Source organism: Xenopus laevis, chromosome 1S (assembly GCF_017654675.1).
Source record: "Xenopus laevis strain J_2021 chromosome 1S, Xenopus_laevis_v10.1, whole genome shotgun sequence".
In the NCBI taxonomy this organism is placed as follows: Eukaryota; Metazoa; Chordata; class Amphibia; order Anura; family Pipidae; genus Xenopus; species Xenopus laevis.
The window spans coordinates 157,521,376-157,633,652 of NC_054372.1; the positions used below are offsets into that span (position 1 = coordinate 157,521,376).

At 39.0% G+C, this 112,277-nt stretch overlaps 2 protein-coding genes and 1 non-coding gene across 6 annotated transcripts; 1 reads left to right on the top strand and 2 right to left on the bottom strand.

The window, feature by feature from the left end:
• The first annotated feature begins 15,104 nt into the window (after window positions 1-15,104).
• On the top strand, window positions 15,105-31,117 carry ppic.S (peptidylprolyl isomerase C (cyclophilin C) S homeolog). Its single transcript, XM_041580420.1, has 5 exons — window positions 15,105-15,317; window positions 18,925-19,038; window positions 26,009-26,102; window positions 28,588-28,772; window positions 30,616-31,117. Exons 1-5 carry the CDS (start codon window positions 15,219-15,221, stop codon window positions 30,748-30,750), a joined length of 627 nt encoding a protein of 208 aa, XP_041436354.1. The 5' UTR covers window positions 15,105-15,218; the 3' UTR covers window positions 30,751-31,117.
• Window positions 31,118-33,672: 2,555 nt separating this feature from the next.
• On the bottom strand, window positions 33,673-110,894 carry snx24.S (sorting nexin 24 S homeolog). Of its 4 annotated transcripts, none has more exons than XM_018244286.2 (7): window positions 110,460-110,886; window positions 78,577-78,660; window positions 75,610-75,714; window positions 42,092-42,186; window positions 40,404-40,436; window positions 39,860-39,924; window positions 33,673-37,333 (listed from the first exon to the last, which is right to left on the bottom strand). In XM_018244286.2, the coding sequence occupies exons 1-7, from the start codon at window positions 110,517-110,519 to the stop codon at window positions 37,206-37,208; spliced, it is 570 nt and encodes a 189-aa protein (XP_018099775.1). In that variant the 5' UTR covers window positions 110,520-110,886; the 3' UTR covers window positions 33,673-37,205. The 4 variants fall into 4 exon arrangements, with proteins under 4 accessions (XP_018099775.1, XP_018099776.1, XP_041436356.1 ...); XM_018244287.2 differs by having other exon boundaries at window positions 33,673-37,276; window positions 110,460-110,726; XM_041580422.1 differs by lacking the exon at window positions 40,404-40,436 and having other exon boundaries at window positions 110,460-110,894.
• LOC121399600 lies at window positions 46,845-47,034 on the bottom strand. Its single transcript, XR_005965202.1, has one exon. It is a non-coding gene; the product is annotated as a U2 spliceosomal RNA (small nuclear RNA).
• Window positions 110,895-112,277: the final 1,383 nt, after the last annotated feature.

The window sequence follows — 112,277 nt, forward strand, 5'->3', positions numbered from 1 at the left end:
CTATTCTCCGTTTAACCCTTTGGATACCGCGACCTTGTTCCCTCAAGAGGGCTTCCTCCTTGATCCAGACAACCTCCCTGGAGGGAGCTCCCGGCTCCCTGACAATCTCCTATCCTAGGCCGGGACCCTACATTCCAGAGTAACTTTTCTACAGATTGGGCTGCCCTGACATTCTGTGTGCCAATTCAGTTTTGTATAGTGCATGCACCCACCGAGCAGATCAGGAGTTACCTGAAAGTACCCTGGGCCAATGCTTACTTTAAAAAAGAGGAGCACCGGCATAGGGTAAGAGGTTATTAGTTAGAGGTGTATCTAACAAATTAGTTTTACATTTCTTTCTCCGTTAAGCTGTCTGTGCTTCATCTCCTCAAATGTGTCCACAATTCTGCTGACAGGTGGGGAATATCCGAGATTATTGAAATGCACTACATAACTGCAAGCACAAAAGCCTGTCTGTACATGTAGTTTCATAGATGATGACACATCACATATTATCACTACTACCTTTGTAAATGAAAGACTCAACTTTAAATAAATGGTTACAGTCACATCCAGAATTTATGGATGTTTGGGTTTTTTTTTTTTGCATTCTCCTGAGAAGTATATTAGAAACAGTTGTTTGTGCCTCAGAAATTACTTTAACCATGACATGTAGTTAGAGAGAGGAAGAAGATCTGAATGACTAAATACTGTAGGTCAAATAAAAAATTCACCATGATACAACTCCATTAGAGCTACATTATTTGGTAATGTGAAAAGACCTGAGTAGGCTTTAACTCATCAGACTTGCACTGCAACAAGGGCTGTCTGGTAGTACACATGGATGAGAAGTGTGTGTGCTTTTACATGTTAATGTCTAGTATAACTAGTTGGGTTTCTTTGTCGTAACTGTACAGCTGGGTTTCCATACCCATACTGTACTGTAATGAGGGATAGTCACACAGGCAGATACTGTAGATAAGGAACCATGGGAGGAGACAAATCTTTAAAGGCCAAAAAAAACAATTTTGCATAACTTAAGAATCTTTCAATATACATTCATTAAAAATGTTCAATAGTTTCAAAGTTATGCAGTATTTGTCTGTTCATTCTGCACTGCTATTGGTTCTGAGTCTTACGGTCAATCGAATATAGTCTGCATTCCCTTGAATGTTACCCTACAAATTAGGAAGAATACTTGATGCAACCCTCTGACCTGGCCACAGTGGTTGTGTGAGACCTGTAGGCAAAATATCATAGGTTTATAGTAACCAAAGATTACCATAGGATATCAGTCTTGAATTTTCATACCTTAGACATAGTTCATATTGAAAAAGCTTTATGGCCAAATAAATACCTCTATAGTCTCCCATAGCTTCCTACATTTGTAATCTTTATATGGCCTATCCTATAACAAACAAGGGAAAGTTGTGCTCACCACTAGTTTTTAAAACCATTAGGCGGGGGTGCAATGAGGCTGTGACCACAAAATACATATAGTCAAATACAAGAGTCCTCTGCACTCAACCCATTATAAATATATTTAAGACAGAGACATTTTGTGCATACTGCTACTGAAAAATGCCTTACCCTTTAAACAAAACAGGGATTGTTTGTCCATATATTGCAATATATTTAAGCTGGCCAACTACGTCAAAGTCATCCCATATCTGGCCAGTCTTATGCTCAATTTTATCTGATTCATTAAGAATTCTATTGCTTCATTATACATTTTACAAAGAGACTATGTTTTACCTGCAACTTACTAGCTGCTTTCAAAGTAAAACTCCCAAACTTGGCTGCCCTTTTATTAGACACCAGTGGGATCACCTGACTATAGCTGGGAAGGGTGGGAGCTACAACATGGAGCTGGTCACTGCTCCTGTATAAACTATAACAAACAAGGGAAAGTTGTGCTCACCACTAATTTTTAAAACCATTAGGCGGGGGTGCAATGAGGCTGTGACCACAAAATACATATAGTCAAATAAAAGAGTCCTCTGCACTCCACCCATTATCAATATATTTAAGACAGCGACATTTTGTGCATACTGCTACTAAAAAATGCCTTACCCTTTAAACAAAACCAGTAGCTGCTCAGTGGCTCTGAGTTTCTGTAGCTGTTGGGTATTATCTTGAATTATCAGTGACCTGAAATGGAAATGTTTACTTTCAATGTATTCTGGAAGCTGGTAGTGCTTACACTGAATTTGCTATCAATGCACTGCAGGGCAAATTTACTAAAGGGCAAAGTGACTGACGAAAATTCATCAGCGTGACGTCATTTCGGTACTTCGCCGTTTTACGAACGGTCGCTGACGTAACTTCGCTAGCGAAGGAGAAAGACTCTAGCGGTACTTCACTCCCTAACGCCTGCCGAATTTGCACTCTGGCGAATGGATATAACTACGCAAATTCACTAAGATGCGGATTTTACTGAAAGTTACCTCTTGTGCTAGACTTGCCTTCACCACCTCAGACCAGGCGAAGTGCAATAGAGTAGATAGGACTTCCTAAAAAAATAGTTGAAAATTTTTCTAAGTCCCAAAAAATGCTAGCGTCTTTTCCTTTTTCAGGGTGATAGGCTGAAAAAGAGCATACATTTTTTTGGTGTAACAGGCTTCCCCCCTACATTTCCTAACATATGGCACATAAACTATACACTGGGCTCATGTGTAGGGCAATATAACAACTTTATTTTATTAAGGTTTCCCGGGCTTGTGTAGTGTAATGTATTTGCTGCAATATATACGTCCATTCAACTTTAACTTCCGCCGTATGCAAATTAGGCAACGCTAGCTCAACTTCGCTTCACTTGGCGCAGTAACGCTAGCGCAACTTCGCCAGTGTTCGGCGCCCTGGACGCAACTTTGAATTTTAGTGAATTAGCGTTGTCCTGGCGAATCTATGCCTGGCAAAGTGTTTCGCTGTGAGCGAAACTGTCGCTGGCGAATTTTCAGAGGTTACTGAATTTGCCCCTGCGTGTAGCAATATCCTAACTGGTGTCAGGAGGAGGATATTCTTTAATGGTGATCGAATTGATTCTTTGGTAGCTTAGCACCATGTTTTTTGTAAATTATTTAACATGAATTTTGTATGAAACAATTTTGTAATCTATAAATAAATATATAACTAGTACACCTAGCGATTTTTTTTCTTGTGTGGATAAAATAAAGCATCATTTTTATTTTTAACTCACATTACAAATCCCTGAGGACAAACTTCAACCTTTTCTACCAATGTAAATGTGAAAATGTATCGTTGTCTCCAATGATCTATCAAAACCCAAAGACAAATATTTCTAATAATTTGTTAATTACCCTTATTCTATTTATTCTCCAGTGTACTAATTATCCTGCATATCCTGTACATCACCACTGTGTATGACATATAGCAAAACCGAAATCTCAATACTTCATTGATTTTAATTCATTGTAAAGGTTTTATTTGCCACTAAAGCAATAAAAGAAGCAATGAAAAAAAAGTAATGTATTACTGTGTATAAAAAACTGGTTCTGTTTTTGTGCAGGCTGTTCTTAGTCCAGTATATCGTCACAATAAAAACAGTTACATTGATCAATTTTAGGGAATACTGTAATACTGTAATTTCGTAATTTTCATTTTCCTATAATCTCTCTCTCTTGTTTTATTATTACAGAGAAAAAGCAAAAAAACTGTTTTTTAATTATTTGGAAAAAATTGAGTCTATGGAAGATGGCCTTTCTGTAATTCAGAGCTTTCTGGATAACGGGTTTCCAGATCCCATTCCTGTAGTAATGTTTCAGGTCTTCAGAGTTCACCTCCTGATCCATGTTTGGATGGAGAGACCTGAATAGATTTAAGCAGAACAAAACCTTAACACATAAAGGTAATTGATATTTTCCAGGATCATTAGAATTTTATAAAAAAAAAAGTGAGCATGAAAAATGTCAGACTACTAACCAAAATTAATCTGAACCACCAGACCAAGTGAACCTTATCTGAAATGTATATGTAGTGAAACTCATCCTGATCAGTGCTAATGCTGATATGTGAATGTTGTATTTCACACAAGTCCCTGTTAAGACCTGCCTCCTCTGAGAAAACTATTATCAATTTCCACTGTGGTCAACTGGAAGCAATAGGCAGTGATTCGCCGTATAGGTGATTTGTTCCACAGGACACTTGACGAGTAACTAATAATATGCACCATTTTAGCATTTGACCCGCACCTTGAATGGAGTCATTTTTACAGTTTATTATAGCTTAAGCTATAGAGTGTGCTGCTGAAGTTACAGCTACGCCTGTCTTTTTACCCAGTTAATTAGTGAGATGAATGTGCTAGCAAGTATTATCCCACATATCTTTGTCTTTTCCTTTCTTTTCACTGTCTGCAAATGCACGGTATGATCAACAAGTCATCTCGCCATACATTTTCTCTGCTTTGACAATAGGTTTGTATCTGATTTTTTCCATAATTATTTCCCTAAAGCCCACTTACACAGGAATAAAAATATTGATTTATTTGCAGAATGTAGTTCAAAGAGACTTGTTCTATTGGGGCATGACCTTCGCTCAATTCTGAAATGTTCCTTAACACTGTTATCAACAAGGTAATTTTATAAATGCGCCATCTACGATAATTGCCTGGGAAATGAAGGAAACTATTTATTAATTTGCCAATTTTTCTAACTAACTAGCCTTCCATTGTGTGATGTTTTGACAAGCAAAACAAGTCCATAAAGAACAATGAGAAGATGAGCACACGCTGTTCTTAATCTTGTAGCATTGTGATCATGTATGTCTATTCCGTTTTACTGGGAGCAGTTTAACAAAAGCAAGTTGTACGTGTTCATGTTCCTTCTTATTGGTTTTGCTGTGAAGGTGCAGCGCAACACCAATATGCAAGCTTTGTTTAAACTGATGTATGATTCATATGCCTTATAGATGTTTTTATCTTTTTATTTTTTTTTTGTCCCTAGCATTTGTCTGTTCCATTCTGCACTACTGTTTATGACAGGACATTATTCTATTAGAAAGGGTACAGAGAAGGGCAACTAAAGGTGGCCATACATGGAGAGATCCGCTCGTTTGGCGATGCCGCCAAACGAGCGGATCTCCCTCCGATATGCCCACCTTGAGGTGGGCAATATCGGGCTGATCCGATCGTGGGCCCTAGGGCCCAACGATCGGATCCTAACGATGCCTAATGGGCGTTCGGATCGCGGGACAGCATCAATGAATAGATGCGGCCGCGATCCGATGGGATTTTTTGGCCCATCCGATCGAGATCTGGCTGACTTTCGGCCAAATATCGATCGGTGAAGCCCGTCGGGGGGCCCCATACACGGGCCAATAAGCTGCCAACACGGTCTGTCGGCAGCTTTTATCGGCCAGTGTATGGCCACCTTAAACTGGTAAAAGGTATGGAAAATCTTAGCTATGAGGAAAGACTGACCAAATTGGGGATGTTCACGCTGGAGAAGAGGCGCTTAAGGGATTATATGATAACTATGTATAAATATATAAGGGGATCATATAATAATCTCTCTAATGCTTTATTTACCAGTAGCTCCTTCTACCTGACGCAATGTCGCCCATTCTGATTAAAAGAAAGGAGGTTCCACCTAAATAAAGGAGTGGGAGCCGTGAAGATATGGAATTCTATCCCTGAATCAGTTGTACGGGCTGATACATTAGATAGCTTTAAGAAGGGGTTGGATGGCTTTTTAGCAAGGGAGGGAATACAGGTTTATGGAAGATAGCTCATAGTTCAAGCTGATCCAGGGACTAGTCCTACTGCCATTTTGGAGTCAGCAAGGAATTTTTTCCCCGAATTGGAGAGGCTTCAAATGGGGTTTTGCCTTCCTCTGCATCAACTAGCAGTTAGGCAGGTTATATATATATATATATATATATATATATATATATATATATATATATATATATATATATATATATATATATATATATAGAGTTTAAAGGTTGAGCTTGATGTACGTGTGTCTTTTTTCACCCTAACTTACTATGTTACTCTTGAAGTAGCAGAGGCCAGTACATCTCCAGCCAAATATCCATTTCCTTCAATGGCTTAAACTACAGGTTTCTCTGTGTATTTTCTGTAGATTTTACACCCCCTTTACCCAAACCAATTAAATATGTTATTCCCTGTGTAATAGTGATTTTCTATCCAATGCTAATACAGGTATGTGGCCTGTTATCCAGAATGTTCTGGACTTGGGGTTTTCCGGGTAACAGATCTTCATACCGTAAGTTTACTAGAAACTCATGTAAATATTAAATAAACCAATCAGGCTGGTTTTGCTTCCACCAAGGATTAACTATATTTTAGTCTGTATTAAGTACAATCTACTGTTTTTCTAATCACACGCGTCGGTTCGTTTTCCGAAGTCGCCTGAAGTTGCCTGGAAACTTCGGGCAACTTCGGAAAACGAATCGCCGCATGTGATTAGTGTTGCCATTTTTATTTTAGCCAGCGCAGAGTCAGGGAAGGCGTTTGGGGAGATCGCTCGCCACAAAAAAGAGGCGATTAGTCGCCAGGCAAACAAATCTCCCCATGGGGAGCTGCAGAACAAATACAGGAAGTGGCCTTGGGCCATTACAGCAAGTGTCCAGCGGAGGGAGTTTGTCAAAGGAGCAATGAAATACAACAGCATGATGACAGCTTATGCTGGAGACATGACAGTATCCCTTTAATATGTTTTCTGAATGATTAGCTTTCCTATTCTCCATGTATCCAGATCCAGAGGAAGGCAAAAAAAAAAACATTTGAAGCCTCTCCAAAATTCCTTTCTGGCTCCAAGATGGCAATTGGACTAGTCTCTGGATCAACTTGTACAAAAATATATGTTAAAATATGCAATGAAAATAACAATAAAACTGAATCCTCACATTCATTCTTGCCTCCACTGCTTGGTTGCCAGCAGGCTTATAGAGAAGAGTAAATTTTAAAGGCAAATATATGCCGTTTGTAAGCAGGGTTAAAAAAGACAGGCCAACGGGCATAATGTAACTTTCGAGGAACCCATGAGTTGCTATGAGTGCAGATACTAAGGTTATTATTAATTTATCAGCCTTGGCATTCCTGACTTTTGTATTGCTTTCTGTAGGGAAGAATATAAGCCTCACAATACAAATGCCAATAAAATGCAGGAATGCACGTGTTTAACATCTCTACAAATTCTTGGCCTGAAAAGGTACATGGATTTTGTCAATATGATGTTTTAATGAGTGGTACAAGCTACCAGCTTTCTTTTTGCCATACTTAAACCTAAAAAGCTAAAATTGTGACACATTTGTAAGGCAGATGATATTATAGTAAAACTAAGGATTTATATACACATAAAACAATGTATAAGGCTAAAAAAAATCTGGAACTATATTTTCTTCAGTTTATAAAGTTATAAAGTTCACTTGAAAAAAAATCTATAAGAAAGTTATATGACATAGTGGACCATAATTTGATGGTAAACCTAATAGGGGGAAACAATCTTCTATTATTTAAAGCTTTTTCGTACAAATATGGAAAGAAATTCAAGGGCCCAGAGACATTGTTTCCCCAGCTGGGGCAGCTGAAAGGGAAATAGGGCTGAGATGTGTGAACAGTCTTAATTTTCTGCAATAGATATGACTAGACCCTAAGGGGCAAATTTATCAAGGGTCGAATTGAAAATTAGAATTCTTGTTTTTTTTATGATCAAAACTGTCTAATTCGACTAGGGAGTTATTCAAATTTCATTTGAGTATATTTAAAAAATGAAAATTAGATTTTGGAGATTTATCATACTCTGGAGATTTATCATACTTTGACTATTCGCCACCTAAAACCTGCAGAATTGCTGTTTAAGTCAATGGAAGAGGTCCAGGGATCAGTTTGGAGATGTTTACAGCCTTCCTGACACTCAAGTTTTTTTTGGAGAAAAAGCTTGATTTGAGTTTGAATGAATTTGATTTGAATTGGATTAAACTGTTTGGGTCATTTCAATTAGTCCGAGTTGAAATCATTTTGATTTTAATAATAAATTCCGATTGGTCGAATTGTTTCGAATTTATAGGACTTTAGGGGAGTTTTAAAAAAACTGACTTAAATTCGAAATTCGACCTTTGATAAATGTGCCTCGGCCTGTGTGATAGTTGCATGAACAACGTATCCAAGGTATTGGATATGGTACAGGTAAGGGATCTGTTATCTGGAAAGCTCAGATTTACAGGAAGGCCATCTCCCATAAGGTCCAATTTAAACAAATTATACAGATTTTTAAAAATTACAATCTTAAAAATTAAAAATAAAACAATACATTGTACTGGATCCCTACTAAGTTGTACAAGTCCATATTGGTGACAAAACTATGCTATTGGGTTTATTTAATATTTTATTGATTTTTAGCAGACAATGTACGGTGATCCTAATTACAGAAAACCCCCTTTTCCCAAACATTCTGGATAATAGAACCTAACCCTGTACCTGAAAACCTTTTTATAATGTTAAAACGGTCACTGGGTAAATGTTGGACCATAAAGATAGCTTTAGAAAAAGAACTAGATTTTTACCCATTACCCCACTGTCAAATAGAAGGTCAAGGATCATAGGATATGTACCAAATGTGGGGTAATTATCCCCTAGGGGTCTAAGCTGTACTTTGCAGGGGTGGTTTGCCTTAAAATTAATTTAAATATGATGAAGGCTAGTAGCTTGCAAAGTCCTGTAAAGTCTTTTCAGTGATATTCTCCTGGCCTACTAGTGCACCTGCAGGTCCAAACCATTGCATAGAAATGAGTGAGTGCAACATTTTGTTGCATGTCTACTGAGATGCACCGAATCCAGGATTCAGATTCGGCCGAATCCTTCTGCCCGGCCGAACCAAATCCGAATCCTAATTTGCATATTCAAATTAGGTGTGGGGAGGGAAATCAAGTGACTTTTTGTCCCAAAACAAGGAAGTAAAAAAAAATCCCCTTCCCATCCCTAATTTGCATATGCAAATTAGGGGTTGGATTCGGTTCGGTATTCGACCGAATCTTTCACAAAGGATTCGGGGGTTCGGCAGAATCCAAAATAGTGGATTCGGTGCATCCCTAATGGAAATCTCTCTGGCAACAAATGCCTGGATTGCTCAGTTTACAATTATCCTATTGAGTGACATGTGAAGGGTAAAGAGGGGCAAAAAGGCAATAACAGCAGGTTACTAGTCACATAATAGATCCTTAATTTAAATTGATTTGTTGTTCTTTAATGTTGTTTTTTTTAAATACTTATATTAGATATACCATGACCTAGATGAATGAAAATCTGCAATACTATAATTTATTTTTTTCAGATTATTAACTGAAAAGAAATATACCCATAGCAATAAAACTACATCAAAATCTGCTTTCCATTTCTATATTTTCGTGACCAAAGCTCAACTGTATTCCAAATTTACAACTGTTTAATTCTGAGTATACTATGAATATGATTTATGCATGCTTATTATTTGTTTAAAAAACTGCCCTTTGGAGCTCATCAGTACAATAAAATCTAAAAAGTATATGTGTATATGTGTACAAGTATAGCCATCTGCCAGCATTTACTTAAGGAACACTTTTTCATTTAAGGTCATGCATATTTTAACGATAATAATAGCAATCGTGAAACATAGATTACCAGGTTGCTACACAGACCCAACAGTTTTCCACTAGCTCATTTTAAAGATTTATGGGCGTTTGAACTCTAAGTACTTTTTGGAGAAACAGAGTCTTGGAACCTTTATAGAAATTGTTCCACCTGTAAAAGAAAAAAAAAACGAACCATGAGTTATGAATGTATACTTAAACTTCATTTAACATGAGCACATCCAAGAACCAAATGTATTTTATACTGGATGAAAGGTAAAACAAAAAGTATTTTGTGATGGATTGGTTTGGTTTAATTCAACAATAAATAAGATGGAAACACAGCACAAGGTTGCAACCTTCTGACTCCCATCATAAAACCATAATCTGAAGGAAGAACTTTATTGGCAATAAAAAGTGCACATTTACCAGATGAAAAAAAGTACTTTGAGAAATATTCCTCTGAGATACATATCATTTCTCTCGCCATGCTCTTTATTGGGAAGAAACTGCACTTCAATTGGACTTGAGGTTTGGCCCTCACATATATTTGTAGGAGAGAATGGAAAGAAGGTTGGGTACAACTAGAGGGCTCATTTTCTGATGGTTGAGCAGGGTGCAAAGTGCACATAATCTTCACCCCATCCTACTGCCTGTGCCTGGAGGAAATTGTGTTCCAGAATAAAGTGTAATAACCTGTGTTTCCTCCATGAATACAGTGCTGCCTGCATTTGGGTGAAGGAAGGGTGGCGTTGGTGTCCCCCTTCCCCCAACTTGCATATCATTTAGACTTGTGGTGCAGAAAACAGCAAGACCCATGACACAAGTGCTGTAGCACCTGCCTTCTTAAATGCCATCTAAAATGTTGTCTATAGCAACACTGAGGTCAAGATGGGGACTAAGATGTTTTAGATGCAAAATTTATAGGGTTGCAGATATGTGTATGTAAGTCAATATACTGTATATATAATATCGTAAAAGGGAAATTTGTACTGAAAATATGAAATTAAATGGTTCATATGAACAAGATTAAAACAAATTAATAGACCACTGTATACCTCTGTATAAACAAACCTTCCCCCAGCTGCAGCCTGTTAGGCATTTAGATGCCTCAAGAGAGACATCTTGATGCAGATCAATCCTGGAGCAGCAAAGAATGAGAAGGTTCAGCCAGAGCTACAGTATATCTCAACAAGGGGACGTATCCAGCAGATGATATCAAAGCCAGAGAAGGTGTCCTTTTCTTTGCTGAGTGGGAAAAGTACCCGTGCCTCTGCTGAGAGTAGAGAAGGAACCTGTGCCTCTGCCGAGAGAATAGAAGGTGCCAGTTCAGGAACAAAATGTAAACATTTACTGAAACTGACATATTGCAAAAAACTCTTTTAGACTCATTTTTTCTTTCAAATTGAAATTAGATGTTGAAGCTGTACTGGAATGCATTTTAGGACATCCTCCAGCGAAATACCCATCCTCCATGCAATGTCCTACAGGTATTTTGTCCTAAAATGTGTTCTGTACAGCTTCAACATCAAATTGCTGAGAGGAGAGAAGATTCCTGTGCCTCTGGTAAGGGAAGGTGCTTGTGCCTCTGCTAAGGGAAACAAAAGCGCCTGTGCCTTTGCTGAGCAAAGAGAAGGTGTCCTTACCATTGCTGAGAGAATAGAAGGTGCCCCTGTCTTTGTTGGGAGAAAAGAAGGTGCCTCTTCCTCTGCTAAAGGAAGAGAAGGTGCCCAGACCTTTGCTAAGGGTAGAGAAGGTGCCCACTGACAAAAAAGAGAGCACATGTGCCTCTTCTGAGGGAAGAGAAGGTGGCTGTGGTTCTGCTGAGAGAGGAAAAAAGGTGCCTGTGCCTTTGCTGAGAGAAATGAAAATGCCAGTGACTTTGCTGAGGGAAGAGAAAGTGCCTGTGCCTTTGCTCAGAATAGAGAAGGTGCCCACGCCTCTGTGAAGAGAATACAAGATGCCCATGCCTTTGTTGGGAGAAAAGAAGGTGCCCATTCCTCTCCTAAGGGAAGAGAAGTGACAATACCTTTGCTGAGAAAAGAGAAAATGTGTGCCCCTCTGCCTAGGGAAGAGAGCATGCCCGTGCACCTTCTCAGCAGAGAGGCCCCTGCCGAGAAAGAAGAAAGGTGCTCAAATCTTTGCTGAGAGAAGAGAAGGTGCCTGTGCCTCTGCCGAGAGAAGAAACGGTGCCTAAGTCTTGGGGCTAAAATCAGCCTGCTGAAATCCGTAGGCCAATTTCAGCCCCTGACCACTAGCAGAATCCTCTTTTCTGGTCTTGTCCGGAAGACTTGTTTCGGCTCCAGGGTGAACACTATGCAGATTTTGCCTCGAAATGCAAAGTATTGCGTTTCTTCTCTGAGTATGTTCACACCGGAGCCGACACAAGGCTTCCAGACAAGAAAAGAGGATTCTGATAGTGGTCAGGGCCTGCGGATCTTAGCAGGCTGATTTCGGCACCATCTGGCCCTAGCCTAAGCCTCTCAAAAACTGCCTGGCACCTTAAAAAGAAAGGTACTTGTTACTGTCCTGTGCTGGCCTTTACATACAGTAGAAATCTTCTTGCATGCCTCCATGCTCCAGTTCTGTGGCAATCAGCTGCTCTCTGATTGGATCTTTCTCCTTGTGGCTTCTCCAATCAGTGCAGCTGTCTTGACAGACAGTTAAGTGAACCAATCAAGCCATAGATGTAGGTGGGGCTGGAGGGATTTACTGATGGCACTCTAGAAATTAAGACTGTAAGGATTTTTGCCAAAACTCTTCACTTACTCATTTGCTGCAGACATCATCCCACTCAAACATATACTCTACATGGGTTCAATACTGTATATGTTCTAAATGCTTAGTTGCTGGAATTAAACAGTTTTTAGCAGCTTGCATCAATAATATCCCTGTCACACTTGCACCAGTCCAGAATTAGCTCCTTTCGCTAAAAAAAGCCAATTACTACTGCTTTTCTCTGTATATAATGTTCCCGTGATTTCAGTACCCACTGCCTTCCTCTCTATAAAACTAACTTCAGTGTTTAATAAGCTTATACTTGTAAGCTCTCAGAGTTGAAAATATATGTAGGGACCTATGGCTTTAAATCCCTACACTTCCTTATCTCCCTAGTTGCTTGGGCTAATACCCATGTATCTAATTACTTAATTTACATACTTCTGTTATTGTCCTTTAGGATTATGACCACACTGTAACATAGTGTTTGGATAGGGGTGGATCTTACTCTTAGGACTTCGGTTGCTGACCCACCTGGATATGCTCCAGGGAGACTGGGTTGAACATGGCCCCAGTAAAGCTTTGCTGCCCTAGAGGGACCTTTACCTCTAGTGAAAGTCAAAGAGCAGGAACCCTGTGAACGAGTCTTAGCTAATGACAGGTTCATTCATTTATTAGCACTTTCTAGGAAAGTGAGATATTTAGATCTAGATAGAATGGGCAGTCTGGCCCACGAGAAAAACTCCCAGTGGGCCCTCATGCTATTTCATGGCCATTCTTTATTTCTATGAGAACAAAGAGGCTAAATAGTTGGAATAATAGATTTAGATTACAGTATGTAAAAAAAGATTAGGGGTTGAATGAAGAGAGGAAGAATAATTGTACTGACTGAGAGTGGGCCCCTGGTGTCCCAGTCCGACACTGAACAAGGATTCATATTAGGGAGTTGCTCTCCCCTAGGCTCTGATTTGCCTAAAGTGAAGGGACTGCAATTTAAAGAGGGATTCGGGCATAGTCTTCTACCTGATCCATTTCACTGTATGGGATCTGGACAAGGAGCATTTACAACTTTGAGGTGTACCTTTTCAATTTAGAAATTGTGGGAAAAAAAACTCCCACTTAACTAAAATATTAGAATTGAGCAGAACAACTGTGGAGAACCCTATTATGTGACCTCATGGAATTGCATGTGTGAGTACTTTTAGATCCTTAGCATTTTAGGGTGATAGCGTCCATGGAAGTCAGTAGGAAACGCAAGAGGTAGTTGGGGGGGGATTATTTGTAGTCTGTGCATAGCCTATCTTAGTCTCCCCAAATAAAAAAATCACCCTTCACTTATGTGCAGGGTGAATGAAGATGTCCATGTCTCTGCTGAGAAGTGAAGGTGCCCGTGCCTCTGATGAGGGAAGAGAAGGTGCCTGTGCCTCTGCTGAAATAAGAGAAAGTGCCTTTGCAGAGGGAAGAGTAGGTGTCTGTGCCTCTCCTGAGGGAGTCATAATAGAACCGAAGAGGCAGAATTACACAGAAAGTAGACCAATAAGGAGGTATTTCTTATGGAACGCATTTTAGGACATCCTGCGGCAAAATACCCTTCCTTCCTGCGATGTTCTATGCCTTCTGAATGGAGCATCGGGTGCTTTTTCCGTCACTCATCGTCCAAATCTGCAGTCAAACCTCCGTCCTCTACCCTCCCTTCTCAGCCTTCAGTCATGCTAACTCCTCCCTCAGCCTTCCCCTCTCATATCTCTTTTTTCAGTCGACAGTCATATCCATAACTTTCTAAGGTGGTGAGCGATGGCGAAAGGAAGAGGACTGAAGGAAGAGGAATGAGGGCGGAAGGCAGATGACTGAAGGAAGAGGAATGAGGGCGGAAGGCAGATGACTGAAGGAAGAGGAATGAGGGCGGAAGGCAGATGACTGAAGGAGGAGGATGGAGGGCGGAAGGCTGCGGGCGGAGTTCGTATGACTGACAGCTGAGAAGGGAGGTTTGACTGCTGATTTGGACGATGAGTGACGGTAAAAGCACCCAATGCGCCATTCAGAAGGCATAGGACATCGCAGGAAGGAAGGGTATTTTACCGCAGGATGTCCTAAAATGCCTCCCGTAATTTCTTCTAAGTGCCACATAAAGGCAATGTTTCCAGCCCTGCTACAAGCCTACAACCCTTTCCAAGCCTGTGAGTGAGCACGTCATACATTCCCACATAAGGGACTACAGATACTTACCCATAATGCTTACTGAAACCAGCATGCGATCAACCATCACACATAAAGCAGTCCAGGAACAAAATGGAAACATTTACTGAAATGGACATATTGCAAAAAACTCTTTTGGACTCATTTTTTCTTTCAAACTAAAATTTGATGTTGAAGCTGTACTGGAACGCGTTTTAGGACAAAATACCTGTCCTCCATGCAGTGTCCTACAGGTATTTTGTCCTAAAATGTGTTCTGTACAGCTTCAATGTCAAATTTCAATTTGAAAGAAAAAATGAGTCCAAAAGAGTTTTTTGCAATATGTCCGTTTCAGTAAATGTTTCCATTTTGTTCCTGAACTGCTTTATGTGCGATGGTTGATCGCATGCTGGTTTCAGTAAGCATTATGGGTAAGTATTTATAGTCCCTTCTGTGGGAATGTATGACGTGCTCACTCACAGCCTTGGAAAGGATTGTAGGCTTGTAGCAGGGCTATAAACATTGCCTTTATGTGGCACTTAGAAGAAATATCTCAGCCTTGAGCTCACAAACGCTCCGTTATAAACCCAGCCTATTACTGACAACTTCCCGCGTTCCCCCCTCAGCGATAGACAATTACACAGCACTTTGGGGCGGGGCCATCGGGTGAAGGTCTGGGCGTGTGGGTGGAGCTAAGCTTTGCTGAGGTTGCAGGCGTGTCACATACCGCATGTAGTGCTGCTGCTGTACTGGAGATGTGTGGGTATCGTAACCTACTGCTCCTGGGGCTCGGCTTGTTCTTACTCTCGACAGCTCATGGCTACAGGAAGAGGGGACCTGCTGTGACTGCCAAGGTAACACGTTACTTCTACCACTCCGAGGCTTGGCCACAGCCTGGAACTGGCTACTCACACCGCTCCATCAGCCCCAGTGGGTTCAAAGTGATTTCAGTTCACGTTTGTTACGTCACGTGGTGCCACTGCCAGTATCATCTTGTCACCAATGGGGGGGGGGGATTAGAGTATTCCTGTCATACTAGTTAGTAATCTCACACTGACTCCCTGGGGTGAATACTGCCCTCAGACTGGCACCCTGGCTCAATACTAGACTATTCTCAAACACACCAGCACGGTTGCCAAGTGTAATTTACAAAACCAGCCCAAAACTAGCCAAGAGGCAATTGAAAAGTAGCCCCAAAATAGCACAGCATGTGCACTGAAAAGTCTTAAAATTAAATATATATGAAAAAAAAATGCCTTTTTCAAATTTTCTAATTCTTTTTCCATGAAGCAAAATGGGACAGATTCAACCGCCACTAGGATTCAGCGGCCCAGGATGTATTTGGCCCCCAAAAGGCCTGATCCATATACTATGTCAATAAATATTGGTAAAACAGCTCAACCTCTAGAAATTTTGGTGGCCGGAAAATTTTTGCCCCAAAATTGTCTGAAATTGAGGAAAGTCACCGGAAAATGCGAGAATACTTAAAAGAAATGGGAGACTGGGGTACAGAGCCCAAAATCTGGTAACTCCTGACTTCTTCACAAGTCGGTCCCATTGTATTGTAGTCTTACATTAAACTTGGTAGTTGGCAAATCATTAAACAAAAACTACATTACCCAACATGCATTGGGAGACACAGACTTGACACATTAGGGAAAGATAAAAAAAACTTTGGCTGGTTTCCAAAGTACAAACCAGCCAAAGTCCCAAAAAAGTAGCCCAAATCTGTACCTTGGCTAGTTTGCACTTTCAAAATCCACCTTGGCTTTAAATTAATAGCCCAATTTGGCTGGAAAATTGGCAACCCTGCGCACCAGCTTAATAGTGCGAATACTCTAATGGAAGGCATAAAGTTTACCCTAGATCTAGTAACTCGTAGCAACCCATCACATGTTGTATTGAAACAGCTGACCTGTATATGCTACGTGTTCATTGGCTGCAAAGCGTTACTAGACCAGTTCACCAGTAGCACATTTTAAAATGGAAATGCGCTGGACTATCCTTGTAAATTCTCTTCTCCCACTGGCACCACAGGTTCTCCGTGAGTCTTCTACTGTCAGAATGATAATTTGCAGTCAACCAAATGTCCATTATATCCATTAACTGGAAATTAGTAAGGTAAACTTAAAGGGATACTGTCATGGGAAAAAATGTTTTTATTACAAATGCATCAGTTAATAGTCCTGCTCCAGCAGAATTCTGCACTGAAATCTGTTTCTCAAAAGAGGAGACAGATTTTTTTATATTTAATTTTGAAATCTGACATGGGGTTAGACATATTGTCAGTTTTCCAGCTGCTCCAAGTCATGTGACTTGTGCTCTGATAAACTTCAGTCACTCTTTACTGCTGTACTGCAAGTTGGAGTGATACCAACCTCCCCCCCCAGCGGCCTAACAACATAACAATGGGAAGGTAGCCAAATAGCAGCTCCCGAACACAGCTGCCTTGTAGATTTAAAAACATCACTCAATAGTAAAATCCAGGTCCCACTGGGACACATTCAGTTAGTAGGAGAAACAACAGCCTGCCAGAAAGCAGTTCCGTCCTAAAGTGCTGGCTCTTTCTGAAAGCACATGACCAGGTAAAATGGCCTAAGATGGCTGCCTACACACCAATATTACAACTAAAAAATACAATTGCTGGTTCAGGAATGACTTTATATTGTAGAGTGAATTATTTGCAGTGTAACAGTGTCATTTAGAAATAAAAACTACATCATAAAAATCATGACAGAATCCATTTAATTATACTCTAAATCAGGGGCCAATTTATTATCACTTGATAAATGTGCAAGGTCTTTGAAGATTGATAGAAAAGATTTGATAAATAGCAATCTGGATTGAACCGCTGGCAATCTTTTTGGGTTCCCTACAGCGTCGGACTGGGGTGTCTGAGGCCCATTGGGGCTGTGAACCCAACCCCCCCCATGCCACCTCAAGGGTCCCCTCCCAATGTGTGCCCCCACCGCTAGTACCATGTACTGAACCCTTTATCTCTTTAACTTGAGCCTGTGATCGGGTGGCCCGCTGCCCTGGACTGGAGAGCGTCTGCAGCATCCTAGGTGAGTGGGCCTGGGTCGGCAGGGACTAGCAGGGTTATTTCTTGTATCCCACAAGCCCAGTCCGACACTGGTTGCCCAGTTTGATGTATAATAAAACTTGCCCTCAGTGTTGTAAATAAGGATCCATTACATGAATGCTCTGTTGGATCAGAGCCACAAAGTATGACTTCTATTTTATAAAGGAAAAGAATTGCCATGTTTAAACAATAGTGTACTGAATAGTGCTAGCCCCTTTCCCGAGTCTGTTGGAGACAGGGGCCCTCTTGTTAAAACAGTCTTTACTTGTCCTTTTAAACCAAGAAAGGCAGAGAAACATCTGCATAACTACAGTAGAACCCCAATTTTACATTGTCCCGGATTAATTACATATTTGCGTTCTTACGTTCTGTTAATTTCTTCCCATAATTTACGTTTTCCTGGAATTTATATTCCTTTCACACAGTCTCTTGAAAAACATGAAAGCAGGGTTCTACTGTAATAAGAGATAAACACCCACATTTAAGCACACAATTGGCTAACAATGTCTAATAGAAGAAGATAATATGCCAGCTTGTCTATTAAATTTTCCAAATCAGACATATTTCAACACAGATGCAAATATTATATCTTTAGTGGAGTGTGAAGCAAAGCTCACCTTCTGTTTACTGCATTTATATTTTTTGAGTGCACATCTTCAAAAGGTTTAACCTAAGGAGGTGTGAAATTGACCGAAGAAATACACTGTTTGAATTTTATAAAAAGTCTGCAACTAAATAGAAGGTTCTTACACTCCCCCCATTCTACACTTTTCCTACCAACTTCTTTTTTACCCTTTTCCACATTATGAAGTTGTCATTATTTATATGTTATTATATACTTTCCTTTAGAGTCCTGCAGCGGGTCGAGTACCTACCGGTTGCGGATAGAAGTTCCGGGTGCGGGTATAGATGCAGTTCTGCGGGTCGCGGGTTGGGCCGCGGGTCTTCACAATATCGATTTTTATTCTTTTTTTTTTTTCTGATCACGTCTACTTCTGATGATTGCACTTCTGGTTTACAATGACAGCACTTCCTGTTTTACTCCTTTTTTTTCTGATCACGCCTACTTCCGGTTTACAATGACAGCACTTCCTGATTCTTGATGGTCGGCGGGTCGCGGATAAGGTACTTGCCGGTCGGGTAGCGGGTCCAAGCGGGTAAGAATGTGTGTTGTGGGTCCAGGTTGCGGGTACGGTTCGGTTACGGGTTCCAAAAAATGGACATGCGCAGCACTCTACTTTCCTTTAGGAATCGCTTATATGAGCTACACTTTCCGTTTATTGATTAAATAATATTTTTATATTATTTCGTAATACAATGACCTTTGATGTTTGATGTTCTTTTCACTTTTACATACAAGTCTTTCTTGTCCTTTTTAGGTGTTTTTTAATATAGGGGTTGGAGGCACTGATGCCGGCAGAATAGTTATTGGCTTGTTTGGAAAAGTTGTACCGAAGACTGTAAAAAACTTTGTTGCTCTAGCAACTGGAGAAGTAAGTATTTGTCTGTTCTTGTTATATAATACATAGGGGACAGTATACATATATATATATATATATATATATATATATATATATATATATATATATATATATATATATATATATATATATATATATAATTTCTTTCTGGTCCCCTGAAAAACTTAAAATGGGGGTTCTATTGTATATATTTCTGTATCTATATGCATACATACATACACCTATAGACTCCTTTGTTCAACTTGTGTAAAAAAAGTATTTTGCCTCTTCTTTAAAGCAAAAAAATCATATTTTTCTATTTTATTTCTATAATAAAACACAAATGGATCATTGCATTATTTTACTTTTTAGCGTATCACTCTCCCCCTGTCATTAGGAGAGTGTACTTAAATAGAGATAATCTCAGAATAAGCAAACCTGTTCCCCCTGCTACAGGTGTTTCAGGCTTTCAGACAAGGAGGAGCTTATTATACAGAGGTTTCTTCTTCTCCCACAGTTGTGTGAAAGAAGGTGAAATGCTGTTTAGTTTTAGTCCTGCAGAAAATAACATAAGCCCTACTGTGTATACGTCTTAATTAAAACAACAGGCAACATGTATTGTCACTAGAAACCCTATTCATTCAACTTATGACACATGAACCCTCTGAGTCCTGGATTTATAATAAATTGTAGGCAGTAGCTACTTTTTAGCATAGTCACGTTCATTTTATGTATTGACATTTATTATCTAGGCTATCTCTATGATAAACAGCACTTGAGGACAAAACTATATCCACTGTCCTATATTAAGCATCTTTACACTTTTTTTCCCCTCCTGCTTTAAAGGACCCGTAACAGCAAAAAAATTCGTAAAAAGATAACAACACACTCTCTCTAGACCAATATCAATCGGATAATTGTTCTCTCAACCATTTACTACACACACCCTTACATAACGTTCCACCACGAATAAGAGATAACCCATTATTCCTGGATACATACAAAGCCTGGCTCTCGGTCAGAAAAAGACATAATGTCTCACCATATGTTTCCCCTTATCTATCGTGGATAGACAACAAAAATTTCCTTCCGGGTATACGGAATCCTGTTCTCTACCAATGGAGTGTAAACGGCTTAAATAACATACATGACCTACTAGATAATACCTATTCAATAGTCTCTTTAAATAAACTAACAGAAAAATTTCCATTTATACACACTCATATGTACTTAAGTCTGCAAATCATCCACTTTGCAAATGCATCGATACGGCTTTTAACACACAACGACAAAAACAACATATTCAACCAACTCTGGAAAGACAAAAATAAGAAACTCACCACCTCACATATTTACCACACTATTAAACCATTAATAGACGTAGATAATGAAGATAAACCCAACTTTAACTGGATTGCGGACATACCTAATATTACAGAATCAGACATTCTGAAACAACACAGCAAAATTATGACACTACTTCCAGCGAGCAGGTATCAAGAAATGTCACTGCAAATTCTACATAATTCATATCTCACCCCAGTTAGACGATTTAAAATGGGTAATCTCTCCTCCGATAAATGTTTGAAATGCCACACTCCTAAAGCGAACTTATTACATACTATATGGTCATGTTCTTTGATACAACCTTTTTGGAAGGAAGTCATTTCATACGGTGCACAGATGATAGGGAAACCTCTCCAAGCACACATGGAATGGGCCTTGTTCAGCAACACTACATCATTTACTCAAACCGCAAAACCCAACAAACACTTATTGGGTAGACTGGCTGCGGCAGCCAGGAAATCCATTCTACAACAATGGTTACACACTGACCCCCCACCACTGGCGTTGGTGAAACAAAAATTGCACCATATCTTCCACATGGACTGGTTGGAAACCATAACCAGGAAGGAACATAATACCTCAAAATTTTTCACAATTTGGTCGACCTACATAACTCATCTCCCGCAACATATCAAATACCTTACAATTTATATCTTCAGACATACTTCATGGTATGATATGGAATCTTTGACAAATCACCCTTTGATTGTGGAATCATCCCAATATCTAGCGACAATGCAACAAGATCAGTTGCACCCTGATACTGCACCTCCCAGAAACCATCAGATTAATAGACTGTTGACCTCCTACTTAAACTCCCCCCCATAGGATCCATTCCCCATACCATTTATTGTAATTGAGCTGACTGTTTTGAAGATTGTTTGAATGTTTTATATTTGATGTCGTAATCACTGTATTTTCTACTTTATGGAAACGTATACAAATTTTTCTTGTGATTTTATTTTTATCGCTTACAATAAAAACAAGTCAAAAAAAAAAAAAAAAAAGACAACAACACATATTAAACTTTAAAAAAAGTCTTTATTATGATATAACTTACCGAAACTCCACTTGCGCTCCTTCAGAAACAGCGCCAGGGCAACGATCCATTGCGTGCCGCTCAATTTCTCCTCCCTGGCTATCTCCTATAATGGATCGCCTGATGGATCGCTGATTGCCTTTTCTGAAGAGGAGCGCAAGTGGAGTTTCGCTAACTTATTTTCTTAATAAAGACTTAGCAACTTAAAAGTTTAATATGTGTTGGCGTCTTTTTTTTTTTTAAAAAAAAATTTTTGCTGTTACTTGTCCTTTAAAGAGGACAATTATACATTGACACAAATTAAAGGGGTTGTTCACCTTCCAGCACTTTTTTTTTTCACTATTTCTAGAAGAGATGACATTTATATAAGTTTTACTTTCTTTTAGTTTCTGATGGACATGAGCTTAAATTCCATTCATGTGACAGGAACCATCTTTAGAACTTCATTAAGAAAGTGTGCATACTGTGTGTACCACCTGATACTATACAGGAAGTGTATCCCCCAATCCTGTAATTACCCGGAGGCATATTCTTAATCATGAGGCACCATATTCAGAACCTACTCAATTCTTTTAGGATACGAGCTTTGAATATAAAGAATAAAAGCTAAAAATTCCATCATTTGAATAATCTTATTATATTGTTATTGTTCCATTCATTTGCACACTTAGTAAACTAGCTGAATGATTTTGCAAGTACAAGAAACTCCATTTGCACTCTTGGAATGTGACCGTATGGAAAGAATTGCGGCAAATCTCTTCGGTGGAAAAGTTTTTGTATGCTCATTAAATCTGACACATGCCTTCCTGCTTTGTCAGAATATAAATCGGGCTGCTGAAAAAGTATAATACTAGTACCAGCTGTTACATTACGCTAGCGCTATGCAGTTTCTTCTCTTTCCAAATATGTGAATCTAGTAGCCAGTGGAATTTTATCCAGATAACTGGGAAAGAAAAAACAGAAACCCAGTGCAAAATACATTGAAGTCAAGGACCTATGGCATTTGCTTTGAAGTTATTGCAGTGAGATGAGATTTTGTGTATACATGACACACATATAATACACACACACACACACACACACCTGAAGACCTGTTATCCAGTAAGCTCTGAACTATGGAAAGGACTTACCACACACACACACACACACACACACACCTACCTGAAGACCTGTTATCCAGTAAGCTCTGAATTATGGAAAGGACTTACCCCATAGAGTCCATTTTAGGAAAATAGCTAAAAAAATTTTAAACAATTTCATTTTCTTTTTAATAATAAAACCGTATCTTGTACTTGATGGTAACCAACCACATGGTTCCCTATGGGTGGACACAATCCTATTAGGTTTATTTACATTTTCTAATGCTTTTTTTCAGACACTTTAGGTATGATGATCGAAATTATGTAAAAACCCCAGGTCCCAAATATTCCAGATAATAAATGCCATAAGTTGGTAAAAGTACTTGTTAGTCTAGTGTGGTATGTCCTGATATTTACCTTTTCTGTATCTGCCAAGTAGGGATGCACCGAATCCAGTATTTTGGATTCGGCCGAACCCCGAATCCTTTGTGAAAGATTGGACCAATCCGCATCCTAATTTGCATATTCACTGTGTGTATGTATGTATGTATATATATAATTTTTTACTTCCTTGTTTTGTTACAAAAAGTCATGTGATTTCAATCCCGCCCCTAATTTGCATATACAAATTAGGATTTGGTTCGGCCAGGCAGAAGGATTCGGCCAAATCCTGAACTGAATCCTAAAACAAAAACTGTGGTACTGTGTTAGCCAGTAGCAAAAATAACAAATAAAAAAACAAACAAATACAAAAAGTATTGTAGAAGTGACACCTACAGTGGTGTGAAAAACTATTTGCCCCCTTCCTGATTTCTTATTCTTTTGCATGTTTGTCACACTTAAATGTTTCTGCTCATCAAAAACCGTTAACTATTAGTCAAATATAACATAATTGAACAAAAAATGCAGTTTTTAAATGAAGGTTATGTTATTAAGGGAGAAAAAAAACTCCAAATCTACATGGGCCTGTGTGGAAAAAGTGATTGCCCCCCTTGTTAAAAAATAACTTAACTGTGGTTTATCACACCTGAGTTCAATTTCAAAGGTTATAAAGCCATTTCTAAAGCTTTGGGACTCCAGCGAACCACAGTGAGAGCCATTATCCACAAATGGCAAAAACATGGAACAGTGGTGAACCTTCCCAGGAGTGGCCGGCCGACCAAAATTACCCCAAGAGCGCAGAGACAACTCATCCGAGAGGCCACAAAAGACCCCAGGACAACATCCAAAGAACTGCAGGCCTCACTTGCCTCAATTAAGGTCAGTGTTCACGACTCCACCATAAGAAAGAGACTGGGCAAAAACGGCCTGCATGGCAGATTTCCAAGGCGCAAACCACTTTTAAGCAAAAAGAACATTAAGGCTCGTCTCAATTTTGCTAAAAAACATCTCAATGATTGCCAAGACTTTTGGGAAAATACCTTGTGGACTGACGAGACAAAGGTTGAACTTTTTGGAAGGTGCGCGTCCCGTTACATCTGGCGTAAAAGTAACACAGCATTTCAGAAAAAGAACATCATACCAACAGTAAAATATGGTGGTGGTAGTGTGATGGTCTGGGGTTGTTTTGCTGCTTCAGGACCTGGAAGACTTGCTGTGATAGATGGAACCATGAATTCTACTGTCTACCAAAAAATCCTGAAGGAGAATGTCCGGCCATCTGTTCGTCAACTCAAGCTGAAGCGATCTTGGGTGCTGCAGCAGGACAATGACCCAAAACACACCAGCAAATCCACCTCTGAATGGCTGAAGAAAAACAAAATGAAGACTTTGGAGTGGCCTAGTCAAAGTCCTGACCTGAATCCTATTGAGATGTTGTGGCATGACCTTAAAAAGGCGGTTCATGCTAGAAAACCCTCAAATAAAGCTGAATTACAACAATTCTGCAAAGATGAGTGGGCCAAAATCCTCCAGAGCGCTGTAAAAGACTCGTTGCAAGTTATCGCAAACGCTTGATTGCAGTTATTGCTGCTAAGGGTGGCCCAACCAGTTATTAGGTTCAGGGGGCAATTACTTTTTCACACAGGTTTGGATTTCTTTTCTCCCTAAATAATAAAAACCCTCATTTAAAAACTGCATTTTGTGTTTACTTGTGTTATCTTTGACTAATAGTTAAATGTGTTTGATGATCAGAAACATTTTGTGTGACAAACATGCAAAAGAATAAGAAATCAGGAAGGGGGCAAATAGTTTTTCACACCACTGTATATTGGCTAACAATAAAAATACATTGCAAGCTTTCAGAGCACCAAGGCTCCTTCGTCAGGCAAAATACAAATGAAAGGTAGAAAGGCACAACATATATTCTGTTAGATCAGTGAAAGGTATCCATGGGCAATAAATTAGAAAGTTCCAGACAGATAGAGATCAATTGTAGAGATAATAAAATGAATTAGGGTGGGTTGTAAATAGTCCAGGAGTCTGGATTCAGTCAGGTCACATAGTGTGACATGAAACCTGACCCTAAATTAAGGCCCCGTCTTAATGTGTTAAATAACTCCATACATTTGAATTCATAAATCTTCCTTTCCCATTCAGTTTTAAAGTTCCCTTTTAGAATTAAGACCTGCATGTCCTGAAGACTGTGATTTTGACTGCAGAAATGTTGCCCCACTGGTGTATCACATGATTTGGTGTTGATTTTATGTCTGTGATGGTTCATCCTGGTGCGCAATTGTTGTCCTGTTTCACCAATGTATATGCCTCCTGTAGAGCACCTAGTACATGTAATCATGTATACCACATTGGATGAAGCACACCAATAATGGTCCAGAATGGTGTAGACTTTTTGTGTATTCGGAATTGCAACTTGATCTTTGCACAGGATGTATTTGTAGGTTTCACATCTGTTGCAGCAGTTGTTTTAGGAAGAGCACTTCTGACAATCATTTCCCTCAGATTAGGTGGTTGTCTATAAAACAAGAGAGGTAGTTCCGGGAATATTTGTTTTAGTCGGGTATCTGTATGGAGCATGGGTTGCAGGTCTCTGGCTATTTTTCTAATAATGTTCAGTTGTGGGTTGTAGGTAAGTACAATAGGTACCCTGTTTTCTGTCTTTTCTTCATAATCCATGAGTGTGTATCTGGGTATGTGAGTTGCTTTGTGGATTTGATCATCAATAACCTGCGGATGGTATCCCTGATTAACAAAAGTTTTCCGTAAGGAATGGAGATGTTTATTTCGGTCTTCAAGGTTTGAGCAAATCCGGTTGTATCTGGCTAAACACAATTGATTTTTTTATGTGATGAGGATGAAAACTGTCCCACATAAGATATGCAGGACGGCCTGTTGGTTTTTGGTATAGGGATGTTTGTATGGTTCCATTTTTGATGTAGATCAAAACTGAATCCTGGATTTGGTGCATCCCTACTGCCAAGTAAGAGACAAATATTGTTAACAAGGGAACACAGCCCAGGCAACAATTACCTTTCTTTAACGTTACCTTTTTCTAAATGATATATATATATATATATATATATATATATATATATATATATATATATATATATACACACTGTATTTTTATCTTTCCTTGTAGAAAGGATATGGTTACAAAGGCAGCAAATTCCACAGAGTAATCAAGGATTTCATGATCCAAGGTGGAGACTTTACTAATGACGATGGAACAGGAGGTAATCTATAAATACATAATATTTGTCTAAACTTTGCATCTTAATAGTGGATTCGTGAAATATATCTATGAATGGTTTGATTTCATTTTATGCACCTGAAAAACGGAAGACCTCTGAAAAACTATGCCATGGGGTCAAAAATACCGTATATACTCGTGTATAAGCCGACCCGTGTATAAGCCGAGGTACCTAATTTACCTAAGAAAACTGGAAAAATGTATTGACTCGTGTATAAGCCTAGGGGCCCCAGTGCAGCACTATTAACTGATTCATTTTGAAAAAAAAAAAAAATTCCCATGACAGTATCCCTTTAAAGTCAGGGAATGTAAAATGTGAGTTCTAGTGTATAATAGAGAGGGCAGTGTGTTCCTTATTTGCAGAGATGAAAGGCAGGTATTTGCTGCACTAATGAGCTCTGATGTTGTCCTCTCAGATAAACAATCTGTACCTGCACCCACTGAATAACAATGAAAGGTAGGCCTGCTCTTAGTGTGCCTGCTCTTAGTGTACTTCTTTTATTGATCTAGGCCAGAGTATGATGAGATCAAGGGAAGCCAGTGATTGCAGGAAGACTAGGGCTCTCATTTGAGGGAAATAAGTATTAGCTCAATGTTGACGCCATTAGGGTAATGTCTGCAGAACAACAGTAGACTATAACCCATGGCAATCGTATGGACATTATTTAGAACACAGCAGCCCTTCCCTCGTCGGGAAAAGTCACACTGAACCCCAACGACGATAAAAGGCAACGCCGGTTTTGAGAATATACCGTACAAACTGATCTCTTAATTTCCTTCCCGGTGCCTTAATATTACGGTACCTTTTTTCTGCTTTTGCTAGGTGCTCCAGCGCTCCTGCTCTTCTGAGCAGCCATGACACCTCTAGCGACAACCTCCTACGTCACCAGACGCGCTACGTCTTCTCCTGATGCGCTATGGGAGAGGGAGGAGTGTTGGGGCCGCGGAAGGAGCCTCGTATCTGCGGCCGGTGAGGGACTGGCTATGTGCAGGGATTTAGGGCACATATGAGAACTGGGGTTTCACTGGGGAAGGGGTGTCTCTCTTACCCGCGTATTGACCCGCGTATAAGCCGAGGTAGAGTTTTTCAGCACATTTTGGGTGCTGAAAAACTCGGCTTATACGCGAGTATATACGGTAAATGTTTAAATTTAAACTGGAGCATTATTGTTTGTGTATGTTATAAATATGATTTAACTGGTATTACAGCTGAGGCCATACATGCTGCTGTAGTCCAAGTCAGAGCATGGAAGTGTTGTGAATACAAGGCTCTAATATTGGAGTTCAGACTAAGCCCTATGAGCATTATGTGAAGGGATTCTGAAATATCTTTTATAAGCAGCAGCATATTCCATAACACAGTACACATAGTTAATAATACTAATAGAGCTTTGGCCTCCTTTGGCCTCTTGCTATAATCACAGATTGTGTTTTTTTTGTAGCACTAGCGAATAAGGCACTTAGAGGTTTCTGAAGAGGATACAGGATGATGTTCTCTGGGTCTTTTTATATTAATATAATATGGACCAGCAGTACCTCATCATCATTTTTTTTTTTATCATCATCATTTATTTATATAGCGCTTTCAAGATACGAAGGTCCCCATAGGCTTTCTAACAAATTTCTGATCGAAGGAAAAATGTTCGATCGATGGATTAAAATCCTTCAAATCGTTCGATTCGAAGGATTTAATCGTTCGATCGAACAATTTTTCGCAGGAAATGCGGTAAATCCTTTGACTTCGATATTAAAAGTCGAAGGATTATACTTTGACGGTCGAATATCATTTACTAATAATATTCGACCATTAGTAAATGTGCCCCTAAATCTCATTTCTTTGGCAAAGCAGCCTTTGATGGGTTCCATGCCTTTGTTGCACCACAGTTTCTCCACAGGCAGTGAGTGAATTACCCCAGAGAGCTCTTTACCATGGGCAGCAAACTGTCACCCCCCTGGGTAAGAGCCCAATCTCCACCTTTTGGTCCTTGGGTGTAGAGAGCCCAGTAGAACACTACCTAGTGAGGGTGGAGGTGGTATACTTATATGCAACTACATTTTCTTACAATGTTTCCATTGTTAGTGCTTTCATGTCATTTATTACTCAGCAAGTCGGCATCTTTCATAATCGTCATTCATTACGCTAATGGCTAGTCATTCTTTCTGTAAGCGAAGCCAAATTGCTGCAGCCATTATGTGATAATTAACATCTGTCCAACTGTTAAAAACAAAATAAAGGAGCAGAGACCTTTCTGTTTACCCTACTAGTTTTTGGGTTATAATACTGACCAGATTTCCTTCATGGGCTTTTCCTGTCTATGAATGTGTCTTAGGCTCCATGACAGCAAAAGCATCTTTGAGAAATAAGATGCCCACTCCTGCATTTTGTTGTCCCTGAAGACTTTCCTTCTGTAGAATCTTGGCTTAGAAATTTGTTATCCAGGTGAATATCATTGTTTTTATTTTTACAGGAAAAAGTATATATGGAGAGACTTTCCCTGATGAAAACTTCAAGATAAAACACTACGGTATTGGATGGGTCAGCATGGCGAACGCTGGGCCTGATACCAATGGCTCCCAGTTCTTTATCTCTACAACCAGACCTTTATGGCTGAATGGAAAGCATGTTGTGTTTGGCAAAGTCCTGGAAGGCATGGTAAGCTGTGTGATGGGTATATTAACATTTATTTAAATTAAACTAGTGGTGATCCTATGCTTTTAAAATTGGGCTTTGTTTTGGGAATATCTCTCCTTTAAAAGCCTGATTGCTGGCTGGGGAGGATTTAGCCCTCAGTGAAAAAACAGCGTTCAATGGACATTGATTACAGGTAATGCTAAAATGCACATAAAATATAAAACAAGTTAGGGACCGCCATTTGGGGTTTACCTTGACGTGGTATGGTGGCTTATCAATTTTATGATCATAACTTTGTAACAAAATAACCCCTGTTTTGGGTACATATGCAATAGCATTTATTATACATATATATATATATATATATATATATATATATATATATATATATATATATATATATATATATATATACTTTAAAGCCTTTAGAGTGCTCCCACAACCCCCCTGTTTTGATATTGAACATTTATTTAAATGTATTAAATATCACATTGGGCAATAATAATACTTAAAGGGGTGGTTCACCTTTAAGTTAACTTTTAGTATGTTATAGAACAGCAAATTCTAAGCCACTTTTCAATTTTTCTTCATTATTAATTTTGTATAACCTTTGAATGATTTGCCTTTTCCTCCTGACCCCTTCCAGCTGACCCCATATAAAAACAAATGCTCTGTAAGGTAACACTTTTATTGTCAATGCTACTTTTTATTACTCATCTTTCTATTCAGGCCCTCTCCTACTCATATTCCAGTCTCTTACTCAAATCAGTGCATGGTTGCTTGGGTAACTTAGACCCCAGCAACCAGATTGCTGAAATAGCAGATTGGCGAACTGCGAAATCAAAAGCTAAATATCTCAAAAACCACAAACAATAAAAAATGAAAACCCATTGCAAATTGTCTCAGAATATCACTTTCTACATCATACGTAAAGTTAACTCAAAGGTAAACAACCCCTTTAACCAAGTAATAATTCAGCCCTAGTTTTTAGTGCAATATGTTTGGAACTTTCACCTTCCTGTCCCATGTGCTAAATGGAACCTTAGATTCGGGGTTGATGTAAAGAATTGTCAAGCCCCATACTCCTGTGTGGCCACATCCATAATTTACCTGTTTTCAACCTCAGTCTGAGCAAATCCTGCCCCATTTTTGTAAAGCTCCGCTCCATTTGCTGCAGTAGGGGCCCCTTACTGTCTCATTCAAGGACAATTGGGCTAGTCCCCTAATCACATATTAATAGTTAATTATGGTTACCCCCTTTATTTCATCAGTTACTACTACTACTACTTGCATACTATGAAAAAACTGCCCTTCCTTTAATCTCAAGCTCCCTGCAAAGATCTTCTGTTAAATATGTCGTTATAGAGTTTTTTTATTTATGACTATTAATATGAAGAACACCAGCCCACTGTAGGAAGTAAGCAACTAAAATACCTGGAGGGTGCCTAACAACATGGCCAGTGAAGGCCACAACCAGTGTTTGGAAAATGCGAGACCAATGAATAGGGCTTGGGATGAATATAGATTTTTTTCATTATTAAAATAAAAGGCAAAATGTATTGTTTTTGTTATTTCTTGACCGTAAAAGGGAAATTGAAGCTACTTCATGTTTGTTCCTTGTGAGGGAGATAATTAGATGCAGTGCACATCCATTTATAACAGGGGTAGTATCTGTGCACTGTAATGTGTTGTCTAACTCACAAGGACCAAACATGGAATAGCTTGAATTTCTCTGTTTGCTGGCAGGTAGGTAACGGTATGGTTTTCTTTGTCAATAGATAGTGTCCCTCTTGAATATGTGTTAAAGAAAGCAATAATGTTGTGATAGTTTTGCATCTGGTCTGACTTCTTCCTCTACCAACAGGCGGTAGTGCACTTAATCGAGCACCAGCAGACAGATGAAAGAGATCGACCTCTGAAAGACTGCGTTATTGTCAACAGTGGCGAGATTACTGTAAAAGAGCCATTTGTGGTAGAAGTGGATGACTGGCAAGATTAAAATATGTATTACTTATCTTTCATATTAAGTACTTCTCAATTAATGTAATTATGTTTACCATTTCAGCCCTCGACATTACAGAGTAATTCTTCATTCCATTTTATGTAGTTTGGTGTTTAGTCGGATGAAATATTCCAGCAAATAAAAAGTGCAATGTTTTGGTTTGTTTGCACTACAGGAAATAAAGAGTCCAGTCATCGAAGCTTTATTTTTCCCAGGTGAAAATATCTTTTCTCTCACAGATTTTTAGAGGTTTCCAAATGGTAAGATGACACTGGGCAAGGCATTTGCAGGAAGAAAAATCTAAACATGGAATGAATGCAAGTTGCCCACATGTATGGCCAATAAACAAATCTTCCTTTGAAAATGTAGATGGGATCACTTTTGGAAATTAATCTGTGTGTGTGTTATTTTCAGGGATTTACAGTGATTATTATAGGAATCTTTAAGCATTCTCTGCATTTTCTCTTTCTAAACTGTCCCTGAGAAGGTCAGAGAGATAAAACCTGGGCATTACCTTAATAGCTTCGTTATTTTTTGCCACTGACCTTAGTTTGGTGATACGATTGCTCTACTGACATTATTCTAGGGCTGCACCAAATGTGGGATTCTGTCAGATACCAACATATCTATAGTAAAAAGTCAAATCAAATAAGTAATAAAAAAAATACAGTATGTCCAGTTTATTTGACTTATTACTGTAGATATACCATAACCTGGAAGTATGAGAACTTTCACAGTTAAATACCAGCACTATTTTCAGAAGCAGCTGAATCTGAAGGATTTGCATCCTGCTGGTACAACTACTGAAAGCAATGGGTCTGCCATTTGGATGTACTTTATAGAAACTTTCAGAATTGCAGGAAGTCACTTCCCTCAACAATCTAGTATTCTGATGAGGGTTCACAGCTTAAAGGAAAACTATACCCCCCCAAACAATGTAGGTCTCTATAAAAATATATTGCATAAAACAGCTCATATGTAAAACCCTGCTTCATGTAAATAAACCAATTTCATAATAATATACTTTTTTAGTAGTATGTGCCATTGGGAAATCATAAATTGAAAATTGCCATTTTAAAAAACACGGGCCGCCCCCTGGGATCCTAGGATTCACAGTGCACACAAACATACCAAACATGTTAGGTCACATGAACCAATTAACAGACAGAGTTCTGTTAGAGCTGCAGTATTTCTGGTCAGGTGATCTCTGAGGCAGCACACAGACCATCACAAAATGGTGGTTCAAGGACAGAGGTGTAAAATGGCAATATTTACTTAAATATATATTCCAGTTTAAGATTCTTTAATATGATTTCAACTATCTGTTGCTTAAGTTTTGGGGGTATAGATTTCCTTGAAGACTTCAAGTAGCTATTTCCTACAGACTGCAAATGCTCATCAAGGGTTTGCTAGCAAACAAGCCACAGAACATTATAGCTGATGTCTTGGTTAGACTGTGCAACATGCTGCACTGTATTGTAGTTCTGCTACATAAAACCCAGTCTGGTAATCTTCAACTGGACCTGTCATCCAGACACAAAAATCTGTATAATAAAATTCCTTTTCAAATTAAACATGAAATCCAATTTCTATTTTTATTAAAGCATTTATAGCTGTTGTAAGCTCATTTAAAAATCTCAGCTGTCAAGACAATTACTTTCACTTTCCATTCAGTACTTCCTAGATGCTACTGCCCTCCTAACATTCCCCTGTTCTCTTTACCATTTAATTGTGTAGCCAGGGCATGGGGATGGACATCAGGTCCCCCATTCTGGTGCACAAACAAGATTCTGAGATGATGCCAGTCTTGTCTTAATAACAATGTCCACAAAATGGCTGCTGCCTGCTTTCTATAATTATGAATTCCCAGACTGAAGGAAACAAGATTCAAATCATTTATAAAAAGTTATTTAAAGTTCATTTAGCTTGACTAATGTGATAAAATAGGATTTGGAATCAGTTTTTTTGGGTGACTGGTCCCCTTTAAGCAACTGCCTATAGCCAGCAATGAAGCTACCAACCTCTGGATGATGCTGGGAAATGTTACCTACAGCATTGACGTGCATTTAAAGACACTTTTGCTTAGTATCTTGTGTCATTTTAGGGCCATGAGAGTTACTTATTTGGCTACGACTGAGAGGATGATTCTGCAATAAGGTGAAGATAGATTATAGGCCTACAGCACAAGAAAAGGCTCTTTGGCAAAGCAGAATCTGTTAACTTTGACCTATATACAACCATGTAATTATATCTAAATGGTAAGTTTCACCTGTTTAACTACCCAAAATGTTGGCAATTGACTAAGCCTATTCATATGAGTGGATATTTGCCCAAATTGGGATGATCTGATTGTTCGGCCCCTGGGCCAATCATAACTAGGGCCTGTGCTGACTCAGGAGAGGACCCTCATCAATGTGCCGATGCAGTCCTTGCCTGATGGGATTTTCAAACCTGCATGATGGATATCAGCCTGATTTTTGCCAGATATCTGCCAGGGGTCAGCTGGGCAGGGTCCATATATGGCAGATAAGCTGCTGACTGTCTGGAGGGACCAACTAGGCAGCTTAAACTGGCAGTTTATGGACAGCTTTAGTAACAATTGTCACACCGTATGGTTGGTTGCAAGGAGGGTATGAAATGTTACATTCTACTGTATATCTAAAAGCTATTACTGGAGAGAGCACTAGTTACATTCAAGTCTGTGTGCTGATGAAAAAAAAAACTCCAAAGATGCCCAATTACTGGTTCACCTTTTACAGCTGTATTATGTGTCTGTGTCTCTAGACTAGTATATTAGGTATACAGCCTTAACCCGAAAAAAATTTAAAAAGAAAAAAAAAAATCTAATGTAAAAAAAAAATAAAAACTAGTAAATAAATTTGACCAAGACTATAATTAACACACCCTAGAAAGATCCAGTGGTTTGTTATACATTTATTGCATACATAAACATCAGTTTTTTTTTTTTTAATCTACATATAAATTATAACTCTGTTTTTACATTATTTCGGTAGTGGTAAACAGTGCACAATACACATCACATCAGAGTATGGTGAACAACAGCTCCAATTTCAGCCATCAGTAGTGTTACGCTACGTTAATGCTATTAATATATTGCATATACTTCACAACCAAAAATGTAGTACTTATTAAAGAGAAGTGACAGTAATGTGTCCTAAATATAAAACATCACTTGCTTGTACACTTTATATTCCAATGTGGCTATAAATAAAGAGTCAATTATAAGAACAAGTCTCATTGTCCTGCATTCTCTGCATATTTGTCAGGCATTCTCCGTGCATCTCAGTGGAAGGCCTTCCATTTTACAACACTACATGGCTCCACTGAAATCTTTAGAGAAAGAATCTTCCAATAATGCAGCAGAACTGTAGTCCCCACAGTTGTCCACATATAAATAAGAGATGCTAGATGTACTCAATAAGCTTACACCATTAGATACAAAATAACAAAAAGTGTAATGTTATAGCTTCTGTGAATGGAAATTGCCTTTTCTCCAGTATAGATATTTTCTAGAGACTTTTGGGAATAGTTAATAAAAGGTCCAAAATATGCCACGGATCTGCATTTTATTGTAAATGTGGGTTTGTGTTCTCCCAACCTCTCTGGTCAAGGGCTTTGCTAAAGGAAGCAATGCATCCTACTCAAATGTAAAGAAAAACACAGCTATAGAGAAGACATGATCCCATAATATCCTTCCATTTATTCAAGGGAAATGAATAAACTCTGTCTATCAAGCAGTGGATGTTTCATATTTAATCCTAAGAAGTAATTATGTAGACAGAGATAAAAAGACACAATTAAGTGGGTTATTTATTAATAAATGGCAAAATCCTTTTACTATAAAATCCAAATTTTTAGTGGGAAATGTTTTTTTCTCGTGATTTATTATAGCTCGAGGCTGCTAAAAGTCAGAACCCAAAAATACTGCATCTCCAAGCTGTCAGGGTCCTGTAGAAGTCAATGGCAAAGGTCCCATTTCAAATGTGAAGAAATCTTAGTCTGTGCCGAGTTTCGGCCAAAAAACTGAAAAAAATCAGGGGTTTCGAGCATTTCTTGAAAAATTACAGCGTTTCGGGCATAAAACCTGAAAAAGGTTTTTTTTTCGCAAAAACCCAAACTTTTTGAGTTTTTTTCTGAACCAAGTTTTTTTCAATGATAAATAAGGTCAAATCATGGATTCTAGTTTGGTCGGACTTTTTTTACTTATAAAATCAGAAAAAAACAGATTTTGATAAATAACTCCAAATTAAATTACTAGAGGCAAATCGACAATATGGCTTCTAGCTCCATAATGCTCGTTAGTATTAATTATTCTAATATGACAAAATTAACTTATGGTGATGGTCATGAGTTTTTGAGACCAAGTTCTCAGAAACAGTTTTAGAATAATTTGTACAAAAGTCTCACGTCTCATATATTATGTATTTTTTTTGTCTGCAACCCGTTTTGTTTTCCCATCATTCCTATATAAAGAAAAGAATGAATAAAGTGTTTGCATATCCCTATTCCTCCCAGATACATAGGACATGACAAAACACTCTATTGCCTAGAAGTCATGTACAGTAAAACACATCAGAGTGTTGATTTGGACAATAGATGTTATTGCACTAAAGTGCATTATAGTGGTGCTTGGAAATTACATAAATGCATTCTGCACACCCAATTAAAGAGGAAAAATTAAAAAGTAATGTTTTATGCTAACACAAGCAGTTTAAATACAAAAGGCTGATGGGTCTTTTGGATAATTTTGCTCTTATCTACCAAGACATGTCAGCTCCATACACCTGGTTAGCCATAGTAGCAGTAAAGTCTCCTGCATTACCGTAACCTTGATAAAAAATAGTTTGCACCAGTCTTCTAAATTTACTTGTCTTGAGTCAACACTGGGGGCATGTAAAAAAATTACATTTGCCCTCACTCTTTTTTTTATTGAGGCTGCCATACTAAACATTCAGCCATCATACCATGTAAACAATATCTCAAGCCTCATCAGTTGTGCAGAAAGAGGAGCGTTCCAAGGTGAAGACTGCACACTATTCACCTTGGAACGTTCCTTATCTCTTTATGACTCTGTTGGGGAGTCCCGTAAGTATTGCACCTCACAGTTATTTTACTAGGTGTGCGCTGTCTGTTTTTTGGTGCAGAAAAGGGAGCACTGCTGGAGTTAGGCGAGATGATAGGCTTGTCTTGAACCTTCTATAGACTGCCTAAGACCTATTAATATCCTGTAAATTATATCCTTATAATTGGTGCTTAGTGATGTCATCGGTACTAGTGATATAATTTGTCTCACATGATTTACAGATACTTGTGTATTATAACAAATACCCCCCAGTTGCAAAATTACAATTTCTGAAGTCAACTTGGAGATCCATGACCTGTATACCCTATAATATAAACACACAAATTACAGTAAAACATTTGTAATATCAACCTCTAAGAATACACTGAAAGCTAAGGCACTGAAGTTATTGTCCCGGGTCAATGGATGGCTATTTCCTTGTTTGCACATTGTTTTTGATTCCCCTCCCCTCTCTTATCCTATTGGTTAATTAATGTTTTTTGGTGATTGGTGGGTCTGGGGTATATATCTGCTATACCTGTGTGTTTTTGTAAGTGCCCAAAGGCACGCAATGCATAAGGCTATGGATTAACTTACTTTGTTGCCTAAAATAAAATTCTCAGTCTTTTTACAAGCCTGGTTGTGGGATGTGTGAGTGCCTGCCATTTTTCCTTTGATTGTACTTTTAGAATTACTGATGCATGACACCTGCACTATTTTGCCCATGGCACTATTAACCTAAAAAGGTTAGCTGGGTAAGTACTGAAGGGTTAGGAATTGATTAAATATGAACAGAGCTGAGCATTCTTTTAATTTCATACTTTTGCTTTCCTATAAAAATCTTGAAGATGAAGATCACTTTAAATCAACCAAGGGCAGTAAGCTTGACCAACTTGGGGCTCTGTAAATGCTAGCACCCCTGAGATGCTTCTGCTACAGGCTCTAGATCACAATAGACAGAAACCCTGTTCAAGTGACAGTAAAGTTTTATGGCAAGAGAAGGTAACTCACATTCCAGCTGGTGAAGACCACTGGAAAGTATCCCAGGTGTAGCGTTCCCGAAGAACTGGAGAGCAGCATCTGAGCACTCATATTTGCTGATGGTATCATGATTGGTGGGCTGGTATTCTCACACTTGGAGGTATATTTTTACATAAGTGTTAGTTTAGGTGAATGAATGTACAAAATAAAATACATTTTGGCACAATGTTATAATTCTGAAATCTACAGCTTCTTCAAGTGGAGACTGCACAGCGGTCAGTCGATGTTTCCCTTTGTTTCCATAGGTAGACTCATCACTGGAACGGATTTTGTGGTTTTCCATCAACAACAAAGAAACAGTCACTTCCAGTTGCAAGAAGCTCAGTCTCTAGCTGGTCTGAAGGTGAGGGTAAAACAATCCGTGCAGAACGCCTTCTATGACCACATTCGCTGCATTATCTGGTGAGGTAATACAAGGTAATAAAATGTGTCCATGGAAACAAATATTTATGGAACCTGATAAAACAACAAAGAACATGATGGTTCAATTTGCAGGCCAGCTTCAGTTCTTCAACCACAATTTGTGGCAGATTCTCTATGGCTAGGGCCACACGAGGGCCGAAAGCAGCTAGCTAAAATGCGCTGGCTGATATAAGCCCTACCGCGGGCAGTAGTCTCCTCTCTTTTCCACAATTCATAAGTGTTGAATCAGCTTCAGACTTCATCGGATTTTATCTCAAAACGCAGAGACTTGCGGTTCTTCGCTAAAATCTGCTGAGTCTGTTCACATCAAAGATGATTCAACACTAAGGAACGCAGAAAAACGAGGAGGCTACTGCCTGCGGTACAGGCTGAAATCAGCCAACGTATTTCATCAAACTGATTTTGGCCCCCGTGTGGCCGTGGCCTAAACAAAGAACACATATTCCCTTTTTAGCAACACCTTCAAATTTTCACTTCAACCTTTGATAAATCTACCCCCATGTATCTCACACTAAATCATAAGCTTATCATCATACTCATGCTTACGATTACATAAAATGAAATGCTTCAAGAAGTTTTTTAATCATGTTCCAATGAAATAAGACATTTTACATGATATGGATGGTGTTCTGGTAAATGTGCACCATCAGGATGACATGTTGGAACTCTCCTCTTTCTGAAGGGGCTCAGGGCTGCAGCACCTGGGCCACCAAGAGCTCTGGAGAAGTGAACTGAAAGTTTTAAAATTTGTCTTCAAAGCCTCTGTGAGACGAGGAATTGACTTGAGCACACAGGCCACACTTCACATCAGATTTGATGCTTATTGTGTTTATATCACCTATAGTAGCGGTTTAGCTAATGAGAAGGACAGACGTTCCACAATATGTTGTGCCATATATGTTGAACTGTGTGCCCTGTAATAGCGGACCTGATGAAATATCTGTGATTCCAAACATGCCATGAAATATTTCTGAGGATGCAATTTCAGTTGCAAGTAAAAAAAAAAAAAAACATTTCTCGAATGAAACGCCCCACAGATTATTGCATTTCTGACCTCATGAAGCACAACGGATACCAATGTATCTATCTGTTATTCTGTTGCATGAACGCCACCATAAAAAACACTGGCATCAGCCCTGCAGAGTAAAACAGTCTATAGATTAGGCACTGGGAACACGACTCTCCCAGTATGGGAAACCCCTAACAGACCAGGTTATGAGAACACTGTGCTGGGTACAGTAGATGCCATGAGGAACTACCTATCTGTGGGGCTTATGGGTAAGAGTAGAATCTGACATGGTGTTGCTCAATGCAAGCATCACATAGCATGAACTACTAGATCATAATAAGCAGTAGGAAACGCAACTATTATGTTTTCCAATATTTTTTCAGGAAGGTTCCTTGTTTATAGAACCATAATCTGTCGAGAACCTATCCATCATTACAAAATCCACACTGAATAAAAATCAGGGACTTGAAATATCTAGTGTAGTTAATGTTAAGCTCTGAACCCAAAATAATGAGGCTGTGGCACCCACTGTACATCTGGCACCCACATCCTAAGGGGGGGGGTTACAAAGAGGGAAAAATATATGCAACCAAACACATTTTGGCCGTGTTTTCATATTAGTATTTAGTAGAGCAGGAACTCAAATAAACACAATCTTCCCCAGGCAGTAGAATTCAGTAAAAATATTTATTATGTCATTAGCCTAACGTGTTTTGTGTTATACACACTTAGGGTCAGGGCACACGCTCCGATTCGGGGAAATTAGTCGCCCGGCGACAAATCTCTTCTTCTGGGCGACTAATCTCCCCGAACTGCCTCCCGCCGGCTAGAATGTAAATCGCCGGCGGGATGGCACTCGGATCGATTCGTTTTCTGAAGTTGCCTCATGAGGAAACGAAGATATCCGAGTGTCATCCTGTTGACGATTTACATTCTAGCCGGTGGGAGGCAATTCGGGGAGATTAGACGCCCTGAAGAAGAGGAGATTTGTCGCCAGTCAACTAATCTCCACAAATCTTTTTACTGAATTCTACTGCCTGGGCCTCTTCCATTACTTGGTTAGTTACTTTCATGTTGTTGGACCTTTTCTTCAGTGTTTTCAAATTAGCTAAAAAGGCCTATAGCATAATGACAAAGGGAAAAGAATAGTAAGGTGACAATGTGGGGATCATGTGCCCAATGGTACATCAGTTCTGTACATAAAGTCAGGCCTGGCATTAGGTAAAGGGTTCCATTGATACGTATTCACATCCAGGCAACTGGTCTATCCTATTGCAGAACTGAAATGAACACAACTCTGTTTGCTAGCCTTGGGATTGCTATTAAGATGTTTTACCTCTGCATTAAGTATAGATGCCTACAAGATTTATCATTCGCTACAGAAAAAAAAAATGCTTGCTGACATAAAAGTATGAACTTGGTTTAAGATATATGGCAGAAGGCTGATAATATAGTATTCTAAAGTCTGGAAGGCCAGCAATAACATTGTGTGGTTTGTGGTGCAGGGTCAGATCAGTAAACAGCGGTTAACAGATGACAGGTTTGATTACCGTTGGCTGTAGGCAAGATGTATGGATCCCTTAGGAAAAGCAGCACAGGCTGGTGGGACAGTTTGCTGGAAAGGTCAAAAACACAAGTGTCAGCAGCAGAAATGGTAAACAGAAAATCCAACAAACTAGTTTCAATACAGTGATGAGCCGATGCTGCAGCTCAGAAAAATCCACATAACTCGCCTATCAATGTTTCACTGTGGAACAAAAGTCTGTTTCCCAAATAGGAATAATGATGTTATTATTACCTGGCCCAGACATGTACATATATAGTGAATAAAGTACCCCCTTTTGTAAAATATAAGGATATTATAAGTTACCGAGGAGTTTCATGGAACTCCAAGGTAACTTCTAATATCCTCATATTTTGCAACTGGGGGTACTTTATTTATTATAATACACAAATTTCGGTGAGTCATGTGACAGAAATGACATCAGAACTCACCGTTTATAACTGATGACATCAGAACTCACCGTTTATAAGGATATAATTTACAGGATATTCATGGCTTTTGTGTATTATAAAAGGATATGTGATACCCACCTGGGTTCATCCGATTCTAGGTCATCGATGGAGCTGAAATAGAATAATTTGCACTAAAAATATATCCACTAAAAATATCAATACCAGTTAATACAGGTTTGGTGAAATTAGAATAGAGTAGAAATAGAATTGATTAAGAGCTTCAGAATAATACAGATTTGGTACCATCTTCTCAAATTGTTGGAATTTGCTGATAAATTGACATCTGGCTTGTATTCAACCGTGTAACATTCCCAAAATCCGTAATAGGAGATGTAGTTCAGAAAATCTGGATACGGATATCAAGTGTCAAGCAAATTCAATCATTTTAGCAATCAAATTCTATAATTTAGGGTATTATTTGGCTACCTGGGTCAGTTACCCCATTTAAAAGCTGGAAAAAAAGTCAGAAGAGGATGATTAAAAAAACTATACAAAATAATTAATGATAACCAATTGCAAATTTGCTAGGCCTTTCTATAACATAATAAAATTTAAACATGAACCACCCCTTTAAAGTGCATTTGGTTCCTTTAATATACTGAAATCAATTTTAGGAAAATTGCAGTAAGAGAGGAACATGAGCATTAGGCCTGAGAAAATATGGCTTCAAAAAGTAATGCTGCTGACTAAGGAGGTATTTATTAAACCTCAAATTATTCTCATTATTTTTAAAATTAAAGATTCAACTTAACTCCCAACCACAATTTGTTTTATTTACTGAAAAAAATCAGAGATGAAAAATGTACAAGTCTCGATAAACTTTTTTGACTTGAAGGCCGAAAAACTTGAATTCTTCAAGTTTTCAAACGAACACCAGCATCAAACAGCCCGAAATCCATGAACATCATGAAGTCAAAATAACTTCTTCCAATTGTAAAAGGAACCATCTGCCACTGACTTTTACATGACTTCAACAGGTTTTAGCTGGGGTATTTTGGATTCGGATTTTTAGCAGCTTTGGAGCATAATAAATCTCAAAAAATGTAAGTTTTTTTTTAAAATTAGAGTTTTTCCCATTAAAAACTCGACCAGAAAAATTCAAAATTAAAAGCTAAATAAATAGAGCCCCTAAATGACTAAATTGTTATTTTCACCTCTAAACCCTAAAAATGAATGTGGCTAAAAATGCCATATTTTATATATTGAACTGATTGCACGAGGCTAAAGTTTCAGCTTGTCAATAGCAGCAATGATCCAGGACTTCAAACTTGTCACAGGGGGTCGCCATCTTGGAAAGTGTCTGTGACACTCACATGCAACACATGCTGCTGTTGAGAAGCTAAGCTTAGGGGAAATGAGCAGAAAATGAGGTTTGTCTGTAATATAATCTGATGCTACAGGGTTTATTATTAAATTCTGATGCTAATTGCACTGTACTGCCGTGTAGTAATTATGTATCTGTATTAATTACTAATCAGCCTTATATTGTGACATTTATTTTCTGTATATACAGTATATTGTGGGTCAGTCCCTAAGCTCAGTAAGTGACAGCAGCTCAGAGCATGTGCAGTGAATCAGCAGAAAAGAAGATGAGGAGCTACTGGGGCATCTTTGGAGACACAGCTCTTTACTGCTAAAGGGCTGTGGTTGCCTTGGGCTGGTACAGATGCCCAAAACATTTCTAGCCTACTTCTTTAGTTAAGCTTTAGTTCTCTTTAACTGACTTTGTGTCCCTCTTGTTGTCCCATTAAAAAAGTGCATCTTACCCACAACTCTCAGCTTTAGGTAGTGATGGCAAATGTCGAACATTCAAGAAATCCAAAAATATCTTGGGAAGTTCTTCATTTTCAAAAATGATGTCCTGAAAAACACAAAATCACAAAAATTACATTATGATTGTTCCCAGGTACTACATGTATTATTATGTTATCATCATACCAGCGAGAATACCTTTGTATAATGATCTAGATCACATTTGACCATGTTAATATCAGGGCTGGGCACATTGCCCCTCCCCCCGGGCACATACGTGAGAGCGCATATTTGTGAGCGCACAGAGTAGGACTCGTCCGGCAAGACTAGAGGCAGGCAGCAGGGGAGGTACATGTCTGGTCAGTGCCGTAACTATAGGGGGGTGGGCCCTGGTGCGTGACGCACAGCCGGGCCCCGCCCCCCCTCCGTACACACCGGATTTCAGTGGTGAGCAGGCCGCCGGGGGGCCCTGAAGGGGTGTGGGCCCTGGTCCGCTCGCACCCCCTGCTCCCCCGGTAGTTCCGCCACTGCGTCTGGTGCAACCAAAGCTATGCGCAATAGGCATGTGCCTAAGCCATACTTTAGAACTGTAGATGCTTTTAGCAGTGTGTATCGTTTTATAATACACAAAAGACATGAATATCCCGTAGATTATATCCTTATAAACGGTGACTAGTGACATCATCAGTTATAAACGGTGAGTAGTGATGTAATTTCTGTCACATGACTCACTAAAACTTGTGTATTATAATAAATAAAGTACCCCTTGCTGGAAAATGTGAGGATATTAGAAGTTACCTCGGAGTTCCATGACTTGTATAAAAACACTCGGCCTTCGGCCTTGTGCTTTTATTTGGTCATGGAACTCCTCTGTGTACCTTTTAATAACCTTATATTTTACAAGAGGGGGTACTTTATTCACTATATAATGATGCTGTGCTTTAAAAATGGACATCAAATTCCCAAATCTGTATCAAACTCCCCAGTGCGTTAGTTACAGTGGCGTAACTTCATGTTACTGGGCAGCACAGCAAATTAGCTTGAGGGCCCTAACATATCCAATGGTTGTCCTGTTTTATCAAAATATAATACACAAAAGCCATGAATATCTTGTAAGTGATATCCTTATAAACGGTGAGTTCTGATGTCATCAGTTATAAACTGTGAGTTCTGATGTCATTTCTGTCACATGACTCACTGAAATTTGTGTATTATAATTAATAAACTACCCCCAGTACCCTTCTGCCTCGTATTTTTATATGGTCATGAAACTCCTCAGTAACTCATAATATCCTTATAATTTACATTAATTAGGGCCTCGTGGGCCCCCCTGCAGTCGCAGGGTCTGCTTCCTCTATAGGTGAATGCCATAGGTGACCAGTGACTGCCATAGCCTGCATGTCCTTATGCTTAAATCACCCTTCTTCCTTCTCAAACGGATGTCCTCATCATATCTCTTGAATGAAATGACTGGTGCAAGAAGTCTACATTGAGATATGGAAGCAAGAGTATATAGAAACCTAGCTGGGTGACAGACATCAAAGCCACATAGGGGTTACAGCTCTTCCTAACCTTAAGCATCTTATGGGATTTCGTCTACAAATTGGGGTAGAATTAATGTTATACTGGTGGTTAAGATGTAAAGAATAAACCCCAACTCTACTGCTGTTTTAATTAGAATCTGAGACGATTCTCTGCATCTGACTCAATTTGTAGTCTCCGTCGTAGGACCATAAGTATTCCATATTTGTCTACAACAGCTTGATAACTGCATTTTCCCACTACATCACTGCCATGAATTGATATATTAAAGGGAGACGGGGGGGCTTTCCACTTTTAAAAATCTATTGTAAAGCAACATATTTAATCATAGATTAGGAGAAACAATAACGACTGCATAAACACTTTGATTTATAAAGATTAATAGGAAGCCCCAGGTGAATGTCACTTTAAGCCCCCAGTATCACGGATATTCTTGTCATAATAAACTTTTATCTGACGGTTTTATTTAGGTAAAAGCAAAAAGAAAACAAAACGTTTAGATTCGATGGCCTGGCAATTTCATTACTCAGCCTTGAAGGAATCCAATCCATCATTGTGCAGAGAGAGAGGAAATCTCTTGTGGGTTCAGTGACTCACTCTGGTTTTATTAATGCAAGATTTAGGAAATGTTAACAATGTGAATTGTTTGTTTAACTTGACAGATCAGCTTACCATGCACTGGCCCCATCTATAGAATATTTGATAATGACAAAGGACAGGCCACACATCTAATGTCAAGTTATTTGCAGCTATTCCCTGATACTTCTCATAAGTTGCCAGGCATCTATTTTATTTGCTTTTGCTGCACATTTTTATTATGGAACTGCAACTTGGAAATAAAGAGAGTAAAATACAACAGCCCCTTTATCTACCTTTAAACTACTCAGGTCCTGTTGTCTCCTGACAGCTCTCTACCCTGGCACAATTCATTTTTCTTGATCCGAGTTGGTGGTTATTTCATTCACCTGATATTGACCCTCCAAGATATGCAACAAACTTTGGACCATGGCTTCTAAATTTAATTTTATATATTGTGGGGTACATAGGAACACCAAAGAGTCAACCGTTGTAAAGCCACATGAACTGCTGTTGGGTACTCATGTTGGGTACCCACGGGTTACCCTCAAAAAAAGCGGTTACCATGCGGAATGATGGAAGGCTTTTCAGGTGGGGGTCTTTGGGGTCGCGGGACATGGGTCAGTTTGTGTGTCTCTTTCTGTTGCAGCTCTCTCCCTGCAGCTTTCCCTCCACTCATCTGACACCGCTCTCTTACATCACATTGAGCGCTTCTGTCCCTCTCGACTATCGGCCATGTTTGATGACGCTACTTCCGGTTTGCAGCAACCATCCGGTTTAATGGTGGTCGGCGGGTTTGTGGATAAGGCAGTTGTGGGCCCGGGTCGGGTAGTGGTTCAAGGTGTGTAAATATACCTCACTTGAAAACAGTGGGGCAACATGTGAGGGGTATGGGAGTGTGATAGTTGTACAAGAAATTGGTTCTCTGTGACTTTAAGTGGACCTGTCACCCAAACATAAAAAGCTGTATAATTAAAGTTATTTTCAAATTAAACATTTTTTTTATTTAAACATTCAAAGCTGTTTGTCAATCAAATATTGGCTGCCCCTCCTCTATGCCTTAGGCAATTACTTTCACTTTCCATTCAGCACTTACTAGATGTCACTGCTCTTACATTCCCCTTCTCTCTTTACCATTTACTGTAATAATGTAACCAGGGCATGGAGATGGACATCAGGTCTCCCAATCTCAAGATTCTGAGATGATGCAAGGCTTGCCTTAATAACAGTGTCCATAAAATGGCTCCTGCCTGCTTGCTATTATTATGAATTCCCAGACTGAAATAAACAACATTCAAATAATTTATATAGTGTAATTAAAGTTTATTTTCCTAAACTAACTTGATAAAATAGAATTTGCGATTTTTTTTAGGGTGACAGGCCCCTTTAAGTGAATAAAGCATGGTAAGGGGTTGGTAGAAGAAAGCGTAATCAAAGGGGTATGTAAAAGATCAAACCAGAGATTAGCCAAAGCTGAGCAAGTGATTCAAAAAAAATTCAAAGGCAAGCTCAGGAACAATCCCAAACAAGCACAAATGAAGCACAGAATAGGATAACTATTTTCTTCACCCATTGGAGGCTATGGGCTTCATTTTTTAAACTTGCCGAAAGATTTCCCAATTTTTTTTATTGAAGCTCCAAGCAAATATGTGCAGCACACGTAAAGTGCAAAGGTGCAAACCATAGGACAAGCTTTTTTTAAAAAAAAAAAAGCAAGTACCCATCTCTTTAGTCACTAAATCTGAGTTGTTTTCAGATTGTTCATCAGAAATAAAGCATTTTTTAATTGCGTTCCATCTTTTGTTTTTTTTTTCTTTACAGTTTTTCCAGAATTTACGTTTTAAAGCTTAATGTTCCTGTCTCAAGTGTTTCAGTCTTGGAGCTCAGTAATGCAAGTGCAGATATTAAACTATTTACGATCTGGAATATTAGCAACTATTGTATCAATTCTAACAGATGCCTTTAATGAATCATTAAAGCAGGGCCAAAGAGGAGAAATGTATCAAGTAAATACATCAATTTAGAACAGTTACAGAGTCGTTGACCCCCCCCCTGAACTTCAGAAAGACATAAGGTGAAAAATGTAACTTTACCTTTCAATAGAAAGTAACAGGAAAAAGTCTTTATTTCTGGGGAACTATCTGAAACCAAGTGAACTGGGGCAGGGTTTCAAGGGGAGAAGCAGCCTAATGGCCACGCATCACCCCCTAGATTCAGCCTTATGGACGGATGATAAAAATTTGCCTTATCACCAATGCCAAAAGGCTGGGGTAAAAGAGCAAGGTGATGCAAAATGTGCCATTGCCTAAAAGTGCCATAGCTCACAGGTGGGTAGTGCAATCCTGTAATGTCAGGCCAGTGTTGGACTGGCCCAACGGGATACCAGGAAAACTCCCGGTGGTCCCAGGTGTCAGTGGGCCTTCATGCTGCTAAACATTTTGCCTATTTCATGGCCATTCTTTATTTCTAAGAGAAGAAGAGACCAGAGGTTGAGTGAGGAGAAGAAGAATAATAGTACTGAAAGTGGGCAGCTGGTCCAAGGTTTTTTTGGTGGGCCGGTCTAAGGTTTTTTATGGGCCCCTGGTCCAAGGTTATTTTGGTGGGCCCCTAGTCTAAGGTTTTTGTGTTGGCCCCTGGTCTCCCAGTCCGGCACTGTTTCAGGCACCCCAGGAGACTCGATCCTAGGGCACAAAAAAGCTTGGGCTTCAAAATGCATGCCTCCCGGCCCATGGCCTCAATCACGTGGTTCTTGTTCTCACAGTGGGGTGTATGTTTCCCAATGTTAAACTGATAAGAACAAATACTACACTTGATCTAAGCCAAAAGGCTGAGAAGCAATGCACAAATTCTACCACACAATGGGCTAAAAGAAACAGTTCAGTGTAAAAATAAAAACTGAGTAAATAAATAGATAGATTGATAGATTGATAGATAGATAGATAGATAGATAGATAGATAGATAGATAGACTGTGCAAAATAAAAAATGTTTAGTTAGCCAAAAATGTAATGTATAAAGGCTGGAGTGACTGGATGTCTAACATAATATCCAGAACACTACTTCCTGCTTTTCAGCTCTAACTCTGAGTTAGTCAGTGACTATAAGGGGGCCCACATGGGACATAACTGTAACTATTCATTGAGTTTGCAATTGATCCTTAGCATGCAGCTCAAAAGCAACAGTTATGACCCATGTGGCCCCTCTAAAGTCACTGATTGTTTACTGCCTGGTAACCAGCAGAAGCCAAGAGAGATGAAAAGCGGGAAGTAGTGTTCTGGTAATTATCAATGTCAAACTGGGAGACCAGGGGCCCACCCAAAAACCTTAGACTAAGGGCCCACCAAAATAACTTTGGACAAGGGGCCCAATAAAAAACCTTAGACTGGCCCACCAAAAAACCTTGGACCAGGTGCCCACTTTCAGTACTATTATTCTTCTTCTCTTCACTCAACCTCTGGTCTTTTCTTCTCTTTTTTCTCATAGAAATAAAGAATGGCCATGAAATAGCTCAAATGTTTAGCAGCATGAAGGCCCACTGACTCCTGGGCCCACCGGGAGTTTTCCTGGTATCCCGGTGGGCCAGTCCGACACTGGTTAAAATGTTAGATATCCAGTCATTCCAGCCTTTATACATTAATTTTTGACTAACAAACTATATTAGAAATTTTGCACATACTATCCGTTTACCCACTTTTATTTTTACACTGAACAATTCCTTTAAATAACCTATATAAGGCGGCTTCTGGGGCTGCTTTGCTGGTTGCTGCGAAAACATATTTTAAGTTTATTTATTCACTTGTGGTATTGTATTGTGTCAACCTGACAAAGACCCCAGTGAGGGTGGAAATGTTGATAATGAATAAAAGGAATTTCTGACACAGGTCCCCAGAGTGTAGTGGTCTTTTAAGCTTATATGTCATTTTGCTGGCAACGGAGTCCATTTTCCCATTAGAAGTCTGTACAGACGTTACGTTTAATGTAGGATAGATATATTGAATCATAGACAGACAGATAGATGTAAGATAAGGCAATTTACTCTGCTGCTTTATGCCATTGAATATTAAAAAAAAAAAAAACAAGTGCAAAATGCAAAATGATTTCAATTTTAATATTGTACAACTATTTTAAACAAAGTTTTTAAAGACGTGTCCATATGTTGCTGTATATTCAGCATAAACATAAACCAATATAACCGTGTTCATCAGAAATCCACAGCTCTCCTTATCCTGTTCTACCTTATTATTGTCACAAAACTGTGCTCCCCATGGGCTTCATTGATTGGCTGCACGTTACAGCTTTGACATCCTTAGTACTTAATTGTCAGTTATCTCTTCTTCTTCAGCGGCTAAAATACAGCCACATAATAACAGAGGGACTTGTTCTGCTTTAACCTTAGCTAGCTGCCATCACGCAGTGGAAAATAGTGTTCAAATATCACAGGATCGCGCTGTACTGCACAGAAAGACGAGTAAAGAGCGTAATGATTTCCCTTGAGTTTGCTTTTAAGAAAATTGTCACCACAGCAAGCAGAAACTGTGACATATCTTCAGAAGGGATTGTGGGAAATCGAAGAATGGCATTCTAGTTAGGGCCAAGCCTACTCATCAGCCAATTATAACTGGAACAGAGCTTCTTACTGAAAACTTCAACAAGACCACTTGGCTAACCTTTAGAGATTTCCAAGCCGGCTTTGAACGGAGCAAGATATAACATGATCAAAATGAACCGTTTCCTTCCACTTAGTGCTCCGAAAAGTCCTTTGTGAAGTGTATCATGGAAGGAGTGAGCAGGTTTTAAGTAAGAGGGCACGAATATCTGCTCAGAAGCTCTATGATTGGAAGTCATCTCTGCCATAGAAATATATATAAAAGCATTAATTCCACCTGCGCTGAGACCGTAGTTCCCTGTGGAATTCTGTGGATGTTTTAACATGCTCTTCTTCAGGGGGGAGGGGAGGGTCACAACTGTGTTTCTTTTTAACAAAAAGGGTTGACTCTACTAAAACTGTTACAGTTTATTAAAGGGCGTGTAAAGTCTAACATGAACTTTCTGCACCACAAGCCTAATCAAACAAATAATTGATGCTTTCAAAGTTGGCTACAGGGGATCACCATCTTATAACTTTGTAAAACATCTTTGCAAGACTAAGACTAAGTGCACATGCTCAGTGTGGTCTGAGCTGCTTAGGGATCGTCATAAACAAAGCTGCTTGAGTTCTGCATGGCTGGTAAGAAAGGCGGGGGCTCCCCCTGCTGTTCATAAGTATGATTGTTTCCCTTCTCAACAGTTAGGGACCGTCTGACAATTCCTATCCACAGTGGTAAATGAAGGGAGAATTTCACTGCATACAGTCAGGTTTCTTATAAAAACGGTACACATTTTTTAATTAAAGTATATTGGAGATAGGTTTCTTTTTCATTAAAGAAAGTAAAAATGGGATTTTATGTTTTTTGCTTTACACGCCCTTTAAGGAAGTAAAAAGCTCAACTGCCGCTACCATTTCTGGATGTTTAGACATAGTTTACAATACATGTAAGGAGGCAAAATGTGAATTGTTAAATAGTTGATGTATAATTAGTTTGGCCACTGGGTGGCAGTGCTTTCTAAGTTGAACTGTGAAAGTTGTTGGTACTGAAAAGGAATAAAGCATACAGGAACAGGAAATACGGTGGCCATTCTGGCTGTGATAGAGGAAAGGACAGCAGTCTTTGTTAGGGAGAGGTGAGCAGAAAAGTTTATGCCGCTCTCTACCTGTTACCTCGTGTCTTAAGTTCACATACATGTATTATTAACAGAAGCGCTATGTCAAGTAAAAGAATCTGGCCCACCAAAAAATGATATCTTAGCACAGCTAATTTGCAGGAATCGTGTATCTAGACCCTGCTTGCATATATGTTTTTGAAATGTAAATGTTTGTAGTGGTATGCCCTTTTTATTTCTATTACTGAGCTGGGATATTTTATTTTTCTTGGCTACAGGCTAAATATTAGGCATGGCCTACAAATAAATTTTGATGACAGCAAAGCTGTATTGTAAGACAGGAAAGCTTGGTGTTCAAGAAAGGTGTACATACATGCATTTAGTTATAGACATGAGTATAGTAAAAAGAAATAAGAGGGGTGATTAACTACTGTAAAGGGGGGGTAGGAAACATCAGAGACTTCTATGGAGAGAGAGAGGATTGAATGTAAAGCTCTAAGATGCAAGAAACCTGCTCCAAAGATCTTGTAGCTTTAAATAAATATGTGTATTTGGTTACAGAGTTAAATGTATACTTTGGGTATACAGGGAAGTCAATGGCAGTTTTAAAACTCTGGATAAAAGTCCCACAGAGAAATAATCTGGGTACAAATCTGAAGAATAAAGAAGGATATATCTGTTGATTTATAGGAGTAACGTGTGTATTTTGTTCCTGTTGGAACGTCTTATGAACTAGAATACTCTTCCACTATTCATATTCTGCAATAATTGTTGTTGCTGAATAATAATTGTTCTGTCTACCCCTAGTTCCGGCCATGAAGGAATGACAGGGTAAGGTGGAGTAGTAAACGGCTGCAAAAGAACATATCAGTTCCTGGCTGTTCCAATGTTAGACTTCTACATGTCTTCCTCTTCCTTCAAAATAATTGTCTGACTACCCCTGTGATCTGAAGCAAGTTTTACAACAAAAATGTTTTTAGAAATCAAATGCTTCTAAAAATATGAGATTCAATCAAGAGCAGTTGGTTGTCTTGACAGTGTGCGTACTTTAGATTCTTGCATCTGTTTCTACCCTTTAAAATGGAAGCAATTTGTCACCATTATAGTAGTTTCTCTACAGCCGCGAACGTTAAATGGATGGCCCTCTGCAATACACTTTTCACTTTAAATGAGCTCTGTACAGAGTTCTCAGTATGATTGATCTCTTTCTTTAGTTTCCCCCGAAATGCTGTTAACAGGGCTAGTCTCTGATAAAGACTAACTGGTATGAATTGCTGCTTCTTTCAGTCCCGCTCGTTCAAACACCACAGGGATCATTTAAAGATCCCAATCAGTGCAAAACAGCTGTTGGCTACAATATGAGGCTTAAAATACAGGGTACGGTTCTCCAACTTGAATGTACCGAGGCCTGGAGCACATTTGTATCTATTATAAGTGCAAATTGTCTATTTTAACAGTTATATTTCTCACTCATGAATTCATTGTGATGTTTCCGATCTCTGGAACGGTTTTCCTCTCAAACGTCTTCTATCGCCATTTTTCACCACCTGCTCGCAGATGAACACAGCAAATAAATATTATCTAGAGCAGGGATCCCCAACCTTTTGAACCCGTGAGCAACATTCCGAAGTACAAGGAGTTGAGGAGCAACACAAGCATGAAAAATTTTCTTGGGGTGCAAAATAAGGGCTATGAGGTGGATATTTGTCATTGTCAAAGGGTATTACTTATCATTCCTTGTTTGGAAGAAACAGTCTCCTTCTAATAGAAAACCTTGGGATTAGACCCCTGGATCAGAGACGTCCGAGGGCTCCTGGGTACATTCCATTGCACATGGATGCAAAGATTGCATTCATTAGTCTTGAACTAAGTTGTAGTCAATCATGGTTATACTGGTGTATATGAATGTACTGGTGCACACAGTATGGAGTAAGTGTTGATGGGCACCTGCACTTAAGTTGGCATGAGAAAAGCTGCTAGAGGTGACCGTCCTTTTCATGCACCCAACATAGTAGAATGTTTAGACACTACACCACTCCTTGTTAGAGTTGAATACTTATTTGTATATGCCATTTGGTTAAAGCAGTGATGGCACACTGTATATAATTATTTCTCAATGAGAAAAAGTCTGCTGTTTCTCTGAATCTGCAGGGATGAGCACACTTAGTAGAATATGATTTGAGTACCGTATATACTCGTGTATAAGCCGACCCGCGTATAAGCCGAGGTACCTAATTTTACCTATGAAAACCATAAAAACGTATTGACTCGCGTATAAGCCTAGACACAACTCAGAAAAGTCTCAGAAATATCAAACAGTCGGTTTAATGTTAAAAATCAAGCCATGATGCTTAAAACATTAATTCATCGTACAATGATAAAAAAAAACCTCTGGTAGATGAAATAGATATATTAAGAAGACAGCTGCCTTACCGGTAAATTTGCTCCAATGGAAGGGGAGAGTCAGGAAGCTGCTCCCTGTAGTAGGTGCTGATCGCCTTCAAAGGCTGCCCAGAGTTGTTAGTGGGTGGGAGGGGAAGCTGCTCTCTGCTGCTGGGCCCCTTCAAAGTTTAAAGGAGAAGGAAAGCCAAATTTGGTAATCCTCCTTCCTGAACAGATCTTATAAAGTAGTGTAAGATCGCTAAGTTTAGAGCTCACCTAACTGTACAACCAAGGAGCTTTTCATGTCTCTTTATCGCAGCTATCGCAGCAGCTTTATCAGAAAGCAGCTGCCATCTTGCATATGGAGTACCGTAATGGCTTCATTCCCCTTATCGTCGCTAATGCGCATGTGCGAAAATTCATTCCCCTGACTTCCAGCGCATATCATTGTTGATGTTGCTCCTTATTCGGGCTCATGGCTGCGTGTCATCAGGGGAGGGAGGAACAAACTGCCTTAGAGACATGCGCAATGGAAACTAATTGTGCTTACTGCGATTCAAGACTGCCGCTGGCAGAAGCAGGTGCGCTGTTGCTCTTTCTTCGGGAGCGGGATCATTCATCGCTACCGGTAAGGCAGCTGACCCGCGTATAAGCCGAGGTAGGATTTTCAAGCACATTTTGGGTGCTGAAAATCTCGGCTTATACGCGAGTATATACGGTATATGAAATAGTTTGTGTTAGAATATGTGAATTAAAGGACAAGGAAGGGCTAAAATGAATTAAGCTTTATCAGAAAGGTCTATATAAAGATACCAGTAAACCTTCAAAGCATGTCCGGATTGAGAATTAAAATAGGCCCTGGCATTTCAGGTACACAGAGGCCCAAACAGCCCCCACCAGCCCACTAAATACTGACTTTATATGGCACCTTATAGCAGCCCCTCTGGCATTTGCCAGAACCCACAGATTGCCAGTCCAGGCCTGCTTCAAAGTAATACTGTTCTGAGTCCTCTAAGAAACACCATATTTCTTTCCTTCTATTGTGTACACATGGGCTTCTGTATCAGACTTCCTGTTTTTAGCATAAACCTCCAGGGCTTGGGCTTGAGCATGCTCAATTTGCTCCTCTCCCCTCTCTGCTGTAATCTGAGCCCAGAGCTATGAGTGAGCAGGGAGAGACTCAGGCAGGAAGTGATGTCACGCCAAAATAATATGGCAGCTGCTATCCTAAAAACAGTGAGAGCTTCTAGAGCTGTTTACCAAGTATGGTAAAGTATTCTGCAGAATAAATATAGTGTTATAGCTTGCACTATTGTGGCTAATATATTGACAATAAATTGCGTTGGTAGCTTTCCTTCTCCTTTAAGGTGGCCATACATGGGCCTGACTAAGCCCCTCCAGAAAGCACTGTATTTTGGTCCAGTGCCGCTTTAGGCACCAGACCTCAGAGCACCCCATTAAAGAATGCGCAGTATATGTGTGATCTAATTTGCATGAACAGAAGTGGTATAATATGCATGTGTATTAGGTTACTTCTGTCTGTGTGTGGGCCAGCCTCCATCAGGAAGGATCTAGAGGTGAATTTTTTGGTGAAAATGTATTTCCCATATATATATAGGGTTGGCAGCCCTTCTGGTGGAGAAATCTGGACAGGGGACAGGACGGATAATGTCAGGGGTGAGAGGCAGGGTGGGTCTATTGCGTAAGGGAGCTTTGTAACATAGCGATCAGCGGTTGGTTCATCAACATGCCATTAACTTCTATGTTTCCTAATTTAGAAACTTGGGCAGGCAGTTTTCACCTGGACGGCCCTTCCGTAAACCAGGCTGTTCAGGTCAAAACTGGACAGGTGGAAACCCTAACTATATAAGCAGTCAAGGGCCACCCCCCTAAAGCTGCTACCCGAGGCACAGGCCCTTGAGTGCTAATATTTTAAATACAGCCCTGCCTCCAGACCAACTCAGCCATTTATTGGCCTATGTATAGGGTCCCCCAATGGGTCTGACTATCTTGTCCCTTTCACTGTGACAACACCCCTTACTAAGTCAAGTACTCTCACTAGGTTAAAGCTTAAAGTGCTACCAGAGCTTTAGTTTGCAACGCCTGGGTAACACAGTAGGAACTCATCGAATAACAGTAGCATTATTTTCATTGAGCTTCAGGATGCACCACACAGTGGAAAAGGTCAGCACAAACCTCCCAGAATTTACACACAGCAATTAATGACAAAGGCAGTTTTGGTGAATGTACTATAACCATCACGGGTAGCCTTTCATAATTCTCCTGCCATGATAATCCGTTGCTTATTCACTGTCAAGAAGGGCTGTGGGCTTTCACTGGAGATTTGTTGCTGCAATTCAAGCACAAACCTTTCACCCTACCAGTTAAATTGTACCACTATAAACAATGCAAGCAGGTCATAGCACGCGGAGGGTTAAAGAAAGCACTTTACAAATCAAATTTGTCATTTGGGAATCATAGTCAAAGGTCAGCGAGAATGTAAATGAGTTGGACGGAAACAAACTCATCTTAATCTAACATTTCTCTTTTAATGTGCTTTGGCACGGGCCCAGCTCTCCTCCCCAAAAAGAGATTCTTTGGGAGGGAATGAGCGTGCCTACTTGCACCCGGCTCTCCAACGGGGGCTGGGAAATCAATAGCAGCTGAATGGCATCTGCTTCGGCCAGCAAAACACCACCAAAAGTGTGAGCCATGCATCTTCCTTCATTGAAAGGTTATCTTTATGCAAGTAAACAATTCATCGTCTCCTTGCACGCTTCATGCTCATTTGATCAATAAAATATGCAAAACTGGGGAAAAATGGAATCCTAAGAGTTGCTGTGATGCCAGGGTGAAAGCTAATCAATAGGAGGCCTGTTCAGTAGGGCAAGCCAAGGGGCTACTCATGGAAAATTATGAATCCCTAAGTTTTCATTCAGAACTGTTTCCAAATGATTATTTTCAATGTGGCCATTATACAACTAAATACTGATTCAAGGGGGTTTATTTACAACTCTGCTTTCCATTTGCACCAAAGCACTGCCTACTACTCCTGCACAATAAATGCAGCACTTTAGCACTATAATATACTAGGCACTGAAATTTAGGGATGCACCAAATCCACTTTTTTGGATTCGGCCGAACCCCCGAATCCTCTGCGAAAGATTCAGCCGAATACTGAATCCAAATTTGCATATGCAAATTAGGGGTGGGAAGGGAAAACATTTTTTACTTCCTTGTTTTGTGACAAAAAGTCACAAGATTTCCCTCCCCGCCCTAATTTGCATATGCAAATTCGGATTCGGGTCAGCAGAAGGATTCGGCCGAATCCTGCTGAAAAAGTCGAATCCAGAACCGGGGTGCATCCCTACTGAAATTCATCTGCCGCTCATTTTCTGCCGTTTCTTCCTGCTCAGAGAATAAGTACAATGATCTATTGCACTGGACCGCAAACAGCCCATTATTGAGTCGCTTACTTGATGCTTTTGTGATCGGATTTTTCCTGGGCATTGCTTTCTTAAAGTTTTTCTCATGTGTCCACCAAGTTCAGTAGCAAGGCACTCTAACCGCTTTTATTAAAGGAAAAACAACAACATTTAATAAACCCCTTATGCAGAAAGCTCTGAATATCGATGTTTAAAAATTATTTCCTTTTTCTCTGTAATAATAAAACAATACCTTGTACCCGATCCCAACTAAGATATAATTAATCCTTATTGGAGGCAAAACCAGCCTATTGGGTTTATTTAATGTTTACATGATTTTCTACTAGTGGTGGTTCACCTTCAAACAACTAGTTGGTTTCAGATAGATCACCAGAAATAACGACTTTTTCCAATGACTTTCTATTTTCTGTGTGATTGTTTTTCTAATATTGAAGTGTAAAGTGTCATTTTTCACTGTTCTAAATGGATACATTTAGTTGATACATTTGTTATCTTTGTCCCTGCTGAGCAGAATCTCTGGGTTTCATTACAGGCAGCTTTTAGAATTGATACAATAGTTGCTAATATTCCAGAGATGCTGCTGAGAAATGTATCCACTAAATGTTGCAAAATTGTAACAGTTTAGAGTCTACACCTGAATTACTGAGCTGCCAGACTCAAACACCAGAGAGGAACATTCAACTTTAAACTTAGATTTTGTAAAAACAGTAAAAAATAAATAACGGAAAGTAATGGGGAACTGAATTGAAAAGAGTGTTTGGAAGGTGAACAGTAAGGTATAAAGATCCAAATTACAGCACAAAAAGATCCCTTATCTGGAAAACCCCAGGGTGGGGGGGGGTGCGTGTGTGCGTGCGTGCGTGCGTGTGTCCGGACTAAAAATCGGGCAGTGAGTGTGAATTACAGACATTTGTCATTCTTTACGCATGTCAGGATTGTAGCACAAGCCAACGAACATATACGGAAGGACCCGAACATTCTTTGCTGAAAGCTTCATTTGTAACCATATGAACTATGTAAAGAAATAAATTGGTGCTGACTGGCAGGAATATCACCCTATAACCTCATATGTGAAAGAAGTTTATTATGCCATAGCATAAATCCATATGTCTGCATGGAGCAGGGAAGGAGAAAGCGACTATATACTACAGACAGTGACACAATGCTGCCACTACTACTACTGTCTGATGAGGCGAAAACGCTGCTACACGTGTGAAAGTGCAGAGTATACAGTCTGAGTTGTTAAAAATGCAGTTGCAACTTAAATCTTTGCTTTGAATCCATAAATGAAGCCATTCCACAGATCGTTTGTCGTTCGCCGGGAGATCATTTGTTGAACAACGTTTGTCCGTACGCAAAGGAACTTTCGGCCACAAACAATCCACCGATGACTAGTGTTTTACATCACTTCCTGTATGCTTTACATCCTGCTTCCGCCACAAGTTTATATCACATCGTACGTTGATGTATAATCTTTTCTTTCTTTTGGCAAACGATACGATTCTATCTGTTCCTATAATCGTTCTCCGTGGATGGCATATCGTATGGTAAAACAAACGCCAGATGATCATTTAACGATACGATCGTTCACTAAAGAACGATAAAAGTATGGCCACCTTTAGTCCTTTATGGAAGCGACTGCATCAGTGCCTCAAGTCTTATCTCCCAGCCATGCATTTGTTTTTATTAGGAGTCTCCTGCTGGGTGTTATTCTCAGGTCGAGCACTATGTGGTGCATGGATGCAGACCATTTATGAGCTAATTTTAAACCATAGAATGCTGACGCCTACTCCAACCTTCAGGTAATCTGATTTTTCGAAGGGTAGGGGGGTGCTTGGGATGTCAGGATTCTTCTCACTGCCTCGCAACGAGTTACTGACAGCAATACGCGTGAGGAGCGCCTCCGAAAAAAGAGTTGAGGGTTTGTAAGGACATGATGCATTTCTTCTACTGGGTACCAAAGTATGAAGACAATTAAAGGGGACCTGTCACCTAGACACTAAAATCTGTATAATAAAAGTCCTTTTCAAATTAAACATGAAACCCAATTTCTATTTTTTATTTAAGCTTTCATAACTGTTGTAAGCTCATTTAAAAATCTCAGCTGTCAATCAAATATTGTCTGCCCCTCCTCTATGCCTTAGGCATAAAGGCGGGGCAGACATTTACTTTCACTTTCCATTCAGCACTTCCTAGTTGTCACTGCTCTCCCCACATTCCCCCGTTCTCTTTACCATTTAATTGTGTAGCCAGGGCATGGGATGGACATCAGGTCCCCCATTCTGGTGCACAAACAAGTTTCTGAGATGATGCAAGGCTTGTCTTAATAACAGTGTCCACAAAATGGCTCCTTCCTGCTTGCTATAATTATGAATATTGACTAATTTATACAGGGTTATTAAAGTTCATTTTGCTTGATTAATGTGATAAAATAGTATTTTGAATATTTTTATGGGTGACGGGTCCCCTTTAAGAGATATTAACCACAGAGAAATAATAAAAGCATTTGTGACATCATTTTGAATATAGCATATAGTTGAATGCAAAGAGGAACATACATGTAGACTAATCATGGATACATCACGCAGGCTGGTACCCAGCAGATCGGGGCTCATGGGGCAGTAATTCAAGAAAGGATTATGGAACTGAATAATGAGAGTTCAGAGGAATTCTGGTAGAAACCCTAATCACAGTAGGGCTACTGGGAAACAGAATGGTCCCTATGATTATGGGACACTGGAAGTGTCTTTTTCTAGTACAAGCATCTAAACACCTATTATTTCTGCCCTGAGCATCTAGACCTAGTGACATTTTTCCATATTACCCCTAATAGTTTCTAATCATACTCATAAACAATTAGAACATACCTCCCAATATTTTGGAAATACAAAGTGGGACGAAAAAATTTGCCGTGTACAGTGCGGTGGAATTTTTGATTTGTCGCCAGACCCCCTAATTACCCTAATTAATGAAGGTGAATTGCCCTTTAAGTTGTAAATCTAACTTCTTCCAAGGGACCTCCTTATCTAAATTGTTACAATTACTTATTGCTTATCTCAAAATTGTTACAAAGTAACTTAGTTGCACCTGGTGGCTGTTCTAGGCTCTCTGCCAAAAGCCAATTTAGTTAAAAACGTTAAAAACGTTGTTTCTTTTTCTGGCTGATCAGTGCAGAGAAAGCCGGGACTTCTCAGTACAAATGCGGGACTGCGGGTTGAGCTGTCAAAAGCGGGACTATCCCGCTGAAAACAGGACAGTTGGGAGGTATGTTAGAATAATATCTACAACTATAGATCTGTTCCAACTACTATAAGTAAAAGTATTTTACTATAATATGAATAGACTTTTATGGATATAACCTACCAGGAGGATAGAAAAATGTCACTAGACCCTTTTATGGATAAACTGAATCTGCTATACCAACATTTATCTGCTGCTTCCACAGAATCTACTACAGAAAGTACAAATACAATTACCTTGACAGTTTTTATGCCACAAATCAAAATAAGAACATGTGCCTTTTACAGCTTTCCGCTCTCCAAAATGTAAAAAAAAAAAAAAACTAAACTAGCAGCAGGGCATTCAAATTATATTAATATGCAGTAAAAAAAATTATGTTTATTTGAGTGCAGCGAAACTACATTATCTTGTATTATTTTGGGGATCTTACAGGTGACCCTGCAGTTGCCACTAGTTCACTCTAGTTTCTATATACACTAAACATATTCAATACTTCACATTCTAGAGGACTAAAACCTGGGACCCAATAAATAGCTGTTGTTCACCAGTAATAAGTAATAAAGCCAGCAGAGCTCCTAAAATGATCCATGTTAGCTGTGTGTTAACACAAGCCAACACATAGGGGCAGATTTATCAAGGGTCGAAGTGAATTAGAGGGAATTTTCGAAGTAAAAAAATTTGAAATTCGAAGTAATTTTTTGGATATTTCGACCATCGAATAGCATACTACGACTTCGACTTGAAGAAAAATACTTTGAATATTCGACCATTCGATAATCGAAGTACTGTCTCTTTAAAAAAAACTTCGACTTCAATACTTCGCCAAATTAAACCTGCCGAAGTGCTATGTTAGCCTATGGGGACCTTCTAGAGCATTTTTCTACGTTTTTTGCAGTCAAAGTAAAATCGTTCGATCGTACGTTCTAATCGTTCAATTCAAAGTATTTAATTGTTCGATCTAACGATTTTACTTCGACCGCAGAATGCACGAATTCAATGAAAAACGCTCGAATTCGATATTCGAATTCAAAGTATTTTAATTCGATGGTCGGATTTCGAAGTATTACTTTGAAATTCGACCCTTGATAAATCTGCCCCATAGGGCTGCTAAAAATGTTGCTTGATGCCAATATTATTAAAAATACCGGTATAGGATCCGTTATCCGGAAACCCGCTATCCAGAAAGCTCCGAATTATGGAAAGGAGGTCTTCCATAGACTAATTTTTATCCAAATAATTCAAATTTTAAAAAACATTTTCCTTTTTCTCTGTAATATTAAAACAGTACCTTGTATTTGATCCAAGCTAAGGTATAATTAATCCTTATTGGAAGCAGAAGCAACCTATTGGGTTTTTTGAAAGTTTACATGATTTTCTATTAGACTTAAATTATGAAGATCCAAATTACGGAAAGATCCATTATCCGGAAAAACCCCAGGTCCTGAGCATTCTGGATAATAGGTCCCATGCCGGTACAATTATACAAAATATACGAAGGCCTGTATTTGTTTTGCAGAACAGGTGGCAACCTTACCCACATATGTTTGTACAAGAGCACACACTTTGCAGGTCTGAAACTTATATTCATATTAATAATCTGTTATTTTTGTGTAGTTCTTCTCTATGGAACAGCTTCAAAACAGCAGAAAACAAATGTAGCGCCGTTCAGATTAAGTTGCAGATAAAGGAAGAGACGCCGATAGCACATGGCCTAGGAATGAGCAGTATGTGTGAGTCAATGATCCAGCCAGCAGCAAAAGGCAGAGATTTGCAGTGAATGCACGGTTAGCCACAGTGAACCCGTTACAGCTCCAAAGGGAATAGTTTGACTCTTATTAGATTTTCTACTGCACAGGCATAAGTGATAAATGTACTGCTGTACTCACTGTCAAGTTAATCAATGCTGCCAAAGTTTTGTTGACCTAACTGTAATCTATAAAGTGAGCAGCGTCTTCTCTATGACTAGGACATCTCAGTCTTCATACAAGATCGCCGCTCTTTCTACTTTCCCAGATACAGCAAAGAAGGAGGTTACCATGAAGTTCTCCTTGATTGTTTTGCAGAATATACCAGGCAGCTAATGTATAAGAATATTTTATTCACTTATTAGCTATTATCCTCTTTAAAGGGGCCTGTCATCCTAAGAAAAAAATGTCAGTTGAGCAAAATAAAACTTACTTAAACTACATTTATTATTTACATTTTGTTTCCTTCAGTCTTGGAATTACACAATCACAGCAAGCAGGCAAGAGCCATTTTGTGCATTGTTATTAAGTCAAGTTGTGCATCACCCCAAAATCTTGTGTATGTGCCCGACTGGAGGACCCAATGCCCATACACATTGCCCTACACAATAATAGAGTGTGGGGAGGAAGGGGGAATGTGGGGAGAGCAGTGTCATGTAGGAAGTGCTGAATGGAAAGTGAAAGTAATTGACTGCCCATCTCTATGCCTCAGGCATAGAGGCGGGGCAGGTAATATTTGAGTGACAGTTGAGATATTTAAAAGCCTTTATAACAGGTATGAATGCTTTAATGAAAAAAAACTATTTGGGTTCCATGTTTAATTTGTTAACAACTTTTGTTATACAGCTTTTTATGTGTAGGCGACAGGTCCACTTTAAGTATATTGCTTTAGATTATCTTGTTCAGTTTATCTGATTTTTTTTTGCATACAAAGGATATATTAACAATTTTTTTTCCATGATAATTGCTGCCACTATGTTGCCAGCCCTGTGCACTATTGGTTCTAGGGCTATGGCACGGGGCATTTGAACTGACCGAACAGAACTAGGAACTCTCTGCCTATGGTCTACGCTGGTATTCACAAAGGAGCCTCTAGTAGCCAAGTAATAGTGTGCAACTAATGCAGAAGAGTACTGGAGTCTCATACAAAGGAGCAGTGCCAAGTGTGCTAAGCCTGGGTTTGGGAAGTCACATGCAACACTAAGAAAGTTGCATTTGGAGCAATAAAAGGGGATTTACACTAAGCATATGTGTGAGCAGATTTAACATCTTTGGTTACACTTCTGCTTTAAACCCTGGTCATCACAAAGTAAAAGATGCAAGACTGAACATGGTCCAAAAGTGGTCACCAAAATCATCTCTCTTAACAGTCATAGGCAATCAACTACCATAATAATGTTTGCCATTAACTCTGATTATAGAAGGAAGTGTTGTGGCTTCCTAAAAAAGTTATCTCTCAAATACACAACCTTCTAATTCTTATCCTTACTTACTACTACTACCTGACGACTACTACCGGACAGCTACTACTTCTACTTCTACTACTACTACTACATTGGTTTGCTTGCAGAGGTGAGTTAGCCAAGAGGTGAAGCTAACCAAGTATGCCAAACTTATTATTGCAATATTAACAGTTGGTGAACCAAGATGATACTGGGATAACAAATAGAACATCCGCTCTCTATCATACCAACCTATTAAACAATTATGCAAGTCCAGTAACTCAGCAGATATGGGACCTCTTATTCAGAATGCTCGGAACCTTGGGTTTTTTGGATAAGGGGTCTTCCCATAATTGGGATCTCTATACTTAAGTCAACTAAACTATCATATAAACATTAATTAAAACCAATGGGCTTGTTTTGCCATCAAGAATAATAATCATTATTGAAGACAAAACAAACCTATTGGTTTTAATTAATATTTATATGATAGTTTAGTTGACTTAAGTATAGAGATCCCAATTATGGGAAGACCCCTTATGTACAAGGTACTATTTATTATGGCAGATGGCCTTCCTGTAATTCAAAGCTTTCTGGATAACAGGTTTTCAGATAATGGATCCTATGTTTGTACAACTTTGTATTACCTGTCCACTGAAAAACCATCCAAACAATCCAACATGTAATGTCTTCTGCTATTAATCAAATAACAGCATAAGAACAAGCATGAAACGTGAACCAGTAGATCAGAAATAAAATGGTTGACCCTACTGGAAAGAGTGGAGTAGAGAGCTAGCGGTATCTCCCCAACTCTCCTACAGAAGGCTGCACAATCAGTATTAATAAAGAGAGGTCAACCATTAAAAGTTGAAAACATTCTGCTTATTAAAACCAAAATGTAAATGTACGTTTGCAGATTTAAAAAAAAATGCTTTTTTTTAACATTAAATATAATGTAAAGATTTTCGTATGTAAAATCAAGACAACACTCAAACAAGTTCAGACTTTCTTCAGAAGGAACCGCCTCTGCTCCATATGGTTTTGCTGATATGACCCACTGTAAGATACGGTTTCTGGGGAAAAAAATGTTTGCCAAGACTTTTTTTTTTTTCTAAAACAGCAACTCCACTCTCACAAGCAATTACAGACATTTGAAATATGAATCGCCATTGATTTTATTTTTTTCAAGGGTCGCGCTGCTCCCTGTTTTACGCTCTCAAGGCATTTATTTCGGCGGCCAAACCTGACACAATTTCACAAGATCCACTTAGGAATGTAACCCATAGTTTGTCAAAAGGATTCTTCATTTTTCTTCTTCCTGACATTTGCTCCTTGCATAGCTCCATGGGGAGCGAGACAACAGGATAAAAACATGGACCAGTGCAATTACTGAAAAAAGAACAGCTCACAAGATCTTAGGAAAGAGTTTGGTTTCTGTTTCATACTCTAATTGATATAACTGCTCATCATAACATTTCACATGTTAACATTAAAACACAACAAAAGTTTATAGAGGAACCATCATTTATACTAAATCCACCATATCGCGCCCACTCTGAATCTGTTTGGGAATTTTTGAATGTTATCAATTGCTCTTGTTAATAAGTCAAGGGGCAGGGAATTTTTTCCACTGAAACAAGTGTATAAATATAATTGGGGCATCAACAAAGACGTTGCAAATTGAAGAGCCAGAAGTGTGGTGGATAGCTCACAAAATGTGCAAACTGTTCTACAACTTCCCATATATCTCATTCTAGCAAAATTATTCTAAAGATTATTCAACACAAAGTAGATTTTGACATTGAGAGAGAACTGCCAGATGTGCAAGCTGGATTAAAGCGAGGCCAATGAACAAGTGAAATTATTACTGATACATACTTGATAATGGAAACACAAAAAACTGAGCTTTTGTGGACATACTTGATAATGGACCAACTGGAAATTTCCCTTTAAAACAGGAAATTATTTATAGATGTATGTAAATTAGCTGGGGCTTAAAAACTCCTTGCTTTCTTATTACATCTCCTGAGTGAAGGGTAAGTGCACAATAATCTTTTTGCTGGGGGACTTGATTTTAAATGCACTACAAACTTAGAATGGTTATGGATACTTTAGGACTCACGTACAACGAGGGGCCTTCACGTGGCACGTGAGCTTAGATATTTTGGCCAAAGTGTGGTACTAACACCAAGGGGCAAATTCATCAAGGGTCGAATTTCGAGGGGTTAAATCCCTCGAAATTCGACTGGGGAATAGAATAGAATCGAATAGGCAATTCGGGCGAATTTAAGCGCTGGCGAATAGTCGAATTGGCGAATATTCGCCAGACGAATAGGCGCTCGATCGAAGGATTTTCATTCGATCGAATGCCTTTTTATTCGATCAAAAACTTGGAAAACAAGCCTATGGGACTTTCCCATAGGCTTTTAAAGCAATTCGGTAGGTTTTAGGTGGCGAAGTAGGCAGTCTAAGTATTTTTAAAAGAGACAGTACTTCGACTATCGAATGGGCGAATAGTCGCAGCGTTTTTTCGCTCGATCCAGTACTTCGACTATCGAATGGCGAATAGTCGCAGCGTTTTTGCGCTCGATCTATTCGAATCATTCTACTCAGGCGAATTTACGCCAATTCGATAGTCGAGAAGCACAAAAATTCGAAGTTTTTTTACTTCGAATCCTTCACTCGAAGTTAGTGAATCGGCCCCCTACTGTTTTTAAAGGCAAACCGTGCACTGGCAGTGTTTCTTCTTCTTTTTGGAAATGAACAAAATGCTTTTCTGAATACAGCTTGTCTTTTGTTGTGTTGACCATATAGTGTTATGAAAAAATAAGGGAAAAGAACATGAAATTGTAGCTGTCAACTTTACATGAATAGTTGCCGGGAGAAATTCCTGAAAATGTTTCTGTGTCGTGACATCAGAGGACACATGCGCAGAACCTCTCCTGAATCCACACAAACCGTCCGGTGCACTTCACTCCACTGACATTATTGAATTGTTCTGCACATGCACCGGATTTTTGCCTAGAAATCGCCAGCAATTGTCAGGGATATGCATCCGAGTGATGGGAGACTGGGGGACAGAGCTGAAAATCTGGTAACTCCCGAAAAAAAAGTTTACAGCTCTGCATTATATATAGTCCATCTAATATAATGATCATATTGTTATTTCCATTTGTTACTTGTAAATAGGGATTTTGTCCAGGATTCTGCCTTTTTCAGCAGGATTCAAATTTGGCCGAATCCAAGTGCCTGGCTGAACAGAATATGTATATAATGAGATAAGCAACACTGGAGTTAAAGGCACAAACATTCAAGACTGGTAAAAGAATCATCAAAAACCTTAATATGCAAATTATACTACACTTATAGCTGAAAATAAAGACGCCCTAAAGAGCCTTATAATGAAAGTTAAGTTGCTTGGTAGTTTGTGGTAAACATATAGAAATCTTAGACAACTAAATAAGACAAAAATTAAAAACCTATAAAAAATCCTCATCTCTACTAATGTAACTTGTACAGCCTTACGGTTTCTGTTACTCTTAATGGATGTACAAGTTGAAATATAAAGCAGGACATTAAAATCTTAGACATCATCTAAATTCATGGCAAGAGTTTTTTTGAGACTACCAAGACAATCTTTGAAAGAGCAAAAGGGTAAAAAGAAAGGGGACAACAAACAGCAAGGTGGATATAATCAATAACTGCTATAATACATAGATTCATATGAAAAAGTTTGGGAACCCCTCTCAGCCTGCATAATAATTTACTCCACTTTCAACAAAAAAGATAACAGTGGTATGTCTTTCATTTCCCAGGAACATCTGAGTACTGATTGGGTAAAAGGGACCATGAGACTCTTTGTCCACCAGGAGTGGAGTGTGGGACTTTGTCTGCCAAGTTGTTGCCAGGATTAGACTGCAAAGGGGTCCCCAGAGTAATGGGTCAGTAATATGCAACTTGCATATTTCCTTTTCTTCTGATATATAAAGTTATTTGGTATACTGCAACTGTGTGTGAAATCATTGTTTCCTAGTGGAGCCACCCGCAGGTGTATTCCTGGATCCCATTAGGTGTAGGCACTGCCATGAAAGGTAAATTCCCAGCATCCTTTCACTTAGCAAAGGGAATTCAGGACCTGTTATTGGTAAGAAATGAATAGTGTATAACATATGGCACAGGGGGGTGGCCAAGATGGGGTTACATGTCAAGCAAGACAATGGCTTACCTGACATATCTGCTTTATGGATAGTTAGGAGGTTGTGGTTGCTATTGGACAAGGTAGAAAGATAAAACAAACAAATAATACTGCTGCCTTTTCCATGTAATGAATTAAGCAAGTTACACTAAGTCCATTGTTTTTAAGACTTTGTAGGTTCAAACTCTTATTATGTTCCATCATTTGGTATTTATGTCATAACAAGAATGAATGCAAAAGTTTTTCCCTTAATTAACTCAAGCAGCTGAACACTGTTCTTGAATACCTAATTTGTTTTCATTAGGTAAGTAAAATATATTTCAAATAACTGCCCAGGTCAGGCTGTCCCAACAAGTTCAGCAAAAGAGCAGAAGGCAATATGCTGAAAAAGTCTCTAATATCCCCAGACTTTTCTCTCAAGAACTACAGTTAGTTATCTCTACTAGTGAGGCTAAAGTGCATAAGTCTACCATTTGAAAGAGGTTTCAGAGATGCAATCTACATGGGATATGTGCCAGGAAAACCACTGTTGTCGAAAAAGAACATCAGGGCAAGACATATGTTGTAAACATCTATGCAAAGACCAGTACTTCTGGAACAATGTGCAATGAGGCAAAGATAGTCTGCTATTTGGTCACCATACCAAAAAACATATTTAACAAAATCTCAACACAGCATTTCCACAGAATGACCTGATAGCAGCTGTAAATTATGGTGTGAAAATGTTCAAGTTGTAGGGCTGATGTGCTCCTCTGCCTTTTCTTTTTTCATTATTTATTATTTGTGCCCCTGAGGAAGACCACTATGGTCGAAACGCGTTGGGCTCACTATTTGTTTTGGAATTTTTTGTAAACTTTCTTTTTTTTGATTAATAAATTTTGTTTATGATTTTTTCAAATCGAGTGTGCAATCCGTTCTTCGATTTTTATTATCTTAGCCCTGGAGACCCGCATGGGGAGCCTCCCACGGATTAGCACCTCTTATCTTAACCTTAGGGTGTGCGTCTCTCTACTTTGTTTCTCTAGCTACATCAGGGCCTAGACAATTTACCATCATAGAATCCACTATCCAATTCTTCATTGTACAAGAGTGTGTGTGAGTATAATGTGAGACCATCTATCAAAAGCTTGAAGCTCCACTGGGAGTAGACTGTGCAATATAACAATGATCCTAACCAATTCAGTAGATCCACCAAGGGATGGTTAAAAAAAAGAAATGGAAGTTTTTGAATGGTCAAGTAGGCCGGGATTTGTGGAAAGGCCACCAAGGCCTGGGCCTAGGGCAGCAAACTGCCCAACCACATCTACATTGGTTCGAAAGCTCTGGGGCTGCTCAGGGATACAAATGTTTTTTTAAATCTCCTGTACGCCAATCCCCAGTGCTCCTAACCTGATGATGAAAATTTGTGAATGTGCATGAATAAGGGGGAAGGGGACAGGGGTGACGAACGGCAGCGGGCCTAGGGGCACCTGCTATGTAAATCTGGCCCTGTGGCCAAGTCAATGACTGGATCTAAACCACATTCGAATTTTAAACCCCCTATTCAAATGCGAGATTTATTACACCTCAACCATAGAAACAGTTACCTAGTTGAGCCATATGGAGACATTCAAGAAAAACTCGATTCGTACGAATCAAATACTAATAGAATACAATTTGAATTTTTAGGTCTGAACCATTCAATCGATTAGATATTAGAATTTTTCCTTAAATAACCTCCCAGTCCAACTGTGAGTATATTTGAATTTAAAAAAATTCAAATGAATTTGACATACAACCTTTTATAAATGGGCCTCTAAGATTTTGAGGGGATTTAAAATAGTTGAATTAGGGTACAAGAAACCTCTCAAAAATCATCTAAAAGTTCAGCATGAAGGACTGGTAAAAAATTTTTTAAAAAAAATGTCCACATATTTTAAAATATATGGTATGTACTTACTTATAATCATGACTATATATATTATTGTCACCTATCTAAATTTGTAATTTTTTTGAGTATATTCTTGGTTGCTCAAACAAACACAAACAAATCATTGAGTGAATGTTTAATGAGTTCAGATGACTAACCTGTTCTGTAAAGATGTTTTCCTAATGAGCCCGTTTAAAGGAGAATTCAATCCGTAATAAACCCCCCTACCCTGGGAAGACCCTCCCCCTCCTCCCCCCCAGCCTACCTGCCCCCCCCCGGGCAAATGGCCCTAATTTTTTTACACACCCCTCCGTACATATTCTGGCCACAGGAGTTCATGGGCAGCATCTTCTTTCTTCTTTGTTTTTTGGAAGTTTTTGGCGCATGCGCCGAAAGTCACGAAAATTTCTGAAATTTTTTCGGACATTTTGTGACTTTTGGGGGAATGCGCAGTTGTTCGGGACCGGAAATTTATTCCATGAGTAAAAAATTAGGGGCATTTGCCTGGGGGGGAGGAGGGAGGGGGATCTACCCAGGGTAGGGGGGAGGGGTTTGAATTCTCCTTTAAGGGCTCTTACACATGAGCGTTCTGACCTGCGCTCCCCTGCGTTCCGTTTTTTGGCGTTCAGCCGCAGGGGAGCGCAGGAATAGACGCAAGTCATTATTTGAAATGGGCTGTACTCACTCAGGCGCGTGTAGGCGCCGAACGCAGGTTCAGACGCAACATGCTGCATTTTTCCTGCGTTCGGCGCCTACACGCGCCTGAGTGAGTACAGCCCCATTTCAAATAATGACTTGCGTCTATTCCTGCACTCCCCTGCGGCTGAACGCCAAAAAACGGAACGCAGGGAAGCGCAGGTCAGAACGCTCATGTGTAAGAGCCCTAAGAGAGAGCTTATAGTGGCCACTGACTTGTAATCTTAACTATGCTTAAGATTACAAATCAGATTAGATTGTTACTACTAGCAATGGGGCAGATTTTAAATGAATTTGGTTAATAGTTTTACAACCCCAAATAACTTGTATAACCTTTTCCACCAAACATTTCTTTTTTCTAGAAAAGCATGATGAAGGAATTTTTAGCGACAGAATAAACAGGAAAATATTAACTATGAAGTGCTTACACCATTATTTCTCCTTCCCTACAGAATTTGCATTCATTAGCTCTTGCAGTGGTTTCCAGTTATGTGGCTTTGTTTGGAACTAATTGCTTCCAATGTATCGGCCCCAGTTTGATAGCTTATTTATCAGATGGGGAAGGAGAGAATTAATGGTGCTTGCATGAAGCAAGTCCTATAATTGGAAACAATGTTTAGTTCACATTGTGCTTAAGCAATTAAGAGCAATTTAGAAAATTCTCGTTCCCCCCCCCCTTCTTTTTTCTACTATTGTCTCTTTGATTGCATTTCTCAAGGCAAAAGACAAAACAAATAGGGATACAATCTAATAGTATTAGTCTGCAAAAAAATCCAAGCGCCAAATTACTAACTATGAGAAATGTGCACGATACCTATTAATCCTTCTGCCGGGTTACATTTATTTCTACTGACTATTATAGAAAACTACCAATATTTCACACATAACATATCCTTCTGCCTTACTTTTTATGTAATTGTCCCAGTTTGACAAATAAAGCTAACCTGTAGAAGAAGAAATGATTTTTCTTGATTAAGCAGCTGGATTTCTCTGGGGGGGTGGAAGAAAACAAACAATTAATCTTTTCTTATTTGCTCTCAGAAGAACCTACATGCCTTGTACTCAGGACTGCCAGTGTACCCGTGGCAGCCAGTCTTCAGCAATTAGGCTTGATCTGAAAATGAATTGGCTTATATCAGAGGGCCAAATCTGCTGAGATTTCTACCTGGAGGGCAAGGTTACTCTGTTGCAATTCCCTCTTGTGGAAATATGGCTCACGTTTACCCACCGTGCGTCAGTATAATTAACAAGGCCAGGGAATTCATATCAGCTAAGTAATTGGAAAGAATTAGCAAGAGAAATATACATTAATCTTTACTAGTTAAGGAGTGTTAATGAAAACGAGCTGCAAGCTCTTGCTTATTAGAGGAATTGATAAACGAAAACTTTTTATTAACCTGTAGATCATAAAAAGACCCAGACTTACTGACTGTGTAGCAGTAGATGCTGAGTCTGTGTCCTCGCAGGTCCTGTACACTAGAGGTGAACTACAGCAGCTTTTCAATGTTATTTACATGTCACTCTAATGGTATGAAAAAAATGCAAAGTGCCTGGTATTTAGCATTAAAGAACCAATTAAGGACATGACGCAAACCCCTCACTGCATGCCCTATGAATTAATGTTCCCTGAATATTCCTTTCCTTATTCCAAGCCAGTGGAGGTTTAAGGTCATCTATTTCTGAAAAAAAGCAAATGGCTCCAACCCATTGTCTGTATTGGTACGGGACCGGTTATCCAGAATGCTTGGGACCTGGGTTTTCCCAGATACGGAGTCTTTCTGTAAATTCCGATCACTATACCCTAAATTTGTTAAAAAAATAAAAAAGTAAACCACAACGGATTGTTTTGCCTCCTATAAGATAATTATATCTTAGGTGGGATCAAGTACAAGGTGCTATTTTATTATAAGGGTGGTGGCACGCGTAGCTATTCGGAGAGATTAGTCGCCCATTGACAAATCTCCTCATCTTCGGGCAACTAATCTCCCCAAAATGCCTTCCCGCAGGCTAGAATGTAAATCGCCGGCGGGATGTCACTCAGATTGCTTTGTTTTTCCGAAGTTACCTCATAAGGCTATTTCAGGCGTCTTCGGAAAAATAATGCGACCGGAGTGCCATTCCGCCGTCCGTTTACATTCTAGCCGGCGGGAAAGCATTTCAGAGAGAATAGCCTCTACTAAAACACTCAAATAGTGTAATTGCTCAAAAATGCCTTGATATCTATTTGGAGTAATTTAGCAATTTGAGTTTTTTAGAAGAGGTTATCCCTACAACAACAAGGCATTTTCTGGCATTTTGTATTTTGTATTTGCATTTTGTAGCTGCGACAAAACGCACTGTGTGACATTACCCTAAAGGAGTGGTGCCCAGTGATTTTGGCTATTTGTTCCAGTTCAGCTGATGGTCCTCAATGCTCAGATTTGAGGGGTGCAGACAGGCATGTTAAGGTACAGGCAAGTGCATACGAGACAGTGCCTCAACTTGCTCATTATGCGCATGACGTCAGATTGTTAGGCGAATAGGTCAGAAGGCCATTATGCACATGCACACTATACAACATGGCCACCTCCCTCCTGGTACAGACCTAGTGCTAATGGGATACTTCAAAATACAAAAGATATAAAAAACTGCCCGCACATCTGGTGGGAGAAACTATTTTAGGGTGACAGGTGCCCTTTAAAGGACAAGGAAACCGCATTTCATTGGGGGAGGGGGTGCCAAAATGTTGGTTGTCTTGAATTTAAATAAAATCACTATGTTTTTTTCCTGGGCAGGAGCTTGTGTTCAGCGTAAACTGGACAAATACAAGAGGTCCTCTGCACTAAACCCATTATCAATATATTAAGGACATTTTTATTAAGAATTCTATTGCTTCATTATACATTTTACAAAGGGATTAAGTCTTACCTGCAACTTACTAGCTGCTTTCAAGGTTAAAACTCCCAAACTTGGCTGCCATTTTATTGGCCACTAGTGGGATCACCTGACTTTAGCTGGGAAGGGTGGGAGCTTCAGAGAAAACTGAACAGACAGTGGGGGGAAACAAAGTCTAATTGCTGCACCAGCATTTTGCTTACCTTTTTTCCCAAAAGTACCAGGCAAACTCATAGAGGCACATTTATCAAGGGTCGAATATAAAAATAAATTTTCTAAACTCGGGTGAATAGGAATCGACACGAAAACTCAAATCTAATTCGATTTGAGTTTTAAAAACTTGATCTGAATGTCAGGAAGGCTGCAAACATCACCAAATTGATCCCTGGACCTCTCCCATTGACTTATACAGAAATTCGGCGGGTTTTAAGCTTGCCATAGACTCAAAGATTCGCTCGTTTGGCGACATAGCCAAACGAATTGATCTTTCCCCGATATGCCACTAACGGCATGGCATGGCTATATCGGGGGTAATTAGAACGTTTGGACGTATGGGTGAACGATCGAATTACGATACGCCAAGGGGCTCCAACGGGTCGGTCGGTTAAAAATCAAACCTTCCCGATCAATATCGTGGGCAGATATCGATCGGGAAGACCCGTCGGAAGCCTCCATACACGGGCAGATAAGCTGTCAAATTGGTCTAACCGATCGATATCGGCAACTTTATCTGCCCGTGTATAGCCACCTTTAGGTGGCAAATAGCCAAATTTGAGTTTGATAAATCTCGAAAATTGAATTCGATTTTTTTTTTAAAACTCCAGTCGAATTTTGATAACTGCCTAGTCTAATTTGACAGTTTTGGCCATAAAAAAAAAGAACTCGAAAATTTTAATTCAAAATTTGAACTCGAAATTCGACCCTTGATAAATCTGCCCCTTATTCTCGCATGTGCAGTTAAGTAAAACTGGAAAGTTTCAGTGCAAGGTAAATGCTGGTACAGCCCAGGCAGGTGCAACTGACCTTGGGAAAAAAGTAATCTTTTCCACCTGGGGGGGGTGCTAAAATTTTGGAACCCCTTAGTGAAATAGGCTTTTCTTGTCCTAAAGACTGCTCAAGCTAATCATATAAACATTCTAAATTCTAAATAACAACCACTTAAAACGAAAGATTCAAACAGCTAGGTAAACTTTAATAGTATTAGAAGCCCATTGGTAAAAGAGAAGGTGCTTTTATAGGTGCTATCTAATCTAAACTCAGGCAGTCGGGTTCCAGAGGTTGCCTGAGACAAGAATTCATCCCACAAACGGAGTCCAGCTGATATACACAATGATGGATTCAAGTTATTAACCGATCAAAAAGAGATGGATGGTTTTCTGCTTTTCGCAATCTACATCATCATCTTGATTCATTTAAAGATATGTGGGGCACTTTACAAACGCAGAATTAGTCGTATAATCTGAAGTGCTGCATCAAGCCCAGATCAATCAATACATTCAGTTGTGTGGGAAAAGAACTGTTAAGTACTTACAACCAGGGCCATTAATATTATTTAACACAGCGCTCAAACTTTTTAATAAGGATCCGCGATTTCTACCGGGATCGGATACCGCTACGGAAAAAAACATTTCACTTTCAATGTCTCCACTTTTAGTGATGTGCTTTTATTTCCTATTATCAAAGAAAATAAAGGAGAAGATGGCTCCGCTGGGAATTCCTATTCCAATTTTGTCTTCTATTTTTTTTCTATTGAAACAGCAGCGCAACGAAAATCAATACACATAATTACAAGAAAAAGTGAATCAAGCTTTTTTTTTATTTTTATAATTTATCAAAGAAGAGAATTGAAAAGACAATGTAATTCTAATCAAATTCTGTGTCTGGATAAAACGAGGGAAGATTTGCTTATAAAGGGATGGGATCCATTTTTAACCAGGACACTTAGGTTTTCTAGACGAAGGATTTTTCTGCAATGTGGAACACCGTGCTTAGAATAAACGAAAAAAATATAAACATTAAAGGGGATCTATAGTCAGAAAAAAGGTGCTGGTTGTGCTTCCAACAAGCCGTTTTCTAATAAAGCCACTCATTATTTCATGCTTAAAATAGCGCCCTCCCATCCTCTCCATAGGTGGGCCAGTAGTGTTGTGTGGGCTGCCCAAATCCAGCGGGTTGGCCGAACTCTGCCTGGGTGCCCTGCCCCCTTCGGTAAAGCCAGAGAGTGTGGTGTCATTGTTTTTAATTATTTGTGTTTGCCCTTAATCTATTTGCACAAAGTATTTGTCTCTATATGCCACACAGGGTTGTAATTCTGTGCAAACTGGGTATTGAATTTATTCAGAAGTCCCCTGTCATTCATATTTATATATTTCATATGAGTATTATTATTATGGGGGAAAAGTGTAAAATACCAGCATGGAGAGGATTTTCAGAAATGTAATTAAAAAACTCTCAGTTTAGCTTGGATTTGCACTTTAGTAGGAGTAGTAGGAGTAGTAGGTAGATTGTAGTAGGAGTAGTAAAAAAAATCGGTTTTCTAGAGGGTTGTCCAATGCAAGATGCTTGTTTTGCTGCAGCCAGAATGTTGGCAATAAAAAAAAAAAATGTAAAATTTACAATTGTAGAATTGTTCAAGCTGCAAGCTCTACAATCACCTGCATACACTATTTTATTTGATTGGTTCTCTGTGGTCAAATTATTTAACATTGGCCTTGCAGTCTAAAATATGCAGATTTTTTTGCTTTGGGGCTTTGACGATTCAGTACTGTACTGCTGTATGTTTTTATACTACACAGATAAGGATTCGCATTTACGTATTAGCTCATGTATTTTTATGTAGAGATTCATGAAACTATACATATTTGATATTGGAGCATCACCTGTATTTTTGTGCATTTAGTTTGTATTGCTACATATTTAGACTTATTTTATTCCAAAAAAAAAACAAAAACCTGAACTAGGAAAAAAAGACAAATCGTTGAGTAAAATAGTATAAAATGTTTTTTGGAGGTTTCTGGCTAATGAGTTTCAAGATAATAGATCCCAAATCTATACAAATGCTTTTAAATGAACAAATATTTTCTCTTACAATAAGGTTTTCTGCTATTTTTCCTCCTGCCCAGGGTGTCCCTTAGGGCAGTGGCACTGGGAAGATTTGGCCCGCGTTTTTTTTAGACGTGACTGCAGGTGACAAATCTCCTGAAAATGCCTTTCCATTGCCGGTAATTGAAATCGCTGGTGGTATGCCCAACTGATTGTTAAATCGCCTGAAGATGCCTCCAGAGGAAACTCCGGGCAACTTGGTGATCAGTTGGACATACCACCAGGAATTACTATTCCCAGCAATGGAGAGGCATTTTCAGGAGATTTATCGACTGCCGCCGTGTCTCAAAAATTGTGGTGACAAATCTTCCCGTGTGCCACTGCCCTTACTATGAATTTTGTTTGTTTTTCTGCTTCATTAGGCATGGGCAAACAAGTGCACAGCTTATATATCATTACTAAGTAGCTGAAAATAAACACCAATTACTTCATTCGCAGGCATATGATAGATACATTTTTTCCAGTGCTCAGGGAGAGTACACTAACTTTTGCCAAGGCATTTTGAGTTTTTAGTACTGCAAGCATTGATTTAGTCTACAGTATTTACATTTATATGGTACCATGAGCAAATCTGCCTGAATTAAAACTACAGCAGCAGTTACATTACAAGACCAATGCAAACTTGTCCCTACACAACTGCCTCTCAGATATCCAGCAATGTTGTTAATGGAATGACCGTCTTACCTGCAAATATGCCTCTAGACCCTGCCGACGTTGCTCCAACACTTTAGGCAGCCAGTTTCTTACATGTTTAGATGGGATCTCTGGAGTTTTAATGCCTTTTTTAAGCTAAAGAGCAAAAAGAAAAACTGTTTTACATGTCAGGTGTCATTAATTTATCCCACGTTATAAACAAGCAAGCTTACACCAGTCAATACACTTAAAAAGTGATATTTTACAATAGATCCGGGTGCTTTATTTAATTCTTAAAATGTTATTTTGGGTTCACCTGCCAAGGCAGAGCCATGTCACTACGGATTCAAATGTGACACCAATAGCTCTATACAGTATGTCTTATCTTCTGGCCAGTGGCATAAGTAGAGTGAGCCAGGCCCCCATGCAAATAAATCTTCAGAGGGCCTGCACTACAATCCCAACTGCCCAACAACTTTCTGCCCACTCCACGCCCCATGGCCCCCAAACCGGAGGTAGGTAAGACAGCGGCTGGATTCCAAATAACTTTAGAAGAAGTAGATCCTGAGGTCTGGGCCCTCCTCAACCACAGGGTCTGTTTCCTCTATAGTTACCCCATCACTTCTGGCCTCTAAAGCCCATGACAAGTCACATAGGAGTTGCTTGTGTTTATTTCTAAGTAGCAAACAGCAGTGAGTCTGCAAGGTTCATAGACACAAAAAGGAATATCACACAGGGCTAATTTACTCACATGATGCATGCTGTATTGCACCAGGGCAATTACCAACAGATGGCAAGTTGGCCCCCATACACGGGCTGATAAAAGCTGCAGCTTATCGGCACGTGTGTAGAGTCCTCGACGGGCTTTCCCTATCGATATCTGGTTGAAAGTCAGCCAGATAACCATAGGGCAACTTTTCGTTGATTCGTTCCCGCAATCCGACCACCCACTTGGCCTCCATTCTGATCCGATCGTTGGGCCCTAGGACCCTCGATCGGATCAGCCTGATATTGCCCATTTCAATGTGGGCATATGGGGGAGAGATCCGTTCGTTTGGTGACATCGCCAAACGAGCAGATCTCCCTGTGTATGACCACCTTTAGCTGAGAACAGTCTACTAAAAATTAAAAACTGAAAGCAAATATATGATTGGCTATTATGGATGACTGCATGATCAATGTGTAATATCTCACTGCTTTACTCGCATCAATAAAGTATGTGTCCAAAAATAATGTTTTTGTGGCAAAACTACACCAGCGTCCAAGTGTTAAGTGACAGCCCAGTAATATTTTACTTATCTATTATTATGTATTATTATTATTATTTAGAAAGACAAAAAAAAACCTAAACACACTTCCTTTCACTTTATTAATGTGTCATGCTTTGAATAGGCCATCAACACAGCTGCTGGAGTTGGTGACAACACATGTGAAAGACAAGTTAGTTACTTCTAAAGTTATTTGGAATTGCACAGGCTACAGAGATGCAACCCACAGACAATGCAGCTGCCCAACAAGACAAAAAACTCTTGCCAAAATTATAAGCAATCAAGCTCTCAACCTGAAAACTAGCCTTATGCCTAGGAGTGTTTGCAACTACATTGTAAATGAAAAAAGCATTTGGTACAGAAAGCCATTACACAGTGTTGGTAAGATTATATAGTGAATAAAGTACCCAGGGCCGGATTTATTCAAGTGGCACCCCAAAGCCAGGGAGGAAGCTTCACACATGCGCACCCCATTCTGTGGTCGTTCGGTCCTAGTGCCAGCTGCACAGACCTAGCGCCTGCCCCTGTGCGCATGATTGCGCTCTTAAATACCGGAGCACCCAGTGCTCCTTAGGATGCGGCAGAGTGTGATGGCGCTCATAATATTTTGCTGCCATATAACCAATATGCTAAATTACTGTTTAGATATTTAAAAAGGGAAGCATTTTATTTAATCTCACAGTATAGTATCTGTGCAGAACATTCCTTCTCTACTGATTTAGCAACGCCTTGGCCTAAGTCATTCTCTATGGGCAACTGCTGGGCAACACAATGTTTATTATCAATGAGAGAGTACTGAGCAGGATGAATGCAGGAGTGATAAGGGACTTGGGGTTAATGCTTCTGCTATAGGGTTTTTGGGGAGGCAGTGGCGCTTCAGTAGGACAGATCACTCCTGCCACACAAGGCTGTCTTATCCATTATGTGGAAGCAGCTGAGATACACTATATGGAGGAGGAACATCCCCAGTACTAAGATTTTTATTTATTTATTAATTTTAAACATGCACATTCTATGCAATGAGTAACCCTGACGAATAGTTGTATGAGGATTAGACAAGTACGGGTATGGGATCCGTTATCTGGAAACCCATTATCCAGAAATCTCCAAATTACAAGACCTGCCCCCATAGACTCCATTTTATCCAAATAATCCACATTTTTAAACATGATTTCCTTTTTCTCTGTAGTAATAATAAAACAGTATTATTATTGGAAGAAAACCAGCATGTAGGGTTTATTTAATGTTTATATGATTTTCTAGTAGACTTAAGGCATGGAAATCCAAATTACAGAAAGATCAGTTATCCGGAAAGCCCCAGGTCCCGAGCATTCTGGATAACAGGTCTAATACCTGTACTGGAAGATTCAACTTTGAGGTGCGCTTAACCAGTCTAAAGTCCAACCCTTTTCTATATCGAGACCCTTTCTTATGTGTTATTAACTGAACTTTTCAGCAGCCTTTGATCTGTGTCTTTGGCTGTATTTGGCTTGGACTTTACCAATAGCTTTGTGTCTTGTTTGTATTCCCAGCTTTTGTCTAATTTTCATCTTTTGTTCTGCAGATATAAACATTAAATATTTTGCATTACCTTTTGATAAAATGATGAATACAGTAGTAACACTTTTCTTTTTCTCATCCGTGGTTTACCTTTTTCATTAATATCATTTCTATATGCGCCTATGGAAGGTTTACACGGTCACTAACACACAAGGAATAAAACATAATACACAGAAGCTGTAATATTTACCTTTTTATGAAGGGCATGGAATTCGCTGTACCGCTTTTCAACAAAATGCCGTCTGCCATTCACCAGTACTTCTATTCTAAACACCTGAAAATATACCAGGAGAAAGCGTTAATTGAAACAATGTAATAAGTGAACAATAATGGAACTTTGCTACTTTGTAACGGTCACAGATTAAATGGGGAAAATGTACTTTATAAAATGCATGGCCTTTCATTTCTTTCTCCTAAAGCAGGGAATGCAATATACAATGCTTCATTAGCAAAGAGACAGTGACTAGCGTAGCTTCACACCCTTCACCAGGTGAATTTTCGCTCAGATGAGCAATCGTTACTCCGCCAATTCACTAAAGTGTGAATTTTACAGAACGTTACGTCTTTCGCCAGAGTTTCCTTTGCCAGCTTAGACCTGACAAACTGATAAAATGAAGCTACATCCTCCTTTAGGGTTTAACACGAGCAGACTCGTTGCGTTGGGATTTAGTCACCTGGCGACTAATCGCCTCTTCTGCGGGGCAACAATCTCCCTGAACTGCCTTCCCCCTGCCTGACGTCTGCTATAATGCCAAAACGCCAGCGCCATTGCACTCGCGGCGCTTTGATTTCCGTAGTCGCCCAAAGTTGCCTCACGAGGAAACTTCGGACATCATATCCGGTATGCCAGAAAGTCACAAAAGTTCAAATAAACGCTGGGTTTTTTTCATATTTTAAAGCGGGATTGCTTTCAAAAGTTCTAGCTATTAAAGATTTTTGTGTTAACATTTTTTCCCCCAACTTTTTGAGGTGTATGTCACATTTGTTTTAGGGTGGGCTCATGTCTAGGGCATTAGAGGATCTGTTTGTTTTTATTTTGCTTCCTTGGACATTTTTAATAATAAATTGCCACTTCAAGCATTTGCACCAACATCTCTAATAAAGACATATATACAACCTATATGTACCGGCCTTTTCAAATTGAGGTAAGCATAAGAGTGCTAACGTAGTTTCGGCAGAAATGAAAGTTAGCGAAAGCTCTGTATGAAATACTCATGCCGACGAATTAACGCTAGCAAAACTTAGCCAGTGTTCAACTGCAGAGACGCAACTTCGCATTTTAGTGAATTAGCGCAGTGATAGCGAATTTACACCTGGCGAATTGGCGCTAAGTGTGGTGGAGTCTACGCTGGCGAAAATTCGCCCTTAAGTAAATTTGCCCCACATAATCCTAGTACAATAAAAGTAAAGGTATGGTATTCCTTATCTGGAAACCCGATATCCAGACAGTTCCTCTGAAATAAAGGAAGGCCATCTCCCATAAATGGGGGGGGGGGGGTGAATAATTCTTATTCTTTAAAGAACTGATTTCCTATTCCTCTATAATAATAAAACAGCACACTGTACTTGATGCTAACTATGTAATGATGATTTTTTAGTATGGGGAGCCAAATTAAGGTAAGATCCCTCATCTGGAAAACTCATGGGTATAGATCCTAAACTCTTATTATTGTATTATTTTGATAACAAAAAGTTAATCTCTGTAATAATCTTCTACAGCCAATTGGCTACAGGCAACAATATATTTAGCCTGTCCAATTAGGGACAGTTGGCAAGTGAGCATCACATATAATAGGAGAGAGTGGTAAAAGTTGGGCAAGATGGTAAGTCTAGAGGGGTTATTTATCAAAGTCCGATCAAATCCGCATGGGTTTTTAAAGCTTATTTATTATTAAATTCTCCGGAAATTTTCTTTGCGGGAAAAAAATCATTTTTTTCTGATTTTTCCCATCTGATTTTCACGTTTTTTTCTGAATTTTCACCCAAAAACTCAGAAAACTTCGGGGTATTGGACAAAACCCAGCGCACATCAAAAAATCATTGGAACTTCTCCCATTGACTTATACCTTGACACGGATTTTCAGATTCTGACTTTTCCATCCTCAGGGTTTAATAAATTCCGAAAAATTTGTGATTTTTTAAAAGTCCAATTTTATATTAAAAAAAAAAACGCAAATTTTTCGTGATTTTTGCATTCGGAGTAAATAACCCCCTAGGTGTGGTGCAACATGCAGAACTGCTGTACTCCAGGCGCTCAGGCCACATATTAATACTGTATGTATCTAATCTAATATAAATCATGTGCTTTGCCCTAGGGCCAGGCTCTAAATACTATACACGTTTCTTACAGCACATTAAAAGAAACTAACATGATACTTCTATATTACACATTGAAATGTTTCTGATAAAAGCCATGGTAATTAAATCCCTGCCATCAGTATTAAAATTCTAAACCTTGCGGAAACCCCACTAAAAGGCACATAAGAAAAAAAGGAAGGGGAGCTCTCAAAACTTCAGAATCCAGTATACTCTATAATAAAAACAAATTCAGTGCACATGACTAAGAAAATACCCACCACAATATTTTCTTTAAGTGCTTCAAGTGCTGCTTACATTGCAAAGAAAACCATATTTAAAAGTCTGATTCAAACAAGTCTAATTCATGCGCTGTCCTATTCTATCACGTTTCAGCTGAGAAAGTGCAGCCTGCTCCCACCTAACAATACCAGGAAATTGGATCACATAACTCAAGGTGCCAAAACAAAGATGGATGAAAAATAAAAACACTGCAAGGAAATTAGATTCCCATTGAATAATGCTATCTTTTAGAAGATAATAACAAAAACAAAAAAATAGAAATGTTTGAATTAATTATTGTAAACAATACCGAAGCGCACCCATGAAATATGAACCGCCTGCAATCAAGAGGAAAAATAGCAGCAAGCGGCGCTTTACTATCCTACCTGCCAGGCAGCGTCACTTAGGGCAAGGCCAGACGTGGCCTTTTTTACGTTGCGTTTTTAAAAAAGCGCGCTAGAGCGTAAATACGCCACTGAAACCACATGCAACCATCAGCATGCGTTTTTTAGCACATAGGTTTCTTTTCCCAACAGCCACTTCTCATTGTTCTCGTTCCCCATAATTCCGCTGGCTAGAAATAGAAAAGCTATTTAAAAATAGAAAAGCTATTTACATGCAAAATGGAGCAGGATTGATCGTCAATACGTAACGTAATTACATCACCGGCCTAATATGCCGTAAAAACGTATATCATTTATCTCACGAGAATTTGGACGCCATATTTAAAATACGCTGCGTATTTAAGTAAAGTGTGGTTTCAAACGTGCAGATCCCATAGAGTCTATTGATTTGGTAGTTTCTTGATGTTTCTGCTAAAAAAAAGCCAATACTAGTGTCCCATGGCGGATTTCGGCTTGCAAGCGCCCCTGTGAGATAGGAATTGTCAGACAGTCCCTAACTGCTGAGCAGGGAAACAATCATACTTATGAACAGCAGGGGGAGCCCCCGCCTTACTTACCAGCCATGCAGAACTCAAGCAGCTTTGTTTATGATGATCCCTAATCAGCCCAGACCACACTGAGCATGTGCACTTAGTCTTAGTCTTGCAAAGATGTTTAACAAAGTTATAAGATGGTGACCCCCTGTAGCCAACTTTGAAAGCATAAATTATTTGTTTGATTAGGCTTGTGGTGCAGTAAGTTCATGTTTATATTTAGTATACAAAATACAGCATTTCTAGCCTTATTCTATTTTAGACTTTACATGCCCTTTAAACCTAAATATCAATAGATACAATAGAGCCCATTAAGGAGAGAAACAAATTCAATACAAATGTTCTTCACTGTGACCCACCACTCGGCATGAATCTCTGTCACTATAAATATTGCATCAGCATTCCTTTATTCTCTTATATGATTGAATGCATATGATAGAAAAAATAGCTGTTCCAAAACCTTTGCCATTGATTTTTCCACCCCAAACAAAGACACTTTCCTAGTTAAAGGATCTATCATAATCTGAACATTTGTATCTTGGCTTTGGCCGGGGAACAATGACTCCAGAGAAATCTGTTGACTTGCAAAATTTAATATGGTTTTAGAAAGATTGAAACAGCTGTCTCAGCCATAATTTAGAAAATGTACCAAACAGCTCCCCGTGGTGAGAAACGGGTTTTTTTTTTATCAATACTGAATGTGTATACTGTATGCTTTAATATGACGACAGATTCATGGGTTTCCCTTATAACTCAGTATTTCAGGAGAAGCGTAAAAAAACACAAAGAAATATGTTTTGCATTAAGAATTTATCTCATGATAACTTGAGCACAATCCGAGGTCAGTGTTTCAGGTTTAACATCCAACCACTAGGCTACGGTATTTATCACTGAACCTTTCATGATGGAAGGCGTTATAATGGAAAATTGATGTAATAAATATTGGCATGTTAAATAAGGGTGCCTGTGTGATTGTTTCCAAGCTATTATAACATCAATATACATTGATAAATATATTTAAACCTTGGTTGTGTCTATTTAATACCCAGCCAGAAGCCTTTTCATTTAATCCTTGTCCTGTCTTCATTTTAATTGTGATTTTAATGCTATCACTTTGCATTACTTATACAATTTGCTTCACTTATGAGCCATGAGATATTAATTGTGCACAGTCACATGGGATAGTTTATTACAATATAATGCAGCCGTTGTGCGCTAAATGATTTTATGATGATTAGGTACAAACAAAGAGTAGTACAGGTATGGGAACCGGTTATCCAAGAGGATCGGGACCTGGGGTTTTCTGGATAACGGATCTTTCCATAATTTGGATCTTCATACCTTAAGGGGCTCATTTACTAATGATCGAAGGGAATTTTCGGGTACTTCGACCATCGACCATCGACCAAATTCGACTTTGATTCGAATTGAAAATACTTTGAATATTCGACCATTTGAAAATCTAAGTACTGTCTCTTTAAAAAACTTCGACTTCGACACCTTAAACCTTAAACCTGCCGAATTGCTATGTTAGCCTATGGGGACCTCCTAGAACCTATAGGCAACATTTGGCTAAGTTTTTGGAAGTCAAAGTTTTTTTCTGTAAAATCAATCGTTCGGTCGATCGATTAAATTGTTCGATTCGAACGATTTAATCAAACTATTTTACTTCGATCGAATATAGCCACATTCGATCAAAAAAAACTTCGACTTCAAAATTCGAACTACTACAATTCGATGGTCGAATTTCAAAGTTTTTTTCACTTCGAAATTTGACCCTTAGTAAATGCCCCTAAAAGTCTACTAGAAAATCATGTAAACATTAAATAAACCCTAGAGGCTGGTTCTGCTTCCAATAAGGATTAATTATATCTTAGTTGGTATCAAGTAAAAGCTACTGTTTTATTATAACAGGGAAAAAGTAAATCAGTTTTAAAAATTTGGATTATTTGGATAAAATGGACTCTATGGGAGACGGCCTTTCTGTAATTTGGAGCTTTCTGGATAATGTGTTTCCGGATAACGGATCCCATTCCTGTATATCAACTATAAAATTACAGAATAATATCTAGGATCAGTGTCGCACTGAGCTGGTGGGACACAGAGAAATAACACAGTGGGCCCTGGGTTTCATGGGCCCCATCGGCCTAGGGTTGCCACCTGTCTGGTATTTTGAAGGCTGATTGCAGTGTCAATCATGGGGAATCCCCATAATTGACACACCGATCGGCCAATCGCCACATCATAGCCCCGCTCCTCAATGTCACTGCCTGCCTCTCCGCATCACGGCCCCGCCCCTCCACATAATGGCCACGCCTCCTGCCCAATCTCTCTCTCCGGGAAAAGGTGGCAACCCTATATTGGCCTCAGGATATTGTCTCAGAATATCACTATCTACATCATACTAAAAGTTATCTCAAAGGTGAACCACCCCTTTAATTAATGTTTACATGATTTTCTAGGAGACTTAAGGAAGAAAGATCCAAATTAAAGAAAGATCTGTTATCCAGAAAACCACAGGTCCTGAGCGTTCTGGATAACAGGTCCCATACCTGTACTACTACTAATAATACCAACAACAATAATAACAATAACAACAATAATAATAATAAAATAAGAAGTATATTATATTATACCCCCTTTTAGTAAAATATTCCCATGGCAAAAGGTAAAACGTAATTGCATTTTTATATATTTTTATATAACCTCCCAAAACACAGCACATTTTATACAGTAGGAAAATGTGGCCAAATGAGCAAGATTGCTTTCTGCCTCTACTACTGCCAAGCGGTTTCAAATACTATAAGTTTTGTAATTATTGCATTCACTTCAATAGATCTTTTCCCATAAGAGCAGCCTACCATATAGTAGCATATTCAGCACAAGGCTTTAAACACAAGCAGATGTACATATTCTGTAGTTACTGTATCAGTCTGCATGTATATCCAGTACAGCCATACGTAGCAACTACACTGTCCTGTTCATTTCAACAACTTCTGTCCCAGCTCAAGACACATATTTACATGAAATCACCCGAAACATATCCACTAGGAGAAGAGGCAGATGCCACTGTATATCAGACCGGCATTTGAGTCTTTTCACAGAGGGTCTAAAACAGTTTTCTTGATCTCTTTCAACCTGAAGTCTTGTCAATATATGGATTGTCTTGCTTTCTAATTCAGTGAAAAATCTAGTTTTCCATTAGTCTCTGCCTTTCTAATTTTCAATACAACCTTACTACATGTAATTATTAAGGGCAGATTAAAGAAAGCAATTACTGAGCTACTGCTTTGTATCTTTAAAGTCTTAATAAACGGGCAGACGTTTGAAGGCTACAGGGAGAAGCAGATAGAAATGTCTACATGACGATGATGGGTTGCTCATATACAGCAAATTACAGTAGAGCAAAGTTAAAAGTTGATAGAGAGAATGGGGATTATAAACAGAATTCCACCTTAATGCCATGAACTATTCACAGCTGTTAAAGCAAATGGCCAGTTTGACATAACCTAAGCCAAACAGTTCAAGCAATTCATACTTAATTCAAAAACTTTTTATCTTTTAAATTGTAAACACTATTAAGCAGTGCCACCTTTGTATTGGTAATCTATTGTATTCTACATGTTATATAGGTATGGGATCCGTTATCTGGAAACCCGTTATCCAGAAAGCTCCGAATTACAGAAAGTCTGTCTCCCATAGACTCAATTATAATAAAATAATCAAACATTATTTCCTTTTTCTCTGTAATAATAAAACAGTACCTTGTACTTGATTCAAACCAAGATAAATTATCGATCCTTATTGGAGGCTATAGCAGCTTATTGTGTTTATTTAATGTTTACATGATTTTCTAGTAGGCTCAAATTACGGAAAGATCCTTTATCTGGAAAACCCAAGGTCCCGAGCATTCTGGATAACAGGTCCCATACCTGTTTATGTTAGATACATACACCAGTTTATATACCAGTAGGGAAATAGACAATATGATATTGATTTTACTGCTGTGAAACTAACATAAGCAATTTATACTAATTTGTTCCTTTTTTTCCAAGGTTACTATAGAATGCTTATGTATCGGAACATCCTGAGTGCTGAAATTTACCTTCTGCATAAACCGAGTGGTCACAGAACTGAACCAAGAATGCAGTATGAATAAGGTAATATGTAAGCGTCTCAGATCCTCTGATTTAAAGAGATACACTCAGTTTCCTTTTTGAGGAACAGGATATACTTAGTTTCATTTTTTGGGTACATTTTCACTTGTGTTTTTGATTTGTTCACATTTGACACTTTTAAAAGAAACACTGTCTATAATTGAAATTCTTGGACACATTTCAAGTGTGGTGAAAGGAAACAATGATGTAAACCATTTGGACACAAAAAGCTGATTTTTTTTTTGGACAAATCGATAAAAAAAAGGATTGGCGTCATTGGGACATAGGATTTGTCCAAAGCGAAATAGATTGGAGTGGAACTGGACATTTATAACACAAATATAACTTATTAATGGACACAGCTGTTAGTTTAGCACTTTCTAATTTTCCCCACCCACAAATTTTCCCCACCCACATCTTACCCTATTTAACACAGAACAGCAGTTTATTTCACAAGCTTGATAAAGGGTCCCATGAGGCCCGAAACGTTGCCATTTTGTTGTCTGCTCAAAATTATGAGCCAATAAATTCACTTTTCTAAACAATCATTTATTCTACAGTGTGCTGCAGTGTATTGGACGATTATTATGATAAACAGGAGAGTCAGTTCTAGCACCTTTCTTATTTGGTTTATGTGAAACAGGTCAAAGTTTGCTCATTACAAACGCACACTTGTATTCACTGTATACAAACATTTTTTAGATAGAGGACTTTAGAGGTGTTTTAATTGCTTCCAACTACATCCAATAAAATCCTCACATGCAAGGCACAGTTTTGCCCCTTTCCAATATGTCCTCTTTCTAGAAGTGACTATATGACAAGCCGTTGCTTTCCAATTGGATGCCAGGAGCCAAACCAGAGGTGGGTTGAGAGCCAAGAGTCTTCTAGTCTGCAAGCAACTCTCTATAAATATTGTAATGGGGGCCAAGCCACTTATTACCTTGGTGCAAGCAGACTCAACCATCATCAGGTAAGGTCATTCTGTGAAATTATTTTGTGTTCTTAAACATTCAGATACGGCTGTAACAGAAAAATCTTTATAGACCTCCAAAGTTTAGGTAACCTGAGCCCTAGTCCCTTTATTTTAATTACATTGAAAGGGAAATAATCATCAGTACAGCAGTTCAGTCTGTTTAGAATAGAAGACAAGAACCATTTCCAATTTTAAATGTGATCTTTTCATAGTAGGATTTCTAATTTTTCAAGCAACAACAAAATGCCCCTTCAATTGGGGTGGATATTTTAAGTCAACAGGGGGTTAAACCATCATTGAATATTAAAAAGACAATAAAAACGGTTCCTTATGAGATCAAGAATGTCAGTAATTGCTAATAAGCATTTTATTGCAGAAATCAGGATTGAACGGATTAATGAGTTATTTACAACTTTACTTCCAGCATTAATAGAGGTGCCAGAGTCCAAAAACCCAACAATTCTTCAACAGTAGCCAGTGTATTAGATGGTAGTCTAAACATCTGCCTCCCTGACATCATGTCATCGTAGCAACAGGGAAACTGTCAGTTGGTCCTCTTTGAGATGTCACCGAGAGGCAATGAGGTTTCCACATTCTGACGTGTGTTTAAATCACTCAATGGCACCTGACAGTAGAGAAAGGGCACAGAAAACGGCCTATTGATCAGCACACAATCATTTGATGGCATGAACAGGGCTGTTGTTTAAGACTGTAGATACCCTGAGGTGAAGACATTTTGAGTGCTCTTACTGAAGTGTTAAATGGCATGCAGCTTCATTATATCATGCCACTAGTATTTATCACATCACACAGATGTCCTGGCTGGTTAAGCAGTGAGCAGAGAAGACAATTTACTTGCACCCAGATCAATTATCAATCAAGTGACGTTCTCATGAAAACTTTTATAGGGTGCCCTGAAAGACACAGCACACGGAGAAGATTTTGAATCTCTGCTACTGGTGAGACATCAGTGGAAAGAAGTTCCTAGGTAGCATTTGTAAAGGACAGCAAACACTAAAAGGATATACATAGAATGTTTTATATAGCAAAATGCAATTAAATTGGTTACATTTGGCTGGTAGAAACAATGTACTGTAAGACTGAGTGCCATTGAAGTACAGACTGTATAGATGATGGAGTATGAAAGCCACTACAGCTACAAAAGCAAGGATGCAAATTTGATTATATTGGCTGGAAAATCACCCTACCGAATCACAGGCGCAAAGCGCCATGGAAAACTTGAGCTTTCGGACTGGTTAAGGCAGGTTTGAGGTACAGGAGTTGCACTGAAACATGTTAAATCATCCAACTCAAGCAAACCTTTTGGCAAATACGCATAAAAAAATGATGAGCGTTTTTTTCTGAGCTTTTGCCCTTTTTCACAGGAAACAAGTTCCTAATTCTGCTTTACAAGAAGTTCCAGTCCCCTAAACTCCCAGTATTTACTTTATTGGTATTTACACACTAGCAAATACCTAGAGTTCATTTGCAATCGGTGTATAAATCAATAATTTATACCCGATTCCAAAGAGATTGCTGTTGACATAACAGTTTCACATCACACAGTGATAAGGTATATAAGTTAATAAAGAAAATAGTGCCTCCATGCCATTGGCATAATGTAGATTATTTTTAAATTTGAAAATTCTAAGTTAGTTTCTCTGAAGAGAAGAATGCCATTGCATTCAGAGGGACAGCATAGACTTTTTGGCTTACCAAATGATGTGACTAAAGACTGTATTATTTTATAAGAGAAGACGCAGAGCCTTTATGACAGGGACAGAGGAACTAGGGAATGGTCTCGCTATTGCTGAAAGCCTGCCTGTAGCACTATGAACACATTAGTGGAGGGACACAACCATATCAAGCTTTTATGGTCACGATAAAGGAAAGCATCATAAGATATCAGAGGAAGGCATTTAAAAAACAAAACGAATTCAGACTTTAGCAGATCTATTCACACTGCTCAGCATAAAGGTTTTTTTTTTTTTAAAAAAAAAATACCCACATACAGGCAGATTCCAAAGGTATTGGTGGCTTTGGGGTAAAGTCAGGGTTGGAGGGGAAATGTCTGCCTAATGATCACTACAGTGGGGACAAATTATAGTGTTTCTTTAATGTACTCCATTAAGTCTAATTTTTATAAAAACCAAGTACCTTGTCTAGAGGGATCTCCTTAGCCCTACATAGCTGGTTGTACCCTAGGTTAAACCAAACAAAGGTCTGCTGTCTCCAGAGCTATAGATCAACATTTTTAAACTGTCAGTATTTTCCAAGTGCAACTGCGGCCCATAAAAGCCTTGGGCAGAGCTTATAAATTGTCCGTTATATTAGCCGGCCATCTGATATAATGAGCAACCTGAAAAACCACACCTACAAACACAGCTAATTGGAGGAGCTCAATCTTCCTAAATAATAACTATTGGAAGAAAAACACAGTCTAGTCCTATATCAGTCCTACAACTGTAGGGCAAAGACTTCAACTGCATTGTTCTTTTAAAAACGTATTCTTTATTGTTGGAAGTTATGGAATAAAAATAAACTTTCTAAGCTCTTCTACGTGATGATTGTGAGTTCTGTAACTTAGCAAAGCCCTACAAGCTATTCTGAGTTTTAGCAGTTCTAAGGCGACTATTTTGGATTGATTTACTGCCCTATAATAAAAATGTTAATTCGATAGCTAAACCTCTTTTCTTGCTGTGCAATGAATTAATAAAGTCCAAGCTCAGGGAAGGTCAAAATTTTTAGGAAAGGTAAAGACATTTCACTATGCCTTTGTGGAATGCTTTAAGATACTGCATCAATGAACTCCTAATAATGGTACCCATGGTGATTTCATGTCCATCTTCCAGTGATAATTACAAGCTGTGGCCACCAGCAACCCATTGATCTGGCATCCAGAAACCCCTTATCCAGAAATATTAAATTACGGGAAGGCCTTCTCCCACAGATTTAATCAAAATTATTTCCTTTTTCTCTATACTTATAAAATGGTACCTAGTACTTGATCCTACCAAAGATATAATTAAGCTTCATTTTAGGGGTACAGTTTTCCTTTAAACTTTAAAGCACAACCAATATTTACCAATTCCTTGACCAGAAGGGGGGGGTACAAATATTTAAGAAAATATTGCCCTTTTAGATCTTTTGCCTTGAACCCCCATTTCATGATGTCTGTGTGCTGCCTCAGAGATCACCTGACCAGAAATACTGCAGCTCTAAACTGTAACAGGAAGAAGTGTTGAAGCAAAAGACACAACTCTGTCTGTTAATTGGCTTATGTGACCTAACATGTATGGTTTGTTGGTATGTTTGTGTGCACAATAAATCATACGATCCCAGGGGGCGGCCCTTGTTTTTTTAAATGGCAATTTTCTATTTATGATTACCCAATGGCACATACTACTAGAAAAGTATTATGAAAATTGTTTATTTACATGAAGCAGGGCTTTACATATGAGCTGTTTTATGCAATATATTTTTATAGAGACCTACATTGTTTGGGGGGTATATTTTAGAAAAACCACTTTAAGTACTTGCATGTATTAGTTAGAAACTGCAGTGCTTGGTCATTATTTTCATGTTCTATTGTAAATGTAACACACTCTCTCAAGTACAAAAAATCTGTTGGGGACCGACTGAGTCTTTTTGAAGTTTTATTCTTTAAGGCAGCATTGCAAGCTGTGTACATTCACACAACTCTTATATCATAAACACAACATTTGCACTGTACCTGTGGCTATAGAATGATGTATCTATTGTTTAATGAATACACTTCTGTTACAAATCTCTTGCGTATGGAACATGTTGGGCCACACTGGGATGATGCTTGAATTTTTACACATCATTACACATAAGTGGAAGGTTCAGAGCAGCAGTAGTTCTCAAGATGTTCTCAGTTTGTACAGATCATACTAGAATCACAATGCTTGCGGTTTGGGAAGCAACTGTGACTAAATAATCCCCAATATCTTTAACAGCTAAAAAAAAAAAAAAAGGAAACACTTTACAGTACTTCAGGCACTAATTAAACAGTCAATAGCCAAACAAGTCAGTACAATAATGATACCAGCAATGTACAATAATGTGTGTATGTGGTTATAACAAGGTTTACAGGATAATGTAAAGCCATTAAGTCTAAGAGACAGTGCAAGGTCAGTGGTGACAGTGACATCTACTGGTGATTCGTCAAAGCAAGTTCATTGTCAATGTGATTTAACAGAACAACTGAACTTTTCTGTATGTAACAGTGAAATATATTGACATCAATAAGCAATCAAAACAAACTGTGCTGATACTGCAGCTGGCTCCAACATAATTTATTTTAATTTTCATTTGTTCCAAATTCTATATAAAGAGGTGACTGCCACTTTAAATAATGACATTTCTTGGCACACAGCTACTAATAAAATGTGCTTTCCTTTCTGCCCACCCACACACCTACAATCAAAGCAAAAAAAAAAAAAATACAAATAAAAAAAACCTAACAAATTGAAAACTCATAAATGGCAGGTGGGAGAAAAAAACATGGGCTTTGGGCCTGAAAGCTCCCTTGCAGTTTCTAGGAATGATTACAAGGAAGAGAATACCTGTTCAAGCTGGGTGGTGAGGGAAAGGCTCTGAGCCTTTAAATCCTACTTCAGGTTCCCAGCATGTAACCAAGGCAGAACCAAAGGAAAGATGTCACACTCCATAACGAAAGCTGGGAATAATGGATAGAATTGGAGCGCATACGTAAAAATGTAGGCATGCACTGAATACCGGATTATGTTGGAGCTGTATCTAATTGTCTGGCCAATGGAAAATGCTGGTTTCCCCCGCACTTATTATTTTGGGGGAATTCTCTAATTTGCTAAACAAGTATTCTGTTCATGATTCGACAATCTGTAGGAAAAGAAGGGCAATGTAAAAAAAATATTATTTAGAGAAGCTCATTTGAACAAAAGACTGCCATACACATGCAGATATTGTTGCTAGATACAAAAGATACCTCCAATACTGGTCGAGAGTTTTGGAAATTTTTATCACTTCGGCTGAAATATACAGAATATTTTTTAAAATCTTCCATATAATTATATTCTATATTTTTATTCTCCTATATATAGTTATTAAAAGGATATAGCCATAAATACTGTATTTTATTATGCTTTTCTCATGTTATATTTGTAGGTGGTTCTTTACTGTCAGGACAGTGAGTTTGTGGAATGCACTGCCGGGTGATGTTGTGATGGCTGATTCTGTTAATGCCTTTAAGAATGGCTTGGATTAGAGTCTTTGTGTTACCCGCAAAAAAAGCGGGTACCCTGCGGAATGAGGGGAGGATTTTCAGGAGCGGGTATAGATACGGGTCTACGGGTAACGGGTCTGCGGGTTGCAGGTCTCATCTAAATTTCTTATACTGTATTATGTAATAGTATAAATATGGGTATATATAATTTATGTGATAGTATAGAGGGGTGTGTGTATGGATGCTGGGTTTTCATTTGGAGGGGTTGAACTTGACTTTGTCTTTTTTTAACCTGATTTAACTATGTAACTATATATTCTAGATGTAAATCACCAGTACAAAATACACGTATACCATAGTCATGTGCTTTTCTTATCTCCTATATCTTTTTGTGTAAACAAATCATAAGGCTGCAGAGTTCCGATATATATATATATTCTCGAATCATTGGGACACGATAGATAATGGTTTTACTTCGATTCAGAGTGCTACACTGTATCCTATTTTAGTGTAGCACTAACCATTAGGACGAAACGTAGGAGTTGTACTCTTTGCTCCTGTGCTTTTTAACCTTCAGTTCTGTTTTTGGGAAAATAATAATAATACTTGTAAATTGAATTACTTGCTATTTCACATTAAAAATAATGATAAAGGTAAGGGACCTGTTATCCAGAATGCTCGGGAACTGGGGTTTTCTGGATAGCGGATCTTTCCATAATTTGGATCTTTACCTTAAGTCTACTAGAAAATCATGTAATCATGAAATAAACCCAAAAGGCTGGTTTTGCTTCCAATAAGGAAGAACTATATTTCAGTTTGGGTCAAGTACAAGGTACTGTTTTATTATTACAGTGAAAAAGGGTAATACTTTTAAAAAATTTTAGAGTATTTGGATAAAATGTAGATTGTAATTTGGAGCTTTCTGTATAACAGGTTTGCTGATAACATATCCCATACCTGTATTATATAACTGATGACCCAAAACAAGTTTGGTTGATTATTGTGACTATTTGCTCTCCTAGAGACTAAAAGAAACCCAGTTTGAAGATTTATTAGTGAGTGTGTGATTTGGATGAACACTTATTTACTTCCCCAGATATTTTTGGAACAATAGCTGAAAGGCTAACGGCAGGTAATAAAGTAAATACATGCAACAAAGCATGGAAGATAGCCTGATACACAGCAGACAATATTTCAGGTCAGAACCTTTCATGAAGTAGTTCAGCTTTTCACTTCCCAGTAATATGTCAACATCTGCGATCAACATCCGCACTCACACATTTGTAAATGAGAAGCAAAACAACAGATGAGATTGTAATTTGGTTTCACTGTGACTAGACTTTGGTTAAAAGGGTTCACTTTTAAATTCACTTTGACTCAGAATATCAGTGTCTGCCTTGAACTCAATCTGCAACTAGTCTTTTAATTTTTTGCACTGATAAAGTGTCCCGTTCAGTGGCGTAACTATAAAGAAAGCAAACCCTGCAGTCGCAGGGTGGCCCGGGGTAAAGGGGGGCCCGGACTGCAGGGTCTGCTTTCTCTATAGCCAACAAGGACACCCCCCCTCCCCAGTCGCTCTCTTACCTGCAGTGGGGAGGCAGAGCCTGTTGGGATAGGGTGCATAGTGTGCGGAGTTTAGGGAAGTGGGTGGAGTCCAGACTGGAAGTGGGCTGAGGTGGGAAGTGGGCAGGAGGATGGGGATCAGAGTGCGCTGGGCACCTCTGAATATTTTTTTGCAGGGGAGACCAGCCCCCACCCCCAATATCACCGGTCCCACCCCCTGCCCATTTTCCGACCCCAGAAAAGGTGGCAACCCTATGTATGTGTGCCCTTGGTTTGTTGGTGTGCACTATGAATCATAGGATCCCAGGGGGTGGCCCTTACTTCTTAAAATAGCAATTTTCTATTTAGGATTACCCAATGGCAAACACTACTAAAAAAGTAAATTTTCACGAAAATGGTTTATTTAGACGAAACAGATGAACTATTTTATGCAATATATTTTTAGAGAGACCTTCTCTATTCAGGGGGATTGTTTTCCTTTAAGAACTAAACTCATTTTTTTCAACAGAATTTACCTGTTGTCTGCTGTGTAATCGGTGCCTTTTCTTCAATTTGAATGGCTACACCCATTGCTTCACAGCAACTTTTTTAGTATAAACTGTAGAAGTATTTCTGAAGGAAACATGCAATTCTTACCAGTGTGGGATAGCAATACAATCTTTTAGAATGAATTAAATTAAACACTTTAATCCCATAATTCCTACATCTTGTTTCCTATTACACAGAGCCGCAACAATGGATTGTGCCACTGAATTGTAACATGGTACAAACAGCTTTCTAGGGAAAACATATATATATTCCCTAAAAAGCTGTTTGAGTGATACTGCTATATATATATATATATATATATATATATATATATATATATATATATATATATATATATATATATATATATATATATATATATAGATGCACGAGTGATAAATAAATAAAAGAGTTTTTTTCAACACGAGAAATTGGAGTGCAGGTCCCTCTATAAGAATTATACAATTTCCATTGACCCAGCAACCACAAACGGATATTGGAGTTAGAGTGCGGGTACCATCTGGGTGCTAATCCAATCAAAAATAGAATATAGATGCAAAGCCGCAGCACTCCAAGGAATTAACACAGATGTATGTGAAACAAAAAACATGATTTATTTAATTCCAACGTTTCAGTTCCGTATCGGTCTTCCCGGATGAAAGTTACAATACGGAACTGAAACGTTGGAATCAAATAAACCTATTTTTTGTTTCACATACATCTGTGTTAAATTCCTTGGAGTGCTACCGCTTTGCATATATATTACCGTACACCCCTCCATTCTGCACTGAAATCAATTTCTCAAAAGAGCAAACAGATTTTTTTTTATATGGGGCTAGACATATTGTCAGTTTCCCAGCTGCCCCCAGTCATGTGACTTGTGCTCTGACAAACTTTATTCTTACTGCTGTACCAGCAGCCTAACAACAGAACAATGGGAAGGTAACCACATAGCAGCTCCCTAACACAAGATAACAACTGCAGTAGATCTAAGAACATCACTCAATAGTAAAATCCAGGTCCCACTGCGACACATTCACTTCCATTGAGTAGGAGAAACAACAGCCTGCCAGAAAGTAGTTCGACCCTAAAGCACTGACTCTTTCTGAAAGCACATGACCATGCAAAATGACTTTTCCAAATTACTGAAAGATCCATTATCTGGAAAACCCCAGGTCCCGAGCATTCTGTATAATAATTTTTTTTCATTCTAGTAATGTGTATGTTCAGTGGTCCTTTAAAGTGTAGGGTATAATGAAGAGCATCTGCTCCACTGCCTGCCCTATGCCTCAGTGAGATAATTACAGAGTTGCTTCAGGAAGCCTCCTGGTCACTTCCCTGCCAACCTTCACAGCGTCAAGAGAATCTAATCCTGTGTGCCCAGAGTCTCTTTGCCAGGGTCAATGCGACTGAGGAGTAAGAAAGTGAAAAACAAAGATGAAATATTAAAAGAATCCATATTGTTTCCACACTACTGCTCAGGCAGCTGACGGCAATTTTCTCCTTGGTCTGCACACGAATAAAGTGGCAAAACTCAGTTTTGCATGAAACCTGCGGAGAGTTCTCTGTTAATGGCAGACAGCATGATCAAAATAACAAGAACTCACGATCAGACAGATTTTAGCCACAGATTTCTGACACATTTTAATGTTCCTTGAATGAAATCACCAGCATTAAAACTCCGGTGCTAATCGATCGATGTCTCTAGAAATCTGCAATGCTCCATCGGAGGCTCAAGCACATCACACAAGCAATCAATTAAGAACATGAAGCAAAAAAAGGATGGTGCAAAGATCAGCTATGTCAATGGAAAAATAATCACAGCTATGACAATACCAAAGGAGAAATGCTCTTAAGCTGGCCATAGATGTAAAGATTTTTAAAAGATCCGATCGTCATCGCGAGACCACGATTATCTCGAAACGATCGTACGAATTGTCCATCAACTAAAAAGACCATTTGCCAGAAAAACAAAGGGGAGCTGCCTGCTTGGCCCTGCAAACATAGATAGTTTGCACTGGGGCCGATAAAGAATTTTTAACCTGGCCGATCAATTTTCGGACAGATGTCGGACGAAAAATCATAAGATGTGCGATCGTTCGAATCCCACTAACCGCACGATAATTTGACGGATTTGTCGGACTTCGACAAAAATTGGTCGTACGCAAAAGAAATCTTTGCGTCTATGGGGAGCTTTACATAGACAGGATAATTAAAGAGGGTGACCGAAAGTTGAGCAACTTTAAATCTAAACATGCTCATTATTCCATGATATTTAATACAGCAGGAATCTCAAACCTGTGGGTCTTCAAATGCAGCTGAAGGTCAACGGATAAAATGTAGATTCAAGCAGGGGACCTTTTTACCCATAAAGAGGATCACCGTACCAGAGGCCTCCCCTTTAGACTAGAAGAAAAGAACTTTCATTTGAAGAAAACGTAGGGGGTTCTTCACAGTGAGGACAGTAAGTTTGTGGTGATGTGGGGCTTGGATGATTTCATGGACATGCAGAATATCAAAAGGCTATTGTGATACTAAAATCTACAGTTAATATATATATTGTTATAAATAGTTTATGAGAGTGTATGGAGCTGTCAATGTGAGTATGTCTATGTGAACATTCATTTTTTTTCCCATTTGGATGGGTTATACTTGATGGTCTTCTCAACTCAACATAACTATGTAATTATTAAATTTGAGATACTTAGCTGTGTATAAACAACCATCCTTATTCACCCTTTGTTGTGACTGTTTGTTGTTACCGATAAGCAAAGTCCATTATGGATGGAGATTATTTGTGCATTGGCAATCTAATTATAGCCCTATTTGGCTAAAAAAAAAAAAAAGAAGAAGCAGACCAGTAGGTGAGAAAATGGATTTTCTAAATGGTTACAGTGTGGTGTATTAGTTGACACAATGCTCAGCTGCAGCAGCTTCAGCCCCCACTGAACATGCTCCATAACTACTCTATAACATAGAGACGGCTACAATTGGGGGCGGCTGGAGTAGGGGTCCCACTGAGGCAATGGTCCATGATCAGTCAGAATTTAACTAGCTATTAAACACTAAATTAAATGGTTTCCAAAATAGGACATAAAAGTGAAGGATTTTTTTTCAGGATGTAGTAGTAATGCACAAAAAGCCATCAACCATGGATTCTGTTCTGTTTTTAAAATGCATCTAATAAAAAGTATTTTTGTTGCATGCTTTAAGATAATATATATCTAAAGTCCTGATATGACAAGGACTTGGGGCAGCTTATGATTTCCTGGGTTTATATCATAGCAGCGTAGAGAGAGAATAGAATAAAAATTATGGTAAGGAAAAAAGTTGGAATAAAAAAAGGAAATGTTCACGGCTGTTTCCAAATTAAAAAAAAAAATCTACTGTGTGTGTGTTTGCTATACACAGAAATACAAAATATGTTATTGTGCAGAAATGTTAAAGCACTTTGCTAATTACACAAAGAAAAATGTACCTTCTTTGCCGCTTGCACAAATAATCGGATTCTAGGAAAAGAGCTGCGCACTGATAGTGCCAGGAACATGACAAATTACAGGCCAGATACCAAAGGGCTGAGACGCCTGGCACATTTGCAAATAAATGATATTGTGTGGAACTGGCATGCTCAGCGCATGACAAACTGAGGCAATTTCAGCTCTATCAGAGGAACAGGGCTCCATTTCTCCGATGCCGGCCTTGGTTACGGCATAGAATTCTGCAGAGTTCCCAGATTTGAATCACTGGGAGCTCGAGAGGGCTCCAGCTGACAGACACAAATAATTACAGTACACTCTTTCCATTGTATTCGATTATTCTGCACCCCCTTATCGCTACACTTTGGGCCCTTGTGAACAAGCAGGGTCACTTCTATTTGACCACAGCACCAAGGAAACATTGCTCTTCTGCTGATATCATAAATAAACCCCACACTAAACATCAGTGAATCTAGAGTACAGGGAGGTGAGGAACTGGAAGCTAATCCCAAGGTTTTCCTTATTTGGACTATCTTGACCCGGGCAGCCCTTCTGAAAACCGGCTGTCCAGATCAAATTGGACAGGTGTCAAAAATCTATCATATTGCCCCCAAATATGTACCTGTGCCAGCAGCAGTCAAAAATCATATTGCCCTAATCATCTGCTTACCTGTGCAAGCAGCTGCCAAGATATTGCCACAAATATGAACCTGTATCAGCAGCTTCCAAGAGGGAGGTGGGAAGAGCTTCTGGCCACAGTGCAAATCACAGGCAAGAGGGGGTTGGAACAGGTGGTTTATAAAATTGAAAAACTATTAAAGGCCAAGCAAACCAAGGTTTAAAAAAAAGAAAAAAAATCCCCTTAAAAGTGTGCCCCCCCATAATTGCACCCTACACAGGCGCCTACTCTGCCTACCGGTATTCCGGCCCTGCTGCCAGATTTGCACACCCTTGTGTTGGGACAAATTGGACTAATTCAGTTGACGCATAGACGCACAGATATGAGTTCTTGTACCACAAATGTTCAGATAGTGATCATTCCTTTCAATACAATGAAAGATCTAAAATTAACGATTCAGATTTAAATTGGAAGATTAAAGTATGAAAAATAATAAATCAGACACTGTTTTAGCCATTAATTGCAAAATGTATGTCCCGAAAATAGTAGTGACAGTCTGATATCTTCAGATTCATGCAAAAATATTCTTGTTATCCAACAGAAATGTTCTAAGCTGTCGACTAAACAACCAACACCACGGTACGAAAATTTTGAGTTTAGGGGCGTTTTTAAAAACGTATATGAATTCGAAATTCGACCATTGATAAATGTGCCTCTAAATGTGCATGACAGCGGTACAGCAGTTACTATCAAAGTGTGATGTTGCCAAGACTCGGAACTAAAAGCCTACATCTGACTGTGGTTACATCCAGAGATAACCTATATATATATATATATATATATATATTTGTTGCAATGTTCAGCTCCTGGGATCTCTCCGTTACACACTTTTTATAACCAAGGAAAGTATTTTACACGTCTTTATAAATATTTGAATGCACCTGTTTTATTCTCCCTAGCCTCTGGATAGGGTTCTAAGTTTGGCTCTAAAAAGTATGAGGATGTTGCTCAGCTTGACTTCTGTATGGTAAGAGTGGGGTGGTCAGTTGTATTTTGCAGGTGGACACTTGGGTTTTGGATGATGTAAAGGGGTGGTCAATTGGTTTCTGTGTGTTGTGAAGGGAATCCTTAAAGGAAAACTATGACCAAAACGAATACTTAACCAACAGATTTATATCCTTCTAAAGTGGCCTATTAAAGAATCTTCAACTAAATTGAAATATACATGTTTTATATATTTTCCCTTGAACCCCCATTGTATGATATTCTCGGTGTTGCCTCAGAGATCACCTGATCAGAAATACTGCAGCTCTAACTGTAACAGGAAAAAGTGTGGGAATAGAAAACAGAACATGGGGGCAGCCATTCAAAGCCGATAAAGGCACAGGATACACGGCAGATAACAGATAAACTCTGTAGCATACAATGGGATTCTTCAGAACTTTCAGTTATCTAATGTGTATCCTGTGCTTGAATGGCGGCCCCTGTGGCCACACAGTATCGACTAAAGTAGAGTTTCTGAAGCAAACATCAGTTTTCACCAGTTTTACATTATGAATTTTACATTATTTTACAGGAAGCAGGGATTTACACATGAGCTGTTTTACAATATTGTTCAGTGGTATATTTTCCTTTAATTTTCTAAAGCTGGAAAATCACTTTTTTTTTTAAACATCCTTTGGTATGTTCTAATATCTCCCAGGCTCAAAGAGACAAACATTACAATTTAGGTTCCACAAATCCACAGAGAAGACTGATGGCTGAAGAGAGAGATTTTTGGATAGCTATAACCTTTGTTTTACACAAGACTGCTTCTGAACACAAGGCTGGCCGCTGAGCAGTTAAGTAATGTCAATTGTAAAATGAATTCTTTTTTGTTGAGACAAGCGGGTCAGGGGTCAATTTCTCCTCTAATTCAAAGGAACAAGAAGACTTGTTAATGTTTGTGATTAAGGTAGAAAGCTTGGGACAGATATTGACACTTGCTGATCTGCCTTGACTCTACGGCTGACCTTGCTTAGCAGAAGCTTTATGCAGACACCCTGCCAATGGCACTTAATGAGCAATCGTACAAATTATATTAGAGATCAGCCCTCTCGAACATCCATGTCGCTTTGTTGTATCTTGTAGTGTTTTCTTATTTGCAACACCTGCTTCCCCTTTTTGCAAGCAATCTGCCTTGTTCTGCCACATCAAGTAGACTTTACAAGCTGCCAGTTTCTAGAAGAGATACTATTAATACAGTAAAGGTATTTACTCAACCATTCATCTCAGTTTAATAGTATAAGCACCAGAGCAAACTGAAACAGTTCAAACTGAAACCATTCAACCCAGTTCAAGTCCACGATTTATGTATTAAAAAAATCAAGAAAGAGGACAAAGTGGCTGCACTCTGCTACCAGAGCAAACTGAAAAGTTCAACCTAGTTCAAGTCCACGATTTATGTATTAAAAAAAATCAAGAAAGAGGACAAAGTGGCTGCACTCTGCTGCTCAGTGCTGTCTTGTAAAGGTGCAATGCTAACCAAAAAAATCAAATAAAGATGAGAGCATGAGCAATGATTGATGTTTTCTCCGCCAAGAGAGAGAGAGAATCCTAACACTAAAAGTATTTTATATGTGCCGGATACAATGGTAGTCATTTGGCAATGCCCCCGACACAAGTTTTAGGCAGTAAGGGGTGCAAGATTATCCCGGTTAATGCTCATTCAAGGAGCACTTGCATCCCAGGCATTGGCATAAAAATCCGGTGCAACTTTCAGAGCTGTGAGCAAAAGACAGTCCTGCAAAGATAACAGGCAGCGTGCAAAAAACATGGAAAGTTTGTGGCAAGTTCTGTACTTTGCACCCAGCACATTAGAAAGCCGTTAATGTGCATTTATATACTATAGTATTTATTTCTTATAGGTACATGAACTTACAGCTGTAATATACAATTAAAGTGTTAAGCAAATATTGAGGGGAAGGCACACTGTTTTAAACTCATGGCTATGAAATGGCTCTTCGCTTAATTCACTTTTTTTCCTTTTAAACTCTGGTACCTCCAGAACCCTATGCTGGCCATAAGCATCAGCTCGGAATACACCAATTCACCAATGCCAACTAGCAAACTGCATGCTACTAATTAACCTCTTTCCAGTAGGGTGGCAATTTCTACAGCAGCATGCTAGCATAAGTAGATTATGCAAATTTAAAGTTTGTTTCCATAATTCCATTCACAAACATGAAGCCCTGACATGTTTCACAGCTGAGATTCTTGCTCTTTGCATTTTTAAAGGGATACTGGAATTCTCAGATAACTCAAATTCTATCCCTATTTAAATATTTAAGCAATGCCATCCACAGTATACTTTTGTATTCTGTATACTTCACACTGCAGATATGTAAAGCTGTCTGTAAACACAAGTAAAGCTAATTATTATGCCAGGCACTTTTTCCATATTGTCCTTAAAATAAGCTCAGTAAACATGTCTTTCTTCAACTAATTCAATGCAATTGTGTAAACAGGCATCAATATAAATATATAATGACAATATTGAAACAGGAACATGCTAATCATAACATGTATCATGCATGACTTTTTGTAACGTGTCACCTTGACCTGCAATAAGCAAGAGGGGCACGCAGGTCAATACAAAGCAAATGTGATCTAATGTATTCACTGTTTTATGGGCTCTTAATCAGCATTAGAAATTAAAGTGCCATTTGTTATTCTGGTATTGGCACGAACAGCACATTTAAATGATAACAAGTACTTATCCGTGTCATTTAAAAGTGGAATTGCTCCCTATTGTGAGCCCTGCTGAGTGGTCTCATATCAAGGTCACCCACAGGCAAAATTTGATCAACTGCTCCTCCCCTGCTAATTCAGATAAATTAGTACAAGCAGTAGTAGCAGATATTTTATTAATTTTGAAACAAAAATTCATGCATTATTATGTTTTTGTAATGTTCCCTTTGAGGTCAAAAATACATTTCACAATCAAAATATTATTTTGTTCTTGCAAAAGTAAAACAAGATATTTTGTAATTCCAAAATGAATTTTGTCTTCACAAAATAAATTCTACAGTCTTTCAGACAAAATGTATTGTTGTATGTAATCTGCACGTTTAAAGAAATGCACCCTTTTATTGTATAGTGCTGTGAAACATGTTGGCACTCTATAAATGTGTTATAAGCAAAAATGCACCTGATGTGTCTATAAGTTGCAGCAGTATTGGGCATACAAGGGTATATGCTCTCATCATACGGAGTTGCACACCTATATCAACAAAATTAACTATATACACAAAAAGTTTTGCAATATATAAAAGCTAAAGTTTCTTAGATGAAATGTATTTTGTAACTACAACAGAAAAGGTGTTCATAGAATTATTGTTGTGTTCATAAAATGTATTCACTGTAAATACCGTAAATAATCCTGTGACTACAGATTCAAATTCAGACTATGTTTCCTTTGCACCTTTTCACTTGAGTATATTAATATTTACAGTTTTCTGAACTAGTGTTACTGTGATAATTAATACATCTATTTCTGCATCATGTCAGGTTGCCATTTCTGAATCCATCCTTTGGGATCACCAATGGTTTCATAGGGAAAACATAATCCATGTGATATCTGTGAGCACTGAGGCTAATTAATGGATATTACATATTCTCAACTCCTCATGCAGTTTATTGAACTAAGCAACTTGCGATCTTAAAGGAGAAGGAAAGCTACAGAGACAGTTTATAGCAAATAGATGTGTACAAAAGTGCAAAATAAAATGCTATGTTTGTTCTGTTGCGTACTTTACCATACCTGAGAAAACAGCTCTAGAAACTCTCTATGTTTGTTTAGGATAGTAGCTGCCATATTAGCTTGGTGTGACATCACTTCCTGCCTGAGTCTCTCCCTGCTCACTCATAGCTCTGGGCTCAGATTACAGCAGGGAGGGGAGGAGAGAGGAGGGAAAAGCTAGAGGGAGAGAGGAGCAAACTGAGCATGCTCAAGCCCAAACCCTGGGGGTTTAAGTCCATGTGTACACAAACAAAGGAAAGAAATGCGATGTTTCTTTTGACAAGAGGGCTAAAGCTGGCCATAGACGCAAAGATCCGATCGTACAAATCATCGTACGATCGGACTTTCCCATCTCCCGACCTGCCACTAACCATTCCGATCAAATAAAGTACAAAAGTTAGACCTAGCAAAGTTACAACCCTCATATTTAATCCACTAGTTTTATAGAGCAGGTACCTACAAAATGCTAATATGTTCAGGTCTGGGAAGGGGTTTAGAATATATATGTAACCCACATAGAGATATAAACCATGTGAAATCCCTTTAGCTGCAACACTTTCCATATAACAATGAACATCAGTTTATGTTTGGTTTACAGGACAGAGATATTTTTAAGGGAGAGCACTAAATGTAATTTGCTATGAAATTCATTTTAACCACACACTGAAATAAAGACTTATTGTTTTCCCTTGCCTATGGCAAATAAATGAATATTCAAGTATTTCGACTTTCCAAATGAACATTGCAGAATAGTTACTTCATATATTACTTCTGTCCCTAAGACAAGTGTAACTGGTTTTCCACCTGTCTGGGCAGGTGAATGTGTTTCAGCTGATCTACCTCCCAAGAGCTGGCTTAGCCCATTGAGACACTGCCTTTAAAATAAAAAACAATAATGTTCCAGACAATCTGGCTTAGCATAAAAAACAAACAAAACAAAAAAGAAGCTTATATTAAACTGACCCTCTCATCACTTGCACTCCAATAAAGTAAAGTAAAGAGGAAATTTTAGGCTAAAGCTGACCAAAGGGGATAACATTCAATGCACAATGTTTTCCTCTGATGCGATTTTCAAGCTTTTCTAATTAATATCTGACTGAGCCCCAACCAGTGTTGGCAAGGAAGGCCACGTTTTTCCCTGTTCACATACCAATAAGCTACCCATGGACAGATGTAGCTGAGCCTGCAGTCAATAGTGGCCTTTATATGCACAGTTTTATGTCAAATAAAGAGCTTCTGAAAGGAGAACTAATCCCTACAACATACCTCCCAACTGTCCCGTTTTCTGAAGGACAGTCCTGATTTTGGCAGTTCGGACAGCAGTCCCGGATTTTTATTAAAAAGTTTCTCTTTGATCTACTGCACGGACGCCAGAAAAAGATACAAAGTTTCTGAATCATAAATAAAATAAGAGTTTTTTTGGCAAAAAGCCCAGAACACTGAGCACCTGCACATAGATACATGTGTAACAATTTCAGATAAACAATGATATCATTGTAACTACTTAAGATAAGCAGGTCTATTGGGAGAACTGAGACTCACAGTTTAAAGGGCAAATTCATCTTCATTAGCAAAACCATTATAATGCATAAAGCTTGGCTCTACTACTCCGAGAAATGTGTTCAATCTTTCAGAACCTGACAAATTTTGTAAAACTAACATGGTAATTAGGGGTGTGGCCTTGAAATGGGGTGGTCAAAAGTTTTCTTTTACTCCCTCTTTCCCTTTGTTGGGAGAAAGTTTCAGATTCTCAATAGCAGCAATATTCCAGGACTTGTCACAGGGGGTCACCATCTTGGAAAGTGTCGACACTCACATTTAGTGGGCTCTGAGCTGCTGTCGGGGCTAAGCTTAGGGGTCGTCACAAATTATCAACCAAAAAATGAGGTTGGCCTGTAATATAAACGGATGCTTCAGGGCTGATTATTACATTCTGATGCTAATTACACTGGTTTCTGTGCTGGCATGTAGTAATTATCTGTATTAATTACTAATCAGCCTTATATTGTGACATTTATATTCTATGTGTATAGTATATTGTAAATGGGACCCTAAGTTTAGTAAGTGACAGCAGCACAGAGCATGTGCAGTGAATCATGAGAAAAGAAGGTGGGGAGCTACTGGGGCATCTTTGGAGACACAGATCTTCCCTGCTAAAGGGCTGTGGTTTTTTTAGGCGCTGTGCAGTGGCATCTGTGCGGCACCATTCATTCAGGAGCACCGAGTGGCGCCTTCACGCAGGTGCGTCACAGTAGGGGGGTGGGGATTGGTCGGAGGGGGGCCCTGGACAGTAGTCCCGTTGGGCCCCGGGCATCCAGGTCTGATCCTGACCCCTAGTTCTGGCCCTGATCCAGCCACAAAAACACATGGTACATTGGATTATGATCCAAAACATGTAAAACGGTGGTCAATACTAATATCAGCTTATATGTATGCATTCATTTTAAAGAAGAGCTGTAATATTAACTCCAAGTTCCAAAGTCAGACCAAATTATATTACTGTTCCAAACTAAATTCTACCACACAGACTGGCACAGTGTTATTTGTTTGCATCAGTGTCTATTTCTCACTCATCACACACATACACATGCTTTGTTACACATTGTGATTGCCAAGCACATTTTATTGCATTTTTAGTGATTTCATCTGCATTTCCAGTTTTGTGTTGCTGACGGATTGGTTTGTCCATAAAAAAGTTCTGTGAATAGTATGACTCTTGTAACTTGGGTTATGATCACGGACCCAAACTGTTTTTGAAGACATCCACCATTCATATTTATCTCACATAGCGAATAAAAGAACGTTTATAAAAGCGGCTAACTTTGGCAAATATTTGCAGTTTGGTAGTTTGGGGTACAAAGACATTTATCCATTCTAAATTTGCACAATGTGCATTTCCAAAAATATGTTATTGTGGGGAAACGTACTGTTGAATTTAATGGTTTGGTTTTAACATACAAATCACAGGCATGTTTGTCCATCATGAAACCTTGTGTACACTTTTGGGTACCTACATGCCACATAGCTCTAGTCCTATGCATATTAGGCATCAAACTGTTCAGATAAACTTATTCTTTTATGACTTACTCAGAATGTGTTTTTTACAAAAATTGGTTTTCCGGCTCAGTATAGGGGGCTTTTCCTGCACAGGCAGTGGGGCTCATTTATAAACAGTGGGTAAATTTGTACCTGGGCAGTAACCCATAGCAACCACATAGTAATCAGTGATTAGCTTTTTTTCAGCTAACTGCAGGTGGAGCACTGCAAGCAATCATCTGATTGGTTGCCATGGGTTACTGCCCAGGTTTGCAGCAGCTATATAGTGTCAGCCATAAAAATTCAAATGCACTCATTTTCATCTTGGGGTCTCTCCCTGCCAAAAAGGAACGTTTTGTGTAAATCTCCAGATATTTTTTAATGAACTTTTTTCTTGCAATTAAAAGTATGCTTTTTCACGTGCCATGGTTTAAAAATTCTGTTTTGTAATACTGTGGCTAAATATGTTTCTTATTATGTTTCTTTATTATGAAAAATTTACTTTTTTTTTTAGGTATTTAAAGTCATACAACTCCATACACATCACAGGATGTATGGCTTATAGCTTCATTATGGCCATTCCTGCAAAAAAAAACCCTACCACATTTGCAAGCAAGATAATCATTGCATCATTTATATGCTGAGAATAACAGATTGATCTAAATAAAGCACTACTAGATTTTAGAGCCATGCTTCCTTGGCAAAGTTAAAGGAAGTTGTTTAGCACAAGGATTAATCCTTAATCCTCACATTAATACCATAATTAAAATGAATGTTAACTTTCTCTCCTGCTGATGCCAGTCAAAGCTCTCGTTAAATATAGTTTTACAAGGTTTTAATTCCATAATACCACTCAGATAGTCGTTAATTCTCTGCAGGGGTCCCCATTTTCTGCAGAGGTCACCATTTGTTTAAGGGCTACTATGTCCTAATCTTTACTTTAGACAGATACTTAGAGAAAAATAAAGAGTTGAATATATTATAATAAGTCTGTGGCTCTTTGCACAATGCCTCGATTGTGGCCTTTTTTCCCCCCACACACTGCGTAGTGCATTGTAAATGTGCCCCTTTGTCTTATTAATACAGATAAAATGGCAATAAGTCAAAAAGGAGGAGCTATTTATTTAAATATGACATTATGGGACATGGCATTCTCTTATTTCTGGCTTCCAGATAACAGATACAATAACTTAACTTTCTATTTAGAAGAATTTAACCTACAAAAATAGTGTAAATGTTATTAAAAAGAGGAAGCATAGAGTATGCTATAGAACAGTTAGCAGATATGAAACCATTTGGGTATCTCAGTTTAGCAGCACTGGGCAGTTATAAGGGAAAGTGAACTTCTTTTTAGAGATGTACGAATCTAAAAGTGAGTGCACTGTTATTCACATGTCACTCAGAATCATGTCAGACAAGAAGGTGCCAATATTTGACAAGAGCCATGTATGGAATCCAACTCCAGCGCCATACAGAAAGATGAAACTCCCAATAACATTATTTTTTAAATAGAATGATTTCATAAATGCATTTGACAGAGCTGTGCTGAAACATCTGGAGGCACAAATGAAGTTAACACGGTATGATGGGGAGGTGAAATACAAACTGAAGATATTAACTCAACACAATTGGGCATCTGAAAATGTACATTCGTACCTTGTTGAACAAATCTAAACTTCTTATAAATATATATCTATTTATTGTGTTTTATGAATAACGCAACTGAACTTTAAAATATTATCAGGTTGCTTGTAACGCTAGTAATCAAGTTTTGCTTATGCAAACTGGGAATGTTTGCCAGGGCAAGGGTTGGTTCTGTCAGACCATGCTGTGATCCTGTTCAAGTGTATAGAAAATGCTGCAAAGTATGTCTAGATGGTGGGTGCGCTGGTAAATGAGCAAGAAGAGCTGCATATCCTTATTGGTCACCTTCAACAATTGAAGATGACCATGCACATGTGTAGCCACTCATGGTATACATTTCTTCAGCCCTTTAGGGTGATGTTACACAATAAATTTTGTCACTTATGCATGATGTAGTGTGGGAAAGAAAACCTACCCTAAAGGTGGCCATACACGGGCCGATAAAAGCTGCCGACAGACCGTGTCGGCAGCTTATTGGCCCGTGTATGGGGGCCCCCGACGGGCTTCCCCGATCGAGATCTGGCCGAAAGTCGGCCAGATCTCGATCGGATGGGATTAAAAATCCCGTCGGATCGCGGCCGCATCTGTTAGTTGATGCGGTCCCGCGATCCGACCGCCCGTTTGGCGAACGCTAGGATCCGATCGTTGGGCCCTAGGGCCCACGATCGGATCAGCCCGATATTGCCCACCTCAAGGTGGGCATATCGGAGGGAGATCCGCTCGTTTGGCGACATCGCCAAACGAGCGGATCTATCCGTGTATGGCCACCTTTACCCCCAAAGAGGCAAACAGATACCATGAGAAGTTATACATGTGCATGGCCACCTTCCATTTTTAAAGAAGGCACTCTTCTCCTGTAGGTGCAGTTAAAGATGATCTGGACCTGGCTTCAACTAGGCATGCTCCCTATCTGCATTCACTTGTTAGAGATTGTTAGTTGATTCAGATGGCACCATGTTCTGTACCAGCTCAAGGTAACCAAAACCCTTTAGCATTAAATATTTGTGGATCAAAATAAGCCGTAAGTAGCTCCCCATCTATTTTTCTGCTGCTATAGGATGCTCTATGTTACCTCAGCTTACAGGCCAAATTATAATATATAAATGTATAAAGTCTCATAGCTACCATACAGCAGACCCCATGGTCGGGGGTGGCTGTGGTATAAGGGGGCCCAAAACCATGGGATCTGCTGTAGAGTAGTTCCTTAGCTGCTAGTTGTTTGCAGCTGGGTAAGGGGGGTTGAGTGGGCTCCAGGCCCACCTGAATTTTGTTTTTCAGAGCCAGGTGAATGTTATATACACACAAACATACAATATACATTTCACAATCAAAAGCTGATTATTAAATTAAGTTGTATTCACATTACATGACAGCATATAAACCAGTGCAATCTCATCAGAATTGACGGGGATGTTCGCCTTAAGCTGGCCATAGACGCAACGATCCGGTCGTACGAATCGTGGATTCGTACAATTTTCGGACCGTGTGTGGAGAGTCCCGACATTTTCCGTCCGGCGGAGATCGGTCGTTTGGTCGATCGGAGAGGTTAGAACATTTCTGTCGGCTGCCGATAATATCTCTGTGTGTATTGCCGATCGTACGATTTTCAGTGGGAGACTGTCACTAGCTTTGTCAGACATAACTATCGTACGATTGCTGTCAGAGGTAGAACTTTGGCTGATCTGTTCTTTTATTACTTTATTTGATCTGAATGGTAAGACTTTGATCTGAATGGTTAGTGGCAGGTCGGGAGATGGGAAAGTCCGATTGTACGCTGATTCGTACGATCGGATCTTTGCGTCTATGGCCACCTTTACACCTTTTTTTTTTTTTAGTTCAGTTGTTTTCAGATTGTTCACCAGAAATAAAGACTTTTTTCAATCACTTTCTATTTGTGACTGTTTTTCTATTATTGAAGTGTGAAGTTTTATTTTTCACCATGGTTGTGGACTCGATACACAAACTACACAAACAGATCTAGAAACTACACATACAGATACACAAACTACACATACAGATCTACAAAGCTATTATAGGTAAATTACCCCTTGAAAAGTAAATCGTCTGTGTAGACTTTGGGATCATTCATGTCTGACTTGGAATTGTTACAGTCAGCACGTTTCAGCAGCAAATACCTTCCCACACACCTTTCATGTGGAGACACTGTTGGCTGTTGTTATAAAAATGCCTGTACTGTTGATTGAATCAGATCCCTCTTTTTTATGTCACTTCTGTTGGCAGGGAAAAGTTGATAATTTTACCTCAAATCCTGATGGTCCTAAGCAGGGCTCGGTTGTGACATCCCCAGGGACATGTACCCCCCCCCATGCTAAACTGATTGTGACCTCATCTCTGCCTGTGCTGACATTTCTCATGGGACGGAAAGCAACGCGGTGATGCAGTAAAATAGGGTTATAACACGGAGCGTTTGTAGTTTCAGGCTGTGTGTTCAGTAGTTGTGTCAGGGAGACTGTCTCTCATTCAGTGACATGCCCTCATTATTATGCACAAGTACTGACATTATTATTATTCAGTTGCAGCGCTGTTCTCCCCTACCGTGTAGCCTCTCTCCATATCACTGTCTTCGTACCGGAATGATGGAATGTAAACCTCCATTGCCTTCGCTGTCCCCAGGCACGGCTCGATAAAGGCGGCCAATGGGAAGCTTCCCAGTGATGACGTCACAGCTGGTGCTGATCGCAGCTGCTATAGGAGCGCTAGAGGCACAACACTGGGGAGAGCCATATGGAAGGAGCTGTCATGTGATGCGATCATGTGACCGCTCTGAAGTTTGCCGGATTCCTGCGTCCTTGCATAACTTGCCTGGCGCTGACGTAAAGCTTTCCCATTTATGGTTTCAGTCAGAGAGTATTTAGTGAATCAGAAATGTATTTTATGAAAACCCCTGAAAGTTCCTGTGCTGCAGCCTTTCATCACAAAAACGCTCCCAAGAACAGCTGAAAAGCTGCAGTACTGGCGGTATAAAGGGCTTGTTCACCTTTTTTTCAGTTCAGATGTTTTCAGATGTTCACACCAGAAATAAACACTTTCTTTCCATCTTTTATTATTTACCCTTTAAAGGGCTTGTTCACCTTCCAAACGCTTTTTCCAGTTCAGTTGTTTTCAGATTGTTGCCCAGAAATAAAGACTTTTTTTGCATGATTTTTTTTTTTTTACTGTTTTTCCAAAATCAAAGTTTAATGTCTCTGGTGTTTGGAGTCTGGCAGCTCAGTAATTCTGATGCAGATTCTAAACGGTTACAATTTTCCAACATTTCGGGGCAGATTTATCAAAGGTCGAGGTGAATTTTTGAATGAAAAAAAAATCAAATCCAAAAAGCTATTTTTAGGGGCAGATTTACGAAGCTCGAGTGAATAGTTCGAATCAAAAAATCAAATTTTGAAGTAATTTTTTGGGTACTTTAACCATCAATCATGATTCGAACGATTCGAAGTAAAAATCGTTCGACCATTCGATAATCAAAGTACTATCTCTTTAAAAAAAAACTTCAACTTAATACTTCGCCAAATTAAAGCTAACGAAGTCCAATGTTAGCCTATGGGGACCTTCCACAGCACTTTTAAAATCCTTCGATCGGTCGCTTAAAATCATTCATTTTGAACAATTTTATCGTTCGATCGAACCTTTTGCGCTAAAATCCTTCGAATTCGATATTCGAAGGATTTTACTTCGAGGGTCAAATTCGAGGGAAGGAAATTCGACCCTTGATAAATCTGCCCCTTAGTGTACTTCGACTAGAGAATAGTACAAATTCGATTCGAATTTGAAAGAAATTCAAAAATTTGAATATTGAAATTTATCATATACGGTCTCTTTAAAAATTTGACAGACCATTCGCCATCTAAAACTTTGAAAAATCAACTTTTTTGGGGGGAAAAACTTTGAATCAAATTTGATCTCTGAAGTATTTGCTCAGCAAGTATATTTTTTCTTTTCTATTTAGTTTTCTAACTGATGATTATACAAAATTAGCAAAGCAAGGGTGCGCGCCCATCTGCTTTCCTTTTGAACCGCTGAGCATTTAACTGCTTGTCTACCTGTGCAGTGTCGGACTGGCCCGGCGGGATACCGGGAAAATACCCGGTGGGCCCCGACCCTAGTGGGCCCCGCCGGGCCAGTCCCCCTCTCCCAAACAGTTTTTTAAAAAATAATAAAAAAAATTTCGGCGCATAGCAGCGCCGTTTGCGCATGCGCGCCGTTTCCGTTTGCGCGATGCGCCAAGCAAGGATTCGCCTAACAAGTAGGTAGCGGGGGCCAGAGGGGGGCCCTGGACACCAGTCCCGGTGGGCCCCGGCCCCCCAGTCCGACCCTGTACCTGTGAGATACTGTGTTTAAAGAACTTGGAACATTTTT

Coding starts and splice junctions, on each gene's coding strand:
- ppic.S (XM_041580420.1), top strand. CDS start 15,219: ATGTGTGGGTATCGTAACCTACTGCTCCTGGGGCTCGGCTTGTTCTTA. Junction 19,039..26,008: donor TTGCTCTAGCAACTGGAGAA/GTAAGTATTTGT, acceptor CTTTCCTTGTAG/AAAGGATATGGTTACAAAGG. Junction 28,773..30,615: donor GCAAAGTCCTGGAAGGCATG/GTAAGCTGTGTG, acceptor CTCTACCAACAG/GCGGTAGTGCACTTAATCGA.
- snx24.S (XM_018244286.2), bottom strand. CDS start 110,519: ATGGAGGTTTACATTCCATCATTCCGGTACGAAGACAGTGATATGGAG. Junction 75,715..78,576: donor TCCATGCCCTTCATAAAAAG/GTAAATATTACA, acceptor TTTGCTCTTTAG/CTTAAAAAAGGCATTAAAAC. Junction 37,334..39,859: donor CATCTTGCCTACAGCCAACG/GTAATCAAACCT, acceptor TTGTTTTATCAG/GTTCCATAAATATTTGTTTC.